We start from the raw sequence: 129,390 nt of genomic DNA, 5'->3' as shown, positions 1-129,390 counted from the left end.
TTGTATCTCTCTCTGTCTGTCTTCATCTATACCCTTGACATTATTTTTTTTTTTCAGCACTATCACACAACATCAGCTGTTGAAGAAATCTTGTACAACACATGATTTTCTGGAGGTAAATGTTTCTGAATTATTATTAATATCACTCTCTCTTTAGAATGTCGTCTTATGTTGGTTGCATCATTAGTTTGGACGTGGTTTTGTCAGTACACTGGAATTCATTTTATTGACCTTGAAAGGATGACAGGCTCCTGGTGTGTTAATTCAGTGGTCAACGAGGCTTACTCATATTACCATGTAATTATCTTTATAAAACCTAATTATTATCCACTTTTTGTTTCAAAACAGAATATGGTGCCTGAGTTTCGAAATCACAAGACATCTGAAGAAGATTGCTGGGAAAGATTATACATTCTCGCAAATGAATATTTAATATTTTCAATATTAATAAATTATATTTGTTTTGTTTACAATTACTTGATTCTGAATTTCAAGAAGAGGATAAAGGGGTAGGTGCGCTCCCCCAATTACCCATCATCCCCTCATCCCATCCCTCCCCTCCCCATGTGTGTGTGTGGGGAAGGGTGGGGGGTGGGATGAGGGAGGTGGTGGGTCAAAGGTGGGGGGCGCACAGGGGGGATGAGGGGGGTGGGGCTAGTGTGGGAGGGGCTTGTGTGGGCGGGGTGTGTGTGGGAGGGGCTTGTGTGGGCGGGGCTTGTGTGGGCGGGGTTTATGTGGACAGGGTTTATGTGTGTGGAGTTTTTGTGTGGAGCTTGTGTAGGAGGGGTTTATGTGGGCAGGGTTTATGTGGGCAGGGGTTATGTGGGCAGGGGTTTATGTGGGCAGGGTTTATGTGGGTCGAGCTTATGTGGGAGGGGCGAATGCGGATGAGCTTTGTGTGGATCAATGGATGGGTGGAGAGATGGGTGGATGGGTGGATGAGTGGAGCTTGTGTGGATGGGTGGATAATATTTTAATTAAATAAACATGTTGTGTGTGGGGAACTAATTAACTAATCACTAATTATGTGAATACGATGAATATGGGTGGAGCTTGTGTGTGTGTGGAGCTTGTGTGGAGTTTTTGTGTGGAGCTTGTGTGGGGTTTGTGTGTGGTGGGGTTTGTGTGGGGTTTGTGTGGGCGGGGCTTGTGTGGGTGGAGTCAAAAAGGGGCGGAGTCAAAAAATTTCAATTTATTGGAGCTTGTGAGGGGTGTGTGGTGGGGTTTGTGTGGGGTTTGTGTGGGCGGGGTTTGTGTGGGTGGAGTTAAAAAGGGGCGGAGTCAAAAAATTTCAATTTATCTTTGTCTTTTGTAATTCCTGTGAATAAAATTAACCTAAAATCTCTTCCCCTTCCAAATCATATATCTTATAAGTCCAAGGAACCGTATCTATTACATCAACAATTTTAAAAAGCTCGTTGGTCAATCTTTTCATATAACCTTTTTCAAAATGAGATTTCCACCTATATATTCTTACGATATCACCAACTTTGAACTTAGGTTTTCTGACATTAATCTCTTTTTCATATGTTAATTTTGTAAATGTTTCTGATGGTTTCATATTTGTTGCCGTGTGAATCGTGTCATTATACTTATCCACAATATCCTGAATAAAAGATGACCATTGTTGTGAACCGAGTTGTGTGAATTTTTTATATAGTCTCTCTTTTAAGATACGATTAAAAAGTTTAACAACTGCCTTCCCTTCATTAAAGGTACTGTATAATGTAATGCTGTTATTTTTTAGAAAATTCATAAATGTCTTGTTATAAAACTCTCTACCCTCATCAGTCCACAATTTTTTAGGTTTTCTCTTACTTTTATTAAATATCTGTTGAAAAGCTAACATAAGAGTATTACCTGTTTTGTTTTTTAAAGGGACAACCCACGCATATCTACTCCTCAAATCAATAACGGTTAAAGCATACTTGTACCCCTTATCATTATTGAGTTCAATCAAATCAGCAGACCAGATATAATCAACTTCCTTGGAATAAACTTTCCTTCTCTGAAACTTTGTGAATATTGGTTTATGTAATTCATCAGCTAATTGCTCTTCAGTCTTAATGGCATCATTAGAGCCTATAAGTTTTTTGAATTTCCAAGCCCAAGTTTCAATTTAGCACTGATCATCTTCTTCACAATGAACCGATCAACTTTTTCACTCAAGGTTGGATTTTGTATCAGAGACAAATTATACAACATTTCTCTATCGGCTTCATGCTTTTCTTCCAACGTTGTGGTATTCCCATAATCAATATCGTGTCTCATGCACACTTCATCAACTCCATTGATAGGCTGGCTCCAGGATTTAGGATTGTCTGCCTCATCTAATCTTTTATCCAAATTTGTGCCTGGACCACAGAAAGAATACCCTGGAAGATGTAATTCCCCTGGTATTCCAGTAGTTGTAAATTTACTTCCTGATAAAAACTTTTGTATATCTCCTCCGAGTTTGTGTTTGGAGATAAATTGATTTTTTTTGAACCACACACCGAACATATACCTTTTTGTATAACCCTGTTATTTTTACTTTTAATATATGAAATATTTTTAGTATTAGTTTTCTTTTTACATTTGAGACAATAACTCATTTATTTATGAGAAAAATTCCTGCAGAGTGCAAAAACCTTTTTAGTTTCCAACATGCACATTTGAATCTTAATTTTTAAAACATAAAGAATCCTTAGAAATGCCTTCACTCTCTCCGTTTATTTAAGAAAAAACTTGAATTAAAATGAATAGCTTGTCGATGATAGTCTTGAAGAAAATATTGCAAATAGACTTGTCAATTCTTTGTTTTCCTCCTCGGTGGGTTGAGTTATTTTCTGTAATACCACCAATCTTTTTTTAATCTCACTGGTTTCCATATTTTGATATTTATTTTGTCTCGCTCTTTCCTCCCTCTCCTCCCTCTCTCTCTTCTCCCTTTCATCCCTCTCTCTCTTCTCTCTTTCCTCCCTCTCTCTCTTCTCTCTTTCCTCCTTCTCTCTCTTCTCTCTTTCCTCCTTCTCTTTCTTCTCCCTCTCCTCCTTCTCTCTCTTCTCCTTTTCCTCCTTCTCTCTTCTCCTTTTCCTCCTCTTCCCTCTCTTCTTCAACTCCTTCCTCATCCCTTACTATCCTTGAATCCCTTACACCCCATAGAATATTATACATATATTCATCAGGATTTCTTGTTATTCCTGTGTCCAAAATAATTTTTTTTACAACAGAAAACCAATAAAATTTCTTTTGAATTTCTAAAAGAGCCTTACCTTTTCTTAACTTCATAATTTTTTCATTATTTAACATTCTAATTAAATCTAAAGTTGTCGGTTTATCAACATCAGCATAATGCCAATCTTTTATTGAAAATACCTCATTCTTATGTTGTAGAACATATTTATTAAAATACCGAATACCCTTTTCTTGAAGGTATGCTTGGACACAGAAATGATAATTTTCTTGAAGCCTTCTTGCTGTCATTTATGTATTAGAAATATATGTTAGAATAATATTGTGGCACGAAACACCTCCCCATCTTCCCATAGTTAAATCATTTTGTATTTCCTTACTTATTATATATAATCCTGTTTTTTCTGTTTTCATGAGATAAACAAGGGCAAAACCATTATTATATTTACCTTTATTAAATTATTTTAGTTGTTGTTTACTCATCGTAGCCCCACAAAACTCATTCTCGATACCAAGTGGATAATATTCTTCCTTACGAGACTGATTTAATTGTCCCAGGTCTTCGAGGTTAATTTTAAATGACCAATTATACCCTAAATCATTCATATCATACCCCCATTGTTCTATTCTCATACAAATGATACGCCCTTCTTTATAAAAATTTATTTTAATTCGAACTGTGAATTCTGTATGACCTGGAGATAATATCAACACTTCTGTATCTTTGGAATACACAGCCGTTTTATTTAAGGATATATATTGTGATAAATCGCTTAATCTCACCAAGTCATTCGCGTCAGTCGGGCTTGGATAATTTTTTAATTTATAAGCATTTTTCATGTTAATATTTTTGGTTATATTATATTTATGTCGTTCAGCCTGTGCCTTTGTGTAATAATTTGATAAATCAATATCCAGTTCTTGAGATACACCAAAGATAGAACCATCTTTACCAACATAAGTCATTTATATTAGATTAAAAATAATATCATAAAATTTTTTATTTTTGTTGAGTTTAAATAACACATATAGACATAATTGACCACAACACTTGGAATTTAATTATTGGACTTGAAATGTTTGATAAACACCATTCTGTAAGAATTTTATGACTTCAACAGGTGGTGGAAGACCAAAACTATCAAAATAATATTTGTCTTGACCATTAAAAATACAAACCCAATGAGAACCGTTCCCATTATTATCTTCTAAGTTCATAATAATATTCTTTGTATGTTTCGGCACATTTGTTAATTCATCTCTCATACAAATAACCACATTATGAATTTTTAATTTCTTACAATATTTGACAAGTTGTAAATTTGATGTTGTATTCTTTCCAAATTTTTCCAACCACTCATCAATGCTCATTTATTTATTAGAAAGATATAATCCATTACCTCTTTTCGTTAATTTTACACCTGCTTGTGCTATAGAAGAAAGCATATCTCCAACTAGCAATCTCGCTTTATCAGACAGACCTTCAAGTTTTTCAGCAAAATCTACAATTACACCACTTCCACTAATTTGTTTCTCCAACTCTTTGTTATGTCTTTCCAATTCTTTTTGAGCCTGGAGTTGAGCCTTCCTTTCGTTGGCAGTTTTCACCGCTGTTGAAATACCACCCGTCAATGCTCCAACCGCACTTAAACCAGCAAATAAAGGAATTAGAAATGGGAGAAATCCTCCACTCGTCTCTCTTATTCAATATTTTTTCAACATTGGTTTTGTCATTTTAATTTTAAGTGAGCCAGTGTCATTCAAGATTTTAACCTGTTCTCTTGTGAGCAAAACATCAATTCTTACTGCTCCTTTTCTCTGAATTGTATTAACGTTAATCGTACAAGGCTTTTGATTTTGAACACAAGATGATAGTTTATGAAGATTGATTTGATTAACATATACCCCAGTTGGTACTTTGCCACTCATTTATTTAACAAAAAATTATGTGAGACTAATCATCACACCATTATCTGTATTAATCTGCAATTCTGTTTCTTCCAAAAGCAAACAATATGTATCAACTTCTTCACTCTCTCCTCTTTCAATGTATAGGGAAGTATCCACTCGATTAGACTTTATAGTTTCCTTTTGCGCGCTCAGGTCAAACGCATAGATTGTATACAAACTTTTAAATGCTGTCATATCCAAAATAGGTTCTTTATTTCCATTACTTTCACACACCTTTTGGTAAGACTTGTATGCTTCAGCAAAATCATTTTTTTTCCCAATTAATTTCCAATCTATCTCGTGGATAAAATGTTCCATCTAGAGAAACGCGAAGTTGTTTCACCTTAGCATTATCACTCAATGCATTATTCTTATCAGTCGCAGTATCACCATCTGGCTTTTTAAAAATCATCCACAGATATCGTGGCTTTCCTTCCAGAACACCCAAATTCCACGTGTAAGTGGTTTGGTCGAGTTTAACGTGTTGACATCTTCTTTTGAGGTATGATACACTGAGTGGTTTCTTTGAGTTAAGTCTTCGATTCAACATCTCTTCTGTTTTAAGATTAGGAGTATATTCACTGATATACCAACTCATTTCCTCAATTACAAATTTATTCTGATCACCAAAAGCACTAGCAACACCAAAAAGCAATCGATTTTCATAATCATTCCTTTGTAGTTGAAATCTAATTTTAAGACCATACAAAACTTTATCATGATCACAAAATCAAAATATACCTTTAAGAGGAACTGCCACAGTAAAACTATTTTCTGCTTTTGTATCATCATTATACGCTCCTTTCCTTTGAATATATCCAGGGTCTGTGTTTGTTCCCGTTGACATGTCAGGAATAAAACCTTCGACAGACCCCTTTCCCATTCTATCACTGAATGTATAGAGTGTAAATTTCATCATTTCAGATACAGCAGAGACATAATCAACCGCTTCAACTTCTTGTGTTCCAATATACAAACGCACACTATCAAACATTTTCCAGAGAAATCATTTACAAGTGTAGCGTTTGTGTTATTCCCAGCCTTAGTGAATTTAAATTTACACAACAAGAAACTTTCGGAGAGATTCAAATAGGTTTGTTGATTATTTATTTCAAAACTTTTTGTACCATTCGTATTCCAGTCTGTTCCAGTTATTGCATTTACCTTGAAGTAATCTTCTTTTTTAGTGGAGTTTGAGATAATAATAGTATCATCCAAATCATAGATACTATCAATTGCTTCCATACTTGTATTTATTTAGGAAAAAAGATGTTAAAACTTTTGAAACCCTGATCCAAGTATTTGAATTATTTTCTGTCGTTCTTGGGGGGACAACTGAGTTTTGCCTTTCTCAATTTCTTTTATTGCTTGTAATTTATGAGATTCTTTCTGAGCATCTTTTATACTCTTTACAGCACCTGCGACATTTCCCACAGCAGAAGCAGTTGAACCAATTAGATCTTTATGTTTAAGAATAGTTGAACCAATACCCATTAGAGTATCAATTATCCCATCTCCTCTAAATTGATGTCCAACACCCCTTTGTCTCTTAGGTTTATAGTATCCTCTACCAAGATACATACCTTCACCCTTGTAGTATGGGGAAAGGAACATCCCATCCCCTGTAATTATTTTATATTTTCCCAACTCGTGTTTCCTCACAATAACCATCGTATTTATTTATTGGAAAACTTCACGTAGGTGAATTCTGATAGATATAACTTCTCCATTAAAAGAAATCACACGATTATCTTGGTCGATTATCCTAAAATTTACTCTGTGTATGGTTTTTCCTGACACAGGGAGATAAACCAAATTTTTGGGTTCCATATTGAATTTATAACCAATTGGGGTTGAGTATGCGCTGAATGAAAATATTGTATTTGTTTTTTTTCCATCATTATAAGCACCATCAATCACTGAATTGTGATTCACTGAATTTATTCACACTGTGAATTAACACTGAATTTATTCACTGAACACAGTGAATTAACACTGAATTTATTCCTGAGGATATTTGAATGACATTATCACTGTAAAACGTCCCATTAGTTTCAATCTTTTTTGAGGAGAAACCCAATAACTCTCTAAATGAATTATCAATTGTGAAATCAACCTTGTAGTTATTTTTAACTTTAATCGTTGATTTTGAAGTATGTTTTTGAATGTTTATAACAATAGTTTTTGGTTCATCACCCTGTTCTTTCATAAGACGAGCAATTTCGGAAGATATTTGAGAAATCTCATATGCTCCGGGTGAGACTTATCGTTTTGTATCCACTTCCGGGATTATAACTAAACTTGTCATTTTTATCAGTTATATTAAATAAGGTATTATAAGTTTCCATGGACAATAAAGATGCCTCATATTCTTTTGTTGTGTCAAGTTGTAGTGGGTATGGGAATGAAGATGTGTGGTCGCTTGTTGTGAAATTGAAACTAAGGATTGTGCTTCTCATCTTATTTAATATGAGATAAAATGTCTTTATATTGAGATTTATTAATTATTTTCATGTTCATCAACTGGTCTAAAATGGCTGATGCTTCATTAAAACAATTGTTATTTCCAGCCTTCTTACTGCCTAACAACAACAACAGTCTATTAACTAATTGCGATGGGTCATTTGGAAGAAAACTAACACCTGAACCAAGGATACTTAAAGCCTGAATAATGTGTTTCTCCTTCTCATTCTTCCTACTTTTACCAGAAAGAATAACCTTATAATTTAGAGTGTTCAGCAGATCAATATATACTCTATCATCATTATTTTCCATATCCAATGGTTTATCAATATACTTTGATTCATCCCTCACAGTTGAACCTTGTCTTCCATCTTTTGTGAGAAGAAACATTAATCTCGGAGTTAGTTTAACAGGGGGTTGAGCAGAACCTAAGAACCTTAATTCATCATTAAATATCAATACCTTTTCTTGAACAAGATGAAATATTGCTGGTTGTTCTGTTGGAATGAGTCCTGCTTTCGTTTTTGAATCTGCTGAATATTCATTGTTTTGAACAGCATTCACAATATAATCAGGGGGTTGATTAATCTCTTCCAGTTGTTGAAATAAACCTTCATCATCATATTCTAATTCTCCTAAATGCTCTAATTCTTCCTCCGTCATTTGATCAAAATCTTTTAACATTTTAACTTTTTTAGGAGTATATTCTACTGTGGGAACTGTGGAAACATCTTTCATTTTTTCTTGGGAAGTTTTTAAAAGTGGTTTAAAAAATTTATCTTGTTTTCTTTCAAATGCTTCTTCGCCCGTTAGTTTCTGTCTGCGTTTCTTCTTTATGTCTTCCTGTTGTTTTACAACTTTTGAAACCAACTCTTGATGTTCCTTAAATCTTCTTGCTCTTTCTTTTGCATCCATTTATTTATTGTAAAATATCATTTAATGAATTGTAAAGATCAACAGGGAAATTTTCCTTTTCTTCATCATTCAAGTAGATGTGTTCAAATAAATCCTTTTCTTTAAATATTTCATCAAATTCTTTATTAACATTAATGCGAGTTGTAATTTCTTCTTCACTAATACTTGCATCTCTGCTTTTCATACGTTTGCGTTGAGTTTCTTCATCAACATCAAAACCGAATGATAAAATCTTCACTCCGCTCAGATATTTAATAATTTGTCTCATTCCTTCTGGATTAGTTTCTAATATCCCAACACCACCAGATTTTAGTTTCCTTAACTCACTCTTACAATGTGAATATTTTGTTGTACCAAGAGAAACCTCCTCAAATATTTGTCCTTCATTCCTCAATCGCATATGTTCCTCCACTGAAATATAGTGATAATCTTCACCTTTTACTTCTCCAGGTCTTATTGCTCTAGTTGTTGTTGATACAATGCGTATCACGGGGTATTTTTTAAGTAAATTTACAATATTCTCATTTGTACTACACAAGAACCTTGATTTATGAAAGTTTTTTTCCAGAAGCAGATTTACCCACAAGATTTATAATAATAGTTGTCATTTATATATGTAATTGTTTATAAAACAAAAAATATATCCCTTAATATCTCATCTTCTTTCACAACAATATATTTATATTTTTCAGTCGTGTGCTTCATGTAATCCTCAAATTTCTTTTTACTACATAATGTAGAACAATTATCTCTCCAAAAATTATTGATATCTATTGAATTTAACTTGAATAAAATAAAAGTATTAGCATTGTTTCTGATGGAACGACGAGGAAGTTGAAAGTACGATTGACTAAGATAAATACAATTACAAGAAGAATGTCTCCCTCTTGTGTAGTAGCTGTCCATTACCGTTTGGTTTCTCTCATTAACACAATCATCAAAGATAACGAGGTTCTTTTTTGATTTATCCAAATCTTGGGGAGACGGTATATCATCCGTATTATCACTAAGAATACAAGTTATAGGATTTGATTTCTTTTTACATCTCTGTGTATCACAAAATAGTTGAATTATATCTTCAATGTTATAATCATTTAGGTTTTTTTGACGTTTAAATAAACCGATTATATCTTCTTTTTGAAGACCAGCATTAAAACCTTGTGAGAGTAGTTGATACTCTGGTTGAAAACTCGACTTTGTGAAAATTATTAAATTATAATCTCAAAAGTTGGGAGTGAGGAGCATTTTTAAAAGTAAGCAGGTTTTTCCACATCCACTTGAACCAACTATGAGACATCTCAATGAATTTGGTAGATTTTTATGGTTGTTAAATTTTATCTTATTTTCCCAAATAGGTAAAAAATCATTCATTTATATATTTGAAAAACAGGTTATTTAATTTATTATTGGCTTTTTTAGAAACTCTACATTTTATCCTAAGTTCAGGTTTAATTTCAAGATCATCCATTATTTTATTTATACAATATCTTGTGTTGATATTTCCCTGAAAATTACATCCATGAATAATATACAACAACAATCCTTTGAACATTTCTCTTATACGTTCAGTTTCTTCCCTTGTAAGGAAAGGTGTGTTATCACCCTCATACTTTACATTCATTTCTCTAATCAATCTTGTAAAGTAATTCATTTTTGGTGTAAATCTAAAAGAATTATTTTCCTTTTTATATTTTTTATTATCATTAATTAGAAGATATTACAGAATATACATTGTTTATCAGCTTTTGACTCTGTGTTTAATCCCCATCTTTCACATGCAGGACAATTCTCAAATTTGTCATATGGAGAATCAGGAAAGTCTAGCATATTTATAAAGTAAAACTTTACTTAAACTGAAATTCATCTATACTTTCAGTTGTATATTACCATCGATATCGATATACTTTTTTTCATTATCAGATTCAACGACAACATTTTTTATATTAAAGGTAATTTTAAAATGATCGTTAATTACTATTGAACGAAATGTCATTTCACCTGATATATTAACATCCTTTATTTCATTAGGATTTACATCTTTAGGGTTGTTGAAAAAATACAAATTTCTCCTTGCACATTACAGATGGTCTTATCTTTTCTTTCTAAAGCTTCATCCATAAGGTTTTTGTTTTTTGATACTTTTTCTTGTTTCATTGCTTTTTCTAGTTTTGAATATATTACTAGAAGGAGAGGAGAAACTTTTGTTAGAGATACTTTAATTGATGTTCTACCAGGTATACTAAAAGCCCTTCCACTGAAGGAAATTGAAGAACTCATATTATTTACCATAATAGTTTTTATCCAATAGTTGTTATATTTATCTTTGTTCAATTTTACATCCTTGACATATTTCTCAGTATCTTTAACAAATGAAGAGATTGATTGAAACTTGTCTTTTGTGTCTTGAAACATTGTATTTATTAAGTGAAAAAGTTGGAGGATAAAATGGTTTTAAGCACAGATTCACCTGTAAAATAAACGAAATTTTCATCAAGAAAATTTTAGTTTAAGCAAAGATTTATTATATAAATATGGTGAATACAACATACTGCGATGTTTGTAATCACGAATATAAACATTATAGAAAACACCTCCGAACCAACAAACACACATTTAATCTGTTTCATAAAATATCTCCTCTTGAGTTGGAAAGAAAACATTGTGATATCTGTTCAAAGGATGTTTTGAAGAGTAGTTATAATAAACATCTTCAATCACAAAAACACAAGAAAAATGAGTTCAAAGTAAAGGGAGACTATTATATTGAAAACACTGATGGGGCATTTAAAGGGCATATAAAAATAAGGATCTTTCAATTTGGAGAACCCGGTCCATCATCAATAGCTGAATCAATTGAAATAGTGAAACCCGATGTTGAAAAATTTATTAAAAAGACATTAAAAGAAATGAAAACTTTAAAGTTTTATATGGGAGTGAAAATGAATATGAAAAGACAAGATGAAGAACATACTCCTTATATGAGAACAGATCTTTATTTTATAACATCATTTCAAGATTTTTTGAATAGTGGGGTTTATGAAGAACTATCAAGACAAGAGGAGGATGTTGATAATACAGTGGTAGGAAGTGGATTCAATATTAAAAAAATCATCTTTTTAGATATACACATTCTAAAATCAAACCCTCTTAAAGCTTCTTCTTATATTGAATTACCAAAAGAAATAAAAATAAAGAAGGCAGTTGTTAATATTAAGAACAATGATAATAAATGTTTTCTCTGGTCTGTTGTTGCTCACTTTCATCCACCAAAATGTAATTCAGAAAGAGTAAAACAATATATGAAATATGAGAATACCTTGGACATTAAAGATTTTAAATTCCCAATGCCACTAACAGATATTCCTAAATTTGAGAAAAAGAATAATCTTTCTATTAATGTATATGGATTAACGGATACAAACAAAGTTCAAATATTAAAAATTTCAAACAACTATAAAAATGAAGAAACACACATTGATCTTTTATATTTTAGTGTTGGAAAGAATTCACATTACACATACATCAATAATTTATCAAGATTAATCTCTTCTCAGGTATTCAGAACAGCAAACAAAATATATCCTTGTAAGCGATGTCTTAATTCATTTCATACAAAAGAACGATTAGAACAACATTCAAAATATTGTAGTAATCATAAATCAGCTGTAATTACAATGCCTAAACCTGGTGAAAAGATTTCTTTTGAAGATTATAATAAATCTATCATGCACCCATTTGTGATATACGCTGATTTTGAGTGTATCCTTAAAAAGATAAATACTGCTTCTCCTAATCCAAAAGAATCATATACAAATAAATATCAAAAACATATTCCTTGTGGTTTCTGTTATTATATCAAATCATCTGTTGGAGAAAAGTATAACAAACTTGAACATTATCATGGAAAAAAAGCTTCACAAGAGTTTGTAAAACGATTAGAAAAGGATTGCATAAGACTCACTAAATTAATGAAAGAAACAAATGAACTGATGAAATTAACCAAAGAAGAAAAATTAGAATTTAGAAAGAACAATATCTGTCATATTTGTGAGGGGGAAATTAAGGAGTCTAAAGTTAGGGATCATTGTCATCTTACTGGTAAATATAGAGGTCCCGCTCATTCCTGTTGTAATCTTAATTATAAATTACCTTCTTTTATTCCAGTCTTTCTTCACAACAGCGCCAACTATGATACACATCTATTTATAAATGAACTTTCAAAAACACCAGGGAATATTTCTGCCATAACAAACACAAGTCAAAAGTATATTTCATTTACAAAAATGATATTCACAAAACCTTTAACTCGTATTAGGTTTCTAGATTCTTACAAGTTTATGGGAACACCACTAGCCTACCTCGCATCAAATCTAAGCTCCACGGACTCTTTTCCAAATCTTAATTCATTCTTTCCAAAAGAGGAAATTCTCACTAAAGAGGAAATTCAGATTAAAGAGAGAATTCAAAGAAAGGAGGAAATTCTAATTAATGAGGAAATTAATGAAGAAATTCTAACTGAAGATGAAATTCTAATTATAAAGAAAATTCGAACAATGAATGAAATTCTAACCAAAGAGGAAATTCTGATTAAAGATGAAATTCTGATTAAAGAAGGAATTCTTACGAGAGAGGAAATTCAAACAAGGAATGAAATTCAAAGTAAAGAGAAAATTCTTTCAAGTAAGGGAATTTATCCTTATGATTACATGGATTCATTTATGAGATTTAAAGAAACACAACTTCCATCAAAAGAAAGTTTCTATAATAACCTTTATGAAGAAGAGATAAGTGATAAGGAATATAAACACGCACAAGAAATATGGAAATTATTTAAGATAAAGAACCTTGGAGAATATCATGATTTATATCTAAAAACAGATGTTTTATTGTTAGCTGATGTGTTTGAAGCTTTTAGATCACTCTGTCATAATAAAAATTGTTATGGATTAGACCCTGCCCACTATTTCACAGCTCCTGGTTTAGCTTGGAGTGCAATGTTGAAAATGACAAAACAAGATATAGATTTAATCAGTGATGTTGATATGCTTTTGATGATTGAGAAGTCCAAGAGAGGTGGAATATCACAAGTATGTTCAAAAAGATATGCTAAAGCAAATAATAAATATCTTCCAAATTATGATAGTGAAAAAGATAGTAATTATTTGATGTATTTTGATGCTAATAATTTGTATGGATGGGCAATGTCTCAATCTCTGCCTTATGGTAAATTAGAGTGGGTGGAAGAAAAGGATTATGAAAAGGCTTTGATGAATATTGTTATTTCTTCTCAAGAGGAATTGAATGACGAAGAAGAAGGTTATTATTTTGAAGTTGATTTGAGGTACCCGAGTGTTCTTCATAATAAGCATAAAGATCTTCCTTTTGCATGTGAGAAAGAAACCCCAAAGAAAGAATGGTTAAGTGATTATCATAAAAGTTTTAATATTAAAGGTAAATCAACAGAAAAGTTACTAACAACATTCTATGATAAAGAGGGATATGTTTTGCATCAGAGAAGCTTAAAACAGTTTTTGAGAGAAGGATTGAGAGTAGCTGTTAGATTCATAGAGTTTTAAAATTTAAACAAAGTCCTTGGGTGAAAAAGTATATTCAATTCAATATAGATATGAGAGCAAATACAAAAGTAAAATTTGAAGGGGACTTTTATAAATTACTGAATAATGCTGTATTTGGAAAGACTATGGAAAATGTTAGAAACAGGCAAAACATTAGATTCGCAACATCTTGGAAAGAAGCTTCGAGATTGATAAATAAACCAAGTTTTGAGAGAGAAGAGGTTTTTTCAGAGAACTTTTCTGCAATTCATATGAAAAAGGAAAGTATTGTAATGGATAAACCAATTTATATTGGAACAGCAGTTCTTGATTTATCAAAGATATTGATGTATGATTATTTGTATAATGACTTAAAGAAAGAGTATGGTGAAAATGTTTCATTGTTGTATATGGACACTGATAGTTTTATCTTAGATATAAAAACTGATGATGTTTATAAAGATATGAGGAAAAATATTGGAGTATATGATACAAGTAATTTCAGCAAGAAGAGTGAGTTATTTTCCAAAAAGAATGAAAAGGTTATTGGTAAGTTTAAGGATGAGTTGGGTGGAAAAGTAATGAGTGAGTTTATTGGATTGAGAGCAAAGGCATATGCTTATAAGTATGGTGATCAGATTGATCAGAGGTTAAAGGGAATAAAGAAATATGTAATAAAGAAATCAATAACTTTTAGAAATTATTATAATTGTTTGATGAATAAGAAAGAAGAATATAGGAAAATGAATACAATAAGAAGTTATAAACATAACATATATAGTGAAGAAGTAAATAAAAAGGCATTAGGAGCCTTTGATGATAAGAGATTTATTTTAGATAATGGAATAGATTGTGTTCCATATGGATATTGTATGATAGAGTGTATAAAATAGATTGCGTTTTAACGATGGGAAGATGGGTTAGGGTTTTTAAGGGCTACCGCCGTTGTTTTTTCGCAATATATAAATGGTTAAACCAAGTATTAATCAAACTAAAGAGTGGAGAAAATCTCAGTCTTGGTATATAAATGGAAAACATAATGAATGTGAAAAATATCAAATAAGTCTTCTTGAAAAAATAACTAAAACAAAGGTAAATAAAACAAATAAGCGAATCAATTTAAAAAGTAGTAAGTTAGAGGATGTAAAGAAAAAAATGAATATCCTTGAATGGACTGAAAACTTTGATGGTTATCAATTGAACAATGAAAAAACAATTTACTATAATCTCAAAATGATATGTGGCTCAGGAGGTGGTCAAACAAGAGCATTAAGAGAACTTTATCATTTCGTAATGGCACAAAAGGGGTATCTTAAAAAATATAAAGATTCAAATGTTTTGTTTGTCAATATTTTAGATGGGGATTATTGTGCAAAGAAAATTAAACTATTGAAGGAATTTGAGAATGAACAAATCTTTATAGGTTCAATGAGTGAGCTGATCAACCTCCAGGTTAAAAGGGGAGACAAATAAATATACAGGGATAGCCAAGGGACAAATATATATATAGGATAGCCAAGGGACAAATATACAGGGACAAATAAATATACAGGGATATAAAAGACAACCAGGGATAGCCTGGTTATATATATATATATATATATATATATATATATATATATATATATATATATATATATATATATATATATATATATATATATATATATATATATATATATATATATATATATATATATATATATATATATATATATCTACAAAGCCTGGTGTTGGCTGAGCCTGGTGTTGGCTTAGTGGTTAGGGTGGCGGCTTGGGATCCCAGTGTCCTGAGTTCAAGCCCCGTTGGCTGCTGAATTAACACCAGGGGGTTGACTCAGCCTGTCATCCTTCCGAGGTCGGCGAAATGAGTGCCAGTGTACTGGTCCCGGTGTATGCCCCGGTTAGAATAGGTGTACCATATCCCTGTGTGTTGTAAGAGGCGACCAGGGTTGGCGTCAGGAAGGGCATCCGGCCATAAAACATTGCCTCACAAAAAGCCAAACCCCTGCACAGCAGGGAAAAACGGATAAAAAGGGGGTTTATTTTTAGGGGAAAAAAAAGGGAATCGCTGAAAATCCCCCATTCATTTACATGGGGAAAAGTGAGCTAGAACCAGTATATCCACCCTACTGATGTCATAACCTCTTATCTACAAACCTTCCATGCAGGCCCCAAAACAGGAAATAATTACAAGCAGAATCTTCATGAGAACGAAGTGTGGCACTGGTGGTGGACGAAGCATCTGGATCTTCATTTAGTTCATCATGATTACATTCTTGTTTCTGTACTCCTGTAATTGTGTTCATACTTGATGAACAGATTCGCCATGAGATGTATGGATGTTGTATTTGGATTGTGAATTAACTTCCTTTGTTTTTTTTTCTAAACACAATCGCGGTTCATGGAAGTTTTTAATTTGGGTTTGTTCATCTCTTCACTTCCCTCTTCATTAAGTTCTGTTTGTTTCTTCATTCTCTGGCGATTTCTTGTCCTTCTGACGTTGGTTAAATCTGAAATATGAAAAGACTAGTAAAGGTGCCCGTCTTCGACGGGCATCCCTGGCAACATATGGTAAAAGACAGATAGCATGAATGTATTTTAAACAATATATTATATCATTTTTATCTATTGATTTATCAGGATGTTCAATATCACTGTTAGGATCAATACTCGGGCTTGGACTTGGGGGGATGCTTGCAACAGAATTTTCATCAGAGGAGTAACTTGAGGAGTCTTCATATTCCTTGTTATTATTGGCATCTGCCATCACGATCGAACTCTTACTTGTGAGACGGTTGAAAAAGTACTTTTACGGAGCGGTAGACTCAAGGCTCACTGAAGCACTGAAGGCTCGAAGGCTATTTCTGTCGGTTCAAATTTCAAGGATCAAGCGGCCATTGTTGTTCAATTCAAGTTGGGTTGCCAGATTTTGATGTGCACGTGCTCAATCCCGCACCCACCCGGAAAAGACCCAAGTACACTGTCAGTACTCACCTCCACACTAAAACGATGATCATGATTTTGGGTTTAACCGTAATTGACCGGGCGATACTTTGTTGGCAGTTGGTCCGGCTGGGCAGCGGGTATTGGTCAATGAAAATTTCAAAACGGCAACCATGTATAAAAAAGCAAATAAATACTTTGTACTTAGAAAGTCATGGTTTTGTGAAGAAACTACGGCACATGGAAAGTGCAAATTCGTCAGGTATGAACTCAACTGTTTTCTCCCCAAATGGAGCGTGATTCTATGAGCCGAACTCATCTTAGTGGTCCTCTAAAAAATGGGAAACATTTTTATTTCTTTTTTGTGCAATAATTCCTCCCAATTTGCAAATGGAGTTTTTGAACTGTTTAACAACCATAATCATCAAAACGAATTTTGAGGGGCCTCTTAAAGGCCCAGTCACACCTTGACGTTTTCACCAGCGATGGCAACGTATTAAAATGTATCTAAAACGCTGGCTTACGTTGAACTTTTGATGTTTTTTTTTTTAAAGATTCGGACGTATTCATAGCGACTTGGTCTTATGTATAACGCATTAGTAACGGACACAGAACGTTTCGTTGTGTTATAGATAACTTATACCAACGAATGCTGAACCTGTTGTCGGCCTACACAACCTATGCCCAACGATAGTCTAACTTAGGCATAGCGTGTTGCAGGCATCGCCGACGATGTCGTGACGTAGCCTATTAAAAGGCTGACGCACAACGATTCGAATTATAACTGCCGTAGAAATGGAAGTGTCAACATCGCAGTCAAACCTTGGCGATCTTGCCAGCGTATGCGACCTAAGAAAAATGTGTCTAAATCGATGGCGCACGTACAATACGGTATGCGTAAGTTTGGTATACGTGAGTAGAACGCTAAAGTACGCTATCATACGTCGTAGTAAGTAGAGTACGTCAAGAAATTTTAAACATGTTCAAAATTTTACGACGTACTTGGCGTATGACACACGTTCTGCATGCGATGGGGAGAAGTTGTACACACGATATGCGGACGCTTACACACATCCACAAAGGCTACTTATAAGCTACTCATAAGTCGAAACACGTCGTGGTAATGTCTTTTTTACGCGAAACTTATTTCTAACTTATGTTTGACGTGCTTTGAACCAATTCTTTACGTAGTCCCAACATACATTGACGTATGTAGACGTATTCCAATGACGTCTTCTGGTCGACAAAAAAATTAATGAACGTGTTTCTAACTTACAACTGCCATATAAAGACGTGTTCCCAGCGATTTGGGGAATTGGTATATAAAAATGGTGTTCATAAAAGAGAACCCAACAGTGTTTTCGAGTCCTTTTTGAGTCGATGGCCATGTCAGCAGTAACAGTATCAGTATCAGTATCAGTATTAGTATTAGTAGTAGTTTGTTCATGTTGGCAGTAGTCGGTGAGTGTGAGGGGGAGGGTGTGGGTTATGATGGATCCTCCTTGCGTCCGCGTGTCCATGGGTAGGAGACATCTTTGCACCATTGTTAGAAGTTCTTCGCGGCTAATTTTTTATGGGGCTTTTTCAACAATGAGCTATAGCTTGTTTTTACGATTTAGGTCTATTCATAACGGGTTGGACAAATGCACAATGAATGAATAATGTGCATAGAGCGCTTCGATAACTTATAGATACGGTATGCCAACGAATAATTATCGTGTAGCCGGTGTTCACAAACTATGCCCAACGATAGCCTAACTTATCCATATCGTGCGGCAGTTTACCTTTGCCGGTGACGTGGGGTTTGCTTTTCATAGGCTGCCACTCAACGATTTAAATGGCTGCATCTCCACTATTGAAAGTAGACGCTTGCGCTCAACAATTGGATTTTTTTGCACTCAACGACTTTTAAACGGTACCACTCAACTATTTTCATTGTTTACAATGAACGATTTAAATTGCTGTCACTCGCCTTTGTTTTTTGACGCTGGCGCTCGGAAATTTTAAACGTTTCTATTGAACGTGCTAAATCGCTCAAACCCCACTATTGAAAGTAGACGCTTGCACTCAACAATTGGATTTTTTTTACACTCAACGACTTTTAAACGGTACCACTCAACTATTTTCATTGTTTACAATGAACAATTTAAATTGCTGTCACTCGCCTTTGTTTTTTGACGCTGGGGTTTGGAAATTTGAAGCGTTTCTTCTGAACGTGTGAAAACGCTCAAACTCGACTATTTTAAATAGACGCTGCCGATGGACAATTGGAATCATAGCCAAGCTAGACATCGAAGTGTGAACATCCTCGTCATGCCGAAGAAAAGTTTGAAGAATGCTGCAAATAAGTGTCCTGGCCGTGGCCGTGGACGCTGACGCAAGGACGATCCATTATACCGACGTCTTTCAGCCTATGAGTAACTTAAAAGTAACGTCTGTCGACGTGTGGCAACGATTGCGTAATGTGCCAACAACACGTTAATCATCGGTTAGAAATAAGTTTCGGGTACGCTAAACATTACCTCGGCATGTCTCAACTTATGATTAACTTACAAGTAGCATGTGTTGACATCTGTCAACGATCGCAGACAGTGCATACAACTTGTGGCCAGTGTAGCGGAACGTGTGAGTCATACGCCGGCATACGTCGTGAAATTTCAAGCATGAAAAAATTTGAGGACAACCGAAAAGTACAACGTTTAAAGCCAGCGTACAATGACGTATGGCAGTGTGTTTCAGCGTGCTCTCAATGTTATCAAAACTTACCCATAACGTATTCAACGTGTGTCAGCGTTTTAGAAAAAATTTTCAAAAATCGGCATACGTTGACTAAAACGTCAAGGTGTGACTGGGCCTTTAGGAAGACAATAATATCGTTAGTATATATGTCAAAGCTTGTTTCATTTCATGCAGTAACAAAAATCTGATGGTGGAACAAAAAAAGTGGCGTGCCGAAATATTAATATGGATTACAGTTAGTTCAGTTGCCAGGTAATATGTTTACATAATCAACCATGCACTTTGGTCTGACTAACGTTTTTCAACGGTTTTCGTCTCTTTTCACCCGATATTTTTGAAATCGGGTTGACGCCACCCTGGCACCCTTGGGCAATTTGACATTCAAGATGGCTGCTATTTTATGGAAATATACAGAAATTGTGATAGTTTCGCTGTTATACCAGCTAGAAATGTGCTTTTATTTATGTGACTTATTTTATAAATTTTGCATTTGTGTTTCCAGGTGATTGCAGATGCAAACAATATGACCAGCTGCATTTTCAAGTGTAGAAAGATGGATGAAGCTCTCTCAACCTCTGCACCAAAAAGTATCCAAACGGTCATTGCTGCCACCAAGCAATGGGATGACAGTTTGCATTCAGAGTTAGAAGCACAGTCCAACTCTGAGAGAATCCAGAGTTGACTGTCAACTGTCACAGGTCTTGTGTTTCATCATACACAATGGCTCAACATATTACACGATATCAGAAGAAGCAAGGACTAAGTGAATGTTCTGAAACAGGTAAACCTGCGCCAAAACGGAGGACCAACTCGGCAATTTTGAATACAAGGAATACTGCATCTTCTGTGGCCAATTATGTTTGCCTAAATTGCTAAAACATCTTCAACGATTGTGGGTGGAATGTCGTTGAAGCACTGCCGATCGACCGGGTCAGCCGCCCATCAAGGACTGTATTTTACAGCAATGTGTGATGCTCGGGTGGTGGGGGTGGGGGGGGGGACAGGTTGGCTGAAGATGTTCGTATCAAGGTTTCAGCTGCCGCCTCGGATCTACATACGACAGATGCACAATATCATAAAGAATGCCGTAAAGTTTTCTTCAGTGAGCGCAGTGCTAAAGCAGCTGCTGCCTTACAATTTAGCTGCTGCCTTACAATCTGTACCAAATGAGGATCCGTCTCTCACCAAAGTTATTGAGTCAATGTATGAACAGCACACCCATGTTGGGAATTCCGTTGAACTTCAGCAAATTTACCTGGGAGGGTCGGAGGACACAGACTCTTTCACGTCGACAGTTAGTGAAGAAATTGAGCTCGCACTTTGACAATGATCTGCTTGACATGCAAATCTATGGCAGTGCAAGTTTGCTTTGCTTTCAGCACTGTTCCTTTCCACATAAATACCGATGTAGCGGATGAGGATGAAGAAAATGTTGCTGAACATTTGGCTGAGCAGATCAGGTTGGAAGTCAGGAAAAAGCAAACCCATTGTTCTAGATGTCATGCTGAATGACATTCCCATGGATATGGATCTAGACACTGGGGCGAGCCAGTCAATCATGAGCTCTGAAAATTTCAAACGTTTATTTAGCCAGGAGACAACAAGGTCAGTACTTTGACCTGTGAATGCTAAGTTAGAACTTATACCAATGAAATGATACCACTGATTAGTGTTGATGTGAAGGTCACCTGCAGTGATGTCACGTAATCTTCCCTTGTGAATCATACAGGGCAATGGGCCCACACTATTTGGGAATAATTCGCTTGAATCCATAAAAATTGAATGGCCTGCAAACTTGATGTTCATCAAAATACCATTCTTGATGAACACACCTCTGTTTGAAGGTGGTACCAGCAGCTTTGAAGGTATAAAACCCAAAGTAAATGAAGATGAGAGTGCAAAGCCAGTTTTCTGTAAAGTTTGGTCTGTGTCTCAACTTTAGGATTCATCATGTGAGGTAGAGCTCGACAGCTTGCGGAAGGAAAGTGTTATCAGTAGCATATGGTCAACTGTACCCATTGATTCCCACAAGAAAGTGAGACCATAGGTTGCTCGTAAAAATGAGCCATCCTTGCATTCTGATTGCCAACTGTGGGGCAACAGGGTTACTGTACCACACTACTACGACTACTACTACGTCGACTCGGGCCTAAAGGGCCAGCATCGGGCAATACCACACACCCCCACCATCCATCCATCCATCCATCCATCCATCCATCGGGACCATACTCTGTGCAGAGCATTGGTACTACCTAATAAGTTTCCTTGGCTATTGGGCACAATGCTGGACAGGTCACCATTTTGACACAGGATACCAGCATGCTTATTCCTTCTCTTCCTTATTCCTCCCCCTCCACACTGGCAGTCATTTTTGCCAACTTCAGAAAGATGACAGGTGGAATCAACCCCACCTGGTATCAATTCAACAGCCAAGCAGGATTTGAACTCAGGACCCTCGGATCCCAAGCCCACCACTCTAGCCATTAAACCAACACCAGGCATGATGTTCAGTTGAATGCTAAAGAAACGTAATACTGTATGTCCATTTGGAAAAATACGTGCCCAGACCAGGAATCGAACCCAGGTTCTCTGGTGAATCGTCCCAGCGCTTTGCCAGCTGAACTCTTTCCACCGCTGTGGTGAATAATTGCGGTCATGGGATTGTTCCCCCACAGGAGGAAGACCCTCTAATGGTCAGGCCGTTGCTGCTCCCATGGTTGGCAGTGAGTGTCCCGGAAGCAGTGGAGGAAGGAGAGTGGCATCTCTATATGGGAAAATTGTGTGCTTGGCCTTTGGGTCGCCCAGATAGCTCAGACGGCAGATCACTGGTATGGTCACCCAGATAGCTCAGACCGCAGATCACTGGTATAGTTCGGTATAGTTCACCAGGGGACCTGGGTTTGATTCCTGGTCTGGACACATATTTTTCCACATATACATATTAAGTTTGTTTGCCTGTTCATGTGTAGCAAAAGAAACACTTAGCCCTGATCCATCATAATGATTCGTCCAGAGTTACTGACTATCAGTTTAAATAGAAGTGATACCATGACAGGACCTCAGTTCTACATGTCATCAATGTGTTTGATCCTGTTTTCATGCTGAATCCTGGCCATGGACAGAAATGGCTTACTTGTCATGCCATCAATCAAAATGGAAAGTGTATTTGTTGTGGAATTGTCAAATGGAAACATACAGTAGATAAATGTATTGACCAACTCGGCCAAAGACATTGTGAGCCCAATCCTCCCACCCATGTTCAGCCCGTTGAAAGTGAACCCTTGGTATCTATTCTAGTCGTGAGCCAAGTTATAAAACCCAATGTATCTGAACCTGATGTCTCTGAATCCGATCAAAAAGAGTTGGAACTTGTATCTCCTCTTCCTCCACCCCCACCCCCAATCTGCTGTTATCAGCACTCCACAATAAGTCACACCACTTTAGCGATGCTCTTCTCATAAGGCACCTGAACGGTTGAACTTATCATGATTGTACCTTGCACTAATGTATAGTTTTTTGGGAGGAGGAGGAGGAGGAGGAGGGGGTGGGGGATATTGACATATTCTGTGTGAAGTTACAAGGTGTGTGCATGCACAGTACATGCTTACAAGGAATAAACGTGCTGGTCCGACTTGAATGTTGTCTTGCTTTTCACCCTTAATTCCGCAGATACGTCACAGAATCACAATATGATTAACAGAACAGGAAACCCATGACAACACAGTTAGATAAAACAGATGTGGTGTGGGAAACCGAGACAAGACAGATGTGGTTTTTGGAGACGATCTCAAGAAATGAGAAAAAACACAAAAACTCCTAAAGGTTCTTCCAAAAGGAAACAGCAGCAGGAAGTTTGAGTGCGAGGAATTATTTTATTATTCTCTCCCTTTGTGTTTCATATTTATTTGTTTTTTTCATGTTTTATACCACAAAAATGTCCCACAATTAATTACTTGATGTCCAAATGATTAAACACACTTTCAGAGTTATGTGAGAAGAAAAAAAAAAGGATCAGAAAATCAAAATTAACTTACCTTTTGATTTCCTGCAGCAACACATCACCAGGCACACCAAGACCCCAAATATCACAGTAATGATACAAAGGCCCACAAGAACAAAGATTACTTGGTATTTTTCTTCTGAACCTGTAAAGTGAAAACCAAAATTAAAATCTCTCTCGAATCCTGTCTAAGATTCCTCATCATGTCTGAACTTCCCAGCAGGACCATTTGTAATGATCGAGTTCAGGTCTCAAGATCATTCCTTGGGGTGGATTTGTTTGGATTGTATTTGATCCACAATTTTATCATCGAGTACAAAAACTAACATTTTAACACAACAATACAAACAAACATATAAACAGTCATGACCATCACCCACATCCCTTTAGGATGGTGGTTCAGGGAACTCAACGAGGAATATAAATCAACATCCTTACACCAGGAGTGGGTACAAGAGAGGATCGGCTATGGTAAGAAATCCTGCATCAGCATCTCATAACCAGCACTTCCAAGGAAATAATAATGATAATGCAACTAACAAACTGAATAATTAACTCCAGACCAGACATGTATTTGTTAATAAATCACAAACTTGTTATTTTACCGTTTACTTCTCCTTCCTCCTCTCCCCCCACCCCCATCACTCCATACCCCCTCCCTTGACAGCATTTCCCAAAGATTCTCGTTGACTGCATTTGTAATCGATCCCCTCAATCCATGTAAGTGTTAAAAATTCAAAATAATAATTTAACAATGATATGGACGAATTTGTTGAGAATTGGCAAGTCAGTTCAAAGCAAAGAAACCACTTCATTTTGATGTGTGGGTCAAAGGTCAAGGTTAAAGTTTTCTGGATGTACTTTAAATGGTGAAAAGTTAACTAATGAGTGGTGTAAAGTGAAATTTACTAGTGGTACATTTAAACAAGTTGTTTGAAGTCAAATAGGCTAGAAATTAGATTGATGTGTTCAGATTAAATGTCGAGGTCAAAACAACTGGTGAACGTTCAGTAAAATGTAACTTTAGAAGGTCATGGAGAACTGAAAAAAACATACAATGAATCAGGAAAAAAAAAAACAACCTTCCGATCATATTGGGAATTACAAACAGATTAGAATATTAGATGATAGGTTTAGAGAATTATGGTTCAAATGGAACATCTCAGGTGTACGGGGCAAAAATGAACAAAACTGTTTTGTTTATAAACATGAATAAAAACATGAATAAAATTGTTTATAACGGAATCGCATGTCACGTAACTATGTTAGTTTTGCTAACGATGCTAAAGAGTGGTGGTTGTTGGAAGGTTCTGGATTCGAACTACGAGTTTATGTAAATTTTATGTAAATATGGAGTTTAGGGTTTTGGGGATTCGAGAATCGTCATCACTTCACATTATCAGTCAGTGCGGATGTTTGTGTGTGTACCTGTTCACCTGTTTTAGTAAAAGAGAAAAAAGTTAAAAAAAATTAACAATCATATCCAGCACTACAGGGTTTGTGATGTGGACTGAACTGAGAGACTTACGGACGAGCAGGATCGTAGATGCAGATCCCTCCTTGTGATTGGGGTAACGTATCGTACAGGTGTAAGTTCCACGATGATGAAGTTCCACATCCTTGAGAGTCAGGATAAAAGAATCCTTGTTTGGATTTCGGGATATTTTAATCCTCTCATCCAGGACTTGTTCTTCTCCATTTTGAAAAAGGTAAAACAGGTTCTTGTTCGAGTCTTTGTGGAACTCGATGGAAAGGAGATAATTATCAATAGAAGGTGAACCTTCCTGTGTGTCGAGAGAGAACGTGTAAATGAAGTTCAAATCTTCACCAGTTGTTACCTCAACAGTCTTTGTACTCTTCACCATCACGTGACCTGTAATGGACAAACAATGAAAGTTTCACAAAATGGAGGAAAAAATCTTACACATAAAATAGTGTTCTGTATTTACCAAAACTCAAAATAAACAAATGGTTTTGTTAATGAGAGAGGAGGAGGGGGATTATTTTGTGTCCATGATCTGTATGCAAAATTTGATGGAGATTGGCCGAGCCATTTTCGATCCTATAAGTTCAAACTACTTACATGCACAAATATTGTAATGGAACCGGGATTTTGGGCTACCACGTGTGGGTTGCCACAGACTTATCTTCCCGATCTCTGGCCCTGAGGCCACCGACCACACATAACTCCATGGACCACACATAACTCCATGGACCACACATAACTCCATGGACCACACATAATTCCATGGACCACACATAACTCCAGATCTTACACAGACGTAGCTACTTCACTTAGACTACCAGCCAAGCAGGGTGAAGCTTCAAGGTTTCTGCAATACCTTTCAAATGACAAGCCAACACAATTAGAGGCCACGCCCTCGGCACTGCACCTGGTGATCTTCTGCCAAGCGAAACAGATAGGTGCAGTACTGGCTCGTCATGTGACCCAATTAGTGGGGTAGAACATCCCAGGCCAACACTAAGTGAAGGTCTATGCCAGACCAATGAAGGGAAAAAAACGTTACAAGCATATTTAGGTTTATTTACAAGGATAAGGAAAAGCATGGGGTACATTTAAAGCAGGGGTATATTTACAGGCATTCATACAGCAGGGACATGCAGGAATTTGTGTGGGGTGTGCAGTAAAACACATACAATGTGGTCCAAAAGACAAAAGAGCAGAGTTACACCGATTCTAACTTGTACAGACTTACTTATTTAACATAACAGGGGCTATTATGATCATTCTGCAGATGGGTAGATAAGTGAGAGACAGCAAAACGAGAAAGTTTGAGGCGTTTGTCGACATCTGCACTCACCCTGCGTGGGATGGCAAGCACGAAGTTTTCCTCTGATGGGGAAAGGCAAGGGAGAGGAGACTGGCATCAAGGGGGGGTTGTTGTGCGACCAGGTTATTGTTCCACCTCGTCCCGTGTTGCTCCACTTGAACCCACAACCAGAAAGTCCACCCAAAATCAAGTCTAATTAACCAGAAAAAACCCCTCAGAGAAACTTTTATGAAACTACTGTTAAAAACAAACCTGCTGAATCCTCATGGAGCGCTGTTTTATATGCTCAGAGCAGGACGGAGCCGAGCATCCCTGGCAGGCATAACCATGCCGCACGGCAACTAATCTCTACCCCACGTATTTCGAGCGTGCTGTATTCATTGGCCCAGACTTCACCTGCGACCGAACATCCATCACCAGCTCCGCGAACTCGTCAGACGAGAAATGACTTAATTAGTCTTTGAGGCGGGCCATGGGGGCAATCTCACAATTTAACATGGGGGGCAGTGTGCACCACTCCCCACTGGTAGCACAAGCACCCAGCACCCTGGAGGGTCACGGAGGGTTCCCGGGCAGCGTGATGGTTGCTGCCAACGGCGGAATAACAGAAATGCCAGCGCAAACTTGCACCGGATGGCAGCGAGCTTGGTTGGTCGAAGCGATCCAAGCACGACGAAGGTGGCTGCTGCCGTCAAAGGTGAGTGATTGAGAAGGTGGTTGGAGCGGTGTTTGGAATGGCGCCACAATGGAAGAGCGATGGTTGAGGCTGAAGTGGATGGCATGTGAGCAAAGCATGGCGATGGTTAGTGGTTTTGTGGTGTGGAGTTAATTGCAGTCTTGTGGTGGGGGCGTGGTTGAAAGAGGTATGGTGGTAGAGTTTTGGCGCACTATTTGAACAGGATTTTGGGGGCATATGCTCATGAGGTCGCTGGCGGTGCGATGTTGAATGCGATCATTGAATGCGATGTTGAACTAAAAGGTAGAAAAATGGGAAGAAAGTGGGGGGAAAAAAATCTAATTAATCCCTTTGGAGCCCATTCGAGACAAGAGAGAACCCTATCTGAAAAAAAGTACTAATGACATAACTATCTCAGGAACCGCTATATGTTGACTGTGATGCTATTACTGGGGAGTGACAGTTCACTGAATTGCAACAATACACACACACACACACACACACACACACACACACACACACACACACACACACACACACACACACACACACACACACACACACACACACACACACACACACACACACCTTATTGTAGTTTGATAGTAATGGCCGACAGAATGGCTTACAGGTACACACACTCACCTTTAAGCTGTTTAGCTTGGGTTTGAATCTCGAACAATCTATAAATGGTCATCCCAATCAGTGTTTCACAGGCAGGGTGATTCATCAATAATAACAAGGAAATATAACACAGGTGGAGGCCATTCAACCCATCATACCTGCACGAATACCACACCAACCCATTTCCACAAGATCCAAGGAAGAAAAGTTTTTAATTAACGAAATATATATATATATATATATATATATATATATATATATATATATATATATATATATATATATATATTTTAAAATGTTTGTTTGTTTTTTGAATTTATTTTTTTTCCTTCCTTTTCTTCCCCTCAGAGGATGGTGCATGGGCTTGGTTACATCACAAAAACACACAACATCAACCACACAACCCCCTTTGACAAGACCCCCACCAACAGCACTCCGTACACAATCATCCATCAATGCTCAAACGACCTAAAAGTCTTATCAACATCCTCGTACCCCTCTATCCCCATAACTTCCAGGTACCTATCTAATTCTAATTTAAACTTATCTACTGTTTCTGCTGCCACGACCTTTCCAGGGAGACCATTCCATGCATTAACTACTCTCTGAGTAAAAGTCCCCTTGCCTTACTATCATCTTAACTCTCCTCTTCTTTACTTTCAAGCTATAGCCCCTCGTTCTGTCAATGTCCACTCTGTTGAATATTTAATCTGCACTTATTTTGTCTCTACCTTTCATTATCTTAAATATCTCCATCATATCTCCTCGTAACCACCTCCTTTCTAGTGTATAAAGCCCTGTCTCCTTCAACCGCTCCTCATAGCTGAGTCGAACTAGGCCAGGAATCGATCTAGTAACCCTGCGCTGAACCCTCTCCATTGCATCTATGTCCTTCCTGAGTTGTGGTGACCAAGACTGCACACACTATTCTAGATGTGGCCCTCACTAAATTCCTGTACAATGTTAACACCACCTCTTTTGATTTATAAATGATCCCCCTCCGAATACAACCTAAAACCTTATTTGCTTTACCTATAGCTGCCTGGCACTGTGCTGTCTGCTTACCTGCCATATCTATTACCACCCCCAGATCCTTCTCCTGTGAAATGTGTGTGCTTTCCTTTGGATGGATGTTAAACGGGTGTCCCATCTGTCAGAATTAGTTGGTGGACGTTAAAGATCTCACAGTGTCCTTCATGAAGAGTCGATGAGCTATCAATGGCACCATGAACAAATTACAAATACTGCCACAACCAGTGGAGGACACTGCAGCAGTGGCACAGCAGCACCCTCAGCCAATGATGCCACCCCACAGCCTTGAGCTGCACACAAAGTACGAATATCATTTTAAAGCTGGCAATCAAAGCCAGTCACCGACTGGGCATCCACCGTCGTACAAAGTCTTTTGTGGAAGTAAAATAATTAATTCCATCTTGTGAAATATGAGCATGGACATATATAATGAAAGAAACCTCTATGGATCACATGACTATCATGAAGCACTGTTGTTTCTGTATTGATCCATCCATCCAACCATGGGGACCATACTCTGTGCAGAGCATTGGTGCTGCCAAAGCAGCCCAGTCTCCTGAGCTATTGGACAAAATCCTGGACAGGTCAACACTCCAACACAGGAGACCAGCAAGCTGGTACTCATTTTGCTGACCTCAGAAGGATAACAAGCTGAGCCAACACCACCTGGTATTCATTAAATGGCCAAGCAGAATTTGAACTCAGGACCCTGGGATCCCAAGCCCACCACCCTAACCATTAAGACAACTCCAAGCATGTATTGATCATGCTGAAACAAATATTTGTTATATTGGGATGTGTTCTTTGTCCAGAAATGATGTACTCATTTCTCTTTATTTGCTTTAAAATGCCTTTAAACAATATAGAAGTATGAAATCTGTTGTAAATAATTGGTTAAATCACTCTGTAAGAAATGGTTTGTGTGCACTGGTATAGATTAACCAGTGCCCTTTGATGCTCTGACCCCTCCCTATTTTCCAATCATATAAAAACCATGCATTCTGACTCAGAGATCTGCTTGTACTCTTGAGACAAGCTTTTCTCCCATACGTGTGTTCATACAATAATCTTTTAGATTATAAAATGTTTTCTCTTTTGTGTGAATTTCCACCACACCTTCCTTGGCACACCTGAGCTCCTCACCACATACAAAGCTTTCATCCACAGCCAAATGGAGTACTGCTCTCCCCTCTGGGGTCATGCTCCTGCCTCACACCTCTCTCAGCTTTAGGCTTTGGAAACGAAGGCTTTTAGGATCATTGGTATCTTCGGCGATGAAGCTAAGTCCTTGGGTCTCTCACTCTCTCATCGCAGGTAGGTTGGTGGTCTGTCTTCTACCGTCTCATCTCCGGCCTTGCAACCCCCCAACCCCACCCCCCCCCCCGCTTTGTCTGTGCAATGTTCGCCCTATATTTCTGCAGGGCGGTCAACGTCCTCCAAAAAACTCCTTCTGGTGAAACTACCAAAACTAAGAAATTCCTGCTCACCTTCACTCTTTCATTCCTCTTTTTTCTTACCTCTGGAACAAACTCTCACACTTGCTTCAATCCCACTCCTCCCTCCAGGTCTTCAAAACAGCTGTTCACCACAATCTCATACCTTCCACCATCCAAAATCTTGATCTTTACTACCCCCGTCAATCCAACCAAACCCACCTTCTTCAAATTCCCTGTTTTCCTTTCTGAAAGCCTCTGGAGTGTCCATCTTGTTTCCCCACGTACCCACCCCATCCCTCTCCCTTACACAGATCTTCTGTCTCTGTTCCCTACTGTTTTGTGCTTCCCTCTGTGGATGCATTTTTACCATCATGGGTTTGAGGGTGATAAAACAAATAAATTGATGACAATTAAAACTTGGTATTAAAATAAATATATTAAACCTGAAATAAAAATGCACTCAATGTATCTATTTTAATTAACATAATCATATCTTTTCTTTCTATGGAAGGATAACCTCTCAGTAAAGCTGTGATGAGTGAGTTGGCTGACCTCCCAGTAAGACAGTATTTCCTATTATTTAAATGTATGTTCACGGATTTTATGACATAATAAATAGAAGGTACAAGCAAGCTGGAAAAAGGAATGTTACGTTTAAGTAACTGTCCAGATGTAGCTCCTGGCTTGATATTCCCTCGTCTGCTTAAATAGAAGTTGAACCTTCTCCTTCCCATACCATAAATTGTATGTGATCCATCTTCGTGCCCCAAGGATTGCAGTGTTGACGTCATTCCTGAGCTCGGATGGAAACTGCACATCTGGTCTTGAAAGATATTGTTACGGATTTCAGAATCCGTTCTGATGAATGCATCCACAGATCCAGGTCCTCAGACAGTTATTTCCTTAAATGCTTGTTCAGATTAGCCCCATCCCCGTGTCTAATGGGACCTTAAATGTGATGCGTTGAGAAGGATAAAGGATATATCCCCTCTCTTATGGGAAGCTTTTTTCTTTATGACAGACATGTTCACACACATTTCTTTTACGAGCTCTGAAGCCTGCCCTCGTTTTTCCTCACCAATATTCCTTCGCAAGCTCCGACGCCCACCTTATTTGAGAGCGCACGGGTCGTCATGGTAACCGTGCCCCAGTGGGGTGGGGTGAGCTTGGGGTGGACGGCACCCCGCGGAGAGGGCCCGGGGATATAAAAATGAGCGAGAGAAAGCGTGAGAGACGTTCTGTGAGGAGAGGCATTCTGTGAGGAGGGACATTCTGAGATATAAAAAAGTGACGAAAAAGCAAAAGAGGGACGTTCTCTGAGGAGAAAAAGTCTGAGGAGAAAACGTCCAGAGGAAAAAGCAAAGGGCGAGAGAAGCGACCAAGAAGCGGGTGTCTAACTAGCGCCGAAGAAACAATTCGTCCTTCCAGTGCTTCGGCAAGCGAGCATGTGGTGCGCGTGTGGGTGTGAGCAGTGCCGCCAACAAGTGAGGCTCAGGTCGATCACCAACAACACCAGGGTCTAAACCTGCAATGGACGATCTCGGTGCCCTCCAGACGTCGACTGGCGTTCAAGGCTGCCCTGCGAGAGGGTGCACGGCAAAGCTGGGTACTGGCGACGGACATGACACGCATGCATTTCAGATCGTTTTCGCTTCACGGACGACTTTCTGGTGAGTGAGTCGATTCTCCCCCTCCCTTCCCCCTGAATGATCTGCTGGGTACCCTTGTCTGCATTTAGCTGTAAGTAAGTCAACCCCGATAAGCATCTGCTCTTTGTCTCTTTCCTGCATTTTGATTGATTTTGCTTTGAAATTATTTATTTACCTCAGCAAATAAAAAGTTCTTTTTATTTATTTATTTATTATTAATGAATTATTTGTCGATTTCCAACCTGTCTGTGTTTGTCCTTTCCTTCTATTGGTTTAGCATTGTCCGAAACGAGATAGACTGGGAGGTAATTGCCACAGATTTGACCAAACAAATCGTCGGCACACACCAGCGGTAAAAAACCCTCGGCCGCCCTAATTAAAATCTAATTGAGATAACATTGGTGCTTTGCCGAGGGTGCGCTCCCCGCTCAGGTAACCACGTGACCTCTAGTTAAACGGAATAATTAGACGGCGGACACTGGAACTCATTGTTGACTGGGTGGTATTCGTGGTTTTAAAACAACCCACCGAACCACAACGTTAATTGTGAGCGGTGGCCCCAGGTCCTGCTCTACTGAGGACAACCTTGAGTGACAAGCTGGTGTCTCATTATCCGTGGTCGCAACAATATATTATATATTTCCTATAAAATAATGCTGATTGCTGCATAAAGCTGAAAATAATTTCCATCTGCAAATATATCAACCTGACAAACTGTGACATTATGATAAAATAATGATAAAATGATAAAATTTTATCATTTGAAATGATAAAATGAAATGAATTGAATTGAATGATGTGGGCCTTGAAAATGATAAAATAAAAATAAAAAACTCTATCTCACTGGACAGTAAATATGAACTTGGGATTCTCAATATATTTGAGATATCTGGAACAAGTCTGTATTTCTGATCTCTACTATGAGCATATTAAAGTGTCTGTTTGTTGAATAAATTTTCTAATTGTACTGAAGGTGCAGAGATTGCTTCGACACCTCTCATGTCCCTCTTGTCTCCTGCCTTGTTATATGTTTGTGTATTAATTAACTCTTACACGAGCCTCGATATTGTCTACAAAAAAAACAAACCAAAAAATCTTTACAAAAGCTTGTGGAATAATGAGTTTAAATACAAATGTCGTATATACTTTTAAATTTAAGTTTATTTTATATTCAGTAATAACATGTCTGTGTGCACCATGAGAACCATGTTCTGAACAACAAGAAATATTTACTTAATGTGTGAAATAAGTAATTAATGAGGAACATCTTCTTTACATTTAATTTTGTAATTGGTGAAATAGAATGATTATCACAAATAATTGAAAAACAGCAAATAAATAGTTTTAAATACCGCTAAATAATCCTTGCACAAATAAATAAATGTCACATCTGCATTTCTGGTTGAAGTATTGATTAGATAATCATTTGAACTCAAAGTGATGAGAAAAATTAATCTTTTACCCTCACCATGTCCATCTGTAACGGACACTACAAGTACACAGAAATACGGACACTTACCCTTGTACAAGGCTGTAACTGCAGAACCTTGGATATAGTGAGGATAGTACACCTTGCAGGTATAGTTACCATAATCATCAGGATTCACAGATTGGAATGCTAATGAAAATGTTCTGGGATGTATTTCGGACATGGACATGCTCACACCGTCCATGTACTGTTCTTGTACTTTGGAAAAACGAGCAATTAAGTGTTTGTTGGAGTCTTTCTCCCACTCTATAGAAAATGCTGGGGAATCAATGAAAATTTGAACTCCATGTGAACCCGAAGAGAAGTTACAGGTGAAGTTAGATTCTTCACCAGGTGAAGCCACAATGAACTCGGGGCAGTGAACAAACAATTTAGCTGAAAAACACAAACAATAGGATTTGATTAAAATGACCTCTCAGGTCAAACGTGTTTCATGTAATCATGGAATTCCTCCTGGTGATATCACTCAGTAATCCTCCGAAAAACAAAAATCCACAAATTTCTGATTCAATTCAAAGGATTGTTTACCTTTTATGAATTACTGCCATGTTTTTTGGCACATTTTAACTTTTTCATCAGAATTTAAGATATAGTTTTTGTTTATAAAGTTGATATTCATGGAAGAGAAAAATGACAGATGGTAGAAGACGGTACAGTGTCATTTGAACGAAAGCACAACAAGCAGTGTTAACAATTGGATGAATGAACAGAGAAGAGAAAAAAAGCAAAGAAAATGTTAAACTGATGTTAAGATGGAAGGAGGGTGGGTGGGAGTCATTAAAGAAGGTAGAAAGGACCAGAAATAGGGATGGAGGGTGGGAGAGGGGGTAATGAAGGTAGAAAGGACCAGGATTAGGGATGGAGGATGATTTGGGAAGGACTAGGTGTAGGGATTGAGGAAGATTTGTGAAGGATCAGGAGTAGGGATGGAGGATCATTTATGAAGGACCAGGAATAGGGATAGAGAATTATTTGTGAAGGACCAGGGGTATGGATAGAGGATGATTTGTTAAGGACCAGGGTGGTGGTCGTAAGGCAGCTTAGCTGCCGGGGTAGCTATCATTTCTTGAAGTGCGACTGTGTTGCTGATGCAGTGCCCCTCAACCAGTACACACACTGGAACTGGTACTCATTTCGCCAACCTCAGAAGGATGACAGGCTGAGTCAACCCCCTGGTGTATTAAATCAGCGGCCGACGGGACTTGAACTCAGGACCCTCGGATCCCAAGCCACGACCCTAACCACTGAGCCAACACCAGGCTAAGGACCAGGGTTATGGATAGAGGATGAATTCTGAAGGACCAGGAGTATGGAGAGAGGAATCTCATCAGCCACCTTTTCAGAAATGAAAGCCTCCATGTCAGAAACATATAATCCAGAATATTTAGCATTGGGATTTGCATTTACTGGATCCGAAGATGAACCAAAGCCGCAGTGTGTTATTTGTCAGGAGGTATTATAAAATGAAGCACATAAACCTGCAAAATTGCACCGCCATTTATCTACAAAGCATCCCGAATGTGAAAAGAAGCCACTTCAGCTTTTTCAACAAAAGAAATGAAAACTTTGCCATCAGGAGTTTTCAATCCATCAAATGACAACTGTACTTAATGGTGGTTTGAAAACCATCTTTCCTGATTTCGCTGAGGATTGCAAAGTCCCCAAAAAACCCGCACACAGTTGTGGAAGATCTTGTGATGCCGTGTGAGGGATGTGTGTGAATGTTTATTTGGCTCCGAAATAGTCAACAAAACAACAACTTGCCTTCGTTCCAATTTCAAATACTACAATTTGTCATCGCATTCAAGACTTGTCACTTGATATGGAAGAACAACTTGTTCAACATCTTTAAGGTAAGAGATTCGCCATTCAACTCTGAATCCAGACGTTGCTGGTTTAGCTTAATTACTTTTTTAGTTGTTTTTTTTTTAGTTTTAAAATGTTGTTGTGAAAAAGGGGGTAAGTGGTTCATCGGAAAAAAATATCGACACCAAGGTGGTCCGTATATTGAAAAAGGTTGGGAACCACTGGCATAGAAGATAACACATCATACTCTAATAAATGAATAAAACTTTTTTTTTTTTAATCCTTCAAATGTTACAATAAAATGGGGGAAGATAAATATTCCAGAGTGTGAAAAAAAGGGGGAACTAAAACTCACGATACAAATGAATGGTAAAACTCACGATACAAATGAATGGTATCCCTCCGCATTTCTCCACTGTATGTAACAATACATGTTAACACGTCCATTTCAGTCACGTTGTTGAGAATCAATGTCGCGTCTCCATTTCTCAGGTTTTGTTCATTCATCATTAATCGTCCCTTGTACGAAGAACTTGTTTCAATCTTCCCATTTTTATAGGTGAGGATCGTGGGACCATTGATCCATTCCACCTCTAGCTTTCTGAGATCAATTGGTCCGGAATCATCATCCAAGGTGAAGTTGCAGGGAAGAGATACATTTTCACCATCCACAAATCCCACTTCCCATGGAGAGTCAACCCTCAAGGAATCTGAAACAAGGAGAGAGAGGGGGTTGGAGAGAGGGTTCGTTTGATTACATAGATAATTAAATATTAATCCTGTTTGAATGGAAATAAATTAAAGCGTTTTCTGAAGCAAATGTACGATTCCGTTTGTTCTCTCTTAGGTAGCAACGATCGGTGAATTCCTGCATTACACATCCATTGTTATCCTCGTGCATTCTTTCTGGAACCGAACAACATGTGGAGAGAACAGTTCGCAGTCATTTGGATGTGTTGTTAAGCTTACGCTTGCTGTCCCATCTGCCCTCATATCAATGGTTCTGCATGTGTTTCTCCTTCTTCGCTATTCCTTCCTCAGATCCCAATCAGAATTGAAATTGAAATTTATTCATACACAAATGGAAAATTGAAGTGTCAAAGAAATCTCATAACCTTGGGATAAAATATCGTTATGGCCTGGGATTCGAGGTCCGCCATGAGGGTAAGCATTCGAGCTTCTCCCGAATACCCAGTTCTGAGACAGCCGGCCACAGATAACTCCGCGGTCCAACGGGCTATGGTTCTTACATACCCGCAGCCACTTGAGTTAGACCACTGGCCTAGCAGGTTACACTTTAATGTTTCTGCGAAACCTTTCTCTAAGCACAGCAACCTAATTAGAGGATACACCTTCGGCGCCGCACATGGCAATCTTCTGCCGAATGGAACAGAAAAGTGCAGCACTGGCTAATAGAGCAAATCAGGTGGGGTACAACTTCCCACCTAACTATACTTGTACACCGTGTCGAACAAATGAACGAAAGGACAGACAGATTTGAAATAACCGATAAGTATTTATCACTCACACACACACACACACACACACACACACCGTCGAGTCTGGCATTTCACTCAAGCCGACTGGCAGGGTCTCCGAGCAGCCATCAAACTTACAGACTGGTCTCCTATCACTACTTTCTCAAACATCAACTCATCCTGGGAATTCTTTCAAAGAAACTTGCTCTCCCTCATGCACAGATTTATCCCCTCTCGTGTTCAGTTGTCTTACCCTTCCTCCCGCCCTTGGTTTACTGAAGCTTGTGGCGAGGCAGTTGTCCTGAAACAACTTGCCTTTGCCTCATGGAAAGCAAACCCAACTGAGGGCAATCTCAGTTCTTTCCACAAAGCTCGGAACAAGTCTGTATCTACCCTCAGGAGAGCCAGAAAACAACATCTTTCTCATCTCAAGTCTGAACTCTCAGACCTCTCTCCCTCCTCAAAATCCTGGTGGCGTTTAATCAAATCTGTTTCTGGTGTATGTTCCCCCTCCATCCCCTCCCTTACCTCAAATGGTCGCACTGCTGATTCCACACGTGATAAAGCTGAATGTCTAAACTCGGTGTTTGCAGCTAAATCTTGTGTCCCAAACCCATCACTATCTCTACCCACTTTACCCAGTCGCACCCAACTGTCCCTGGACTCTGTATCCTTTTCTCCTGACAAGGTGGAGAGCTTGCTTTCAAACCTCGAGTCAGATTCTGCAACCGGTCCAGACGGCATCAGCCCACGTGTCCTCAAAGCCTGCTCTTCTGCTCTTGCTCACCCTCTCTCTGTTCTATTCACCCTCTCATTTTCCCAAGGTCATCTGCCATCTGCTTGGAAATCTGCTAACATCACTGCCCTGCATAAAAAGGTGCAAAAACAGATCCCTGTAACTACAGACCAATCAGCCTTCTCCCAATCATCAGCAAGGTTATGGAATCCATCATTGCTTCAGACATGAAATCCTTCCTCTTCTCCAATGGCTTGATTTCCAATCATCAATTTGGTTTCAGACCAGGTCACTCTACCCTGGATATGCTGCTACTGCTCTCCCATCAATGGATGGAGGTCCTCAATGCCAGACAGGAAATCCGAGCCGTATCCCTGGACATATCACGTGCTTTTGACACAGTCTGGCACCCTGCCCTACTCACCAAACTCTCTTCCCATGGTATTCAAGGCCATCTCCACTCATGGCTCGCAGACTTCCTCTCCTGTCGCAGTCAACGTCTGGCCCTAAATGGAGTTCTTTCATCCCCTCTTCCTGTGCAGGCTGGAGTTCCTCAAGGTAGCGTTCTGGGCCCTGTTCTTTTTCTGGTTTTTATCAATGATCTCTCGGACTCTCTGGAAAATCCTCTATTTCTCTTTGCCGATGACTCCACCCTCTGCCGTACCATCTGTCATCCCTCAGACCGGCAAGCAGCAGCTTCTTCGCTCACTGCAGATCTGGATAAAATCACAAACTGGTCCAACACGTGGAACATGTCTTTCAATCCACACAAATCTCACACTCTCACTATGTCTCTTCGAAAGGACCGTTTACAAAACCCCCATCCACTTTCTCAACAATCCTCTGGAAGAAGTCTTTTCTTTCAAGCTTCTGGGTCTCACTATCTGCCATGACCTTTCCTGGGAAAGTCACATTTCCAACCTTGCCTCAAAAGCCAGTCGCCGACTGGGAATCCTCCGTCGTGCAAAGTCCTTCCTCGGCCCTCTTGAGCTCCTGACTACTTACAAAGCTTTTGTCCGTAGCCTGATGGAGTACTGCTCTCCCCTCTGGGCTGGTGCTCCTGCCTCCCACCTTTCTCGACTTCACGCTGTCGAAACCAGGGCTTTTAAGATCATTGGCATCTCCCGCAATGAAGCTGAGTCTTTGGGCCTCTCACTCAATCACCGCAGGTTGGTCGGTGGTCTTTCTGTCTTCTACCGACTCCTCTCCAGCCTTGCCCCCCTGCTCTCTCTGCGATTTGTCCCAACCACATTTCCACAGGGCGCCCAAGGTCCGCCAACAACCCCTTCTGGTAAAACTACCAAAATCACGAATCACTGCTCATCTTCACTCTTTCATTCCTCTTTTTTCCCGCCTTTGGAATAAACTTCCTCACTCTATTCTTTCCCATTCTTCCCTCCAGGCTTTCAAAACAGCTGTTCACCACCACCTCTTATCTTCCCCCATCCAAATCCTCGATCTTTTCTACCCCCGATAATCCACCCATGCCCACTTCCTTCAATTCTCCTGCTTTCCTTCCTGAAAGTCCCTGTAATGTCCATCTTCTCCTCGCCATGTTCCCCGTCCCATCCCCATCCCTCTCCCTTCCACAGTTCACCTGTGTCTGTTCCCCAATGTTTTGTCCCTTCCACTCCCACCCCTCTTGTCTCATGCCTCCTTGCTGTGAGTTGTGTGTTAGCTCTCATACGAGCCTCGACCAAGGTATACAAAAAAAAAAAAAAAAAAAAAAAAAAAAAAAAGTATTTCACACACACACACACACACACACACACACACACACACACACACACACACACACACACACACACACACACACACACACACGCACGCACACACACACACACACACACACACAATTAAAAGTGAGTATTTACAGGAAAAAGGCACAAAAGAGCAGATTTAACCATAATTTATTCTTATGCAATCCCACTTACACAAAAGACAAATGACCACCCTTCAATCCGGGGAAAAGACGACAAGAAGAAGAACTGGGAAGAAAAGCAAGCACGGAGTGTGCGGGCGACTCCCCCCCCACCCAGACCACCCCTCCCCGACTCCCCCGCCGTCCCCACCACAGCCCAACAGGGATATGCCACTCCATGTGCACTATGGGAGGGGGGGGGGAAATATGGGGAAGATGAGCATTGGAGTGGCGATATGACGCGATGGAATGGCATCCATCTCTCCGAGGCGTCCAGACAAAATAGGCAAGTCCTCTCCAGCATGCAAGATATGGGAATTGCCAGAAGCTCCGTTTCTGCTGTGCCTATGGGACCAGCAGCCACTGACGAACCAAACCATTTTCTGGGCTTTCTTCCTGCCCTCCTTCGCATTATGAGCTCTTTCCTTCTCTTACACTTTGCTCACCTACGTCCTCCTTAGAGAAGCTTTGTTGACACGAGGACCAGCTCCACACTCCTTTGTGCTCTCAGGGCATACTTTTGTTCCTGTCTCGTCTCGTGGGAGCCTCTTTCTCATTTGTCAACACCTGATGTGGGTGGGTCCATGATGAGGCTTGTGGAAAATGCGGCTGTTTCTGAGAGAACTTCAACACAGCGCCCACCCCTCCTTTCATGCACTCAAGGCAACGACGAGAGCCCCCATTCCCTCCCTCACATACAAGCATTCATTGTACAGTGTGCCACTGTATCCTGCATGCAAGATGTGCCGCACACCACCATGTACAGGAAAAGCGTTGCACTTCATGCCACGAACATGCATGTGGGAAGGGCCAAAGTCAGATGCGGTGACGGTAATCCGATCTGCCCGAAGGAACAATGACGACAGATGGACAGGGAAGACAGACCAGCTGTGGGTTTGAAGGAGAGATTGTTGAAATGAGGTTTGATGATGAGGGTTATTAGGGGATTGAGAAAGGCAGAGGGGGATTTGTTGGAATGGACCAATGGGGTGAAGGAAGAAAGAATGAAAGGAGCAGAGGGGATGAGTGGGGGAAGGGAAGACATCACACCGGGAAAACACGAACTAACCTCAACGCATGCCACCCCAAACCTACACATAAGGTCTACCTACACATAAGACTTTTGAAATAACTCATCCTCAGATCGCTTAAGTGTCCATGTATGCTCTCCCGCTGGGGTAAGTCTCTACAACCATCACAAGATTGTGTTTATATTTTAAACTACATTTCAAACGAGCATGGTTTATAAATATAAAAGTTTAATTATATTTTGATTGGATAAGGTAAAGTTCTGTCCAAACAAGAGGTTCACCACGAACTAAAGCCTGGTGTTGGCTTTGCAGTTAGGGTGGTGGCTTGGGATCCCAGGGTCCTGAGTTTTAGACCCGTTTTCCACTGAATTAACACCAGGGGGTTGACTCAGCCTGTCATTCTTCCGATGTCGGCGAAATGAGCACCAGTGCACTGGTAATAGGGCCATTGCATCAGTGGCAAAGCCGCACCCCTAACCAATGATGCAACCAGCAGCCAAAAAAGGCTGTACACGATGGGAACCAGGAACTCACCTGTGATGTGTTTGAGAATTCCTCAGCGATACGAGTACGCTGATTGGAGAATGGAGATGAGATTTAGTGGACAGGTTGGCTGTGTGACAAGGATGAATGGATTACATTTTGGTGAGGATCCAGATCCAGATACTCTAAAATTTTAAGTGATTTTTCGCCATTGAGAAATAGTGCCAAAAAGTGTGCAGCTTTTAGTATGATATTTCAGTTATGGACAGATACAGATGAAAATTGGTAAATTAGATGAGTTGGGGAGGTGACAAGAACAAGCTGATTCGATTTTGTAGATCCAGCTCATCCGTGGGATACAAAACGTAAACTGTTCAGCCTGGTGGAGATATGCTCTCTAATTTGTGATATTTTAATTTCCATTTTCATTGTACCTCTTTTGGGTTTTTTTTTCCATCTCAAATAATTGAGGAATTGAGCACTCCGGCATACCCTGCAGTTCTGAATCATCCTACAGCACCCAACAATGAGTACATGGTCTATCTCCTTTGCCACACCACCAGCGTTAGAATACCAAGTCCAGCGATGAGCCTGTGGATGCTGAATCCATGAAACAGCCTACCTAATTCCACGACTTCTTGCAAAGTCAATGAACTTGGTGCTGTTCTGGTTGACAGTTTCAGACACATGGGGATCAACGCATGTCTCATTTCCATTTCTCTCAGGGCCAGTCGATGCATTGAAATCCCCCAAGACGAGAAGAGTATCTCGCCTGAGGCACCAATCAACCAAAACTCGAGCATGGCATAAAATTCCTCCTTTCACAGTGAGATTTATATTTCCCAATAATTATTCCCTCATTACCCTATTAATGTGTACAAACCAAAACTCCACAAAATGGGTTTAACATTCATGATCGATGAAGATAACATTTTTGTTTTGGAAAGAAAAAGGATCATTGGGATGAAACGAAACCTTTCCACCATCCTCAGTGAGAAGGGTAATAATTAAATTAACATTGATGCTGATTCACTAACTTTACGACTCACCGGAGGAGGTTAAAACCAAACTGAACAAGAAGACTGTGAGAACAACTTGAAGAAATAATCTCTTCATCAGCTTGAACATCTTCATCATGTTCAGTTTCTGATTTCTTCACCTCTCATAAAATCTGACGAAAAATGGTGATGTTCTCAGATAGAAGAGATCTGAAAAATGTTCAACAGCATGAGTTGGGGAATCACAAATTCATAAAAAGAACACAAGATAAGAGATTACAAACACAAGTGAGAAACAGTACAGGTTGATTGTTGGTTTAACTAATCTCCTTCATTGGAATGGACCATTTCAAATTGAACACCAAACATACTGTCGCATCCATGTATCTGTTAATATGAAATGGCTCATTCGGTCAGGTTCATGTCAGGTCAGGTTCGATCTGTGACCTGCTACAGGTACCATGTAAACCTGTACTAACCTGTTCCATGGTCGGGTTGTCGGCAACTAAACCGTCTCCCCCACCAGGTTTTCTGGGGAGGAGGGTGTTTGGATATGGACACCCAGCAGGATTAAAAACAAAACCTGTCAAAGGGCGGAGGAACTCCTTGTGAGCCAACGGCCATCCATATCTAGTGCCCAACTGTGTCTGCGTACGTCCTCCTACAGTTGGGTTACTTCTTATTAGGAGGTTGGTTGGCAGGATTTGCACTCCGGCCACCGTAAAACCCTTCATTCCGCAAAACGCAAAAACGCAAAAAAATCTGAAAACCCACTCTGTGGGAGTACCTCCTGTGCAGCTTCCCTTCGCAGGGCAGCTCACCGGATGATGGGATTGGGGCAAAGCCTTCGGGACCACCAATCTTTGATGATAGGAGGGAAACCACGGGGTAACATCCCTGGGTCAGATTGCGGGAGAGTGTGTCGGAGTGGTGCTGAGGTGTCGTCCACCAGACGGTGGTCTCCTTGGGTCAACCTGAGGCGGTCCCTTCGGGTGGGTGCCGGGAATGTCCTATCCCTAAGAGAGGATGATCACCTGTCTCTGTTATCATCTGAGCTCAAGCGTTTGGACATCGGGATTGCAGCTCTCTCTGAGGTTCGGAGACCGGATTGCGGCGAGATAATGGTGGGTGGTTACACCTACTATTGGTCTGGTCACTCTGATGGTTACCATACCCAAGGAGTTGCTGTAGCTGTGTCCAATAAGCTGACCCCAATGATAATTGAGGTAACACCGGTCAACGAGCATATTATGAGATTAAGGATTCGTCACTCCTTAGGTGTCATTTCCCTGGTCTCTGTTTATGCTCCGACTGAGGCGAGTGATCTCACCGTGAAGGACGCATTCTACGCCACACTCGAGTCTGTGGTTGATCAGTGCCCCAGACGATATACACTTCTAGTCTCGGGGGATTGCAATGCATCGACTGGAACTGATAGGGATGGTTATGAGGTGTGTGTTGGTCCCCATGGGTCAGGAACTATGAACCAGAATAGCACTAAGTTCCTTGACTTTGCAAGAAGTCATGGACTTAGGGTGGCTGGTTCATGGTTTCAGCGCCCACAAGCTCATCGCTGGACTTGGTATTCCAACGCTGGCGGTGTGGCAAAGGAGATTGACCATGTCCTCATTGATGGTCGTTGGAGGATGATCCAGAACTGCAGGGTCTACCGGAGTGCTCAGTTCCTCAATACTGACCACAGGCTTGTAGCAACTCTAAAGCTGCACCTTAAATCCTGGAGAATGGTACCATCCCAGCTGAGGCTGGATGTTGCCAAGCTCAGGGATGAGAGAGTAGCTGAGGAGTTTGCGAACAGGCTGAGTGGACACTTGGGGGGTCTGGGTGATTTGGGGGGTCCTGAAGAGTTGTGGAGCACCTTCAAGACCACCGTCCTTGATGTTGCCAGTGGATGTCTTGGAGTTCACCGCAGGGCAAAGAAGAATTTTGTCTCTCAAGGGACACTGGATACCATTGACCAGAGTCGCAGGGCCAGGCTGAATGGCAGAACTGAGCTGTTCAGGGAGCTGAGGCGTAAAACTGTACGTGCACTGAGGGTGGACAAGGAGGCCTATGTGCGAGGAATCTGTGAGGGGGTAGAGCATCACCTGTGGACAGGTGATATTCATCCCGCTTACAGGGGAATTCGCGCATTACGTTCATCCAAGACCATCCCTCGGAGCACTGCAGTTCGAGCAGAGAGTGGTAGGCTCTTGACAGAGGAGTCTGAAGTGAAGGCCCGCTGGGCCGGTTATTTGAGCGGTTGTACCAGGCAGATCCCCCAGCTGTCGAGTTGGACGTCAAGGGTGTTACAATCCCGGTTGCTGACCCTCGAATCAACTGTGGTCCACCTTCACTTGTGGAAACATGGGCTGCGGTGAACCGGTTGAAACGGGGTAAAGCTCTAGGGATCTGTGGCATCCATGCCGAACTTCTCAAGGCTGGTGGAAATGCTGCACTCGTGTCGTTGCTGCAGTTTTGTGCTCTGCCTGGAACAAAGGCATCATCCCAACTGACTGGAAGAGGGGCCTTGTTGTCCCTCTCTGGAAAGGGAAGGGTGATCGCCAAGACTGCAACAACTACCGAGGGGTGACGCTGCTCTCAGTGCCGGGCAAGGTCTTTGCTCGGATAATTCTTGATAGGGTTCGCCACTATCTGCTTGAGCACCAGCGTCCAGAGCAGTCAGGCTTTACACCAAAGAGGTCAACTATTGACCGTATCCTTGCCCTTCGTGTCCTCACCGAACGCAGACGAGAGTTTCGGCAGGGGCTGCTTGCAGCCTATGTTGATCTCTGTAAAGCATTCGATTCAGTGAATCGGGATGTCCTCTGGAGGATTCTTGGTCTTTGTGGGGTGCCACCAAAACTGATCGATCTGATGTCTGAACTCTACTCTGGTACTGGAGTTGTTACTGGAGTTCATCAGGGATGTGTACTTGCCCCCACACTTTTCAGCACTTGTCTTCTTCTTCTTCTTCTTCTTCTTCTTCTTCTTCTTTTGGCTGCTCCTGTTCGGGGTCGCCACAGCGGATCATCCGTATGATCCGCATGGTGATTTGGCACATGTTTTACGCCGGATGCCCTTCCTGACGTAACCCTGGTCGCCTCTTACGACACAGGGATATGGTACACCTATTTTAACCGGGGTATACACCGGCCCAGTACACTGGTACTCATTTCGCCGACCTCGGAAGGATGACAGGCTGAGTCAACCCCCTGGTGTATTAATTCAGTGGCCCAACGGGGCTTGAACTCGGGACCTTTTGGATCCCAAGCCGCTGCCCTAACCACTGCGCCAACACCAGGCTCTATTTTCATTGACCTTTTCAGCACTTGTATGGACTGGATTTTAGGTACTTTTCAGCACTTGTATGGACTGGATTTTAGGGAGGATGTCGGAGAGATCATGTTGCGGTGCATCGTTTGGGAATGTCAAGATCTCTGACCTTGATTTCGCAGATGATGCAGTCATCTTTGCGGAGACTTGAGACATCCCTTTGGGGGCCATCGAGGTGCTAAATGAGGAGTCGGAGCCACTGGGATTACGGGTTTCTTGGGTCAAAACTAAGATCCAGGCTTTCGGTGACATCTTGGATGCTGCTGTCCTGTCAGTGTCTGTTTGTGGTGAGGATGTTGAGGTCGTGGAGAGATTCACTTACCTTGGCAGTGATATTCATGTCTCTGCTGGCTGCGAGTCAGAGGTCAATAGACGTCTGGGTCGGGCCTGGGGAGTCATGGATTCACTGGATCATGGGGTGTGGCGCTGACGGTACCTGTGCGGGAGGACGAAAGTCCGAGTCTTCAGGTCCTTGGTACTTCCAGTCTTGCTCTATGGGTGCGAGACTTGGACTCTGACCAAGGATCTGAGACGGAGACTTAATTCCTTTGGTACCAGGTGTCTTCGGAGAATCCTTGGCTATCGCTGGTCAGATTTTGTGTCCAACGAGCGGTTGCTGAGAGAGACTCGGATGAGGTTTGTTACCTGCATAGTCCGTGAGCGTCAGTTGCGGCTGTATGGACATGTGGCTTGTTTTCCTGACGCTGATCCTGCTCACCAGATTCTCACAGCGAGGGAGTCCCATGAGTGGAGGAGGCCAGTGGGCCGACCACGTGCCTCGTGGTTGCAGCAGGTTGACCATCATCTCAAGGAGATGGGGATGGGCCTGGCATCTGCCTGGGGGATGGCCAGACGGAGGCCCCTGGAGTACCGGCGGAAAGTGGACGCAGCGACGCGCTGTTCTGGCACATGCTACCATACCTGACCTGACCTGGAGCCTTCCGGCCCAAGAGATGGTCAAAACGGTCTTTTAAGGATGGCTGAAACACATTGTTTAATAACACCACATCAAATTCATCCACCAATTCCTCAATACACCCACCATTTCTTGTCATGGTTCTGGAGCCCCAAAAGAATGTTATGGCTATTAAAATCACCACATAGGAGGACCAAGCCAAAGCACCGTCTAAAACTAAGACCACTGGACCTGTAGCTTATCTGGACCCTGGCCTAATGTTCGAACCAAAATTTGGTAGAATTCTGACTGATGGGTCTGGTGAGAAAGATTTTTTAAGGAATTTATGTGATTTTGCAAAAATTTTACCAAGTCGGCCATTTTGACACCTTTCTGCTCACAACTCCTGATGTTCCTTAAATCTTCTTGCTCTTTCTTTCGCATCCATTTATTTATTGGAAAATATAATTTACTGAATTGTAAAGGTCAACAGGGAAATTTTCCTTTTCTTCATCAATAAAGTAGATGTGTTCAAATAAATCCTTTTCTTGAAATATTTTATCGAATTCTTTATTAACATTAATACAAGTTGTAATTTCTTCTTCACAAATACTTGTATCTCTGCTTTTCATACGTTTGTGTTGAGTTTCTTCATCAACATCAAAACCGAATGATAAAATCTTAACTCCATTACCACTCAGATGTTTAATAATTTGCCTCATTCCTTCTGGATTAGTTTCTAATATCCCATGACCACCAGATTTTAGTTTCTTTAAATCACTCTTACAATGTGAATATTTTGTTGTACCAAGAGAGACCTCCTCAAATGTTTGACCTTCATTCTTCAATCGCATATGTTCCTCCACTGAAATATAGTAATAATCTTCACCTTCTACTTCTCCTGGTCGCATTGCTCTGGTGGTTGTCGATACAATACGAATCACATAGTGTTTTTTTTAAAAAAAACTTGCAATATTTTCATTTTTACTGTTCAAGAACCTTGATTTAGGAAAGTTTTTTTTCCAGAAGCAGATTTACCCACAAGATTAATAATAATAGTTGTCATTTATATATGTAATTGTTTATAAAAAAATATATATTCCTTAATATCTCATCTTGTTTCACAACAATATATTTATAGTTTTTCAGTTGTGTGCTTCATGTAATCCCCAAATTCCTTTTTACTACATAACATAGAACAATTGTCTCACCAAAAATTATTTATATCTATTAAATTTAACTTAAATAAAATAAAAGTATTGGCATTGTTTCGAATTGAGTGATGAGGGAGTTGAAAGTATGATTGACAAAGATAAATACAATTACAAGAAGAATGTCTCCCTCTTGTGTAGTAGGTATCATAACCATTTGGTTTCTCTCATTAAAACGATCATCAAAGATGACGAGATTCTTCTTTGATGCTACTAAATCTTCGGGTGAAGGCATTTCATCCGTATTATCACTATGAATACTAGTTATAGGTCTTGATTTCATTTTACATTTTTATGTTTCACAAAATAGTATTATATCTTCAATGTTGTAATCATTTTGTTTGTTTTGAAGTTTAAATAAACCAATTATATCTTCTTTTTGAAGACCCACATTAAAACCTTTTGAGAGTAGTTGATACTCTGGTTGAAAACTCGACTTTGTGAAAATTATTAAATTATCATAATCAAAAAGTTTGGAGTAAGGAGCATCTTTTAAAGCAGGCAGATTTTTCCACATCCACTTGAACCAACTATGAGACATCTAAATGAATTTGGAAGATTTTTATGGTTCTTAAATTCTATCTTATTTTCCCAAATGGGTAAAAAAATCATTCATTTATATATTTGGAAAACAGGTTATTTAACTGTTTATTGGCTTTTTTAGAAACTCTATGTTCTATCCAAGTTCAGGTTTAATTTCAATATAATCCATTATTTTATATATATACAATATCTTGTGTTGATATTTCCCTGAAAATGACAATCGTTAATAATATAAATCATCAATCCATGAAACATTACCATCATTTGTTTGGTTTCTTCTCTTGTAAGAAAAGGTGTATAATTACCCTCGTACTTAACATTCATTTCTCTTGTTAATCTTGTAAAGTAATTTATTTTTGATGTAATTTTGAAACGGTAATGTTCTTTTTTATATTTTTTATTTTCATTAATTAGATGATATGATGAATGATACATTGTTAATGGGCTTCTGACTCTGTGTTTAATCCCAATCTATCACATGCAGGACAATTCTCAAATTTGTCATATGGAGAATCAGGGAATTCAAGAGGCTCAAGATTTCGTATACTAATCATATTTATAAAGTAGAACTTTACTTCAAACAAAATTCATCTTCGGTATAATCTTCGGTACTTTCATCGGTGCTTTCACAATCATCTCTAAAACTACTTTCATAACTATCGTTTGAAACCAAACTCTCAGTATCATAACTGTCTTCTGTTCCAACAGAGATACAATCATCACGCTCATAATCTTCAAAATCTTCAGTTGAATAATGACTCATTTAATTAGTAGAAAAAACATCACCATCTTCATCAGGTCAGGTCAGGTATGGAAGCATGTGCCAGAACAGCACGTCGCTGCGTCCACTTTCCGCCGGTACTCCAGGGGCCTCTGTCTGGCCATCCCCCAGGCAGATGCCAGGCCCATCCCCATCTCCTTGAGATGATGGTCAACCTGTTGCAACCATGAGGCACGTGGTCGACCCACTGGCCTCCTCCACTCATGAGACTCCCTCGCTGAGAGAATCTGGTGAGCAGGATCAGAGTCAGGAAAACGAGCCACATTTCCATACAGCCGCAACTGATGCTCACGGACTATGCAGGTAACAAATCTCATCCGAGTCTCTCTCAGCAACCGCTCGTTGGACACAAAATCCGACCAGCGATAGCCAAGGATTCTCCGAAGAGACCTGGTACCAAAGGAATTTAGTCTCCGTCTCAGATCCTTGGTCAGAGTCCAAGTCTCGCACCCATAGAGCAAGAATGGAAGTACCAAGGACCTGAAGACTCGGACTTTCGTCCTCCCGCACAGGTACCGGCAGCGCCACACCCCATGATCCAGTGAATCCATGACTCCCCAGGCCCGATCCAGACGTCTATTGATCTCTGACTCGCAGCCAGCAGAGACATGAATATCACTGCCAAAGTAAGTGAATCTCTCCACGACCTCAACATCCTCACCACAAACAGACACAGACAGGACAGCAGCATCCAAGATGTCACTGAAAGCCTGGATCTTAGTTTTGACCCAAGAAACCCGTAATCCCAACGGCTCCGACTCCTCATTCAGCACCTCGAGGGCCCCCAAGAGGATGTCTAAAGTCTCCGCAAAGATGACTGCATCATCTGCAAAGTCAAGGTCCGAGATCTTGACATTCCCAAATGACGCACCGCAACTTGATCTCTCCGACATCCTCCCTAGAATCCAGTCCATACAAGTGCTGAAAAGTGTGGGGGCAAGTACACCTCCCTGACGAACTCCAGTAACAACTGGAAATAAGTCAGAGATGGTACCACCACACTTCACAGCACTCTCAGTACCAGAGTAGAGTTCAGACATCAGATCGATCAGTTTTGGTGGCACCCCACAAAGACCAAGAATCCTCCAGAGGACATCCCGATTCACTGAATCGAATGCTTTACAGAGATCAGCATAGGCTGCAAGCAGCCCCTGCCGAAACTCTCGTCTGCGTTCGGTGAGGACACGAAGGGCAAGGATACGGTCAATCGTTGACCTCTTTGGTGTAAAGCCTGACTGCTCTGGACGCTGGTGCTCAAGCAGATGGTGGCGAACCCTATCGAGAATTATCCAAGCAAAGACCTTGCCCGGCACTGAGAGCAGCGTCACCCCTCGGTAGTTGTTGCAGTCTTGGCGATCACCCTTCCCTTTCCAGAGAGGGACAACAAGGCCCCTCTTCCAGTCAGTTGGGATGATGCCTGTGTTCCAGGCAGAGCACAAAACTGCATGCAACGACACGAGTGCAGTGTTTCCACCAGCCTTGAGAAGTTCGGCATGGATGCCACAGATCCCTGGAGCTTTGCCCCGTTTCAACTGGTTCACCGCAGCCCATGTTTCCACAAGCGTAGGTGGACCACAGTTGATTCGAGGGTCAGCAACCGGGATTGTAACACCCTTGACGTCCAACTCGACAGTTGGGGGATCAGCCTGGTACAACCGCTCAAAGTAACCGGCCCAGCGGGCCTTCACTTCAGACTCCTCTGTCAAGAGCCTACCACTCTCTGCTCGAACTGTAGTGCTCCGAGGGATGGGCTTGGATGAACGTAATGCGCGAATTCCCCTGTAAGCGGGACGAGAATCACCTGTCCACAGGTGATGCTCTACACCCTCACAGATTCCTCGCACATAGGCCTCCTTGTCCACCCTCAGTGCATGTACAGTTTTACGCCTCAGCTCCCTGAACAGCTCAGCTCTGCCATTCAGCCTGGCCCTGCGACTCTGGTCAATGGTATCCAGTGTCCCTTGAGAGACAAAATTCTTCTTTGCCCTGCGGTGAGCTCCAAGGCATCCACCGGCAACATCAAGGACGGTGGTCTTGAAGGCGCTCCACAACTCTTCAGGACCCCCCAAACCACCCAGACCCCCCAAGTGTCCACTCAGCCTGTTCGCAAACTCCTCAGCTACTCTCTCATCCCTGAGCTTGGCAACATCCAGCCTCGGCTGGGATAGTACCATTCTCCAGGATTTAAGGTGCAGCTTTAGAGTTGCTCCAACAAGCCTGTGGTCAGTATTGAGGAACTGAGCACTCCGGTAGACCCTGCAGTTCTGGATCATCCTCCAACGACCGTCAATGAGGACATGGTCAATCTCCTTTGCCACACCGCCAGCGTTGGAATACCAAGTCCAGCGATGAGCTTGTGGGTGCTGAAACCATGAACCAGCCACCCTAAGTCCATGACTTCTTGCAAAGTCAAGGAACTTAGTGCCATTCTGGTTCATAGTTCCTGACCCATGGGGACCAACACACACCTCATAACCTCATCTACATCAATATACTGTTTTTCATCAACAGATTCAACTACTACATTTTTTATATTGAAGGTAATTTTAAAATGGTCCTTAACTACTGCTGATTGAAATGTCATTTCACCTGATATATTAACATCCTTTATTTCATCAAGATTTACATCTTTAGGGTTGTTGAAAAAAATACAAATTTCTCCTTGCATATTGCAGATGGTTTTACTTTTTCTTTCTAAAGCTTCCTCCATAAGGTTTGTCTTTTCTGATACTTTTTCTTGTTTCATTGCCTTTTCTAGTTTTGAATATATTACCAGAAGGAGAGGAGAAACTTTTGTTCGAGCAAGTTTAATTGATGTTCTTCAAGATATACGAAAAGCCCTTCCACTGAAGGACATTGAAGAACTCATATTATTCATCATAATTGATTTTATCCATAGTTGTTATATTTATCTTTATTCAATTTTACATCCTCGACATATTTCTCAGTGTCTTTTACAAATGTTGAGGTTGATTGAAACTTGTCTTTTGTGTGTTGATACGTTGTATTTATTAAGTAAAAAAGTTGGTGGATAAAAAGGTTTTAAGCACAGATTCACCTATAAATTAAATTGAATTTTCATCAAGAAAATTTTAGTTTAAGCAAAGTTTTGCTATATAAATAGGATGAATACAACATACTGCAACGTTTGTAATCATGAATATAATTGTTATAAAAAAAACACCTTCAAACCAACAAACACATTCAATCTTTTCAAACTTTATCTCCATTTGAACAAGAAACAAAACATTGTGATAGATGTAATATTGATATTCTTTAAAAAAAATTTTTTTTATAGTGGACACCCTCAATCACATAAACACAATAAGAATGAAGAAAGGGAAGGGGCATTTAAAGGACATATAAAAATAAGATTGTTTTGTATTGAAAACCCTGGACCATCTTCAATCATTGAAGCTGTTGATATGGTTAAACAAAGCATTGAAACTGTATTTAAAAACACATTAAGTGAAATGAAAACCTTTAGGTTTTATATCAGAGTAAGATTGAATATGGTAAGAGAAGGTAATGAAACTACTCCCTATATGAGGACAAACCCTCACTTTATCACATCATTTCAAGGTTTTGTAAGATGTGATGTTTACGATGAACTCCAGAGACAAGAATAAGATGTTGATAACACTGTAGTGGGTAGTGGATTTGCTATTACAAAACTAATCTTTTTAGACATTCACATCTTAAAATCAGATCCTCTTAAAGCTTCTCATATTGATTTGCCAAAAGAGATAAAACTTAAGAAAGTGGTTGATAATATTCAAAACAAAGATAATAAATGTTTTCTACGGTCTGTTCTTGCTCACTTACATCCTCCACAATGGAAACCTGAAAGGGTTGAACATTATAAGAAATACGAGAATACGCTAAATGTTAAAGATTTATAGTTTCCAATGTCATTGAGAGATATTCCTAAATTTGAGAAAATGAATAATCTATCTGTTAATGTATACAGATTAATGGATACAAACAAAGTTGAATTATTAAAATTTCAAATAACTATAAAAATGATGAAACACACATTGACCTTCTATGTTATAGTTCAGGGAAAAATTCACATTATGCTTTTATCAAAATTTTATCAAGACTAATCACCTCACAAGTATTCAATAGAACAAATAAAACATATCCCTGTAAGAGATGTCTCAACGTCTTTCATACGAAAGAACGATTAAATCACCATTCAAAATACTGCAGGAATCATAAATCAACCGTAATTAATACACCAATAGTAGGAAAGAAGATATCATTCAAAGATTACAACAAATCTAACAAACATCAATTTGTGATATATGCTGATTATGAAAGTATCCTTGAAAAGATAGATACTGTTTCTTCAAAACCAAATAAATCATACACAAATAAATATCAAAAACATACTCCTTGTGGTTTCTGTTATTATATCAAATCATCTGTTGGTGATAAATACAAGTTAGAACTTTATAGAGGAGAAGATGCTTCAGAGAAGTTTGTAAGACGATTGGAAAAAGACTGTATAAGACTAAGAGAAATAATGGTTAAAACCTATAAACCAATGTCATTAACAAAGGAAGAGAAAAAGGAATTTAGGAAGAACAGTATCTGTCATATTTGTGAGGAGAAAATTGAGGGATAGGTCAAAGTTAGGGATCATTGTCATCTTACTGGTAAATATGTAGGTCCAGCTAATTCCCGTTGTAATCTTAATTACAAGCTCCCAACCTTTATTCCTGTCTTTCTTCACAACAACGCTCATTATGACACACATCTATTTATAAATGAACTTTCAAAGACATCTGGAGATATTTCTGCCATTCCTAACAAAGATCAAAAATACATCTCATTCACAAAAACAATTCATACATCCCCCATAACCCATATCAGATTTCTTGACAAATACAAGTTTATGGCAAGTCCATTATCTAACTTAGCATCATATATTAAAAACTTACCGAATCTTAAATCAAATTTCTCAAATCAAGAAGAGATTGATCTCTTGTCACAAAATTGAATATATCCGTATGACGATATGGATTCATTTGAGAAGTTTAAAGAAACACAACTTCCTTCAAGGGAAGGTTTCTATAGCAAGTTGAATAAAACTCATATTTCCAATAGAGATTATACACAAGCTAAAAAGGTTTGGGAGAAGTTTAATATAAAGAATCTTGGAGAATATCACGATTTGTATCTTAAAACTGATGTATTATTATTGACTAATGTGTTTGAGACTTTTGGAACAGTCTGTCATAATAAAAAATTCTAATAGATTAGACCCCGCTCATAATCACACAGCCCCGGGTTTGGCTTGGAGTGCTCTGTTAAAAATGACAAAACAGAATTTGGAATTAATCAGTGATATAGATATGTTTTTAATGATAGAGAAGGCTAAAAGAGGAGGAATATCTCAAGTATGTTCCAAGAGATATACTAAAGCAAATAACAAATATCTTCCTGATTATAATAAGAATGAGGACAACTCTTACCTGATGTATTATGATCCTAACAATTTGTATGGGAGGGCTATGGACCCTATCAGCTTGGTCTCAATCTTTACCTTCTGAAAAACTTAAATGGGTTAAAGAAAAAAATTATGAAAAAGTTTTACAAGACATTGTTATCTCCTCTCAAAAAGAATTGGATGAAGCTGAAGTTGGATATTATTTGAGGTTGATTTAAAATATGCAGAAGAACTTCATAACAAACATGAAGACCTACCCTATGCCCTGATAAAGAAAGTCAAAGAAAAGAATGGTTAAATGATTACCAACAGTCATTTAATATAAAAGGTAAATCTATAGAAAACTACTCACTACATTAAATGATAAAAAAGTTATGTTTTGCATCAAAGGAACTTGAGACAATATTTATCTGCTGGGTTGAGAGTTTGGAAATTCCATAGGATTTTGAAATTTAAACAAAGTTATTGGTTAAAGAAGTATATTGATATTAATACAAACAGAACTGACGCAAAAACAGATTTTGAGAAGGACTTTTATAAATTAATGAAGAATGCTGCATTTGGAAAGACTATGGAAAATGTTAGGATCAGCAAACCATAAGACCTGCTTCATCTTGAAAACAGGCTTCAAAGTCAATTAATAGACCAAGTTTTAAATGAGCAGAGGTGTTTTCAAAAAACTTTTGTGCTATTCATTTGAAAAAAGAGAGTTTGAAATGGATAAACCTATTTATATCTTCTTCTTCTTCTTCTTTCGGCTGCTCCCGTTAGGGGTCGCCACAGCGGATCATCCGTATGATCCGCATAGTGATTTGGCACATGTTTTACACTGGATGCCCATACTGATGCAACCCTGGTCGCCTCTTATGACACAGGGATATGGTACACCTATTCTAACCGGGGTATACACCGGCCCAGTATACTGGTACTCATTTCGCCGACCTCGGAAGGATGACAGGCTGAGTCAACCCCCTGGTGTATTAATTCAGTGGCCCAACGGGGCTTGAACTCAGGACCTTTTGGATCCCAAGTCGCTGCCCTAACCACTGCGCCAACACCAGGCTACCGGATATACCTATTTGTATAGGAACATCAATTCTTGACTTGTCAAAGTCGTTAATGTATGACTATTACTGCAATAATTTAAAACCAAAGTATATGGATAATGTATCATTGTTATATATGGATACAGATAGTTTTATATGAGAAATTAAGACAAGTGATGGAAATGACGATGTGATTGATAATATTGATTTCGATGATACAAGTAATTATAAGTCAGGTGATGTGTTGTTTTCATCAAATAATAAAAAGGATATTGGTAAGTTTAAAGATGAATTGGGTGGGAAGGTAATGAGTGAATTTATAGGATTGAGATCAAAGTCTTATGCTAATAAGTATATTGATAATAATAATATTGAAGGGTGTGATAAGAAGCTAAAGGGAATAAAGAAAAATATAATCAAGGAAACAATAAACTTTAAACATTATTACAACTGTTTAACCTGAAAGAAGGAAGAGTATAGAAAAATGAATACAATAAGAAGTTATAAACATCAATTTTATACAGAAGAGGTTAAGAAGAAAGCATTAGGAGCTTTTAATGATAAAATATATATTTTAGAGAATGGAATCAATAGTCTCCCTGATGGTTATAAGTATAAGTGTAAAGATATTTAAGTGTGAAGATATTGGGTTGGGGATTTTAACGGGCTACCGCCGTCTTTTACTGACTTATAAATGATAGAACCAAGCAATAACCAAAGCAAAGAGTGGAGATGTAATCAGCCTTGGTATTTAAATGGGAAACAATGAATGTGAGAAATATCAAATAAGTCTTATTGAAGAAATAATCGGGGTAAAGGTAGAGAAAACAAATAAGCGGATAAATTTAATTACAAATAAGTTGAAAGATGTAAAGAAAAAAAATATCCTTGAATGGACTGAAAACTTTGATGGTTCACAATTGAACAATGAAGAAACAATTTACTACAATCCCAAAATTTTATGTGGCTCAGGAGGTGGTCAGACAATAGCATTAAGAGAACTTTATCATTTTATCTCTGCTCAACAACTTAAACCAAGAACCAAGTTACAAGTTATTCTTTGTGAATATACACGATGGAAATGAATGTTATAATAAAATTAAGTTATGTAGAAAGTAGAACATGGACAAATATTCGTTGGTTCGCCCTTTGAGTATAATTAAAATATGAAAGGACTGTGATTATGTTGGGGGGAAGAAGTGCTTTAATCAGCAAGTCTCAATTTTTCATTTGCTTGTATAGGGGATAGGTGGGGAGGAAGTGAATCTCTCATTTTGATGGTTTTGGGGTGTGGAAGAAAAATAATTATATTCATGTACTCTCAATTATAATTGTTGCTGGTGCTTTATAAATTTAATTTTTATGCTATAGTCGAATTGGCTGTCAGTTATGTTTCCCTTTACCCAAAAGTCATTTGACCCACATATTGATAAAAGGAATGTCTTACTATGAAACAGAGCGACCTGGTTGTTAACACTGCAACTTTTGCCATGATTATGTCATTCTCTCTTTCACCCAGTGGACATGTATTGCAGTTTGAGTTATTTTGCCAAATGCTTATCAGCTAACCCTGAAGTTGAGTTGCCAAATGTCTCCCCTCCCATTCTTTGGAATGTCAAGTTGGGTAGAAGAAGAATTTATTCGGGCTTCTGTTTCAGTGAAGTCCATTCAAATGTTTCATTCAATCATTCAATGTTCTTCCTCCATATATACGAAATTAAAGATGCTCCTTTGGGATGCTGATCCAACTTGTGGAAATTGAGTTATTTTCCACCACAGGGGCTTGGGTCAGATAGTTTTTCCCTTTTATCCCATTCATTTGAATGGGCATCCCAGAAGCAACATTTATCATCTACTAACATGCTATACATAGTTTTTGGCCCCATCTCTCAATGGTGAAGAACCACCTGAAAAATTATTGTACCCAGATCTGGATTCAGATCTTCACCAAAATTGAATCAATTCTTCCTTGTGGCACTCCCAACATGTCCACCAAATCTTGTGTGAATCCATCCATAACCTTTTGAGATGTTGTGCTCCATATTGTTTTTGGCCCCATCTCTCAATGGTGAAGAATCACCTGAAAAATTCTTGAATCTGAATGTGGATTCAGATCTTCACCAAAATCTAAACAATTAGTCCTTGTCACACAACCAACCTGTCCATCACATTTCATCCGAAGCAGTCCTCAACTTTTTGAGATATCATGCAATATCATTCTTACCCCATCTTTTTCCCATATCATTTTTACCCCATCTCTCAATGGTGAAGAATCAGTTAAAAATGAAATAATTATTGTATCCAGATCTGGATTCGGATCTTCAACAAAATTGAAACAGTTCTTCCTCGTGGCACTCCCAACCTGTCCACCAAGCTTTGTGTGAATCCATCCATAACCTTTTGAGACATCGTGCTATATATCGTTTTTGGCCCAATCTCTCAACGTTGAAGAATCACTTGAAAAATTCTCGAATCCGTTTCCGGATTCAGATCTACACCAAAATCGAATCAATTAGTCCTTTTCACACACCCAACCTGACCATCAAGTTTCATCCAAACCAGTCCTCAACTTTTTGAGATATCTTGCAACATCATTTTTCACCCCATCTCTCAATGATGAAGAATCAGTTAAAAATTAAATAATTATTGTATCCAGATATAGATTCGGATCTTCACCAAAATTGAATAAATTCTTCCTCATGAAACTCTGAACCTGTTCACAAAGTTTCATATGAATCCATCCATAACCTTTTGAGAGATTGTGCTATATATCTTTTCTGGCCCTTTCTCTCAATGGTGAAGAATCGCTGAAAACATTCTCAGACCTGGATCCGGATTTGGATCTTCACCAAAGTTTAGCATTTCTGTCCTTCGCATGTCACCTCCACACTCACAAAAAAAATTCAAAACGATTCCATGAAAACTGTGGCCAAAATCGTGTGACAAACAGATAAACAAACAGACAAACGCTGCAAACCAACATATTTGGCAAAATCAAATTTCAAATTATTTCGCCAACAAACAAACAAACAAACAAGCAGTCATAGACTGGTACTTACGAAATCGTCAACTTGACCTCTGACCTTGTCTAATAAAAGCTGTCTCTTGAGAAGGTAGCGACGCAAACCAGAAGTTTCTACAATGATTCTGTACCAAACCATCAAAAATCGAATGTTTTGGATGTTTGACCTCACTGTGACCTTGACCTTTGAACGATTTTGACCAAAATCTAATCAGCGCTAGCCACCACCCTCCTGAATCACGTGGTTTAATTTGACATTGGAAGCTTCTTCCGTTCTCGAGTTATCATTTTTTGGATGTTTGACCTCACTGTGACCTTGACCTTTGACCGATTTTGATCAAAATCTAATCAGCACTAGCCATCAGCCTCCAGAATCACGTGGTGTAATTTGACATTGGTAGCTTCTTCCCTTCTCGAGTTATCTGTACCAAACCATCAAAAATCGAATATTTGACCTCACTGTGACCTTCACCTTTGACCAAAATCTAATCAGCACTAGCCATCACCCTCCTGAATCACGTGGTATAATTTGACATTGGTAGCTTCTTCCGTTCTCGAGTTATCATTTTTTGTATGTTTGACCTCACTGTGACCTTGACCTTTGACCGATTTTGACCAAAATCTAATCAGCACGAGCCATCACCCTCCTGAATTACGTGGTGTAATTTGACATTGGTAGCTTCTTCCTTTCTCGAGTTATCGTGCCTACAAACAAACAAACAAACAAACTAACAAGCAGTCATAGACTGGCACTTACGAAATCGTCAACTGGACCTCTGACCTTGTCTAATAAAAGCTGTCTCTCGAGAAGGTAGCGACGCAAACCAGAAGTTTCGACGATGATTCTGTATCAAACCATCAAAAATCGTAACGTCGACCGAAGCAAAACTCAATTTCTCCACGCAATTATATTATACCTTAACGTATAATCTAATCAGCACTAGCCATGACCCTCCTGAATCACGTGGTGTAATTTGACATTGGGAGCTTCTTCCGTTCTCGAGTTATCGTGCCTATGGCTTTTAACCCTTCGTTCGTGCTCCACAACATTCCATCCACAGTGGTCTTGGAACCTGGAATGTCGGACCCCAAGGTGGAGGAACCTGGAATGTCAGACCTCAAGGTGGAGGAACCTGGAATGTCGGTCCCCAAGGTGGAGGAACCTGGAATGTCAGACCCCAAGGTGGAGGAACCTGGAATGTCGGACCCCAAGGTGGAGGAACCTGGAATGTCGGACCCCAAGGTGGAGTAACCTGGAATGTCGGACCCCAAGGTGGAGGAACCTGGAATGTCGGACCCCAAGGTGGAGGAACCTGGAATGTCGGACCCCAAGGTGGAGGAACCTGGAATGTCGGACCCCAAGATGGAGGAACCTGGAATGTCAGACCCCAAGGTGGAGGAACCTGGAATGTCAGACCCCAAGGTGGAGGAACCTGGAATGTCGGACCCCAAGATGGAGGAAACGATTGAAAGGTTGTTTTGATTAATCAGTCACACAAGGAATGATTTGTTTATGAATAAATTATTGAATGATTTATTCAAATTATTGAATAATTTTCCCTCAACCTCCCTGAGCGAGTCTGGACATGTGTGCTCGTGTGTGTTTGTGTGTTTCATAATCTCAGGAATGGTTTCACTTCTGAATTATTTTTCAAAAAACAAGAACAAGTTCGGCAACTTTATTAATTTATTAAACACAAAGAGAACATGTTTGGGGATTGAACCCATGTGCACGAACAGTGTAAAAAAAAACCCCAAACTTTAAACAAAAGCTACTTGATTGGTACAAACAGTGTGGGTTCGATTCCCGACCCGAATATGAACTCTCTGATTGGTACAAACAGTCTGGGTTCGATTCCCGACCCGAATGTAAACTCCCTGATTGGTACAAACAGTCTGGGTTCGATTCTCGACCCGAATATGAACTCTCTGATTGGTACAAACAGTCTGGGTTCGATTCCCGACCCGAATGTAAACTCTGATTGGTACAAACAGTCTGGATTCGATTCCCGACTCGAATGTAAACTCCCTGATTGGTACAAACAGTCTGGGTTCGATTCCCGACCCGAATGTAAACTCTCTGATTGGTACAAACAGTCTGGGTTCGATTCCCGACTCGAATGTAAACTCCATGATTGGTACAAACAGTCTGGGTTCGATTCCCGACCCGAATGTAAACTCTCTGATTGGTACAAACAGTCTGGGTTCGATTCCCGACCCGAATGTAAACTCTCTGATTGGTACAAACAGTCTGGGTTCGATTCCCGACCCGAATGTGAACTCTCTGATTGGTACAAACAGTCTGGGTTCGATTCTCGACCCGAATGTAAACTCTCTGATTGGTACAAACAGTCTGGGTTCGATTCCCGACCCGAATGTAAACTCTCTGATTGGTACAAACAGTCTGGGTTCGATTCCCGACCCGAATGTGAACTCTCTGATTGGTACAAACAGTCTGGGTTCGATTCTCGACCCGAATGTAAACTCTCTGATTGGTAAGCTACTGGTCTGATTGGTCTGATTATAAGCTACTCATAAGTCGAAACACGTCGTGGTAATGTCTTTTTAACGCGAAACTTATTTCTAACTTATGTTTGACGTGCTTTGAACCAATTCTTTACGTAGTCCCAACACACATCGACGTATGTAGACGTATTCCAATGACGTCTTCCGGTCGACAAAAAAAAAAAATGAATGTGTTTCTAGCTTACAACTGCCATATAAAGACGTGTTCCCAGCGGTTTTGGGAATTGGTATATAAAAATGCTGCTCATAAAAGGGGAACCCAACAGTGTTTTTGAGTCCTTTTTGAGTCGATGTCCATGTCAGCAGTAACAGTATCAGTATCAGTATTAGTATCAGTATTAGTATTAGTATCAGTATCAGTATCAGTATCAGTATTAGTATCAGTATTAGTATTAGTATTAGTTTGTTCATGTTGGCAGTAGTTGGTGGGTGTGAGGGAGAGGGTGTGGGTTATGATGGATCGTCCTTGCGTCCGCGTGTCCACGGGTAGGTTCATAGGCTGCCACTCAACGATTTAAATGGCTGCATCTCCACTATTGAAAGTAGACGCTTGCCTCAACAATTGGATTTTTTTTTACACTCAACGCCTTTTAAACGGTACCACTCAGCCATTTTCATTGTTTACAATGAACGATTTAAATTGCTGTCACTCACCTTTGTTTTTTGACGCTGGGGTTTTGAAATTTGAAGCGTTTCTTCTGAACGTGTTAACACGCTCAAACTCGACTGTTTTAAATAGACTCTGCCGATGGACAATTGGAATCATAGCCAAGCAAGACATCGAAATGTGAACATCCTCGTCATGCCGAAGAAAAGTTTGAAGAATGCTGCAAATAAGTGTCCTGGCCGTGGCCGTGGACGCTGACGCAAGGACGATCCATTATACCGACGTCTTTCAGCCTATGAGTAACTTAAAAGTAACGTCTGTCGACGTCTGTCAACGATCGCAGACCGTGCCTACAACTTGTGGCCAGCGTAGCGGAACGTGTGAGTCATACGCCGGCATACGTCGTGAAATTTCAAGCATGAAAAAATTTGAGGACAACCAAAAAGTACAACGTTTAAAGCCAACGTACAACGACGTATGGCAGTGTTTTTCAGCGTGCTGTCAATGTTATCAAAACTTACCCATAACGTATTCAACGTGTGCCAGCGTTTTAGAAAAAAAATTCAAAAATCGTCATACGTTGGCTAAAACGTCAAGGTGTGACCAGGCCTTTAACCTTCAGAGATATTGTGCTAAGTAGCGTTTTTGGTCCTATCTCTTAATGCTGAAGAATCAGTTAAAAAGTTCTCAGATCCGGATCTGGATTCAGATCTTCACCAAAATTCAGCTTTGCCGTCCTTGACCGTTTACCTACACACACAAAAAATTTCAGAACGATTGCTTGAAAATTGTGGACAAAAATCGTGTGACAAACAAACAAACAAACAAACAAACAAACAGACAGACAGACAAACTTGGCGAAATTTTTTTTCGCAAAGTAACAAACAGACTGACTAACAAAATCGACTGACCAATATACTTGAAAAATCTTCGATTTTGCAATTAACAATCATCAAGGGGTGAAAAACAACACCTCCTTTACCTTCCGTGGCGGAGGTTATCAGGTAGGAAAGGTAAGCCAACCTAATATTGCATTGTGTTTCAAAAATTTTTAACGTGAAATCTGCATTGATTAGGGTCACGGAGCACAACCAACAACAACAACAACAACCGGAAATCAACATATTTTTACAGCCTTATTGTGTCTAAGGATCGTCGTTCTCTATACCCTGAGTGCGTGTGCACTCGCTCTCAAAATACAAAAATCGAGCGATCCTTTGCTTTAATACTATTTTACCAGCAAAGTTAATGTCCTTATTAATTAATTTTTCAACAAAAGCTATATCTCTTCTAAATCTAGTTTGTCCACTATTTCCAAGATCAGCCGCCTCGAGCAATTCTCGTTCATCGCTCGATAAGCAGGCACGTTCACAGCAGGGTGTTAATTGCGCTTTCAAGCTTGACAAAGCGCGCTGGGCCGATGCGCGATTACGTCATCACGCACTCACACGAGCATTGCATCTGAGACTCGCTTGTGATCGCGTGCGGTCACGTGACAAATATTTTTACATGTTAAAACGTTCGTTTTTAATCGGAATTTTTATGGAAACCGATAGAGCACGTCCTTAAACCTTGTAAGGTGTTATCATTTGTGGTGTCCGAAGTGCAGACAGACAGACAACCACGCGACCAAGGAGCCAAGCTGTTTATTGCCTCAGCGAGTCCCCATACAAACAAGAACCCCGAGCGAGCGAGTCATGAAATATAATTCACCCACGTGACTCCAAGCACCCTGAAAGTACCCCGCCCCTCATACAGCACACTTCCTCCCCTTCTAAAAAAAAATGCCAGCAATCACATGCAAAACCCTACAATGCCACAATCCTACAAACGTCAACATACAAAATCCTTCAAGTACGGCGGCCGTCTCCTGACGCGCCCCGGGCGGACAGAGCCACCCTCAGGCCCAGGCTCGGGCGCCTCCGGGCTGTGAGGTCGAGGGGACATCCTCGACGGACTCGCCCCACCCATCACCTCGGGAGCCCCCGGGCTACTAGATTGCTCGCCTCCCTCGGGCAGGACCGGACTAGATAAACACCCCGTGTCCGCCAGCTCCGTCGCCAGCACGTCTGGCTTCGGCGCTGCAGGTGACCTTGGCGACATCAGAGGTGGGGGCCCCAAATCATTCGGCCCAGGGGGTTGAAATGAGAGCGAGAGAAGAACCTTCAGAGTTTAGGCTTTATTCCATTTGATTGGAGCCGCTTCTGCGGGCACACCAGGAAATACAGGTTCAGCTAGGAGTACATAAGCAGTAACGTATACATGTGCGATTAATCATTGCAGACTAAATCCGCGTAAGCACGGAGTTCGATATAATCTCCATTCTCACCAGTCAATGAGCACCTTCAGTCAACGAGCATCAAGTGAACAGCCGATGTAAATGGCAATGCCCCGGGGACAATCACCCCGCACCGCGGAGACCTCCCCTTATACGCGAGACGCACAACATGTGATCCCGCGTCATGTCCCTAAATTCACCTCAATTCACCACATTCTCCCCACCTTTAAAATGCAACTAGGGGCCCATCTTACACACCATGATTGCTTTAGCACTATAGGAGTATACATTTCAAGCAACGCGGACTAATAGGTCTACAGAAGCATACATGCCAAGCAGTGATTATTTTGAGTTGTAGGAGCATGGAAATGAGCATCGATTTATGATATAATGAGCATATAGGAGCATGAGCAGCGAGAATGCCGATAATCCCCTTTACAGATTGAGTCGTCGAGGGGGCCTTATTCGTCGACCTCTCCGGGAGTAAATGGCAGTTTCACTTGAGGGAGACTCCCGATCCTCTTGGTGAGCCTCGACTTGTGCCGGGGATGACTCCTCGATCGCTCTCGGGTGGAACGCGGCAGCCCCGTCGCCCGGTGGAGTTCCTGGGGGGGGGGAATGTCAGAAGGAGGAGTGCCAGAAGGTGGTGTACCTGCGGGAGGAGTACCTGAGGGAGCCAGATGGCGAACCGACACAGTGGTCTCCCTGCCATCCGGGAGCCTGACATGAGCATACTCTGGATTAGTGTCAATGAGTTCGACCCCCTCCACCAGGGGTTCATACTTGCTTTGTCGGACCGGGCGTTTCATGAACACTGTACCGGGATGGGTCAGCCAGTTGGGCACCGTTTGACCGTCAACATAACGTCGCTGGTGAGTAAACATTCGTTCGTGAGGAGTTGCATTGGTGGACGTGCAGAGCAAAGAGCGTATGGAATTCAGAGCGTCGGGAAGAGTAACCTCCCACCGCTCGGGGCCCAGTCCTCTCGATTTCAGCGCCAGAGTTACGGCTTTCCAAATTACTCCATTATACCTTTCCACCTGCCCGTTTCCCTGTGGGTTGTAACCCGTCGTTCGACTAGTTGCTATGCCGAGCTCTAGTAGGAATTGTTTTAGCCCGGCCGACATGAAACATGGCCCTCTGTCTGAATGTATGTACGAAGGTTTCCCAAACATAGCGAAGAGGTCAGAGAGACATCTCACGACAGTGCCCGAGGTCATATCCGAGCACGGAAATGCGAAAGGGAACCTTGAATATTCATCAACAACGGTGAATATGTATCTGTTGTCTGTCTCGGTCGGCAGGGGCCCTTTGAAGTCGATGTTTAGTCTCTCGAAGGGGGAAGTGGCCTTGATCAGTCTGCCAGATGCCGCGCCAAAGAATCTGGGTTTTAGTTCAGCACAAACAGGGCATGAAGCATTCATTTGTTTAATATCTTCAACAGAATAGGGAAGGTTTTGTCTGCGCACGAAATGTGCCATTCTGGTTACCCCTGGGTGGCAGAGAGACACGTGTAGGTCTTGCAAAGCCTGACTGATTGTTGCCGAACTGTAGACCCGAGAGAAGGTATCTGCAGCAGGGTTTTCTTTCCCGGGCCGGTAAACAATGTCGTAACTGTAGCAAGCTAGGTCTATCCGCCATCTCATAATTTTTTCATTCTTAATTTTCCCGTTATTTTTCCCATCAAACATGAATGCCACGGATCGTTGGTCCGTAACGAGCGTGAAGTGGTTTCCCAGTAAATAATGTCTCCATTTCCGCAGCGCTTCGACGATGGCATATGCTTCCTTCTCTATCGCTGAGTGTCTCTGCTCGCTTCTAGAGAGAGTTCTCGAGAAGAACGCGACCGGCCGCCCAGACTGATTAAGTGTAGCAGCTATCGCGTGATCTGAAGCGTCGGTTTCCACCACGAAGGGCACCGAGCTGTCGATCGATAAAACCACGGACTTACTGATATCATCCTTGAGGTTGTGGAAAGCTCTTACAACAGCGGCATCTGGTGGAAAGTTTTTGCAATGCACTAGGGGATGTATTTTCTCGGAGTATTGCGAAATCCATCTCGCATAGTAAGCGAACATGCCGATCACCCGGCGCATTGTCTGCAAGTCCTGAGGTGGTGGAAGCTCACGGAGCGGGCGCAATCGTTCAGGATCAGGCTTAATTGTGCCGTCGGCTATTGTGTAGCCGAGAAGGTCAATTGACCTTGCCGAGAATACGCATTTCTCGTAGTTGAGAGTCAGATTATATTTTCTAGCAATGCTCAAGAATCTGTCCAGATTCCTATCATGTTCCCCCTGATCCCTACCGCACACTGTGACATTATCCACGTAAACAAAAGTGTCTTTGAGGTTTTCATCTGAGATGATGTCGTCCATAACCCGTTGGAAGCAAGCTACCCCATTCGTGACACTGAAAGGTATTCTCCTGAATTGGTAGAGGCGCCTCCCTGCCTGGAATGCGGTGTAAGGTTTGTCTTCCTCTCGGATGGGAATTTGATGATAGGCGCTTCGCAAGTCGATGGTGCTGAATACCTTATAATTGGCCACGCGTTCGACCATCTCGTCTATGCGCGGCAGGGGGTAGGCATCGAGTTGGGTAAAGCGATTGACCGTTTGGGAATAATCGACAACCATTCGTTTCTTATGGTTCTGACTGCTGGTTACTAACACCTGTGCGCGCCATGGCGAATCGCTCGGTTCTATAATTCCTTCTTCCAGTAATCGCTTGGTTTCTGAGGTGATGAAATTCATATAAGCAGTGGTATATCGCCGCGATTTAATCGCTATCGGTTTGCAGACCGGCGACAAGTTAGCGAACAGCTGGGGGGACGTCACCTCCGCGGTGGTCAACGCATTTAAAATTAGACGAGGCTTGCTTCCTCCAAAGGGTATTTCGACGCTCGTGTGCTGCTTGAGGACATTATGACCCAGAATTACGTCTGCGCACAAATCACGAAGCACCAGTACCCTTACATCCCGATGCGTGTACCCTTTTACGTCCAATTCAACATTGCAGTACCCTCGTACACGGGATTGTAGTGAGGTGGCGGCCATGCATACCGTATTGTCAGTCGGGTGGATTATCCATTTCCTGCCCTTCACTAGCGAGCTGTTGACGAAACTTTCAGAGCTACCGGTATCAATCAGTGCCTCAGCCATATGCCCGTTAATTCGTACGTTGATGATAGCCTTGGATAGATTCCCCGGGGAGGCTGCAGTTAATTTATTTTGCGAGTAGAGAGCCGCAGAAGTGGGTTTATTTCTCCTTAGAGTAGATTTACATACCCTGGCATAATGCCCTTTCTTGTCGCAATTCATGCATGTGGCATCTCTGGCGGGACATTTTTGACGAGGGTGCCTTTTGTACCCACAAAAGAAGCATTTACCAACCGGAGCAGTTGCTGAGGAGTTTGACGTGGCCTGGGTATCCGGCTCCTCGGGTGTTTCTCCATCCCCTATGTCTGGCTGTGTCTGTGCCAGTGGGGTTCCCATCGTAGCAGCATTCATTAGCAGCATCGGTGTCCCAAATGACTCAGATTGCTGCTGAGCCGTATCCATCGCTCGAGCCTGATCGACTACCTTGTCAAGAGTGGGTTGCGCTTTCTCTAGTAAGCATTGCCGTATGTGGGCTGATCTGAGTCCTTGGATGAATGCCTCCCGGGTGGCTTCCTTTCGGTGTTCCTCGGCGCTTACGGCCCGGAAGCTGCAGTCTTTTCCCAGCTGATTCAGAGCTTGCAGGAACTGATCGATTGTCTCCCCGGCTGCTTGCTTGCGTGTGTTGAGAAGATGTCGTATGTATACCTCGTTCTTGGGCTTCACGTAGAGCGCTTGCAGCACCTCGATCGCTGCTTCGTAAGTGTCGCACTCCGAGAAGAGCCTGTACACGCTGGGCGAGACATGATTCATGAGAGCGGCGAATTTGTCAGCTCCCTCCTCGATGATGGTCAGATAGTGTGAGAAGGAACAGAACCAATGCGACCATTTCATTTCTGCGTCAGTCGCGTTTGGGTCTGCGTCGAACCTCTCTGGTTTGTAGATCTTGTCCATCGTTGGTTGAGAGAGCCGAGAAAACCAAAGTCATGTCCCTCAATTCACCTCAATTCACCACAGGGGTGACGCTGAACAGCGGTCATGCACCTGGTCCATGTGCCTTTTCCACAACTTGCCATCATCAGTGTTAACCGTACAATTTTCCGGTCCCAGCACGGCAGACACCGTCCCTGGAACCCATTTACTACTGCAGAAATAGTCCCGGACCATCACCCGCTGCCCCACCGCCACCCGGCGCATCGGCGCCACGCGCGCCCCCGCTCCCGCCCCTGGCACCGACCGCCCTGGTCGCAGCAAATCCAGTCGAGACCTTAACACACGTCCATAAAGACGCATGGCTGGGGCCTCGCCCGTCGTGAGGTGAACCGCATTTCTATAGAGTAGCAAAAAAAACATCAACAACTGTTTGCATAGAAGCACTGCCCCCACGCCGCAATGCCCATTTCAGCATTTTAACAAATGCCTCCGCCTGGCCATTCGTGGCGGGATGGTACGGCGCAGATCGCAGATGTTTTATACCATTCTGTCACATGAACTCACTGAAAATAGTGGCCATGAATTGGGGGCCATTATCAGACACCAAAATCTCAGGAAGGCCTTTGTTAGGAAAATTCGACCGTAGCTTTTCAACCGTAGCGACCGCTGAAGTACATTGCATGACTACCACTTCGGGCCATTTGGAGTAAGCATCAATGACAATCAAAAACATTTTCCCTTGAAACGGTCCCGCAAAGTCCACGTGCACCCTTTGCCAAGCTCTGTCGGGAACGGGCCATAAACTCGATGTGCGCCGCGGGTTATCAGCGTCCGATTGACACGTAGTGCAATGCCGCACCATCTGCTCAAAGGTGAACCGCCGTCCCAACAGGTACTGATGAAACTTCCGCACCTCACGACGAGGCTGAGAGCTTCGCGCTCGATCTGGGCATACTCCCGCTCTGCCGCGGACAAGGCTCGGGAAGCAAAACAAATGGGACGCTCGGAGCTATCGTCCATCCGGTGGGAGAGCACCGCTCCGACCCCGTATGCGGAGCTGTCACACGCTAACAAGAGCCGGATGTCCCCATTTCGCTTCAGCACCGTTACTACCGGGGTGGCCCAGTTCGAATAAGGCACCTGCTCGATCACTCCACAGGCCTCCAGCCTGTCCAGCTCACCCTTGACCTTGTCCTGCAGGGCATATGGAACCGGTCTCAGTTTACAAAATCGAGGAGTCACCCCCTCCCTCAAGAACAGTTTCGCTTGCATGCCTTCGAGCTTCCCAAGGCCGTCGCCAAACAAGCCTTCATGTCCTTGAAGCACCTTCTCCAACCGATCTTCTAATCGGCTTGGAACGGCTTGTACAATGTGAAGGGCCGTCCAGTCTAGCCAAATGCAAGCCAACCAACTCCGGCCCAGGAGAGCCGGTCCAGACCCCATACTACATACAACTTGAGCGCGGCGTTCTGACCCTGGTAGCGTACAGATATGTTGGCCATCCCCACCGGCGTGATCCTTTCGCTGGTGTACATATATAGTGCGAGGTCTGACTCTATAAGTTTAAGACTGGAGTCTACGAGTGGCTTGCTCACCTATGATCGACAACGCGGCTCCAGTATCAACTTGGAACACGATCGGAGTTTTATTCACCTCGATCTCCACCGTCATAGGCCGTGCCGTCGCAGGCCCAATCAGAAAAAGGCTCATCATTGGCTGCAGGTCTTGCCCTGGCCCACCGGGGTTGCACTCCCAGTCGCTGGGATCATTCCACACCCCGCTAGTCATGACCTTTATGGTGGGCAATGCCACTCGACACACACGTTTCAGGTGGCCCACCTTGTGACAATGGAAACACACTGTTTTAATACGGGCACACACTCGTGCCACGAAATCCGCGATGCGCTCTCCCGGACCCTTCGCGAGGTGATCGAACTGGTATCGCGCCAGTTGCGCGAGTCGCCAAACATGAGGGCGAGTGTGCATACAGCGCGGAGCATACAGCGCGAATGTGCTGTATGAGGGCGCCAGTTGCGCGACGGAAACTCCGCCCCTCATACAGCACATCATTCGTCTCGTGGACCCTCACGATACGCTGTCCTTCGACGGGACCAGGAACCCAAATCTATTCAACGTGTGAGCTTCTTCTTTCTCTATTTCTGTTCCCGACACCGTTGTGTGCTCCAGACCGAGCTGGGCAACATGGCTGTGCATATAAATCCTATGTCCGTCCGAGTTGCCCTAAAACAATCATGCATAAATCATCATTTTTATTATCACTATCATTATAACAGGTATTCAAATGATGCTCCGAGGAGCCCATCCATTTATTATGTATGCAACGTACAGTGTTCAAAGCCAAAACAGCATACAGAGTTTATCGAACAGGGAGAAAATCCGAGCCTTGATTAATTTGACTCCCACAACTTAACCACAGCACGAGTACTGTAGGGAATTTTCACACATCATCTCCAAGCTGTCTGCTGAAGTGGTTTTAATTATTTAATTTCCTATCGAGTTCACACACAAGCGAACACACACACACACACACACACACACACACACACACACACACACACACACACACACACACACACACACACACAATTTGGTAAAAACACTCTCAATGACATTCGCCCAGCACTATGAATTAGCAGCACATGCAGTCAGTCATCATCGTCCTTCTTCTGGATTTGGTGTGCGCATTTCACCTCCTCCAAAGTCTTCACATTTATGATGACGACCAATCATTATCTCTATACAAACATACAAGTTGTTCCACACATACAAGTTCCAGGTTGGAACACTCAACTTTCGTCTAACACAAAACTCAACCTTTCCAACCACATTGTATTCACAAATACGTCCAAACAGGTAACTCTACAAACATTAAAACACATCTATTTCCCACTTAGCCATTCTCCTAGCTCATTAACCTTGTGTTTTCCGTTGGTTCAAGATTCCCTCTGAACCTTATCGCTTACGTCCTGTCTCAGCTTGTGACTCCGTCAGCCACACTGCTAGCGCTCTCCAGTGTTTTCCGCTTTCACCGATAACTTTAAGTGTTGTTCCTTTGGGTAACTCTATATTCCTTCCCATTTTTCGTTGTTAACTTATCGACAGCCTGATAGCTTTGAAACATTTCTCCTTTTAGTACACGGAACCTGGGGTCCCGTTCTGATCGACAGCCTTTAAGCCTTCTTCCAGGACTTTAACCTATCTGTGTTTCACACAACTCAGAAAACGGGATTCGAACCTATTTTCTCCTTATTTCACGTGGATATTTCTTATTCTCTTCATACAACAACCTTATTTCCCATGGCCCCACACAATGCCACAGAATACAAGACTTCAACTCGTTTCTCCTTATTTCACTTGGATATCCTTATCCTCCACCCTTCCCGGTTACAAAATACAGCCTGACAGCCCATTGTGGTCCTTCAATAAAACCGCATTTGACTCTCCTCAAATGCTTACCGTTATCAGTTCGTCACGTCAGCAGACCCTGGAGCTGCGTTCAAAGGAACTCTAGGTGTACAGTGATTACCTAACTAGGGCTATCCTTTTGCAGGTGCCCGACGTGTTGCGCACCACGTACCGATGAGCTGAGACCCTTGTAAACGCTGTACACCAAGCGGCGCTCCTCTGGTCCACAGCTTCAGAGTCCGTGAGGTCCCGTCTGGGGTGCCAACTGTGAAGACTCTGTTCTCCGGCCCGGCATCACTTCCGGTTCCGGTTTTGGAGCAGCGAGAGGTCTCCTTCGGGGCTCCCTGCTGACGTTCTCAAAGCTAAGTTTCCGGTTGTTATTTGTCCCGTTTTAACTGTTTAATTTTCTCACCTACATGTTACTGTGTGTTGCTAGTTCGGTTTTGTTTCAAAAATCGTGCTATTTTGTGAGTATTTTTGTCAACGTTCTTACCTGTGCTTGAGGCCTAGGCATAGGCTTGAGGCCTACCGGTTCCACTCGGTGTTCGATCGGTTTTTTTTTGTTTGTTTGTTTGTTTTTTCTCCCCATTACCTTCAATTTCTATCCTCCCCATTACCTTCAAATTTGATCCTCCCCACTTTCCAAACATCCCCCATTCTCCCAACCAATCTCTTTCTTATCTCAAAAAAATAAATAAATAAATAAATAAATAAATAAATAATAATAATAATAATAATAAAATAAAAAAATACCCTACAACAACAACAACACGCTCACCTTCTCCCGATTCTGCTTCTTCTTCTTCCTCTAAACTTCCTCCTCGTCTTCTTCCTCGATTTTTTTTTTTACACATCCATGACCTAATCTGTTGAACTCTCTCATACATTAATATTAACAACAACAGCAAAAAAAAAAAAAAAAAAAATATATATATATATATATATATATATATATATATATATATATATATATATATATATATATATACATATACATATACATATACATATACATATACATATACATATACATATACATATACATATACATATACCCAACAACAACAACAACAACACGCTCACCTTCTCCCGATTCTGCTTCTTCTTCTTCCTCTTAACTTCCTCCTTGTCTTCTTCCTCGATTTTTTTTTTTTTACAATTCCATGACCTAATCTGTTGAACTCTCTCATACATTATTTTTAACAACAAAAACGATCTTATAATGCTTCATCTTCCTCTCTCACACATCTGGTACTCTTTACTGTTTCACAATGCACTACTCTTCTGCTATTTTAACAGACTGCTCTCATTTCGACCTCTCCTTCATTCCTTGCCTAAAAAATCCAACTATTACAGCGCTTCTTCTCTCCATGCTCTGAATTCGCCTTCATTGCATCCATCAAGAATTGTGTGAAATCGCATCTCTGACCTAGAACTTTTAAAAACCACAGTTTGCCATGGATGCTCGCTTTCCATCAACCATTCTTTTTTTCCAACTTCAGTGCCAACTCACCCCCCTCACCCCTCACTCTCACTAGGAAAGCAACCATCCCCCTCTGCTCCCTCCAAGCCTCCCGCTCACCTCGCTCAAAAATTCCCCCCTCACCTTTCTCCCACCTGTCATCCCCCTCACTCTACCTTCTCAAAGTTGCCCCCCTCTCATCCACCAACCTGCCTCCCTCCACTGCCCTCTCACCTCCATCTCTTCACTCCACCTCCTCAAATCCTCAACTGCCTTCTTCCTTGTCTCTTGTGCCCCCTCTCCCCCAGCACCACAGAGCCTTTTCTCCTCCTCATTCGGCCCCCTCCCCTCGCTATTCTGCAATACCCCACACTCTTTCAGCAACCCTCCTTGCCTCCCCCCCCTCGTCCCTTGTCCTACCCTCCCCCTCCCCCTCCACCTCCTGCACCCAAAGCCTCCTCCCCTACCTCTTCATTAAAAGTGTGGAGCTCAAATATCCGGGGCCTTCGCTCAAACCTTTCAGATCTTTCCATACAGGTTGCCACTGACAAACCAGACATTAGCTGCCTAACAGAAACTTTCCTCTCCCAAGACGTGTCTGACTCCCAAGTATCTCTCCCTGGTTACTCCCTCTTACGGTATGACAGACCTGAGCCTCGCCCTGGTGGAGGTGTTGCTCTCTTCATCAAAGACTCTATTCCTCACTCTCCATGCACTGCTCTCACTCCCCCACACCCCCAGGAATACCTCTGGCTTCGGCTTCCCTTCCATTCCCACCTCATGTTTATATGTGTACTGTACCGTCCACCGAACAGTGATGACTCCATCTACACCTCACTATCCGAAAACATGGACCATCTTCTATCTTCTCATCCAAACTCTCTCTTCCTCTTATGTGGTGACTTCAATTGTCATCACGCCAGTTGGCTAGGTATGGGTACCTCTCTCACCTGCCATGGCACCTCAGCAAAAGCTTTCTGCGACTCATTGGGACTGACTCAATCGGTCAACTTCCCGACCCGGATCTCAACCAATGGTACTCCATCTCTTCTGGATCTGATTTTGACAAATTTCCCTGACAATATCTGCTGCTCTTCCTTCGCTCCAATTGGTTCTTCTGACCACGTCCTTGTCAAAGTGGACATCTCTCTGGCTGTTATCAGAGAACCACCTCACCGCCGTCGAGTCTGGCATTTCACCCAAGCCGACTGGCAGGTCTCCGAGCAGCCATCAAACTTACAGACTGGTCTCCGATCACTACTTTCTCAAACATCAACTCATCCTGGGAATTCTTTCAAAGAAACTTGCTCTCCCTCATGCACAGATTTATCCCCTCTCGTGTTCAGTTGTCTTACCCTTCCTCCCGCCCTTGGTTTACTGAAGCTTGTGGCGAGGCAGTTGTCCTGAAACAACTTGCCTTTGCCTCATGGAAAGCAAACCCAACTGAGGGCAATCTCAGTTCCTTCCACAAAGCTCGGAACAAGTGTGTATCTACCCTCAGGAGAGCCAGAAAACAACATCTTTCTCATCTCAAGTCTGAACTCTCAAATCTCTCTCCCTCCTCAAAATCCTGGTGGCGTTTAATCAAATCTGTTTCTGGTGTATGTTCCCCCTCCATCCCCTCCCTTACCTCAAATGGCCGCACTGCTGATTCCACACGTGATAAAGCTGAATGTCTAAACTCGGTGTTTGCAGCTAAATCTTGTGTCCTAAACCCATCACTATCTCTACCCACTTTACCCAGTTGCACCCAACTGTCCCTGGACTCTGTATCCTTTTCTCCTGACAAGGTGGAGAGCTTGCTTTCAAACCTCGAGTCAGATTCTGCAACCGGTCCAGACGGCATCAGCCCACGTGTCCTCAAAGCCTGCTCTTCTGCTCTTGCTCACCCACTCTCTGTTCTATTCACCCTCTCATTTGCCCAAGGTCATCTGCCATCTGCTTGGAAATCTGCTAACATCACTGCCCTGCATAAAAAAGGTGCAAAAACAGATCCCTGTAACTACAGACCAATCAGCCTTCTCCCAATCATCAGCAAGGTGATGGAATCCATCATCGCTTCGGACATGAAATCCTTCCTCTTCTCCAATGGCTTGATTTCCAATCATCATTTTGGTTTCAGACCAGGTCACTCTACCCTGGATATGCTGCTTCTGCTCTCCCATCAATGGATGGAGGTCCTCAATGCCAGACAGGAAATCCGAGCCGTATCCCTGGACATATCACGTGCTTTTGACACAGTCTGGCACCCTGCCCTACTCACCAAACTCTTCCCATGGTATTCAAGGACATCTCCACTCATGGCTCGCAGACTTCCTCTCCTGTCGCAGTCAACGTGTGGCCCTAAATGGAGTTCTTTCATCCCCTCTTCCTGTGCAGGCTGGAGTTCCTCAAGGCAGCGTTCTGGGCCCTGTTCTTTTTCTGGTTTTCATCAATGATCTCTCGGACTCTCTGGAAAATCCTCTATTTCTCTTTGCCGACGACTCCACCCTCTGCCGTACCACCTGTCATCCCTCAGACCGGCAAGCAGCAGCTTCTTCGCTCACTGCAGATCTGGATAAAATCACAAACTGGTCCAACACGTGGAACATGTCTTTCAATCCAGACAAATCTCACACTCACTATGTCTCTTCAAAAGGACCGTTTAGAAAAACCCCCATCCACTTTCTCAACAATCTTCTGGAAGAAGTCTTTTCTTTCAAACTTCTGGGTCTCACTATCTGCCATGACCTTTCCTGGGAAAGACACATTTCCAACCTCGCCTCAAAAGCCAGTCGCCGACTGGGAATCCTCCGTCATGCAAAGTCCTTCCTCGGCCCTCTTGAGCTCCTGACCACTCACAAAGCTTTTGTCCATAGCCTGATGGAGTACTGCTCTCCCCTCTGGGCTGGTGCTCCTGCCTCCCACCTTTCTCGGCTTCACGCTGTCGAAACCAGGGCATTTAAGATCATCGGCATCTCCCGCAATGAAGCTGAGTCTTTGGGCCTCTCACTCAATCACCGCAGGTTGGTCGGTGATCTTTCTGTCTTCTACCGATTCCTCTCCAGCCTTGCCCACCCTGCTCTCTCTGCGATTTGTCCCCACCACATTTCCACAGGGCGCTCAAGGTCCGCCAACAACCCCCTTCTGGTAAAACTACCAAAATCACGAATCACTGCTCATCTTCACTCTTTCATTCCTCTTTTTTCCCGCCTTTGGAATAAACTTCCTCACTCTATTCTTTCACATTCTTCCCTCCAGGCTTTCAAAACAGCTGTTCACCACCACCTCTTATCTTCCCCCATCCAAATCCCCGATCTTTTCTACCCCCAATAATCCACCCAAGCCCACTTCTTTCAATTCTCCTGCTTCCCTTCCTGAAAGTCCCTGTAATGTCCATCTTCTCTTCGCCATGTTCCCCGTCCCATCCCCATCCCTCTCCCTTCCACAGTTCACCTAATGTGTCTGTTCCCCACTGTTTTGTCCCTTCCACTCCCGCCCCTCTTGCCTCATGCCTCCTTGCTGTGAGTTGTGTGTTAGCTCTCATACGAGCCTCGACCAAGGTATACAAAAAAAAAAAAATTCCTGCCCGAACTTACAGGGGGCACTGCATCAGCAACACAACAGCAATCTTGAGCAGTCATGCAAACCAACAGCAACACGCTGCACATGAGTTGTGACAAAGATCGAGGGGATGTGGGATAAATATTGTTTTCTTCATTTCAATAAAATGTTGCGATCGACCCAAGACCCCGAGAGATAAAATGGAACTACCTTGGGTGAACAAATCCATCTGGAGCTTTCCAGTGGGAAAATGATCATTTATCATTTCTTGGAGTACCACTGAAGCTGTGCCCTTTCACCAGTACAATGGTACGCCTTTCACGAACCTCAGAAGGATGACAGACTCAGTCAAACCCACCTGGTGTCGATTCAGCAGACAACAGGGCTTGAACTCAGGACCCCGGGATCCCAAGCCAACCACTCTAACCACTAAGCCAACACCAGGCTTAATTGTTCACCTGATAAGGATGAGCTGCAACAATCCTACAATTTTAAGGTAGTAGGTTGTAGACAGCAACCGCCCAGGGTGGTACGACCGTTCTGACTTGGGAGCGTTAAAGTGGTGCCCGAAACCATCTTATACTCTGTGTGTCAGCATTGCTGGTCTTACTTTCTGTCTCACTCAAGCTATAGTTACCAGGCTAGCCTTAATCTCTCTTTCTTGCAAACAGACATTTACTTTTCATCATACATTTCTCTTACTCACTCATTTTCCCTCCTCACTTTATTCTCTCTTTTCTTACCGTTCTATTCATGCAGTTCTTTTATTTTAGGCTTGGCCTCGATGAGGACTATTCAGTCCGTGACTGTAACCTTCAACATTAAAAAAAAATCTACATTCATGAACATTTCATAGGAAGAGTGTCCCTGTGGTTTGTTCCACAATAAAACTCTTCCTTCACTTTTCAAGGAAACTTCACATCTTACTGGAGATAAACATGATAATGATGATGGAGAGAAGATATTTTCTCATCAAATCAGGTTTGTAAAGGTGAACAGTAAACTTAAATTTGAACAAGATTTAACAAGACACATCATGATACATTATATCTGAATCAAAGTACTTCAACTACCGACGTAATAATGTCGTAATTTACAAAACATTACACAACACTAAGAATAAAGTTTGAAAAGAATATTTTTTTCTAAAAATCCTAAGGCCCATGGAAGAGCTGTTACACATAAATCATGTACTCTCATGCAGACAGAAATGCCAGACAACACATGACTTGACTTCGGACAAACACGACCATTGACCGTGAGGGAATGAACTGCCCTGAACACACTGAGTGCCAGTGGAGTCATCTAATGGCGGTGATTTCCTTTCTGCAGTCAGTGGGGAACCTTCAGGGAGAAATTCCCCTCATTGGATGACAACTCACAGGATTTATCTGTGATCTATCCTCTAAATGCTGAACATCAAGTGAGGAAGCATCACGTGCCATTATAAATCTTTGGTTTGACTCGGTTGGGGTTCGATCCACCGACCTCCCGGACTCGGAGTGGGCGATCTAACCATTACACCACTGAGTCAGGTAAGTTCTCCATTATTGGAGAAAAATGTTTTGTTTTTTCATCAGGGAACCTTGAATAACGGTTTTGAAGAGGAAACGTAATCACAAAAGGTTCTCTTTAAAAATAAGAAGAAGAAGAAGAAGAAGAAGAAGAAGAAGAAGAAGAAGAAGAAGAAGAAGAAGAAGAAGAAGAAGAAGAAGAAGAAGAAGAAGAAGAAGAAGAAGAAGAAGAAGAAAACAAATTGTGGAATTCCTTGCACCAACGCACATCCGATGGGCCGGTTAGGTTAAGAACATTCCTTATTGTCCCGTAAACCTTTATATTCCCTCGGAGTTATACCCTCATGACCCTATTGATGCGTCCAAACTAATATCTCACCTCTTGGGTTTATCATTCATGATCCCTAAAGTTAAAATTTTTGACTTGGAAAGAAAAAGGATCATTGGGATCAAATCAAACCTTTCCACCATCCTGGGTGAAGAGGATAATTAAATTAACATTCATGATGATTCAACAACTTCAGGACTCACCTGTGGAGGTGAAAAATAAATTGAGCAAGAGGATCACGGGAACATCTCGAATCAGCTTGAACATCTCCATCACATTCTGTTTGTGGTTTCTGATCTCTCACAAAACATCACGAGATCTGGTGATGTTCTCAAAAAGAAGAGATCTGAAAAATATTCAAAACACAAGTTAGTAAATCACAAATACACAAAACAAGCCGGTAGGCGGCGATGGGTCGCCGAGCATGGAAACTATAAGATATAGAGCAAAATGGATGTCATATAGCGGATAGGGAATCACCTTAAGATTATGCATATCAAATCTCATCCAGTTCCATCTACTGATAACTACTCGGTTATCCATTTGAATGAAAAGAACAGAAAATGCGGTTTGAAATCGGAAATCCCCAAAGTTCGAGGGGGTGCTGTGGGTGAACAAAGATCTAAATCGAAAATCCAGCTCTATCGTTTGTGCACGATGTATTTCAGACGATTAGTGTGAATTTTCATGACCATCCGACCATAACCCAAGGAGGAGTAGCATTTGGCGTGAAGGCACCTCCAGCTCTCGCATATTATCGATTTTTGCACTAATTGACCTTTGACCCCTGACCAAAGCGAAATCGGTCAATATGTCCTGATGCAAAGTTGTAGTACTCATTGAGTACCATGAACCTGCAAAGTTTCATTTGTATCGATACAATCACCTGGTCGCTAGGGGGACTTCAATTTTCGCCAATTTTCGCGTATACCCGAATTGTAGGGGGCGCTGCGGGTAAAGTATTCCATATATCACAAAAACCGGAATATATTTGATAGAGCATCACCTGTAGATCATTCGTGCCAAATTTCATAACCCTACGTGGGATAATGGCTTTCGGAATTGATTTCGAGTGAACGGTACCGATTTTGAAGGTTTTTCAGTTGTTGCTAGGGAACCAAAGCGTCCCCAACAACCATCACAATTTTCACAATTCATTCGTATCGATGCATCACAACCATCACATCACTCCTCTTCCTTAACAGTGTGGACCGAAAATATATGGGGACTTCGCTCAAATCTGGCAGATCCTTCCATACAGGTTGACACTGACAAAGCATACATAATCTGCTTATCAGAAATCTTACTCCTTCAAGACATCTCTGACTGCCTCGTGTCTCTCCTGGTTACTCCCTCCTCCAGTATGACAAAGCTGAGCCTCGTCCTGGCGGCAGAGTTTCTCTCTTCATCAAAGACTATTCCTAAATCAACATGCACTGCCCTCTCTCCCCCACACCCACAAGAATACCTCTGGCTACGGCTTCCCTCCAATCCCATCTCATGTTTATATGTGTGTGGTATCGTCCACAAAAAAGTGATGACTCCATTTACACCTTACTCAACAAAAACATGGACCAACTTCTACCCACTCATCCCTCATCTTGCTTTCTTCCTCATATGTAGTGACGTCAATTGCCATCATGCCAGTTGGCTGGGTGTGGGTACCTCTCACATGCCATGGCACTTCAGCAAAAGACTTCTGTGACTCATTGAGACCACCACAATCTCTCAACTTCCCGAGCTGGATCTTGACCAATGGTACTCCATCTCTTCTGGATCTGATTTTGACAAATTTCCCTGAAAATGTCTGCTGTTCTTTCTCCGCTCCAATCGGTTCATCTTACCATGTGCTTGTCAAAGTAGACATCTCTCTGGCTGTTATTAGAAAACCACCTCAGTGCCATCGATTCTGACATTTCACTCAGGCTGACTGGCAGGGTCTTCAAGAAGCCATTAAACTTCTAGAGTGGTCTCCCATCTCAACTTCCTCCGACATCAACTCGTCCTGGGAATTATTTCAAAGAAACTTGCTCTCTTCTGTGCACAGATTTATCCCATCTTGTCTTCAGTTGTCCTACCCATCCTCCCTCCCATGGTACACTGAAGCTTGTGGTGAGGCAATTGTCCTGAAACAACTTACGTTTGCCTCATGGAAGGCAAATCCAACTGAAGGCAATCTACGTTCCTTCCACAAAGCCCTGAACAAGTGTGTGTCTACCCTCAGGAGAGCCAGAAAACAACATCTTTCTAGTCTCAAGTCTGAACTCTCAAACCTGTCTCCCTCCGCCAAATCTTGGTGGCATCCAGTGGCATCCAGTGGAATCCCCTCCCTTACCTCAAATGGCTCCACCATGTGAAAAGGCTGAATGCCTAAACTCCATGTTTGCTTCAAAATCTTGTGTCCGAAACCCATCACTTTCTGTACCCACCTTACCCAGTCAAAGCCAGCTGTCCCTGGACTCTGTGTCCTTTTCTCATGACAAGGTGGAGAGCTTGCTGTCAAACCTCGACTCAGATTCTGCAACTGGTCCAGAAGGCATCAGCCCACGTGTCCTAAAAACCTTCTCGACTGCTCTTGCTCATCCCTTCTCTGTTCTATTCATCCTGTCATTTGCTCAAGGTCATCTGCCATCTGTTTGGAAATCGGAAAATTGCTCTGCATAAAAAAGTGAAAAACAGATCCCTGCAACTGCAGACCAATCGGCCTTCTCCCAATCATCAGCAAGGTTATGGGATCCATCATCGTTTCAGACAACAAATTCATCCACTTGTCCAATGACTTGCTTTCTGATCATCAATTTTGATTCAAACACGTCACTCTACCTTGGATATGCTGCTTCTGCCCTTCCAACAATGGATGGAGATTCTCAATGCCGGACATGAAATCAGAGCCATCTCCCTGGACATATCACTTGCCTTCGATACTGTCTGGCACGTTGCCCTGCTCACCAAACGCTTTCTATGGTATCCAAGGCCATCTCCACTCACGGCTCGTAGACTTCCTTTCCTGTCGTAACCAACGTGTGGCCCTTAACGGAGTTCTCTCATCCCCTCTTCCTGTCCAGGCTGGAGTTCCTCAAGGTGGTGTGCTGGGCCCTGTTCTTTTTCTGGTTTTCATCAATGATCTCTCCGACTCTGGAAAATCCTCTTCATCTCTTTGCTGATGACTCCACCCTTTGCCATACCATCTGTTATCCCTCAAATCAGCAAGCATCAACCTCTTTACTCTCTGCAGATCTTTATAAAATAACAATCTGGTCCAACCTGTGGAACATGCCTTTCAATCCTGACAAATCTTATCCTCTCACTTTGCCTCCGAAAGGACCATCAGGACCCCCACCCCACACATTCTATTTTTTCAATAATCCTCTTGAAGAAGTCCTTTCTTTCAAGCTTCTGGGTCTCACGATGTGCCATGATCTTTCCTGGGAATGCCAGTTGCCGACTGGGCATGTTCCATTGTGCAAAGTCCTTCCTTGGCACACCAGAACTCCTAACCACATACAAAGTTTTCATCCACAGCCTGATGGAGTACTGCTCTCCTCTCTGGATTGGTGCTCCCACCTCTCACCTTCCTTGGCTTCACGTTGTTGTAACCGAAGCATTTAGGATCATTGGTGTCTCCCGTAATGTGGCTGAGTCTTTGGGTCTCTCACTCTCTCACCGCAGGCAGGTCGGTGGTCTGTCTGTCTTCTACCATCTCCTCTCTGGCTTTGCCCCCCCCTCTCTGTGTGAGATATGTCTCCACCATATTTCTGCAGGGCACTTAAGGTCTGCCAGCAACCCCCTTCTGGTAAAACTACCAAAATCAAGAATCACTGCTCACCTTCGCCCTTTCATTCCCCTTTTTTCGCCAACTTTGGAACAAACTCCCACACTCTCTTCCATCCCACTCTTCCCCCCACATCTTTTGTTCACTACCATCTCTTGAACAGCTGTTCATCCATCTCTTGTCTTTCCCTATCCAAAACCACGATCTTTTCTACCCCCACTAATCCACCCCAAACCCACCTCTTTCAAATTCACTGCTTTTCTTCCTAAAAGTCCCTCGAGTGTCCATCTTGTTTACCCTGTGTTCCCCACCCCATCGCTCTCCCTTCCACAGATATCCTCATATCTGTTCCACACTGTTTTTTCCTTCCCTCCCCTTCCCCTCTTGTTGCCTGCTCCTTGTTGTGTGTTCTGTGTGTTAGCTCTCAGACGAGCCTCGACAGTGTATCCAAAAAAAACAAAAAAGAAACGCACAAAACACACCACACCACAAAACATACCACACCACGTGCACACAAACAAGTTGTGTCGAGGGTGTGTAAATCTCTAATTACTCTTTCTCGTTGTTTTTATGAAACATTTACATTTAAAAATCACCAACTCCATAAAACTTATAACAGAGACAAAGAGAAAAAAACGGAACAGTTAAACCGTCACAATGTGGGGAATTGTAGAGAAAACCACAAACACCTCGTTCGGAGAAAACAGCCGTGAAAACAAAGATAAGCATGTGTGTGCAAAGATAAAACAAAGATAAGCATGTCCAAAGCGAGTGGAAAGTTTCATAAATTTCTCGATATAATTATCGAAACTAATAAATGTCAATGTGTGTCAGCATGTCAGTGTGTCTCCTCCATAAGTACAAAACTCTAAAACCGAGCAGCCTGAAACTTTGCATGTAAACTAATAAAACTCCAAGGAAGTGCATGACTGAAAAATCGCATGTTTGGGTTAATTAACACAACCCTTTTGGAGATAATGAACGGCCTTTTAAAATTATTTACTTGATCAGTGATCACACGCATCCTTGGCCACCTTGCTCTCCCTCGAGGAACATCCTCGCTGCTTCACCACTGCTTGCGCTCTCTGCACTCTCACCACTGCCTGCGCTCTCTGCACCCTCACCACTGCCTGCACTCTCTGCACTCTCACCACTGCCTGCACTCTCTGCACCCTCACCACTGCCTGCGCTCTCTGCACTCTCACCACTGCCTGCACTCTCTGCACCCTCACCACTGCCTGCACTCTCTGCACTCTCACCACTGCCTGCACTCTCTGCACCCTCACCACTGCCTGCGCTCTCTGCACTCTCACCACTGCCTGCACTCTCTGCACGCTCACCACTGCCTGCACTCTCTGCACTCTCACCACTGCCTGCACTCTCTGCACCCTCACCACTGCCTGCGCTCTCTGCACTCTCACCACTGCCTGCACTCTCTGCACCCTCACCACTGCCTGCGCCCTCTGCACTCCCACCACCGTTTACTATCGCTGCACCCACACCACCGTTTGCTTCCGCTGCAACCTCTCCACCATTTGCTCCTGCTGCACCCTCACCACTTCCAATATCTTCAACAACCTCACTCTACAACGATAACGAACTATTATCCACAAATTTCTCACATTTTGCTACTTGCTGCAACTTATCGATCCGTTCCTTCAACCTAGTAATAACCATCCTCAAGTGAGCTATTTCCTCACACTTTCTGCAACAGTAAGAACCCTCTGCTTCTCCTATTGTTGATATCACCCACATTGAGCATCAATCACATTTTAAGAACTCCTCTTCCTTTCCCCTTTGGTCTCTATTTATGCCCAATTATCCCCATACTCCAAGACCCCAACTGACTTAAACGCGAAACACAACACGAGGTCTCCCCTGCTTCTTTCAATGAACAAACACAAATATCCGCTAAATCTGTGTACCGGTAAAGCGTGCTGATTGTTTTGCTGATGGACGGGTAAGCAATACATTGACTGATAAAGTTTGGACTTGTTGTTCAAAAGGTCCAGAAGTACATTTGGAAATTATTTTGGGAAAGTTAAAGACAGTTCTAAAGTTACATGCTCACGTTTTACTAAAGACATTGCTCATCAGTGAAATACTCCCAATATGCTCAATCATTTGAAAACCAAACACCAGAGAGAGAGAGAGAGAGGGGGAGAGAGAGAGATAGAGAGATAGAGAGATAGAGAGATAGAGAGATAGAGAGATAGAGAGATAGAGAGATAGAGAGAGAGATAGAGAGATAGAGAGAGAGAGAATGAGAGAGAGAGAATGAGAGAGAGAGAATGAGAGAGAGAGAATGAGAGAGAGAGAATGAGAGAGAGAGTATGAGAGAGAATGAGAGAGAGAGAGAGAATGAGAGAGAGAGAGAATGAGAGAGAGAGAGAATGAGAGAGAGAGAATGAGAGAGAGAGAATGAGAGAGAGTATGAGAGAGAGAGTATGAGAGAGAATGAGAGAGAGAGAATGAGAGAGAGAGAGAATGAGAGAGAGAGAGAATGAGAGAGAGAGAGAGAGAGAGAGAGAGAGAATGAGAGAGAGAGAGAATGAGAGAATGAGAGAGAGAGAGAGTATGAGAGAGAGAGAGAGAGAGAGAGAGAGAGAGAGAGAGAGAGAGAGAGAGAGAGAGAGAGAGAGAGAGAGAGAGAGAGAGAGAGAGAGAGAGAGTATGAGAGAGTATGGGAGAGTATGGGAGAGTATGAGAGAGTATGAGAGAGTATGAGAGAGAGTATGAGTGAGAGAGAGAGAGAGAGAGAGAGAGAGAGAGAGAGAGAGAGAGAGAGAGAGAGAGAGAGAGAGAGAGAGAGAGAGAGAGAGAGAGAGAGAGAGAGAGAGAGAGAGAGAGAGAGAGAGACAGAGAGAGACAGAGAGAGACAGAGAGTACCAACTAGTGACGGTTGAGAATGTGGATTCAATGAAACCGAATGATGAGAATGAATAAAAAATGTTTTCAATTGTTACAAAGCAATGAATCCCATACTACAGCAGGATAGCCGAGAGGAACGCACGTTCGCCCTAAGTTGTCCTCGCCTGTGTTTGAATCCCGACCCAGCTATAAACTGTCATCCTGGTGTTTCACAGGGAAAGTGAATCATCAATGTGTGTGTCGTCTCTCTGATGGACGTCAAACTGGGTGCCACATCTGCCGGAATTTCTCCCCCTTCTCTCACCCTAAACCTCCCTCACCCTCCAACTCCCTCACTCACTCCCTCTCTCACTTCCACCCCCTCTCACCCCTCTCTTACTCTCCCCACCCCTCTCCCCTCTTTCTTTCCCCCACCCCCTCTCCCCTCTTTATCTTCCCCTCCCTCACACCCTCTCCCCTCTTTCTGTCTCCCTCCCCCACCCCTCTCACCTCCTCTCACTCTCCCCACCCTCTCCCCTCTTTCTCTCCCCCTCCCCCGCCCCCTCTCTCAGTATTCCCGTCTTCGGTGCGACGGATGGTGTTTACTGGTAACAATACAAATTGAGAGTCACAAGATTCGATTTCCTGAAAAGTTCTTCACATATAAACACGAGTAAATCACACGAATAATTAACAACGTGGAATCGGTTTGCATTCTTCAGCCTACAAAGGGAATAGTATATAAATAAGTATAATGAAGTTCGAGAAATAAAACCTTAACAAGTACTCACCGTTATTGAGCAGAGCTGGAGTGAGATGACTGAGTTTCGGGGTTTAGGGTGGTGGATTCAGATTAGGGAAGTACCCTTACTTCCTTCCTCAAGTGGGAGTCATTGCTGAGAAAGAGTCTCTCCCTACACCGAGTGGAGCCTGTGGCTCAGGTGCAATGCCCCCCATGGTGCATCTGGTGCCCCCCCCCACTTGTACGCCACCCATTTATGCCCTGTTGGCCACTGTGAACTCCTTGCTGTTTAAAAGTTCACCTGTTTGAACTAAAACCTTTATTCCAGATGAATATTCAGTGTGGTGAATAATAAGACCTTCTTGGATAAACTGTTCTTTAATAATATCCTTCTTTGAATAACAGTCAATAGATAAGTGTGCGCTTCCCAGCGCATCTCCAAAAGCAATTGGCAAGACAATACAGTCCAAGCCCACAAGATAAAAGATAATAACGCAAGCACCAACGCCAGCAGGCAAGACAACAGACAGCCGCAAGACCTCGTGTTGAATGTCGATGCTGTGGGTGGTTATATATATATATATATATATATATATATATATATATATATATATATATATATATATATATATATATATATGTCCATGTAATTGAATCGCGAAATAAATGTGCTTCATGTTGAACTGTTTTCCCGCTTCGCTTCGTCTTTTCTTTCATTGAATCTCCATCTTGCTTCACGTAAAGGGTTGGTCGTGGGCTAAAACGCCCGATAATTAATCGAACCGTCGAGGCCGACGAATAACACCGCTCGGTTATCCCGATAGTACGGAACGGGTCGCTTAAAGTGGCCCGTGTCCGAAGTCGACCTGCGGCGAGGTGCGATCGCCCGGTCTACCCTCCGTGTGGGTACTTAGGTAGGTCGAATTTGGCGAGCAACCCTATCCCACGCGGGGGCCGATTGGCACGATCGTGGTGAGACCGAAAGGTCCACCCGTGACTGGTTCCCGGCGTTAGTCCGAGAGGGTCATGACTGGATTGTCCGTCTGGTGGGCGACGTGCCGCGATTCGAGTTACGTGGCCGTCAGCACGCCGGCGGGCGCGAATCCGCAACAATATATATATATATATATATATATATATATATATATATATATATATATATATATATATATATATATATATATATATATATATATATATATATATATATATATATATATATATCGTGCATCATTTAGTTTTCAGGAATAGCCAATCAGCGTCTTCGATGTGGAGGCCATATTAAGCAGGTTCCTGACTGGTTGGAAGTTAGGTATAAATGTAATATAGTCATAATATGATAATATGAGTAAGAAAAAGACATAAATTTACATAAATAAAGATGAAGTGCACCACGTGACCTTCACAACCCTCCATCTTACAAAAGTAATTTTATAATAAAAATTAAAAAATGTGTGTTTGCAATCGTGCTTACATTTGAAATTATGCAGATAAAACCTGTTGTTGGTGCATGCATCATTTAATAAATAAAACCGTCAACCGTCAAATGTCGCGAATCGCGCGCGACATTAGTGACACGAGTCACGAGGGACGAGTCACGGAGAGCGCGAGCTCGCAGCAGCAGAAAAAGACATGGATATACGAAAATGTCTAAGAAAAGGAAAAAGGTTGTGGTTGTGGTTGCGGTCAGCACCTGCCGTGGTCGGCTGCTTTGTACTTCTAATGTTTAAGTTAAATGTTGTGTTTAGTGCTTTCCATATCCCATATCTAGTGCTTTGTGCAAAACCTTACCTCTGTGTAAATGACTGCTTTAAATGTGGACTTTGTGGTATCTTCAGGTTGGTCGTATTTGTGGTTGATAGTTTAACGTGATGATCGCAGGTCATAGCCCACTGTATCTTATTTGTAAGCGCACTGATTCCGGTGCCAACCTCCCCCCGTTTAGTCATTGTATCTCTGGTATATTAATTTTCTAATGCCAATTCTTGACAACACCTTGTATAAGTGCACCTGAATCGGTGCCAATTGTTTAATCATTGAATATCTGCATTGTGAATGTATCAGTTTGTTGCATTCGAATAATTTTAGGCCAAAAACATCGGAACATATTAAATCGAGCTGAGATCAATTTGGTTAGTATGCGACGGCAACCTCAGTATAGATGCGTCAATGCTGCATGAATACAATAGCATACCGGGTCATCAAAAGTATTAAATATTATAATTGTGCCCCCCCCATCCAGTTCATATGTCCCCCTTAATAGTGAGCCCTGGCGACGGGCCTGCTGTGGCTGCTGGTTGGCTGCTGGTTGCATCATTGGCTGGGACGCGGCTATGCTGCTGATGCAGTGTCCCCCTTACCAGTACACTGGTACTCATTTTGCCGACCTCGGAAGGATGACAGGCTGAGTCAACCTCCTGGTGTATTTTTTGTATGTGAACGAAGTTTTGTATGTGAACATTCAATGTTTCAAACAAATTCAAAAATATTCAATGTTTTGTATGTGAACGAAGCAATCATTTACAAAAGGATGTTTTCACTGCGGATGAATAGGCTGTCAGATAAAGGCATGGAAGTGCTCACAAATGGCAGACACCCAGATTTATTAATGGGGTTATTGTTCCATGGAGACGCATTTACAGGCACAACTATTCGGAGACATTTTTCTTTCACATGTACTTTGTGTCTACAGGAAAGTTGACCTGATGATGCATATTTGGTGATTGGATTCTAAAAACGAGTGGCAATGAGAGTTCATTACATATAGCTGGTTGTAATTCTATTTTGTACACATTAATAACGGCCCCCTGTACCCCATAAACATAATATTTTTTCACCACCGTTTAAACATTCCTCATTGTTGTAGTTCTATTTTGAAGAACATAAATCATCAACCTGATGTCTCCTTTTCTGAACAGGATGAGATGACCTTTTGGAGGAGATTCAAAGTTTCAAACCAGAAGCCGAGAATGTAAAAGCTGCCACATTCCTTATGCTGGGCATATCGGATCGGGCGAATCCAGCTTCGTGAACTCAATCAACATGGTTTTTGCAGGACACCTTCGCCTGAGTGTCCTCTCTTTCTGGAGAGCAGGAAGTTTCACCTTGAAGGTAGTGTTCTGATTCAATCCAATGCGTATTGATCTCCTATCTCAGAATGCAATGTACCACGAAGCAGTTGCAGTCTTCCCACTGCTATTCTCACGTTGTTACCCCCACCACCGAAGATGGGCAAAAGTTATGTTTTCACCCCAGTCTGTTTGTCGATCGGCAGGATATCTCAAAAGGTTGTTGACGGATTTGGCCGAAATTTGGTTGACAGGTTGGGTGTGTGACGAGGACGAATTAGTTGGATTTTGGTGAAGATCTGGATCCGTTTCGGACACGAGAATTTCGAAGAGATTCTTCACCATTGAGAGATTGGGTCAAAAATGATATATAACAAGTCTGGAGACGGCAATGGTTCACGAGCAGTATTTGACGACGCAGATTGTTTCAGAAGTCAAGGATGAGGCAATGTGATAATTTTTGACCATGTTATAAAAATGATCAACATGATGTGGTACGGGTGACAGGTTATTCGCTGCAAAATGTCGAAAACCCGGTTTCATTCAACAACTATCAAAATTTGACCTTTGCATAACCTTTAAAAGTCACAAAACAATGTTGTGGATATTAAAATAAGGAAACAGGATACATGCTATGGCTTATTGGAGTTAGTTCGCCGAAGAAGGTCCAAAATCCAGTTCGATTCCCACAACTTTGAAAATTTGACCTTTGTGAACTTTAAAGATCAAAGGTCAAGGATTATGACCTTTGGTGCAAAACTTCCTCTGGAACATTCCAGGAACAATATAATGTCATATCGGCTATATGGCATTTCGCACTCCTCGGATTATCCATACTTTGATGAAATCAGCGTAAAAACAAACTTGAAGGGAGTGCCACAGGCAAGGTGTCCGAGATAGAGCAAAATGATTTCAAGACTTTAGGTGGGGAATGACCTCAAGATTATGCATAAAACATATTGTCATCCAAGCTCTCAAAGTTTGGGTGGTCGTATGATTTTTATATCAAAATTTGCAATTTTCTAAGTTTGACCTTGGGACGAAAATGAAAAATCGAGCTCAGTGGGGCTATGCAGGTGCCATTGGGCTAACCAAATACCGAAACCCCTGCCAGATTCGACAAACCCCGTTCGGAGAAGATGGATTTTTCTGTCAACATTCGCAATTTTCTCAGTTCGTGACCTTGTGACCTTGACCTTGGGACGAAAATGAAAAATCGAGCTCCGTGGGGCTATGCAGGTGCCATTGGGTGAACCAAATACCAAAACCCCTGCAAGATTCGACAAACCCCCTCGGAGAAGATGCAAATTGAAATGGGCTACCCCCTAAAAACACATGTTTTTTGTGCGTGGCTCCGCCCATAATGGGAACACCATGCCCATTCTCAGGAAAACACAACGAGATCATGATATAAACCTCCCACCAAAATTTTATCAGGATCGGATCAAAACCCACGGAGCTATGCTCGGGACAGACAGACAGACAGACAGATAGACAGACACTCACACCAATAACGAATATAGTGGTCACTTACTTTTTCGTGAACCAATTACAGGATGTAAGGGGTAATTTTGGAGCGTGTCACACAGGAGAAGGATTTGGGGGTGGTAATAGATATGGGAGGTAAGCAGGCAGCACAGTGCCAGGCAGCTATAGGTAAAGCAAATCGGGTTTTAGGTTGTTTAAGGAGGGGGATCAATTATTAATCAAAAGAGGTGGTATTAACATTGTACAGGGATTTAGTGAGGGTCACATCTCGAATATTGTGTGCAGTTCTGATCACCATAACTCAGGAAGGACATAGATACCACAGAGATGGTTCAGCGCAGGACTACTAGATTGATTCCGGGCCTAGTTAGACTCAGCCATGAGGAGCGGCTGAAGGAGACAGGTCTTCATCCACTAGAAAGGAGGCGGATATGAGGAGATATGATAGAGATGTTTAAGATCATGAAAGGTCGAGATAAAATAAGTGAGGATGAATTATTCAACAGAGTAGACAGTGCTAGGACCAGGGGCCTGAGCCTGAGATGTAAAGAAGAGGAGAGTGAAGAAGGTTGTAAGGTAGGGGACTTTTACTCAGAGAGTAGTTAATGCAAGGAATGGTCTCTCTGGAAAGGTAGTGGCAACAGAAAAAGTAGATAAGTTTAAATTAGAATGAGAAAGGGACCTGGAAGTGATGGAGATGGAGGGGTATGGGGATGTTGATAAGTCTTTGAGGTCGGTTGAGCATTGATGGGCGATTGTGTACGGAGTGTTGTTGGTGTGGGTCTTGCCAAGTGGGGTTGTGTGGTTGAGGTTGTGTGTTTTAAACCAAGCCCATGCCCCTTCCCCTGAGGGGAAGAAAAATACTAAAACTTCCCCCAAAAAATAAAGTAAATAAAACAAACGTATACAATAAGAGAGAAACGCCGAAATTTGTTCCCGTTTTGCGATATCAAATCAATTTGTATCCTCCTGAAAATCGGCAGGTATTGAAAGTGCTCTAGGCAAGGTGGCTAGATGTACTTTTCGTGATAAACTAACTATTATTAATTGTGAATTTTGGGGGTGAAACTGGGCAGGACACACCCAATGCTCAAAGGAAGTAAAACTGTTACCACTTTCATTGAATAAGAAAGTCAAACGCCAAAATCGGTATGGAAAAAATTAATCGTATGGAAGGTGCAGTTCCTGAAATTCGACAGCAGATGGACGTTTCAGCTTTGAGCAAAAACGTGTGTAAGATGCGTCACAACAGCTCCATCAATCATGTTCCGAGGTGCACTCAAGCTGCATAGCTAATGAGGTGCACATTTACGATGGAAAACCACAATAATTAATCGTTCTCTCGGCTCTCATTTGCTTATTATTCATCGTAGAAATACAAGTGAGCACTTTTTGAACTCAGCGCATCATGCCGCACACGGTGATATCCATTTTGCATTCGATCCAATCACTTATCGATCCTATATTGATGTTCGAATGCGGTACCCTTTTAAAACGCAAAGTCTTTGGAAATTATTCATCGTCCTGTTGATTTTTTGTGAACCAAGTACCCCACTCGCACTCTGGAATGATCATAAAGCTGCGTTGGCAGAGGATTCTTTCCATCGCCACAACGTTCAAGTTGACGAAGACCGCGCAGGGGAATAGAAATGTACAATCTTTGATTGATGGAAATAGAAGACCACATCCTCGCACAAGGAGGTCAAACTTTGGATAACTACAACCTTCCTGTAGGAATCCTGTCATTGACCGTACAACGGTGAGCGACGTACTTCGCACTTGCAAGCCATCTGATCCTGAATGGGCGTGGGGATACAGGATATATAATGTGGACTTCATACCAGCTCAATAGCTGCATACTTCGAACAACAGCAAGCCATCTGACCTTGAATAGGTGTGGGGATACTGGATATAGCATGTGGACAGCCAACGAGCTCGAAAGCAACGTACTTCGAACACCAGTAAGCCATGTGTGGCTGCTGGTTGCATCATTGGTTGGGACGCGGCTATGCTGCTGATGCAGTGTCCCCCTTACCAGTACACTGGTGCTCATTTTGCCGACCTTGGAAGGATGACAGGCTGAGTCAACCTCCTGGTGTATTTTAATTCAACGGCCCAACGGGGGATGAACTCAGGTCCTGAGGATCCCAAGCCGCCATCCCAACCACTAAGCCAACACCAGGCTATATTTCTGAGAAATGACGTCCTTGTTTCACTTCCCACAAACAAGTTCCTTTCTAAAACTGCAGAGGACATTCAATGTTTTGCATGTGAACGAAGCAATCATTTTCAAAAGCATGTTTTCACTGCGGATGAATAGGCTGTCAGATAAAGGCATGGTAGTGCTCACAAATGGCAGACACCCAGATTTATTAATAGCGTTATTGTTCCATGGAGACGCATTTACAGGCACAACTATGCGGAGACATTTTTTCTTTCACATGTACTTTGTGTAGGAATGTTGACCTGATGATACATATTTGGTGATTGGATTCGAAAAACGAGTGGCAATGAGAGTTTATTCACTTATAGCTGGTTGCAGTTCTATTTTGGACACATTAATAACGGCCCCCTGTACACCATAAACATAATATTTTTCACCACAGTTTAAACATTCCTCATTGTTGTCGTTCTATTTTGAAGAACATAAATCAACCTGTGATGTCCTTTTCTGAACAGGATGAGATGAACTTTTGGAGGAGATTCAAAGTTTCAAACCAGAAGCCGAGAATATAAAAGCTGCCACATTCCTTATGCTGGGCATATCGGATCGGGCGAATCCAGCTTCGTGAACTCAATCAACACGGTTTTTGCAGGACGCCTTCGCCTGAGTGTCCTCTCTTTCTGGAGAGCAGGAAGTTTCACCTTGAAGGTAGTGTTCTGATTCAATCCAATGTGTATTGATCTCCTATCTCAGAATGCAATGTACCACGAAGCAGTTGCAGTCTTCCCACTGCTATTCTCACGTTGTTACCCCCACCGCTGCAGATGGGCAAAAGTTTTCACCCCAGTCTGTTTGTCGATCAGCAGGATATCTCAAAAGGTTGTTGACGGATTTGGCCGAAATCTGGTTGACAGGTTGGGTTTGTGACGAGGACGAATTAGTTGGATTTTGGTGAAGATCTGGATCCGTTTCGGACACGAGAATTTCGAAGAGATTCTTCACCATTGAGAGATTTGGTCAAAAACGATATATAACAAGTCTGGAGACGGAAATGGTTCACGAGCAGTATTTGACGATGCAGATTGTTTCAGAAGTCAAGGATGAGATAATGTGATAATTTTTGACCAAGTTATAAAAATGATCAACATGATGTGGTACGGGTGATAGGTCATTAGCTGCAAAATGTTGAAAACCCGGTTTTGTTCAACAACTTTCAAAATTTGACCTTTGCCTAACCTTTACAGGTCACAAAACAATGTTGTGGACATTAAAATAAGGAAACGGGATACGTGCTCTAGCTTATTGGAGTTTGTTCGTCGAAGAAGGTCGAAAACCCGGTTTGATTCCCACAACTTTGAAAAATTGACCTTTGTGAACTTTAAAGGTCAAAGGTCAAGGATTATGACCTTTGGTGCAAAACTTCCTCTGGAACATTCCAGGAACAATATAATATAACGTCACATCGGCTATATGGCATTTCACACTCTTCGGATTATCCATACTTTGATGAAATCAGCGTAAAAACAAACTTGAAGGGGGCGCCACGGGCAAGGTGTTCGAGATAGAGCAAAATGGCTTCAAGACTTTTGGTGGGGAATGACCTCAAGATTATGCATAAAAATATTGTCATCCTAGCTCTCAAAGTTTTGGCGGTCGTATGATTTTTATATCAAAATTTGCAATTTTCTTTATTTGACCTTGGGACGAAAATGAAAAATCGAGCTCCATGGAGCTATGCAGGTGCCATTGGGCTTACCAAATACCGAAACCCCTGCCAGATTCGTCAAACCCCCTCAGAGAAGATGGATTTTTATGTCAAATTTCGTAATTTTCTCAGTTCGTGACCTTGTGACCTTGACCTTGGGAGGAAAATGAAAAAAAAATCGAGCTACGTGGAGCTATGCAAGTGCCATTGGGCTAACCAAATACTGAAACCCCTGCCAGATTCGACAAACCCCCTCGGAGAAGATGGATTTTAATGTCAAAATTCGCAATTGTCTAAGTTCGTGACCTTGAGACCTTGACCTTGGTACGAAAATGAAAAATCGAGCTTGAGCTTGGGACGAAAATGAAAAATCGAGCTCTGTGGGGCGATGCAGTTGCCATTGGGCTAACCAAGTACCGAAAACCCTGCCAGATTCGACAAACCCCCTCGGAGAAGATGGATTTTTATGTCAAATTTCGCAATTTTCCAAGTTCGTGACCTTGTGACCTTGACCTAAGGATGAAAATGAAAAATCGAACTCTGTGGGGCGATTGAGTTGCCATTGGGCTAACCAAATACTGAAACCTCTGCCAGATTCGACAAACCCCCTCGGAGAAGATGGATTTTAATGTCAAAATTCGCAATTGTCTCAGTTCGTGACCTTGAGACCTTGACCTTGGTACGAAAATGAAAAATCGAGCTTGACCTTGGGACGAAAATGAAAAATCAAGCTCTGTGGGGCTATGCAAGTGGCATTGGGCTAACCAAATACCGAAACACCTGCCAGATTCGACAACCCCCTCGGAGAAGATGGATTTTTAAGTCAAATTTCACAATTTTCTAAGTTCGTGACCTTGTGACCTTGACATTGGGACGAAAATGAAAAATTGAGCTCTGTGGGGCTATGCAGATGCCATTGGGCTAACCAAATACCAAAACCTCTGCCAGATTTGACAACCCCCTCAGAGAAGATGGATTTTTATGTAAAAATTCGCAATTCTCTAAGTTCGTGACCTTGGGACGAAAAATAAAAAAATAAATCGAACTCCGTGGGGCTATGCAGGTGCCATTGGGCCAACCAAGTCCCGAAACCTCTGCCAGATTCGACAAACCCCCTCGGAGAAGATGGATTTTTATGTCAAATTTCGCAATTTTCTAAGTTTGTGATCTTGTGACCTTGACCTTGGGACGAAAATGAAAAATCGAGCTCTGTGGGGCTATGCAGATGCCATTGGGCTAACCAAATACCGAAACCTCTGCCAGATTCGACAAACCCCCTCGGAGAAGATGCATTTTTATGTAAAAATTCACAATTTTCTAAGTTCGTGACCTTGTGCCGAAAATGAAAAATTGAGCTCCGTGGGGCTATGCAGGTGCCATTGGGCTAACCAAATACTGAAACCCCTGCCAGATTTGACAAACCCCCTCGGAGAAGGTGCAATTTGAAATGGGCTACCCCTTAAAAACATGTTTTTTGTGCGTGGCTCCGCCATAATGGGCGCACCACGCCCATTCTCAGGAAAACAACTAGATCATGAAATAAACCTCCCACCAAAATTTTATCAGGATCGGAATAAAACCCATGGAGCTATGCTCGGGACAGACAGACAGACAGACAGACAGACACACACCAATAACGAATATAGTGGTCACTTACTGACTTGTGAACTTACTGACTCGTGAACCAAATAAAATCAATGCAAATCAAATGGAAGACCAAATCGGTACAGTCCTGCATTGGAGTAATCAGAAGGAACCCGAACAAGCAAAAAGCAAAGATGAAGTCATCAGGAGGAACCTGGATCGGATTCACATTTCAGCTGCTACTCCTCTCCCCTCAAACTCATCCAGGCACAGCCAAGTGAGCCTCATTTTAAAAAAAATCAAAAATTAAATAATTCTGGCTGCCAGACCATGTGGCCGATCAAGTTGAAATTTAAAACATGCATTCTCCATCACGAGTGGATCATAATTGTGAAGTTTCACATCGATTACTTAAGCGGTTCCAGAGAAAACATTTTAAAAAATATTTTTCTTCAATCAATTATTCCTGTAAAAACTTGTACACTGAAGGCTTGGGGAACATTTATGTGAAGTTTCCCCTCGATCTGTCCAGCCTTTCTGGAGAAGAAGATTTTTATGGGTTTTACGGTAAATCCAACATGGCTACCAACCCATGTGACCGATGACATCATGTGTAAACATTTTGTTCCTCATGGGTAGGCAGTCATACATGTAAAGTTTCGCCTCGATCTATTCAGCCACTTCAGAGAAGAGGATTTTTGAAGGTTTTTTGTTGTTTTTTTTAAAAACAATATGGCTGCTAAATCATGTGACCGATGATGTCATCAAAAACTTTTCTGTGGAACATTTTATCCTGAGATGGCCCTCAAAAATTTTCATACTGATCAGATGTAATGTTCTCCACATGCAATTATGACGTCATCAAAAAAAATCATGCTTCTTCCCCGTGAGGAGGACTTACCTTGTGCCAAGTTTCAAGTTTTTTTTCCCCTTCGTGCTGTTTCAGAGATACAGAAGTCCAAAGTTTTTTCCATTTTTTCAACATGGCTGCCACACTACATGACCTATGACATCATAATTATCATTAAAACATTTTACATGAGTCGTCACACCGATGGTGAAAATTTTGTTTCAATCTGACAAGCAGGTGCGGAGAAAAACAATAAAATTATGTGTGGGCAGATAGACAGACAGACAAATGAAAAAAACCAATGTCACCCCCAGGGTGACCAGTATCTTGCCAAAATGTGAACTTGAGTGACTTATTTATTCGATTAAAGTTACTCAACAAACAAGGGTTTCGTCAACCTTGATGCTTGACCTTTTTGTGACCTTGACCTTTAAATTTTCGTACGGTTAATGGTATCTCTCCAGGACCGTTGTACATGAAATATCAAGAGATTTTGATGAGAACTGAGGAAATACAATTTTCATGAAAAATCCGTTTTTTCGTCATGACGTCATCAAATGACGTCATAGCATCAAACTTTTGACAGATCTGGAAAGCACTTATCAAGCGCTTTCATATGAGGTATTACTCGATATGGTATCTAAGATTTCAAAATTTGACTTTGGGGTAGAAACTTTCGACCTCCAGCGTGAACCATGAAGGTCAAGGCCGATCGCCACCAAAAATTAATCAGCTGAGCGCCAGACCATGAACTATATTCCCATGAAGTTTGAAGACGATCTGATCAAAATTACTCAAAAAATAAGGGTTTCATCAACTCCCCTGATTTGCGACAAAGTGACCTTTGACCTTTGACCTTGACCTTGAAAATTTTATGCGCTGAAAGGGACCTCTATAGGCCTCTGATATGCGAAGTGACAAAAATTTCCAACGATAACTGTGCTCTGCAGAGTGATCGATACGTGATTACAGACAAACAAAAAAATATAATTAAATTAAAAAAAAACATACAAGCTGACTAACATATCTTGCAAAAACTTCGTTTTGGCAAGTTAACAAACACGAAAAAGACATCGTGCAGAGCACGATACTTACAAAATCCACCCCCTCTCCAAAGGTTACGATGGATACATCAAGTTGTCCATGTCATTGAGATTTAAATTGACAATCTTAATCAAGAATCAGGTCAATTGGATGAAAATTGATTATTTTTCAGATTGAAATTGATTTTAGAAGTTTGAACTTTTGTTGGCCTTTGACCTCTTGACATTAACAATAGTTGTATTCCAAATTCAGTGATGCACTATGCAATTGCTGCCTAATTTTCAGGTTAATCAGATAAAAATTTACGATTTTTCAGATGAAAATTGATTATTTTCGAAGTTTCACCTTGAGTTGACCTTTTGACCTCAAATACTTGCTTTCCCAATTCAGTGATAGACTATGCAATTGTTGTTTAATTTCCAAGTTAATTGGATGAAAAAATGACGATTTTAGAAAATAGACCCGAAGATGATCTTTGACCTCAAAATCAATAGGCTTCTTGGTTGAGACGACCTCCACAACTTGGTAAAGTTCTGTGACGATTGGTTTAGAATTGTGACGTGTCGGCGATTGACAGACAGACAGAACAAAATCGACTGACGAATGTACTTGAAAAATCTTCCATTTTGCAAGTAACAAACGGACCCAAATGCAATATCCTCTCCTTCGTCAAAGGTAACAAGAGTGGGAATTGTTTTGCAATACCTATCCCCTACCAACGTGATATTTACGAAGTCAAAAAAGGGAAGAACTGAAAAATTGATGAAACTCTCTGAAACTCGAACTTTTTCAGTAACTTATCATAATAAAGCCATGTACCAAGTTTCAGTTCAATATGTTAAACGGTATGGGGAAAAGGTCGAAAAAAACCACAGGTGGGATGGACAAATGGACAGATGGAGAGCAAACCTATAGTCCCCTCCGGTGAAACCGGTAGGGGACTAATAAGTACAAACTTCACAAACAGCAATGCAGCTATCCATTAACTCATGACTCTCAACATGGGAAATCGGTTCACACCTTAAACCCAGCCGGTTCTCACTGGGTGAAAGGTTGGCAGCGAACACCATTGGTCTTGTCAAAGTCTGGAAGGTGCACTCAAATAGTGAAACCGACACAGGCAGTCGTACCATAGTCCTCAGAATGTGAATTCCTGAATCATCGAAGCATCGAGGAGAACCGATTCAGCTGTGAGAGCCATACCACTGGAAATGAAGATGGGAATGGGTAAGATAAGAAAATAGAGATTACGTGATCCAAGGAGCAATCTTGGATCGTGTCACACAGTAGAAGGATTTGGGGTGGTTATTGATACAGGGGTAAACAGAGAGGGCAGTACCCAATGGCCAAGGCAACAAGCAGCAACACATCAACTAGTACGTACACCTCGTATTGTGGGAGTGGCAGGAGAAACGAGCACAGTTTTGATGGGTACACAGACCATTAACCAACCCAGATAGCACAACGACATTGGGCCAAATGTGGGCGAACGTTGGCAATAGATCGGAAAAGGTCGGAACGGTCACAAGCGGATTTCCAACATCAGTCCAACGTTGGCAATGAGGTGTAAATGCCTTCCGACGTTGGCCCAACGTCGGTGTACCATTTGGGAAGTGACCAGTGTTGTGGTCTTGTAACGTGACCGTCATGTTATGGGCAACCACTGAACTAAGTGACCACTACACATGGAAAGAAAAACACAACCGCCCGGTTTGACGTCCCAATTCTATAGTGTGCTTCTGGATGTATCGCATTGCCCCCTGCTGGCATTTTCATCATGGAATCTCCCATCAGGAATCAAATTCAGTGTGAACAGCTCAGTGCAGCAAGTCAATACAACCTAGGCTATCCTGCCCCTACCTCCAAGTATGCCACAAATAATCCAATGCCTGAGATTTGATTGGAAATACAGATCAGAATGCTCATACAAATGGACAAAGCAACGATCAATAAACGAGATGATGAACAAAATGATTATGCTGCGTTTTACTATATTTCACTATTTTCGATTTTGTAATGTTTTACCTTAACATCACAACTTCTCCCGTACACCTCCATAGGGTCACCATGCTCCGTGTGTGCTGCTTCCGTGGAGGTAGTCGTGGTGCAGAGTCTGCACACTACCTTGCTCAGGTCAGTCAACGCTTTGTAAGGAACTATCAATCATGACTGAACATCAAACATCAGTGAAATTCAAAGCCATTCAAGATCTAAAAACGATAAGGATTGAAGACATTGATAACAGCTGAGAACCAACCAGTCCCTGAGATCGGTTTCAGCCTGACATGGTATACATAGCAGACAGACATAAACATAAAATATAACCTGATTAATAAGTAATTATAATTCCTGCCATCTTCCTCATCCCTGTCTGCACTACTGCAGCAACACATCTCAACCACTTCCCTTCATCGCTTCCTCTGCTCACTCACCCAAAGAGCTCGTCACCTGAATCCGCCACAATATCATCCCTTCTCATTTGCACCCAGGGGTGGCTTTTTCATCAATCAAAATTCCCACATTTCTGCCACACGTCGGCTTTCGTCCATCACTCCGCCTCACCAAACGTCCACCCAGTCCGAAATGGGCCCTGATGTCGAGAGCAAGCTTGACATGTTCATTGAGAGAAAAAAAGATAACAGGTAATACAAGGGAAAAAATATTAATCATCATTACAATGACTTTTGTAATCACCGTACCTCATATGCAAACCGCAATGTCAAACTCGGTGATGCCAATGATAGTTCTTGTTCTGTTAAGTTAAATAATTATAATTGTTGGATGGTCAGGGGAGTGTGCTTTCCCTCTGAGCATAAATTTAAATGTAGTTACTAGTTCTATAAAATGTAAGGTAATTATCAGTTTTTGTTTCAAAACATTGTCAGAAGGGGTGTCCCCTTGTTTCTTATGACCCATAAATATTTTAGGCAAAAATTTGGTTTGATTTGTTAATCTTTACTGGTCCCACAGTTGGACAAGATTCCACATTTCAAGTGAAACTTCGAAAAAAATCAAATGGAGGAGAAGACAAAAAATTGCAACGAACATTTATTGAACTGAAAATTAACAAAAAAATTTATGAAAAAGAAATGTAGAACAATTATGCAAGTTGAGCAGGGCAATCAAATCGTTGGGCTCAAGGAGCAGGAGGGAACTTAGCAGTCACTCCAGCCTTTGTTCTCTTCACGGTCTTGCGGTCATGATGAACAACTTTGAGGAGGAACTGCTTCTGCTGCTCGTGCTCGTCTTCGGTTCGGGCTTGGAGTTTTTGTATCAGTGCCACTCCTCTCTCTGCTGCATCATTGGTGACCTGCAGGCCTCGGACGGTGGCTCGAGTTAGTGGATCTTGCAAAACATCTTCCACGTTATGGGTAGTGACCATCCTCCCAGCAAAGATCCCAATGGCCTCTAGTGTTCGCCCTGTTACCAATTTGGAAAGACCGTCAGGGAGAGTGAAGTTCTTCTTTTCAAGTCTCTTGAGTGCTTTCGAGGTTGCTGGACGGCTTAAGTTCTTGACCATGGCCGCCCGGTCATCAGGAGACACTCGTTCGTCGAAGAAGGCTAGGCCACTCCTTGCTCTTGTGAGGTACCAGAGGTGCCTTTGGAGGGCCTTCTCTGCCATTGACCCGAGTTCTCTATCCACAAACACCTGGAGAATCGCCAAGAACTCCAGGTCATTCTTCGCTGCACAGTTTGGGACAGCTGCCTCATGCCAGAATCTGACGTAAGTGACACTGACGAAACGGGCCAGTCGTCGGACTTCGCGTTTTTCCAAACTCGTCAGCTCCAGTTGTTGCAAAAACAGGGCAATCTTCAGGATATAAATAGCCTTTGCCATCCATCTCGCCTGATGGTAGACTCCAGGGGCCCTAAATCAAGGCAGATCTCCGCTCCATCCTCCTAGGTAGAGAAGAGAGAGCTGAAGGAGTTCGAGATAGTCCTCTCTTGGGAGGGCTGCATCATGGATGACTCTCCTGAGGAAGTCTATCATCTTCAGCCTTTGTGATTCGCTCCACTCATCCAGGGGTTGTTCGTCGCTGAGGGTACCGGCAGATGTCTTGTCCAAGACGTCCCATTTTCCTCGGAATCGTTTGAAGAGGGGAAGGTCGGGACCTGGGGGAGAGCCGAAGAGGAGTTCATAGGTGTTCTTCAGTACCACCTCGTGAATGTGATGTCGGCATGCCAGCCAAAGAAGAGGTCTTCCAAGGGACTGTTCAATTATGGTGCAGGCTCCGCTAATCATGCCACTGTTGGACGCAGTCGTATCAAATGAGAGACTGATGATCTTGTCAGCAATCTGATACGTGTCCAGCAGCCAAAGAACGGTATCTGCTCTCGACATAGACATATCGTTATTACTATCAACATATCGATATGCAATTATTGACATAGCTGACTAAGGGAACCTGTATGTTGTGTGCAATTGAATTCCAAACTCGTAACAATATTTAAAAGTTCATGATAGACGCTCTCAAAAGGCACCGTACATGTGCTCAGTATTTAAGGAGATCCGGATCTTGTCTATACAAGAGCTGAGGCCAAGAGATTGAGGTTTTGTCTTCACAAAAAGAAGAACAAGAAGAAGATGAACAACGCCAAGTTCTCTATGAGCAGCGTTCGCTACGCGAGACGCTGCTAAAAACGTCAACATACCATTCAAAAGTGTGCGACCTGTTAACACGGTCCCATTTCGCTAAGATTTTGCATGAAGCACTTTTTAAAGGAAAGTTTCAAAGGCAAAGCTGTGCTGACATTGCACTTCAGAAAAAATGAAACACCCGAATATATATATATATATATATATATATATATATATATATATATATATATATATATATATATATATATATATATATATATATATATATATATATATATATTGTTGCGAATTCGCGCCCGCCGGCATGCGAATGGCCACGTAACTCGAATCGCGGCACGTCGCCCACCGGACGGACAATTCTGTTGTGACCCTCTCGGACGTCTTTGTGATAAGCCGCAAATGTGGCAGCGCGGCGGTGCCCCGACTTCGTGCTCCTTCGCGGGTTTCGTTGGCACCGCTTGGAGTGGGGTGGGAACGGGGCCCCCTTTTCGCACTATCTCAGCGCGGGGGAAAAAGGGGGGGAATTGTTGATGCTCTGGGGAAAGAGTATAGCTGGCTTGCTTGGGTCCCGTGATGAGCGATTCCACCGTGACCTCGTCGCCGACCGCCGTCTTCCTTGCCTCGGACCCGAGATCCTCGGACTCTTCCCCCAATTCTCCTCAGCCGACTGCCGAAAACCACCGGGATGCCCTCGCCTCCCGACTCCACTCCGCGCTCCAACCCGACTCTGCCCAGAACTCTCTCCGCTTTTCTGCCACTCTCCGCTCTTCCAAAACCGACTCTGCCTCAAAACTCTTCGCTTTTCCAAAACCGACTCGACCCTTTTCTGCCACTCTCCGCTCTTCCAAAATTGACTCTGCCCAGATTCGCCTTGCGCTCGGCGCTTTATAGGCCGACAGGAGAACCCATATGCAAATTTCCGGATCAGAACGAGCTCGGGGGCGGAGCCACGCTCGCCCATTGGAAGGAGAAAAAGGGGCGTGAATCTCCCCTGATCCTAGAATTTGCATATCTCGATTCCACACAGACGCGCCTGGAGGCGGGGCCAAACTGCCCCGCGCTTGCTGATTGGACGGATCAGAAGTGGGCGTGCAGCATTCCTCATCCGAATTCTCCTCGGAAAGGCCGCATTTTGCGATCGCGGCTCGGCGCGTATCTTGTATGAGCCCAGGACAGCCCGACGCTCGGTGCTCACAGCTGGTGCGGGAATGGCCGCAGAAGGAGAGAGGTGAAGGTGGTGGAGGGTTTATGGTGGTGGTTTATGGCCATGGTGCCGTTCGGAATGGCAGTGATGCGATGTTTGCGGGAGCGAGTTGTGAAGGTAAAGATCGTGGCTGTTGGCGTTGTTGTTGTTGTGTGATGGTTGGAGCGTGGTTGGTTCAAAATAAAGATAGAACTGAAAAACGGCTATCTCAAAGCGTCGCAGCCCGAATGAATCACATTTATTCCCTCTAAACAACGGGTTTGGGGCTAACTACACATGTACTTACAGAGATATCTCACCTACGGGATCTGAATGGTGGTTTGCGAATTTCCTCAACCGCAACAATATATATCTATATATATATATATATATATATATATATATATATATATATATATATATATATATATATATATATATATATATATACACTGCATATGTGTGTGTATATGTATACATTTATGTGTATGTGTATATACCAAGTCGTATAACACCAGGGGGTTGACTCAGCCTGTCATCCTTCCGAGGTCGGCGAAATGAGTACCAGTGTACTGGGCCGGTGTATACCCTGGTTAAAATAGGTGTACCATATCCCTGTGTCGTAAGAGGCGACCAGGGTTGCATCAGGAAGGGCATCCGGTGTAAAACATGTGCCAAATCACTATGCGGATCATATGAATGATCCGCTGTGGCGACCCCTAACGGGAGCAGCCGAAAGAAGAAGAAGAAGAAGATATATATCACTTCTCTGTGCATGCACGATCAGGACAAATTCAGAGCAATAGTAGTGCTAAACTACAGGTTTGTTTTCCGATTCATGTTCAAAATACAACATTCAATTAAAATGAAGCTGTTCCTCAATCATAAACTGACGTTTGTAGACAGACAGACAGAAGTGAACCAATTGCTTATAACCCTGCTTTTCACTTCACATGCCTGGGGTAACAATAGTTAAATACTGAAATTTTTTGCCAAGATATTGTCTACCTGGAGTGAGTTATGTCGGGAGTGACATCAATGAGTCAAAATAATTATGGGGGGGGAGGGAGGGGGAAACCCCGAAGATGGTGGAAACAAAGTTATGTGTGCTGTGGAATGGAAGTGCATCGTGAACATTTCAGTGATACACATTTTGATGATGCACATCTTTCACATTGGACAGTGCGTTAAAAAATAGCTCATTGAGTGATCTTGAACATTTTCATGTGCAAACAACTGCTGTCACTCAAACAAACATCAAAAAACGCTGAATTATATACATTTTTTGAGAACCAACAAATAACGATAAGTGAACTGTTACAGAAGAGCTGGATGTAAATGTTGGAGTTGAGGAAATGATCAATTATTTTTACTCGGGATTCAATAAGTTCAGGACGAAGTTTAAACCTCAACCCTGGTTGAGGTCTCAACCCGGTGTTGACCAAGCGGTTCGGGTGGTGGCTCTGGATCCTCGGGTCCTGAGTTCAAGACCCATTTGCAGCTGAATTAACACCAGGGGGTTGAATCAGCCTCTCATCCTTCCGAGGTTGGCAAAATGAGTACCAGTGTAACAATCAAAAGGCTGCACACAAAGGGAAGGGGTATCGACGGATTGATTAAATCTGGTGTTGGTGTGGCGCAGGCATGGTGGGCGGAATGGCCTTCTCCTGTGCCTGAATTCTTTGTAAACTCTACCAGACTTCAAAGGGTGTAGGTAATCTTGCGATGATGGGTTGGGAAGTTAAAAATCATTCCCTATACACTCTAGATTGTCACCTTGTGATTTTCATCCCTCTGGATTGCTGAAAGAACATCTCCATGGAATTAAGTTTATGAACATAGAAGATGTCGAAGATGCACACCCGTCCCCACGATTTCTATGCAAGTGGTATCAAGGCACGACCACCTCAACGGCAAAAGTATATACTGTATGTGTAGCAAGGGAATACCTTGAAAATAACTTCCCAATACTTTAAAGTTTTCTTGGAAAAATGTCCACGTCGACAACTACAGTCGTTTTACATCTCCAACAGAGTATAACGGTGCCATATATTTTCTCCAAAGCCAAGAAGATACATAGGTTTGAGTATTTACCTTTGTCTGTAACAATCAATACGTACAGGGGTAAACCAAATCTGTAAATGTAAAATAAACGTTTTGTTTTCTTCCATCACAAGTGTTCATGCAGAGAGTGAGGAACATAGTGAGCTGTGTCCAGTCAACTCCTACACAGAATGGGACCCCCTTGAGGAGGTGATTGTGGGGTGTGCAGAAAATGCCTGTGTGCCACCATTTACTGTCGAGGTGAAGGTAAGCTCAACGGATTCACAAGTACCAAACTGCATTTGAAAATCAGCTTGTGGTTTGATGATGATCAAATGAAGTCACTTACATGATATTTGTATCACCTTATTGTAACCCCCTCTGCTTCATCTAATGTTCCTTTGAGTTAATCTCTCTCCCTAGGCTCATATCTCTCAGAATGACTGGAACTTCTTCAAAGAGAATGGTGGAAAACCATTCCCAAAAGAACACTTAAAGCTTGCAGTTGCTCAGATCTCTGAACTCTGTCGCGTGCTTGAGGGTGAGGGAGTGACGGTTCGCCGTCCTGACATCATAGACTGGAGCAAGCCCTACAGCACACCTGACTTCAAGTCCACTGGTGATTAAAAAATAAAAAAAACAGAAGCAATGAGTGGGACATATAGAAGTCGAAAGTGTATTTTGAACATATCAGGTGAGGTTTGATATATAGTATTCGACAAACAGAACAGCAAAACGCAAGAAACATATCATAATGGATAGACATGTTTCCTTTATATTTATAACTTACATGCAAAATAAGAGATTTCCTCAATGGATATTGCTTCCCAGTACAAGAACAGGTGAACAGGTGTCAACCTTGTGAAAACCACGTTTGGCTACTTTAATCAATATTGCAGTGAGGGACTCATTATAATTTTATAATAGTTGATAATTTGGACAGTCATCTCTGTTCTGCAGGCCTCTTTGCTGCTATGCCTCGAGACATCTTTCTTGTGGTTGGCGATGAGATCATCGAGGCCCCAATGGCATGGCGCTCACGCTTCTTTGAGTACCGTGCTTACCGCCCACTGCTTCGCGAGTACTTCCGCCGTGGTGCTCGTTGGACAACTGCACCAAAACCCCTCATGCAGGATGAACTCTATAATAATACTGTAATTATTTTTTGTACTGTAAATACTCCAATACTGTACTGCAAGTCGATTTTGGTGAAGATCCGAATCTGGATCTGGATACAAGGTTTATTCAATTTCTAAGATAATATTCACCATTAAGAGATTGGGCTAAAAACGATATATAGCATGATATTTCAAAAACTAATTGGGCCCGATATGTTCTCGTGGATCAGGCATTACGTGGCGCAGGTATGCGCTCTACCGGATGCCTTTCTCAATTTTTTAAGTGTCTACATCACAATACATTTCAACAAAGAATATACAAATAATTTAATGCTTCTTTTACAAAACATACTTTGTATTTGAATTGAAAAAAAAAAACATAATCCAATTTTCTGGCACATGATGTCACCACAGTCCACACTTTTAAGGGCGGACGTCCAGTTCAAGAGCCACACACTCAGAGCAGGAGTTATAGTTAGTTTATAGGAGAGTTATAGTTTTAGTTATAGTTTTAGAGAGTTATAGTTGGTTTTCTTGGACAACTGGATAATTATGAACACGAATGATGAAAAAACATTTGAGAAATGGCCTTCTGTCCTCGGGCTGTCATTGCTCGGACCCTAGTGTCAGCCACCTCAATCTGCAACTTACACTTGTAAATACTGTAAATAACACCTATACAGCTGTGTGCTGTGTTAAAGTTTACTTCTGTGTCGAACTCTTTTACAATGGTTCCCCAAATTTGTTTAGCACCAGCACCACAAAAGGTTAATCCAGCTCTGCATAACAAGGGTATGCTTCTGAATATTTCATTGGCTGTTGTATCATTTTGAATCTGACTTTGGCAGCTATTTTTACTAATATAACGAACTTAAACGAGGCACCTCTCTTAATTGCTTGCTTCTCTTTCCAAGTGGCTCGGCACGTGACTTGCAAAGTGGCTGATACGGAATGGCTGGGTTGGTAAGCGACATCAAGCTACTTGCTAAAGGAACACACCCCAGGATGGTGAAGCTTATGGAACAATTGTTTTTCATTAAGTTGAGAGGAGTCTCACATTTTCCACCAGTCTGACATGCTATTGTCCTCTGTTTTTAAACACAATTAGCTGCTTCATTTATATCACATATGTAACTAGAACGGCACTCAGTAGAACACATATCCCTCCACCAGGTTGAACAGTTTACGTTTTGTGTTCCCATTTATAGGCCGGATCTGCATCTGGACTTGAACCATATTTAACCGGCTTGTTCTTGTCACCTCCCCAACGCATCCACCAAGTTTTGTCATAACCCGTCCACAACCTTTTGAGATATCGTTCAATATATCGTTGTGGCATTGTCCCTCAATGGTGAAGAATCATTTACAAAATTATCGTATCCGCATTCGGATCAAGGTTTTCACTAACATCGACTCAATTTGTCCCCATCACACACCCAACCTTTCCACCAAGTTTCGTCCAAATCTGTTGTTTGTTGGGTCACCGAAAAAGGTGATACTGATTGTCAGTAATTCTGTCTGTTTGTTTGGATGTTTGTTCGTTTGTCATCAGCATAATTGGTAGTAAATTCGTGGGCGGATTTTGACCAAACTCGGGGGGTAGGTACATCTTATGACCTGGTGCTTTGGAAATTGTGATGGTTGCTCGGGACGCTTTGGTTCACTAGCAACAACCCAAAAACCTTCAAAATCAGTGCTGTTCATGCGAAATTAATTCCGAAAGCCATTATCCCACGTAGGGTTATGAAATTTCGCACGAATGATCTACAGGTGATGCTCTATTAAATATGTTCCGGTTTTGTGATATATATATATGGAATACTTTACCCTCAGTGCCCCCTACAATTAGGGTATGCGCGGAAATTGTCCAAAATTGAAGGCCGCCTAGCGACCAGGTGATTGTATCGATACGAATGAAACTTTGCAGGTTCATGGTACTCAATGAGAACTACAACTTTGCCTCAGAACATATTGACGGATTTCGCTTAGGTCAGGGGTCAAAGGTCAATTTGTGCAAAAATCGATAATATGAGAGAGCTGGAGGTGCCTTCGCGCCAAATGCTACTCCTCCTAGGGTTACGGTCGGATGGTCATGAAAATTTACACTAATCGTCTGGAATACAATGTGCACAAATGATCGAGCCGGATTTTCGATTTCGATCTTTGTTCACCCACAGCACCCTCGAGAACTTTGGGGATTTCCGATTTCAAACCGCATTTTCGGTACTTTTCATTCAAATGGATACCGAGTAGTTATCAGTCGATGGAACTGGATGAGATTTGATGTGCATAATCTACAGGTGATTCCCTATCCACTATATGACATCCATTTTGCTCTATATCTTATAGTTTCCATGCTAGGCGACCCATCGCCGCCTACCGGCTTTGTGTTTGTTTGTCCGTGGGTGAGCAGGATATCTGAAAAATTTGTGGACGGATTCAGACAAAACCTGGTGGAGAGGTTGAGAGTGTGACAAGAATGAAATGATTCGATTTTGGTGAAGATCTGGATACAGATACTCGAATTTTTAAGAGATTCTTCACCATTGAGAGATACAGTGAAAAACATGATACAGTGCAGCACGATATCTCAAAAAATTGGGGGCAGATTTGGAATAAACTTGGTGGACCGGTTGGTTGGGTGTGTGACGATGACAAATTGATTATATTTTTGGTGAAGATCTGAATCCTGATCTGAATACGAGTTTAAACAAGGACAAATATGTCCAAGAGCAGCGTCCTAAAGGCTTTATCGGCAAAAAAAACAAACAACAACTTCCGATATTTCGTCACGTGCCTTGATTAAGCCAATCGCAAGACCCGTCATGATGTATTTATGATATATAGTGTATTTACGAAATAAATAGTGTATTTACGAAATTACAATACGATAAATGGAATAATCTTTAAATAGTAACGTGAACTTTTCGAAACTTTAAAGCAAATGTCCGAATATATTTAAAAGTTCATGATAGACGCTCTCAAAAGGCACCGTCAATGTGAGGATGTGTACATGTGCTAAGTATTTAAGGAGATCCGGATCTTGTATATACAAGAGCTGAGTCCGAGAGGTTAAGGTTTTGTCTTCACAAGAAGAAGAGCAAAAGAAGAAGAAGAAGAAGAACAACAACAACAACAACAACGCCGAGCTCTCGATGAGCAGCATTCGCAAGGCGAGACGCTGCTAAAAAAATATTTTAGGGGAATCTCACCATTGAGATGTTCCACAGGTGAGAGAAAAGAGGAACAAATGAGTGGAGGTGAGCAGTGAACCTGGATTTTGAGAGTTTCACCAGAAGTGGATCAATAGCAGACCATCTCTGCACCCTACAGAAACCTGGGGATGACAAAGCACAGAAAAGGCAGAGGGTGCAAGACCAAAAAGGAGACAATAGAAAACAAAAAGGGCACCAAACTTTCTTTGATACCAGAGTAATAGCCCCAGAGATTCAGCTTCATCACAGGAGATTCCAATGACTGAGGGCCTTGCTTTCCATGGAAACAGATGCCAACTTGGATTTGTGCTTTGTCCAAGAAATATGGTGGCTGAAGGTAAGGCCCAAAGGTTTGAGTAACTGAACTTCAAGAGGTTTGTTAAGGAAATAGATGGAAGAATTCCCAGATTGTCCTTTCAGAAAGACAGAGTGAGAACATGGCACGTGTAAGGGTTCCCTTCCAAGGAACTTCAACGTAGTAATAATCGATTATGCCCATCTTTGCCTCAGAAATGGTGACCAACCGATGGTTGTTTGTCCCTGCTCTATCCCTTTAAATGCTGAACTTCAAACAAGGAAACAGCATGTACCATTTGGAAAGTCTTTGGTATGACTCAGCCTGGGTTCAAACCACCAACCACCCATACTCAGAGTGGATGCTCTAACCATTATGCCTGAGGTGACAATTCCCCTGAGTGCATTGGTTCTGATGATGGTGTTTCAACCAGAACAAAAGGAATCTCACTTGCATTCAAAACGCAATGAATCATTGAGAGATTGCGAGTGTTCACATGATTGCTTTATTACAAATTTTAGCAACAATACAAAGAAAATTGAATGAGTCACTACACATGCCATTGAAAGACATGTTCAAAAAGTGTTGGACCAACTCCTGATTTTATGAAGGTCTGCAGAGGGAAGAGACTGATGACTGCCTATATGAGGAATGGGTGAACCTTTGGCAGAGGATGGAGTAATCAGCAAAAATATAAGAAGGATTGTCCAGAGTATTGGAAACATAGTTGATGAAGATAAGAACAGGACTGGGCCCAAGACATAGCCTTGGAGCACTCCAGCTTCGACAGGGATAGGAAATGAGAGGATCCTATTGAGAGCCACACACTGACTTTGAGAGTAGAGGGAGTCAGCAAACGATGAGAAAAGGTGGCCTTGGATGCCGTAGGCTGTGTTTGGAGAGCAAAACGGGGAGCGAGACTGTGTCAAATGCCTGAGATCAAGGGCCACCATCCCTTGTTTGGAGAGCAGCATGTCCAGCGTGAACTGGCCTGATCTGTATCCAATCTGATGATCGTCTGCGATCATGTAGTTGGAGAAAAGGAATGATTTGTTGGCAACTGAAGTAATATTAGAAGTAAGCTAATGGTCCTGTAGTTAAGAGTATCTGCTTTTGCTCAGTCCAATCCTTCTCCACCCCAGAGACTGTGGTTTTATTCATGTTCATCAGCATAGAATCTGCAAAAAAGAAATCGCTGTACTGTATAATTAACCTCTGCCATCTTCGAAGATGGATGGAGGTTACTGTTTTCACTACTTTCTGTTTGTTTGTTTGTTTGTTTGTGAACAGTATTACGGAAAAACTCCTCGACGGATTTCGACGAAACTTGCTGGGGGGGTTAGGTATGGTCCAAGGATCATGCCATTAAATTTTGGACTTGGTCCCCCCCCCCCCCCCCCACGAAAAAATTGTTAGAGAAAATTTTTTTTTTTGCATTTCTACATGTTTTCAGTGATTTCCAACCCCCCCCAAATATTTTTTACCCTCGCCCCCACAAAAGAGAATTTTTTTTGCATTTCTACATGTTTTAAGTGATTTCCAACCCCCCCAAAAAATTGTTAGACAATTTTTTTTTTGCATTTCTACATGATTTAAGTGATTTCCACCCCCCCCCAAAAATTGTTACCCCCCACCAAAAAAAATAAAGAATTTTTTTTGCATTTCTACATGTTTTAAGTGATTTCCAACCCCCCCAAAAATTGTTACCCCCCCCCAAAAAAAAAAAACATTTTTTTTGCATTTCTACATGTTTTAAGTGATTTCCAACCCCCCTCCAAAAAAAAAATTGTTAGAGAAAAAAAAAATTTTGCAACTTTTTTTTCAACAAAAAAACAACTTTTTTTTTTTTTTTTTGCATTTATACATGTTTTAAGTGATTTCCAACCCCCCCCCCCCCCCAAAAAAAATGGAGAAAAGAACTATAACTCTGTCAGCACGGTTAACATCATATTTAATTAATAAGATATAAGGTTCACTTGAGTGACCCAGCAGTATTGGCAGCGGAGGTTTTGCACTCTCCCGAGTGCTCTTCCTCTACTTATCCTAGTTTTAATGTTTCACACATTTATGCTTGTTTGTGTCTCCATGCATTTCTCAGCCACCGAGACATTAAGTCTTTCTCCTACACTCTACCTAAGGACTATCCCGTGTTCTCCGTCGAGGATAGGAATGCACTCGTTGCAAAAGGCCACTTCGTTACAACGGAACACGAGCCCTGCTTTGACGCGGCAGATTTCATTCGAGCCGGAAGGGATATATTTGTGCAAAGAAGCCAGGTATGATGACGTAATTGCTTTTATTACATCGCCATTCATATCGATAATATAATCCTCATTTGTCAATCATTTCCTTCTCATTACCAGCATCCCAACAGTGAATGTCAGAAGTAATAAAGCTTGGCACCATTTCGCTGGATGTAGGATTTGTATCATACATTTATCATTGGTTACAGGTAACAAACAACTTCGGGATCGAGTGGATGCGACGACACCTTGGGCCACGGTTCCGCGTGCATAAATTGTCCTTCCGTGACCCAAACCCAATGCACATCGATTCGACCTTCAACATCATTGGACCAGGGTTGGTGATTTCAAACCCTGACAGACCTTGCAATCAGGTAAGATTAGAGATCCTGTGCATGATTTCAAGGATGTTCCATCGAGTAAGGAGCAGCGACAAAACCATCTCTGTCCGTCACTTATTATTGCAGATTGACATGTTCAAGAAGGCTGGATGGAGAACCATAACACCGCCAGATCCACTGATCCCACATGGTGAGGTTGTTTTCCTGGTGAAGTGTGAAGATGATTCCAAAACCTAATTGTCAAAATGTTTTTAACAGCTCAATTCAAATATTTTTCTCAATTAGATACAAATTTCAGAGAATATTTTCAATTCATCCCATATCCTCAAATTATATCACCTTCCAATTTTGTTCCTCTGTCATTTCTTTCTCATCCAACACAGACCACCCACTTTGGATGTCCTCTCGCTGGCTCTCTATAAATGTGCTGATGCTTGATGAACATCGAGTGATCGTTGAGAAAGAGGAACAAACGACACAGAAGATGTTTGAGAAACTTGGTAGGTTCTTCACACTCTCACGATGTCTCTCCGAAAGGACTGTTTGGAACCCCCCCCCCGTGCCGCCCCTCCCACCCCCCATCTACTTTCTCAACAATTCTCTGGAAGAAGTCTTTTCTTTCAATCTTTTGGGTCTCACGATCTGCCATGATCTTTCCTGGAAAAGCCACATTTCAAACCTGGCCTCCAAAGCCAGTCGCCGACTGGGAATCCTTCGTCGTGCAAAGTCCTTCCTCGGCCCACATGAGCTCCTGACCACTTACAAAGCTTTCGTCCGCAGCCTGATGGAGTACTGCTCTCCCCTCTGGGCTGGCGCTTCTGCCTCTCACCTTTCTCAGCTTCACACTGTGGAAACCAAGACATTTAGGATCATTAGTATCTCCCACGATAAGGCTGTCTTTGGGTCTCTCACTCTCTCACTGCAGGCAGGTCGGTGGTGTTTTTGTCTTCTCCCATCTCCTTTCCGGTCTCGCCCCCCCCCCCCGCAGCTCTCTATACGATTTGTCCCCACCATATTTCCGCAGGGCGCTCAGGTCCGTCAACAACCCCCTTCTGGTAAAACTACCAAAATCACGAATCACTGCTCACCTTCATTGTTTCATTCCTCTTTTTTTCTCACCTTTGGAATAAACTCCCTCTCTCTATTCAATCCCATTCTTCCCTCCAGGCCTTCAAAACAGCTGTTCACCACCACCTCTTACCACCCCCATCCAAATCCTCGATCTTTTCTACCTCGTTAACCCACCCCAAACCCACCTCCTTCAAATTCCCTGCTTTCCTTCCTGAAAGTCCATGTTGTGTCCATCTTGTATACCCAGTGTTCCCCACCCCATTCATCTCCCTTCCACAGATTTAATGTCTCTATTCCTCACTGTTTTATCCTTCCCACGCCCCTCTTCTTTCATGCCCCCCTTGCTGTGCGTTGTGTGGTAGCTATCATTTCTTGAAAGCGCGACTGTGTCGCTGATGCAGTGCCCCTCTTCCAGTGCACAGTGGTACTCATTTTGCCGACCTCGGAAGGATGACAAGCTGAGTCAAACCCCTGGTGCATTTATTGAGCGGCCATCGGGACTTGAACTCAGGACCCTAGGATCCCAAGCCGCCACCCTCACCACGAAGCCAACACCAAGCTTTGCATACGAGCCTTGACAAGGTGTACAGAAAACAAACAAACAAACAAAAAATCAGTGTCTGATATTGTCCTTTCCAAGATGGATCATGCGTTTTGTTGCATGACCTCTGCCATTTAAACGAGGATGCATCATTGTAGAAATTTTGCCAGATGCTGATCAATGATATTTTGGTATCACATAATTGGTACTCCCTCGTAGAGACATCAGGATAAATTTCATCCTCACGCTCACATCCTGATAAACCAACTGAGAACAGGCTTTCCAAAACATCGACATTAGTCTTGAGGAGTTTGAAATTAATTCCATTTTGAGAACTACTTGATCAATAATTTGGGTACACAGGTGGATTTATCAGAACTCCTTGCTGATCTATACGAGCAGCAACACTGCCACTAAACTTGCTGTAGTACACCAATTAAAGTTTTATAGCTTTGAATATTCGGTCTTCAGAAGAATTGAGGGGTCGCTATTCATTCTTTGGAAGAGCAGAAGGAGCATGTCCAGAGTTGAGTGGCAGGATCGGAATTCAAACTGATAATCAAAGATCAGGCAGTTTGAAAATGGCAGCCATGATGGCTTCCCATGATCTTACTTGTAATTGAAAGTAAGAACACACCTAAAGCATTTCGGTAAACCATTTACCAAAATGTTCATGCGAAATTCAATCATCTTGCATCTGAGAAATCGTCACGACAAGGTTTCAGTGTCGTCTGTATTTAAGATCACCGTGATGTCACCATCCCATCCCATCCCATCTCATCCCTTTCATGAACATTGACGATTTGCCTTTCACTCTTTTCCCATGATATTATACTTCTCAGAAGTCTCCCTCAAGCACTCATCATGTATCACACCAGCCCGATGAGTATAATGCCATTCATCATGTGTTTGATTAACAGCTGTGATTTGTACGATGGGGGAGTGGGGGGGGGGGGGAGTGTGACCAATGCTCTCTTTTCACCCATTCATCCCACAGGAATAACCCCAATCCCTGTGTCTATCTGCTTTGCCAACTCCCTCGGTGGCGGATTCCACTGCTGGACATGTGACATCCGCAGACGTGGGGGTTACGCTTCATACTTTGAATAGATGTTATTGTTTTTTAATCTTGACTATTTTTAGCCATTCTTTGTCAGGACGTAATTGCTTTCTTTAGTCACAAAATGTGATAACGTCATTGGATTTTTAATGATAATTATTTTCTTCATTGTGCTGTATCCCTCTTTTTCCTTCTGTTTGTGCCGAATTCCTCTCCCCATTCTGATAACATTTTTAACCTCCGCCATCTTTGAAGATGGATGGAGGTTACTGTTTTCACCCCTTTCTGTTTGTTTGTGAACAGGATTACGGAAAAACTCCTCGACGGATTTCGACGAAACTTAGTGGGGGGGTTAGGTATGGTTCAAGGATCATGCCATTAAATTTTGGACTTGGTCCCCCCCCCCCGCCCAAAAAAATTGTGAGAGAAAAATTTTTTTTTTTGCATTTCTACATGTTTTAAGTGATTTCCAACCCCCCCAATTTTTTTTTACCCCCCCCAAAAAAAATGTTAGAGAATTTTTTTTTTGCATTTCTACATGTTTTAAGTGATTTCCAACGCCCCCCCAAAAAAATTGTTAGAGAATTTTTTTTTTTTACATTTCTACATGTTTTAAGTGATTTCCAACCCCCCCCAAAAAAAAATTTAGAGAAAAAAAATTTTTTTTTTGCATTTCTACATGTTTTAAGTGATTTCCAACCCGCACCCCCCCCAAAAAAAATAGTTACCGACTGGGAATCTTTTGGGTCTTTTATACTATATACGATATATAGCACGATATTTCAACCCTAACCCTAACCCTAACAACCCTAACAGCTTGGTCCAAAGGACCCCCAAAAAAATTGTTAGAGAAATTTTTTTTTGCATTTCTAAATGTTTTAACTGATTTCCAACCCCTCCCAAAAAAATTGTTACCCCCCGCCCAAATTTTTTTTTGCATTGCTACATGTTTTCAGTGATTTCCAACCCCCCCCAAAAAAAACAATTTTTGCAACTTTTCTTCCAACAAAATTTCGATTTTTTTTTTGCATTTTTACATGTTTTAAGTGATTTCCAACCCCGCCCCCCCCCAAAATGTTGGAGAAAAGAACTAAAACTCTCAGCACTGTTGACATCATATTTAATGAATAAGATATAAGGTTGACTTGAGTGACCCAGCAGTATTGGCGGCGGAGGTTTTGCACTCTCCCGAGTGTTACCCCTCTAGTTATTACTCTGTTGTTACTCAAGATGGATTTTTCATAACTGCCTTTTGTCTCCCCATTATTTGTTATTGCATGTTATCTTCAAGGTGGATTGATCATGTTAATCGTACTTTTGAAAAAAAATAAGATCTTTGTTGAGAATAAATAGCAGGAGTCCACAATATACTTTATGTTTTCATGTAGGATGGGTGGTGGAAGGTGGTGTGGAGATTGTGGGAGGAGGGGAAGTTGGGGGCATGGAGTAAATTGGGGAAAGGAAGAGGTTAAAAGGAAGAAAAGTGTGGGGATCGGAAGGAAATGCAGATTGGAAGAGTGTAGGATATGTGAGAGGGAAGTGGCACGTCGGAGGCATACATCAATTGAAGAGGAAGGGGACAACACAAAGACTGGTTTTTACATGTTATAAAGAGATGTAAGCCTGTTGTTGACTTGGTGGTTTGGGTGGCCAGCTTGAGATCCTGGGGTCCTGAGTTCGAGCCCCGTTGGCTGCTGAATTAACACCAGGTGGGGTTGACTCAGCCTGTCATCCTTCCGAGGTCGGCGAAATGAGTACCGGTGTACTGGTCCCAGTGTGTGCCCCGGTGAGAAGAGATAAACCGTATCCCTGCGTGTCATAAGAGGCAACTCAATGGTTGGCGTCAGGAAGGACATCCAGCTACGAAAAAAAACATTACCTCAAAAGGGGAACCATGATTGTCATGGGGCCCACAAGGCTAACCCCTGCTCTAGCAGGGGAAAATAAAAGGTCTTAAAATAATTGTGTGTGTGTGTGTGTGTGTGTGTGTGTGTGTGTGTGTGTGTGTGTGTGTGTGTGTGTGTGTGTGTGTGTGTGTGTGTGTGTGTGTGTGTGTACGTTATAAAGAGATGACGACAAAGCAACATACCTCAACAGAAGACAATGACAAAATTATTACCTCCACCACTGAAGGTGGATGGAGGTTCTGTTTTCACCCCTGTCCATTTGTTTGTTTGTAAAGAAAATATCTCAAAGTTATCAACAGATTTGGACGAAATTTTGCAGAGAGCTTGGGTGTGTGACAAGGACGAAATTATTAGATTTTGGTGAAAATCAGAATGAGAATCTGGATCCGAGAAATTTAAAAGTGATTCTTCACCATTGAGTGATGGGGCGAAAACGACAAAGGATATCTCAAAAAGTTGTGGACTGATTCAGACGAAACTTGCTGGTCAAGTTGGGTGTGTAAAAAGGAAGAATTGATGAGATTTTGGTGAAGATCCAAATCCTAGAATCACCACCATTGAGTGATCAGGCTAAAACGATATAGAGCACGATATTTCAAGAAATTATATTCAACCGAGTAGACAGTGATAGGACCAGGGGCCATAGATTGAGAGTAAAGAAGAGGAGAGTTAAGACAGTAGCGATGCAGGGGACTTTTACTCAGAGAGTAGTTAATGCATGGAATTGTCTCCCTGGAAAGGTAGTAACAGCAGAAACAGTAGATTAACTTAAATTAGAATTAGATAGGTACCTGGAAGTTATGAAGGTAGAGGGGTATGGGGATGTTGGCAGGACTTTTAGGTAGGTTGAACACAGATGAGTGATTGTGTGCATGTGTATGGAATGCTGTTGGTGGGGGTCTCGTCAAGGGGTGTTGTGTAGTTGATGTGCGTTTTTTATCCAAGCCCACGCCCCCTCCCATGGGGGGAAACTACAAAAAAAACACAATTTAAATTAAAAAAAACATTTTCATTTTCTTCTTTTAATCTCGTGTTGATACATTGGTGTGGTGTTGATGTGGCACAGACATTATGGGCTGAATGGCCTCCATCTAATTTCCTTGTGCGTTTGCTTGATGAGAAAACAAATGCTTCACACATCTCAATTCGCTGTATTCCCATCTGAACTTCAGATTTCGCTCATTCAACTAACCATCTCACACCGTGGGGAAGAGTTCGGAAGGTTGGGTTAAGGGTTCGGAGAGTCCCCATTTATTTATTCTGTACAGGCTTGGAAGAGCGCTTATAAAAAAAAGGAAGAGTTGGAGAAGGATAAAGGGAGTATGGGAGGAAGCAGGAAAGAAGGAGGAAAAGTTTCTGCCATTTTAAGGATGTAAGAAATAGATATCTTTTCGGATAATGTCGGAGGGGGGCGAGTGTTTCAGGAGGGGGTGTGCCGTACACTTTTTTGTTTTTTTGTATTCCTTGTCGAGGCTCGTGTGAGAGCTAACACACATCGCACAGCAAGGGGGGCATGAGACAATAGGAGTGCGAGTAGGAAGGACAAAACAGTAGGGAACAGAGACATTAGGAGATCTGTGGAAGGGAGAGGGATGGGGTGGGGAACATGGGGAATACAAGATGGACATTACAGGGACTTTCAGGAAGGAAAGCAGGAAATTTGAAGGAGGTGGGCTTGGGTGCGAATTAACGGGGGTAGAAAAGATCGAGGATTTGGATGGGGAATAATAAGAGGTGGTGGTGAACAGCTGTTTTGAAGGCCTTGAGGGAAGAATGGGATTGAATAGAGTGAGGGAGTTTATTCCAAAGGCGGGAAAAAAGAGGAATGAAAGAGTGAAGGTGAGCAGTGAGTCGTGATTTTGGTAGTTTTACCAGAAGGGGGTTGTTGGCGGACCTTGAGCACCCTGCAGAAAGGTGATGGAGAGTGTTGGGTAAATTATTACTCTCGAGACAAGAAACCTTTGCCTCAGTCTGAGTAGGTCAAAGTGTTTGTTTTGTTCTCTCTACTGTTCTATTATTTAGTTGTTAAGGCCTATCACCTACTTATAATCTTGTCTTTCTTTGACACTTTGGACATTGTTTGGTTCTTTTGCGAGTACAAGGTGACCGGGCTGATAAGCTGTACATTCTGTTCTTTGCTATCAAAAGCCCACTCTGCTTTAAAATGGTATATATATATATATATATATATATATATATATATATATATATATATATATATATATATATATATATATATATATATATATATATATATATATTGTTGTGGTTGAGGAAATTCGCAAATCACCATTCAGGTCCTGTAGGTGAGATATCTCTGTAAGTACATGTGTAGTTAGCCCAAACCCGTTGTTTAGAGGGAATAAATGTGATTCATTCGGGCTGCGACCCTTTAAGATTTTCTGTTCTATCTTTATTTTGAACCAACCACGTCTCAACCGCCATCACACAACAACCACCAACCGCAACACCGCTTCACAACAACAACGCCAACAGCCACGGCCTTTACCTTCACAACTCGCTCTCGCAACCATCGCATCACCCCCATTCCAAGCGTCGCCATGGCCATCATCGCCACAATAAACCCTCCACCACCTTCACCTCTCCTCCTTCTGCCGCCATTCCCGCGCCGCTTGTGAACTCCGAGCGTCAGGCTGTCCTGGCCTCATGCAGGGCGCGCGCCGAGCAGCGGGTGCAAAGAGCGGCCTTTCCGAGGGGAAGTCGGATCAGGAATGATTCACGCCCACTTCCGATCCCTCCAATCATTAAGCGCGGGGCGATTTGGCCCCGCCTCCAGGCGCGTCGGAGTAGAATCGATATATGCAGATTCGCGGATCAGGAATGATTCACGCCCACTTTTCCTCCGTCCAATGGGCGAGCGTGGCTCCGCCCCCGAGCCCATCCTGATCCGAAAATCTGCATATGGGTTCTCCTGTCGCACCATAAAGCGCCGAGCGCGGGGCGAATTGAGTCAGTGGAGGTTTTTCTGTTTCGGGCTCGGGTGAGTTGTGGCGGTGGCGAAGTGTGGCAGCAGCAGTCAAGACGGGTCTGGAGGAGAGTCGGTCTGTCGGGGAGCTGCAGAGAGGAGAAGCCGGGAACGCGGTCGAGGGCGCAGTGGAGTCGCTCGTCGCGGGACCCAAGCAAGCCAGCTATCCTCTTTCCCCAGAGCATCAACAACCCCCCCGTTCCCCCCCCCCCGCGCTGAGATAGTGCAAAAAGGGGGCCCCGTTCCCACCCCATTCCAGGCAGTGCCAGCGAGGCCCGCGGAGTCGGGGGGCCGCCGCCATTTTGCGGCTCATCACAAGACGGGTAGGCTCTGCCCGGTCTCGCGCCCACAGACCATGTCTGCCCCCTTGTCGTAGAGGGTGGCCCTTTTTCTTTTGATTTTGAGTATATGTGTTGTCGGCGCCGTCTGTAAAGTAAAACTGTGTAAGTGTTGCCGTGTGCTCGCGTAGTCGGTAGTAGATCTGCATTGTGTTTCTTTTGTTGCAATTGCTTTTGGTGCATAATTGTTGTGTTTCTTTTACATTTGCTTTTGGTGCATAATTGTTGTAATTGTATATGTGTGCTATCCGTGTGCCGCGGAATAAATGTGCCTTATGTTGAACTGTTTTTCCCGTTTCGCTTCGTCTTTTCTTTAATTGAACCTCCATCTTACTTTAGGTAAAGGGTTGGTCGTGGGCTAAATACGCCCAATAATTAATCGGAACCGTCGAGGTTGACGATAACACCGCTCGGTTATCCCGATAGTAGGGAACGGGTCGCTTAAAGTGGCCCGTGTCCGAAGTCGACCTGCGGCGAGGTGCGATCGCCTGGTCTACCCTCCGTGTGGGTACTTAGGTAGGTCGAATTTGGCGAGCAACCCTATCCCATGCGGGGGGCCGATTGGCACGATCGTGGTGAGGCCGAAAGGCCCACCCGTGACTAATTCACGGCATTAGTCCGAGAGGGTCACGACGGAATTGTCCGTCCGGTGGGCGACGTGCCGCGATTCGAGTTACGTGGCCGCTCGCACGCCGGCGGGCGCGAATTCGCGACACTGGTGTCAGGTCGTGGGACACAAACTCATCCCCCTCCTCACGGCACTGGTGTCGGAGAGCGGGAAAACGGGCTCTCCTGTCTCCAGCTAAATTCACGGGAATCGGTCCAGGGGTGAGAGGAGCGACCCCCGATTCCCTCCAAATTACGAGCGATTTAAATTAACCCTTTACGAGAAATAAGATGGCGTCTCAAGGCGAGCGGGAGCCGGGGGTATTAGAAATGGATTTAGAATGTGTAGAATCCATGGTCCAGGATGAAATCCCCGTGCAGGAAATGTTGGTTGTGCAGGAACACGAACTCGCCCAACTGAACCCAGAGCCCGAAATAGGTGCGGCGGCGGCCGCGGTGTATGACACCTCCCCTCCCCCTCTCCACCAAAACCCTTCCCCGATCCCTGCCGAAACGGCTCACCCAAGCGCACCGGACATGGCCCAGCTATGCGCCATACTGGCGGCAATGAACAAGCAAATGGAACGAATGAGCAAGGAATGAAGGAAGAAATGAAACAACTGCGGGGTGAGATGCAGCGAATAGGCCGAAGCCTGCAGGCGGGCATGAAGGCTGTAACCGGGGAGCTCAAAATAGCGACTCCACGTGTGGAGCGAACGAGCTGGGAGGGAGTGCAACGGCTGTCGGGCCCGCGGTGGAGGCGGGTCAGGAGAAAATAATTCGGGGGACGTATTGGGCGAGAAGCGTGACGGTGACCGAGAGGGAAAAACTAATTGGGGTGACGGAGACGTGTACGAGGGAGATGAGAGACGTGGTGAAAGGAATTGCGAGGGAGAGAAAAGAACAATTAAGATGGAAAGCAAGGATGAGGTACTCGGAGATCGTGAAAGAGCAAGGATTGAAACAGAGGGAAGGACGGGAGCGACTTAAGGAGAAAGCAAGGTTGACCTACGTAAAGATCCTCTATTTCTCTTTGCCGATGACTCAACCCTCTGCCGTACCATCTGTCATCCCTCAGACCGGCAAGCAGCAGCTTCTTCGCTCACTGCAGATCTGGATAAAATCACAAACTGGTCCAACACGTGGAACATGTCTTTCAATCCAGACAAATCTCACACTCTCACTATGTCTCTTCGAAAGGACCGTTTACAAAACCCCCCCATCCACTTTCTCAACAATCCTCTGGAAGAAGTCTTTTCTTTCAAGCTTCTGGGTCTCACTATCTGCCATGACCTTTCCTGGGAAAGTCACATTTCCAACCTTTCCTCAAAAGCCAGTGGCCGACTGGGAATCCTCCGTCGTGCAAAGTCCTTCCTCGGCCCTCTTGAGCTCCTGACCACTTACAAAGCTTTTGTCCGTAGCCTGATGGAGTACTGCTCTCCCCTCTGGGCTGGTGCTCCTGCCTCCCACCTTTCTCGACTTCACGCTGTCGAAACCAGGGCTTTTAAGATCATTGGCATCTCCCGCAATGAAGCTGAGTCTTTGGGCCTCTCACTCAATCACCGCAGGTTGGTCGGTGGTCTTTCTGTCTTCTACCGACTCCTCTCCAGCCTTGCCCCCCCTGCTCTCTCTGCGATTTGTCCCAACCACATTTCCACAGGGCGCTCAAGGTCCGCCAACAACCCCCTTCTGGTAAAACTACCAAAATCACGAATCACTGCTCATCTTCACTCTTTCATTCCTCTTTTTTCCCGCCTTTGGAATAAACTTCCTCACTCTATTCTTTCCCATTCTTCCCTTCAGGCTTTCAAAACAGCTGTTCACCACCACCTCTTATCTTCCCCCATCCAAATCCTCGATCTTTTCTACCCCCGATAATCCACCCAAGCCCACTTCCTTCAATTCTCCTGCTTTCCTTCCTGAAAGTCCCTTTAATGTCCATCTTCCCCTCGCCATGTTCCCCGTCCCATCCCCATCCCTCTCCCTTCCACAGTTCACCTGTGTCTGTTCCCCAATGTTTTGTCCCTTCCACTCCCGCCCCTCTTGTCTCATGCCTCCTTGCTGTGAGTTGTGTGTTAGCTCTCATACGAGCCTCGACCAAGGTATAAAAAAAAAAAAAAAAAAAAAAAAAAAAAGATAAGGGAAAGACGCCAGAAAGAAGCAGAGACCAATAGACCAGAGGGGACAACAGAAACTAATAAATGTACAGAGACACGGGAGATGGGAACGATAGAGGGAAGACTACACGATGGAGACGGGGTTAGAGACGAACACACACACACACACACACACGGAGGTAGTGGAGGATAATGGGGGTGAGCTGGTGGACTGGTTAGAGACCCGGTGCGAGCAGCGAGATAGCCTCCTCCAGGAACGAGGGGAGGGAGTATGCCCCCTTGAGGCGAATCACGACCAGGTGGGTCCGGTCGTGCTTTGAGAGGTCGAGGGGAGGAGTGCTGTGGACAGGTGCACGGAGAGCTTGGGGGTATAGAGGCCCTGGAGACCCTTGTGGGGACACGAATCCCCAGTGTGGTTGTCCCGGTGTGTGTGGTGCAAGGTGTGAGTGCGCCCCCGTGTGTGGAAGCGACCCCGTGTGTGAGTGGTGTGGTGTCAAGTGTGCCGAGGAGCGTGCTTCCCAGCACGCCGTGTGTGGATGAGACACCGCGGGCGAGTGCCCCCGCGTGTGCGAGTGAGGCACGGTGTGTGAGAGAAATGGCACGAGTGAGTGGAAGGCCGCGAGTGAGTGGAGCCACGTGTGCGAGGGAGGTGGCATGCGTGAGTGATCGGCCGAGTGCAAGGGCGACACTGTGTTTGAGGTCGCTGTGTGTAATGGAGATGTCGGTCGGCATGCGGGAGCAAGCAGCCGCGTCTCCCGGGATGAATGTGATGGAGTGGAGAGTGAGCGTCGTAACACGCGGGAGTGCGTGGTTGGATTGGAGACGACGACTGCGACAGAGGGACAAAAGCCGAGTCGCGGCTGTAGATGTTTTGCGCACCGTGCCGGGTTCACCCAGCAGCGAGCGCGAGGTCCGTGCTGTGCAACGCACGAGGCCCCCACGTGCTCGCTTGCGGGAGTGAAGTCCCGGTCCGGAAACGCACGCGGTGGATTTGCCGATCCCGCGGACGGACAAAGTTTCGGCAGGATTTCGGATTTGGACCGGATGGGTTCTCCACGCGGGCGTGTGTGTTAAGCTCCAACGGGCAGAGCACATGTGTTCGCGTGGGGAACCCCTCGAGACGTGGGGCTTGTGTTTTTTTATGCGCACGGTGACGTCATGGCTGCACGTGGGGTTGGAATCCGGCAGGAGGTGTATCCCTGCAGGATGGTACCGTCCAAGGAGGGACGAGGTACACGTGCAGCTGCATGACGTCACGGGCAGGTGCAAAGTGCGCGAGCTGTGAGTTGCCGCGCTGGTGCTGCGCATGTGGGAAAAGGAAAAGCAAGCCTCACTTTCGGGTGCACAGAATTCCCGGGCAAGGGGTGGATGACCCCCTTACCTGGGCACAGGAGGAAACTAGTTAGGGGGAAGGGTTAGCAGAGTTAGACCGGCTCAATGGGGCAGGGGTAAGTCCTCATGGGGCCCGTGGAATGGATTAGTTAGAGGGGTTTTAGTTGAGATTTAGGTTGGGAAAATGATTTTTAATGAAATTATTTTGGAGGACAGTGACAGACAGTGAATGTGTAGAGGGGACATAGCTTAGCTACGTAGTGTTAAATGGCACGTGCTGTAGTTTAACGGACGACGTGGGAGCACGAGTTAGTTAGGGGATGTAGTTAGAAGGATGGCAGAGTTCAGCGGTGTGTGTGTTGAAGAGTTGGTGAGTTGAGTGGATACGTGTGCTTGTTGAGTGAGTGAGGCCAGCGGGTCTGTGTGAGTGGAGCGAATGGGGAATACATGGTGCGATGAGTGATTGGGGGGAGGAGTGACTCCCGCCCAAGGGACCCCCGGGGTCAGTGTAGAGTGAGTTAGGGGGTTAGTTAAATTGAAAAATGGAGGTCGTTTTGCTGTTGGTGGGAGTGTAGGCTCGAAACCCATTTGGAGGGGTGCAGGAGCCCTGTTGACAGGCTGGGAGTGTGGCTGCGAAAGGTGAGTATCGCTGAGTGGGTACCCCGGGCACCAGGCTAGTCGGCCGTGGTAGGCCAAGGGCCCATGGGGGGCCGGGATAGCATAGTGGGCACGGGTGCGCCTGCTTGGTGCGGGGGCCCGGGGCGCCATTAGCCGCGTGGGCAGTGTTGTGGGCTTGGGTGACCCTCGAAAAGGGGCCCGGGAAGCCAGCCTGCCACGTGTGCGTTTCAGGGGAGGTGCCATGGGGGGCACTCCCCGGTGTTTAGGGAGCTGGTAGGCTCGGAGGCAGTGTAGTGCACGGGGGTGCCATAGCTGGAGATTCGGCAGAGGGTAGTGCCTGCCAAGGGGAGCCACGCGTCCCAGCAATGAGACCATGTGAGGGCACGGAGTGAAAATTGGGGGGCGAGGCCCGAAATTTGAGAGGACACCAACACAGGCGACGGGAATCTGGGTTGTTAGAACCAATAGTTTAAGCAAGAGGCGCTTGTTGAAAGCCCCGGGGTAGTTTAACAGTTAAATGGATAGGGTAGAATAGGAAGTGTACCCCTCCGCACCATCCATCCCCTCGCTCTCGTTGTGGGCCGCTGGACCCACTTTGTGTTATAGATCGCTGAAGTCTGGGGAGGCCATTCTGGGGCTTCGTTGGGCCTCGGCACAGGACGCTAGCTGTCCCTTATTCCCCTCCGGGAAGGGAACGTAGGGGTTGGGAGTAGGCTAGGTGACAGGATAGGTTAGCCGAACAAGGACAGTAAAGGGGTTAGGGGATGATTTATAGTGGGGAAGTAAAATAAAAACAACAAAAAAAATAAGTTGGGGCTAAATTGGGTTTTACAAATTAACGGAGTGGGTATGGACAGTGATAGGCAAAGGCGATAGGTTGGGAGGTAGACCGTAGGGGAGGTCTGAGCCTGCCTTCCGAGTGGCCAGCACCACCGTACTCCCTCCACCAACCTCCACTGAACGGCAAAGGCTGGCCAGCTTCATCTGCCGGCTGTGTTGCTGCAAGGCCTGTGCTGGCTGGATCATCTGCAGCTGTTTACTGCAAGGCCTGTGCCGGCCAGTTCGTCTGACGGCTGTGTTTACCTGCAATGGCCTTGTTCTGCAGGCTGATGGTTACCATACCCAAGGAGTTGCTGTAGCTGTGTCCAATAATCTGACCCCAATGATAATTGAGGTAACACCGGTCAACGAGCATATTATGAGATTAAGGATTCGTCACTCCTTTGGTGTCATTTCCCTGGTCTCTGTTTATGCTCCGACTGAGGCGAGTGATCTCACCGTGAAGGATGCATTCTACGCCACACTCGAGTCTGTGGTTGATCAGTGCCCCAGACGAGATACACTTCTAGTCTTGGGGGATTTCAATGCATCGACTGGAACTGATAGGGATGGTTATGAGGTGTGTGTTGGTCCCCATGGGTCAGGAACTATGAACCAGAATAGCACTAAGTTCCTTGACTTTGCAAGAAGTCATGGACTTAGGGTGGCTGGTTCATGGTTTCAGCGCCCACAAGCTCATCGCTGGACTTGGTATTCCAACGCTGGTGGTGTGGCAAAGGAGATTGACCATGTCCTCATTGACGGTCGTTGGAGGATGATCCAGAACTGCAGGGTCGACCGGAGTGCTCAGTTCCTCAATACTGACCACAGGCTTGTTGTTGCAACTCGAAAGCTGCACCTCAAATCCTGGAGAATGGTACCATCCCAGCCTGGGCTGGATGTTGCAAAGCTCAGGGATGAGAGAGTAGCTGAGGAGTTTGCGAACAGGCTGAGTGGACACTTGGGGGGTCTGGGTGCTTTGCGGGGTCCTGAAGAGTTGTGGAGCGCCTTCAAGACCACCGTCCTTGATGTTGCCGGTGGATGTTTTGGAGCTCACTGCAGGGCAAAGAAGAATTTTGTCTCTCAAGGGACACTGGATACCATTGACCAGAGTCGCAGGGCCAGGCTGAATGGCAGAGCTGAGCTGTTCAGGGAGCTGAGGTGTAAAACTGTACGTGCACTGAGGGTGGACAAGGAGGCCTATGTGCGAGGAATCTGTGAGGGGGTAGAGCATCACCTGTGGACAGGTGATTCTCGTCCTGCTTACAGGGGAATTCGTGCATTACGTTCATCCAAGCCCGTCCCTCGGAGCACTGCAGTTCGAGCAGAGAGTGGTAAGCTCTTGACAGAGGAGTCTGAAGTGAAGGCTCGCTAGGCCGGTTACTTTGAGCGGTTGTACCAGGCTGATCCCCTAGCTGTCGAGTTGGACGTCAAGGGTGTTACAATCCCTGTTGCTGACCCTCGAATCAACTGTGGTCCACCTTCGCTTGTGGAAACACGGGCTGAGGTGAACCAGTTGAAACGGGGCAAAGCTCCAGGGATCTGTGGCATCCATGCTGAACTTCTCAAGGCTCAAGGCTGGTGGAAAAGGCACCCGTGTCGTTGCATGCAGTTTTGTGCTCTGCCTGGAACACAGGCATCATCCCAACTGACTGGAAGAGGGGCCTTGTTGTCCCTCTCTGGAAAGGGAAGGGTGATCGCCAAGACTGCAACAACTACCGAGGGGTGACGCTGCTCTCAATGCCGGGCAAGGTCTTTGCTCGCATAATTATTGATAGGGTTCACCACCATCTGCTTGAGCACCAGCGTCCAGAGCAGTCAGGCTTTACACCAAAGAGGTCAACGATTGACCGTATCCTTGCACTTCGTGTCCTCATCGAACGCAGACGAGAGTTTCGGCAGGGGCTGCTTGCAGCCTATGTTGATCTCTGTAAAGCGTTCGATTCAGTGAATCGGGATGTCCTCTGGAGGATTCTTGGTCTTTGTGGGGTGCCACCAAAACTGATCGATCTGATGTCTGAACTCTACTCTGGTACTGAGAGTGCTGTGAAGTGTGGTGGTACCATCTCTGACTTATTTCCAGTTGTTACTGGAGTTCGTCAGGGATGTGTACTTGCCCCCACACTTTTCAGCACTTGTATGGACTGGATTTTAGGGAGGATGTCGGAGAGATCAAGTTGCGGTGCATCGTTTGGGAATGTCAAGATCTCAGACCTTGATTTTGCAGATGATGCAGTCATCTTTGCGGAGACTTTAGACATCCTCTTGGGGGCCCTCGAGGTGCTGAATGAGGAGTCGGAGTCGTTGGGATTACGGGTTTCTTGGGTCAAAACTAAGATCCAGGCTTTCGGTGACATCTTAGATGCTGCTGTTCTGTCTGTGTCTGTTTGTGGTGAGGATGTTGAGGTCGTGGAGAGATTCACTTACCTTGGCAGTGATATTCATGTCTCCGCAGGTTGTGAGCCGGAGGTCAATAGACATCTGGGTCGGGCCTGGGGAGTCATGGATTCACTGGATCATGGGGTGTGGCGCTGCCGGTACCTGTGCAGGAGGACAAAAGTCCGAGTCTTCAGGTCCTTGGTACTTCCAGTCTTGCTCTATGGGTGCGAGACTTGGACTCTGACCAAGGATCTGAGACGGAGACTTAATTCCTTTGGTACCAGAGCTCTTCGGAGAATCCTTGGCTATCGCTGGTTGGATTTTGTGTCCAACGAGCGGTTGCTGAGAGAGACTCGGATGAGATTTGTTACCTGCATAGTCCGTGAGCGTCAGATGCGGCTGTATGGACATGTGGCTCGTTTTCCTGACGCTGATCCTGCTCACCAGATTCTCTCAGCGAGGGAGTCTCATGAGTGGAGGAGGCCAGTGGGCCGACCACGTGCCTCATGGTTGCAGCAGGTTGACCATCATCTCAAGGAGATGGGGATGGGCCTGGCATCTGCCTGGAGGATGGCCAGACGGAGGCCCCTGGAGTACCGGCAGAAAGTGGACGCAGCGACGCGCTGTTCTGGCACATGCTCCCATACGTGACCTGACCTGCAGGCTGTGGTTGCCTGCTCACCTTTGCCATGCCCACTGCCCATGTTCGCCAGCTCCCGTTCAATGTTGCTTTGCCCCCCCCCCCCTGTTCATTTCCATGTGCGCCAGGATCAAAGCAACAGTTTGCAAGCTGCAAGAACTGCCCTGTTGGCAGCTACAACACGGGCCTGCAGTGGCGGCCCGTGCACCGTGTTTGCATCCATCCATTCATACATTCATCCATCCATCCATCCATCCGTTGTGCTCATTGCGTGTGCCACTTGAGCTGGCATGGAGACTGCGTTTGTGCAGCCCATGCACCGTTGTGGTTCACTGGGTTCATTTTCAAAAGGGAAGGCCTTGGACTGCGTGTGAGCAGCCGGCCACGTTCCCTGTCACCTGCATTGTTTGAGCCAGAGACTGCATGCGAGCAGCCTGGCTCCCTGCTAACTGCTTTCTTTTTGCAGAGTCCATTGATCCTGGGCCATGGTTTAGTGTAAAATTTGTAAGTTAAGGTTAAGATGTACTGTACATATGAGTGTGCCCCCGGCATGTCTGTCTTAGCGCCGGCAATTTTATTTCAGTCGTCCGTGTGAGTGGGTTTGTTTAGTAGTTACTCAGCCCTCAGGTTATTTATTTTGGGGACACGAATACCATAAATGTCACACTCAAGGATCCATAGGTAAAACGTACTAGGGGAGAACTACACATGATGGCACACGAAAATTTGACGACTCGGGACGAGTCTGTAAAAAGGGGAGGGGGTAGTGTTGTGGTTGAGGAA

General features: G+C 42.9%; 2 protein-coding genes across 4 annotated transcripts; one reads left to right on the top strand and one right to left on the bottom strand.

The window, feature by feature from the left end:
- Positions 1-15,806: 15,806 nt before the first annotated feature.
- Positions 15,807-99,317, bottom strand: LOC147010472 (uncharacterized). 3 transcript variants are annotated; one of them, XM_085860412.1, is made up of 10 exons: positions 99,181-99,317; positions 98,176-98,360; positions 96,163-96,265; positions 78,092-78,234; positions 41,945-42,103; positions 35,627-35,956; positions 33,471-33,815; positions 25,271-25,615; positions 23,777-23,887; positions 15,807-16,570 (listed from the first exon to the last, which is right to left on the bottom strand). In XM_085860412.1, exons 5-10 carry the CDS (start codon positions 42,030-42,032, stop codon positions 16,443-16,445), a joined length of 1,347 nt encoding a protein of 448 aa, XP_085716538.1. In that variant the 5' UTR covers positions 42,033-42,103; positions 78,092-78,234; positions 96,163-96,265; positions 98,176-98,360; positions 99,181-99,317; the 3' UTR covers positions 15,807-16,442. The 3 variants fall into 3 exon arrangements, with proteins under 3 accessions (XP_085716538.1, XP_085716537.1, XP_085716536.1); XM_085860411.1 differs by lacking the exons at positions 96,163-96,265; positions 99,181-99,317 and having other exon boundaries at positions 98,176-98,659; XM_085860410.1 differs by lacking the exons at positions 96,163-96,265; positions 98,176-98,360; positions 99,181-99,317 and adding an exon at positions 85,302-85,434.
- LOC147010471 (glycine amidinotransferase, mitochondrial-like) lies at positions 92,614-115,246 on the top strand. Its single transcript, XM_085860409.1, has 11 exons — positions 92,614-92,680; positions 99,216-99,288; positions 99,541-99,797; positions 105,116-105,248; positions 105,405-105,600; positions 105,942-106,135; positions 111,748-111,885; positions 112,062-112,226; positions 112,320-112,383; positions 112,577-112,693; positions 114,803-115,246. The coding sequence occupies exons 2-11, from the start codon at positions 99,223-99,225 to the stop codon at positions 114,913-114,915; spliced, it is 1,443 nt and encodes a 480-aa protein (XP_085716535.1). The 5' UTR covers positions 92,614-92,680; positions 99,216-99,222; the 3' UTR covers positions 114,916-115,246.
- Positions 115,247-129,390: the final 14,144 nt, after the last annotated feature.

The sequence above is a fragment of the Eptatretus burgeri genome, chromosome 16 (assembly GCF_056783735.1).
Source record: "Eptatretus burgeri isolate ZD-2024b chromosome 16, Ebu_testis_v1, whole genome shotgun sequence".
Taxonomy (NCBI): domain Eukaryota; kingdom Metazoa; phylum Chordata; class Myxini; order Myxiniformes; family Myxinidae; genus Eptatretus; species Eptatretus burgeri.
This window is presented reverse-complemented; position numbering and strand designations above follow the sequence as displayed.

What these genes read in the sequence shown, in the direction of transcription:
- LOC147010471 (XM_085860409.1), top strand. Translation starts at nt 99,223, where the DNA reads ATGCTCCGTGTGTGCTGCTTCCGTGGAGGTAGTCGTGGTGCAGAGTCT. An exon ending in ATGAACTCTATAATAATACT is followed by an intron (nt 106,136 to 111,747) that starts GTAATTATTTTT and finishes ACTCTACCTAAG; the next exon opens with GACTATCCCGTGTTCTCCGT. An exon ending in AGATCCACTGATCCCACATG is followed by an intron (nt 112,384 to 112,576) that starts GTGAGGTTGTTT and finishes CATCCAACACAG; the next exon opens with ACCACCCACTTTGGATGTCC.
- LOC147010472 (XM_085860412.1), bottom strand. Translation starts at nt 42,032, where the DNA reads ATGATGAAGATGTTCAAGCTGATGAAGAGATTATTTCTTCAAGTTGTT. An exon ending in ATCTACGATCCTGCTCGTCC is followed by an intron (nt 23,888 to 25,270) that starts GTAAGTCTCTCA and finishes TTCACTTTACAG; the next exon opens with GTTCAGAAGAAAAATACCAA. An exon ending in TTGCTGCAGGAAATCAAAAG is followed by an intron (nt 16,571 to 23,776) that starts GTAAGTTAATTT and finishes TTCATATTTCAG; the next exon opens with ATTTAACCAACGTCAGAAGG.